We start from the raw sequence: 144,179 nt of genomic DNA on the forward strand, positions 1-144,179 counted from the left end.
TTGGCAGTGGTGTTAGACCCAGCAGGTCTTCGTCTCCCCAGCTTACTGTGGAAGTGGATATTTTGCTGACCCTGACATTGGCTTTGCTCTCTGCTGCTATGGTAGTATCTAATGACCAAAATTAGTGGTCCAATATGGCAACCAGTCCTTGGAATGTCGGCTGTTTAAGGTTTTGCTCTGTGTGAGGACCTTACGTTGTAGCAATGCAGGTGTGTTGCGTGCAGGGGAATGTCTTTATGAGCTTCTCAAATAGTTCAGCATTCAATGGTTGTTATCGGTTTGAGTGTGGGTCACAGCGCTCGAGTCCACCCTATTCACCATCAAGCAAACACTCACATTGTGTGCAGAAGTGCATGTTTGCACCCTATGTTTTATTTTGTTAACCAAGCAATATATAATCATTTTTAAGTTGTCTAATCGAAGCTTAGTATCCTCTCCCAGGCATCCCATTCCAAAAATGAAAACAATCTCACCAAAGCCGCTGTGAACACAGGGAAGGGATAAGGTGCTGCACACATTTCTGCCCCATTCTGTATAACAATTTCAAAACCTTTCTTTATAAGTGGGTAGGTTCCCATGTAAAGGTTCCTGTGCATTGGTCTTTCCACCTCTTCTTCCTCCCTCCAGTACATTCCCTATCCTAATGAGATGAAACTTCTCCATCCCTGTCCTTGGACCTTGACCACAGGCCTCCGATACAGTCTCTGGGAAGATCTGGCCAGGTGAAAAATGTCAGTTTATATGTTCATCACAGCTTAATCATGAGATGTGAAATGGGCATTTTTACCAGGCTGCCTCTGTTTTAAACAGCACCATTAATATTGGTGAATATTTAATTTAAAGCGTACAGTGCAATGGAGTCTTTATCAAAGATTCAGATACATATCTCATATTTGTGCAAATAAGATAACAACGTTTGCTTTCCAGTGAATATGTCAGCATTGTGTCCCTTCTCCTACTTTATTTACTCAATGAGTATTCCGATGACTATTCTTTGAGGTGTGACTGTCTGCCTGCAGCAGCTTATGGTGGGGCGGGGGGCCGATCACTTGCCCATGAAAAGCTGTGAACTTTGTAGAATTTATGCATGTTGTGCAAACCACAAAATACTATGCAATGTATGTAATCCCCATGAGCAATTCACAACACCCCTTTGGAACACTTGTCTTCCACTCAATGATTCTTTGAGGAATAGATTGAGCCATGAGGTGGGAGGGTGGGGTACAGAAAGAGACACCAGCTTCTTGTCTTCCTTCTGAAATACTCACTGACTAGGGTGAATTCAGCATTTTAAGATGAGTGCCTCTGAAGACACACTACTGTGAGGAACATGTCAGCAAAGGCCGAGGAAAGATTCGTTGTACAAATGGGTTCTCTGTCAGACTGAGTCAGTGTCTCAGGGTGTCCAGAGGGGCCTGGTGTGGGCTTAGTCTGGTATGAAGGCAATAGATGGACAGCCATGTGGCGAGGGTCTGTGCAGCCTTTCTTATGTCAGGCCAATTCCTGGATTGCAGGCAGAGCAGAGATTTAGGAAGCTGCAGTTTATGGTGATATTTGATGCTTGGTTGGAGTACACACACACACGCACAAAATAAAGTGGAATACAGAACAACACAAATAGCTTGATAGTGGTAATGTGTTAACTTACTATTGATACCATCCTACAAAGCCAAGAATAAGGATGGGGCTGATTTACAAGCCCCTTGTGACACTTCAACGCTGCCGTTGCATCACTTTTGTGACGCAGTGGCATCGTAAACAATGTGCCAGGTTGCGGCACATTTACAACGTGACGCATCTAGAGAGATGCGTCACATTGTAAATCCCTTCGTCACATTATACCTGCGTCAGGTATAATGAATGCAGGGTGGGCGTTCCAACGCAAGAAAGCCTTGTAAAAGGGACACAGTGATCTCGACAAGATTTTACTGTGTCACTTCTATGACACCACTATGTCAAAATCTTACGCCTGCTTGAAGCAGGCATAAGGAGTGATGCAGCATAATTGGAATAGGCATTCCTAAGCATTGCTGGAGTTGCGTTGCGCTTGCGACATGACTCCAGCAATGCATTACCTTTACGACAACATATACGTGAAGCATCTGTCAATCCTTGCGCCACGGTGCAACGCATTGTAAATGATGGCGTAAGGGTTTGTTTGTGTGACACATCATTGTTAAAATGCAGAGATGTGCAAGTTCTTGTAAATCTGCCCCGATGTGTTTTGTTGTGTCAGTTTTCTAACAAGTGCCCTAATAGTTTGTGGTCACATAGAAGAATAGGAATAACAGTATGAAAAACAATTTGCAAATATATCTTTATTGAATTAAACTGAAAGAAACATTTGAAAATATTTTGAATCAAATTAACAAAGATAAATCCAGAATATAAAAAGCAAGAATGAAATGAACGAAAATTAATGAAATTAAACGAATGAAAGAAAATGAACAGCATAATTTCAGTGTTGTAAATTTAACTAGCAGTTCACACTACAACAATTAAAGAACAATTGCTGTGTATTCAATACATTGATTCAGTAGCGCTCCAATACTCCATTACATTTGTAATTATATTGAGCCTGGCTAATAATAGGATCCTGATTAAATGGCCTTATTTGCCATGAATGTGTGGTTCCGGGTCAGCGAAGACCTGCACTTCACAAAGCGAGAGCCACTCCTTTCTGCCTCGTATAATGACGTTCACATAGCGACCGACCATTCCATGGCAGTAGAATGTTTGGGTGGCACCAGCTCCGATTCCGGAAATGTAGGCGCACCTGGGGAAGCAATAAACAGACAAAGATTAAATAATTAATTAAAGTGTGAAACAATCCGCATTCCTGTGCTCTGTTTATATATCAATCATTCAAGGCCATTTCAGGGCTAGTGTTGTCCGACAAGCCCCTGAATGGTGCACAGTGAGTGCAGAGAGCGAGCCTGACCACTACAAGGAGGGCAAAAAGTGACACATTCTACAACACAGTGTTCATTCTATATTCATTGCTGTTAAAGCATAGTACATGATGACCTCACAGTGCACTAGAATACAACAATCATCCCTGGAGCCAAGTACTTTGTTCACTATCACCCTCCAACAGAGCCTCTCATGTCTCCCCAGCCCCTCTCTCACCTGGATTTCATTTGTTTTATAGCGCTTCTGATACCAGTGTAGGGTGTCTGAGCACTTTACATCACACATAAATACAGGGACAATAAATACGTTTGTAAATCAATGTATAAAAAACGTTAGGAAGACAGAGGGAATTACAAGGTGCAGGATTCATGTCATCCATACTTTATTTAACATTGCTTGGTGCGGAGAAGCACAAATCCAGTATTGAGAATGAAACACAGTGGTTAGGGTTAGCTTTACTTATAAGAATTTATTTCTACCCAAACAAGCCCTTTTGAGCAACATTAGATTGATTGGACAGTCGAACTGGCCATCAACCTGAACTTAATCGCATCCCTCACCTGACCTTGATCCTGCTCTCACTCCAGGACATGTACTCTTTGAACTTTCCCTCGATTGTGGAGACCCCACTATTTGACCGAGGCCCAGTGGAGCTACCTGTTAGCTGAAGAGGAGATGGGCTATGGATTTCCCCTTCGGCCGTCACCTACCCAGCCAGACTTTGGGCAGACTTTTCTTCGTCTCTCTGTCGTATCCACCTCCTTCCCATTCACCCTACCCCCTCTACGCTCCTCTCTTCTTGTCTTCTATCCCTTTTATGCTTTCTGTTGAGACCTAGCTATCTGACCGATGCCCGGTGGAGCTACCTGATAGCTGAAGAGGAATGGGCTGCGGATTCCCTCCCGGCCGTCACCTACCCAGCCGGACCTTGGGCAGACCTCCCCTTTGTCTCTCCGTCGTATTTATACCCTACCCCCTTTACCTTCCTCACTCCATTTTCGTTTTCCTCCATGCTCCTTAAAAGTTTTTACTGGTATCCTTGGTAACTTGTAACTGATGTATGTTTGCAACTATGCGGACCCTTATGTAAAGTGCTCTGATACCTTCGGGTCTAGCCAGAGCTATATAAAACTCTTTAAATAAATTATTAATTAATGAAAGACTCAGAAAAACATATAGCTATCTAACCTGTACTATGTACTCTGCATGTAGCTCCTTGATGACAAGGTTTAGCTCACTGCTAGATTGATTGTAACTGATGAACTGTACAATAACGAAAAGATCTCTGTGACAAAAGCAGTTAGCCACTAAGCACTGCAAATAAAATACTTATCTGTGATCTGCATGGTATATGTCCTTTGCAGCAGGCATATTATTTATTAATTTTAAAAGATTTGAATAGCGCAAACAAGACCCCGAAGGGTATCAGAGCGCTTCACAGCAATGGAAGGGAAAAACAAAGTAAAGGGGACATTGAAGAGGGGGTAAGAGAGGGTAACATAATGAGCTACTAAGATTGTACAAGGATGCGAGCAAACATTACTTAATAAGGTAAGGCAGAAAATCATGGACATTACAGTTGTTAGGCCAAAAAAAACAAAAAACATCTGACGTACCTTAGCTTAACCAAAATTGCCACTAGACAAAATTCTGAACTCGCTCCAGCAGACACTTTAATCACCAGAGTTATCTTGACACTTTTATTGTTCATGGAAAGCTACTGGCTATACAAGGAACTCTGCAGCAGGTGCTTTCAAAACTGCTGCACTGCTACAAAAAGAGCCTCAGTAGCAAAACCAACTTCTTCACCCTTCCAACCTCCCAGGGAAACACCCGGTGGCCGGTACAACCAATCCAGCGTTGATACACAGAGACCCATGACATGCCTGCACACATACAGCAGGCAAACATATTCATAGAACAAAACACATACAATCATTTTCTTAAAGTTCAACAGACCTACATGTACACATTCAAACATGCAAGTACATTTAAAGGGGTCAATGCACATGGAACAATAGCTGTACCTAAAGCTACAACCCTACAAAAGTCCATGCAGACAAGGCAACTTGTGAGGTGCATCAACAGAGCACTGGATGATGTGCATTGGGAGCCCAGGGGCCCATGATTATGAATCTTTCATGCAATGCAGCAAGGTGCCTGTGTTGTGATCAGGATTGATTCTGTGCAAGAAGGGATACTTTAGAGGCACACATGTATTTCTGTAGCATGACACTGACATGTCATCAGACAAAAAACTAGTAATCTCACCTGTACCCATTATAACAGATTTGGGCTTTGGCATACCAATGCCATTCTTAATCCAAGACTGTTGTATCACACGACAGTTAAGAATTTTTTTATGTGTTTTTATTCTCATATAGCACAAAACTCGCCATAGGCTGACTGAGTGTTGAATAAAAATTACAGTAGTCACAGTTGATTAAAAAGCACAATTATAAAAAATGGGTCAACAATTTTAGAACAGAAATAGATGAAAGCAAAAATGTGTAGAACCAAATACAAACGTCCTTTAAAAGCATATGTCTTTATTTGTGTATCATAAAGTGATACTTTTATCTAGGCTTGATTGGCTGCTGTCTGAAATGTTGGCATTACCAAGAAGATAGGTCATTCTATTTCACCGCTGATTCTCAGATTATACACTTTCTCTTTCAGCATTTGTACGTCAATGCTGATGTTGATATCGAGATCACACACCTACTAAATGGAGCCTTCTCAAAACATAAACAATTTGTTTACAAACAATTTGCCATAGTTCACACAAAATTGCAGAATCTCATTCCTGTCTCAAACCTCCTTACCAGCTCCAACTACATCCAGGTGTAGTCTTCCACATCATCGACAGATAGATGCTCCAGCCAATCATGGCCTCCAGAGCATCCGTCAATTGGCCTTCCCTGTTTCGAAGTCCAACTGATAAAACATATCCTACCATAGGTGAATGTGGACTAGAACCTCCAAGTGATACTTTTGCGTATGTCAAATCTCTCCATGTACATTTTCAATCTTACCACGAAACTACTGAGAACATATCAAGTGGTCAAGAGAATTTTTCATGCAATCAGTTACTCGTCTCAAACAGTAAAATCCAATCTTTTCGACACTGAAACTGGTTAAAAGTAAACCAGCAGAGTCTAAATGCTAGATAAAACATAGAAAAGAGAGGCAACAGAAATAGGCAGTCAAATGGCCAAAGAAATGTTCTTGAGTCTTCAGATGATATATAAAGCTTCCACCAAATCCACGTGCAGCTATCATGTTTCTCCCTAAACAGGGCTTCATCAGGATACTGTACAAGTAATGAAAAACAGATGCCCATGTGAGTACACATTCTTTAAAAAGTGGTCGAAGTGACCAAACACTATTGGTCCAGAGGCAGGTTAGGTTCAACAAAACACGTCATACCAGCATCAGAACCAGTGTGCTCCAAAAAGAATCTCGTATCTGAACACCAAGAAAAAGACTCAAGAAAAAGGAAAGAAGCGAGACCTCAAGAAGAGCTATATATGTATTTAAATTAAGAGCGAGAGAAACACAAGAAAGAACCCAAAAGAATCCACCCGAAAGGTGAAAAGGCTTTAGCACAAAGTGTATAACGGTGCTAGCCCAGTGACAGAGAAGGACGGCAGCACTTAAAACCGACGTGCATAGGCCCAAATGTGTGTTGGTATAGTCAGTTGTTGTCAATCTGATTCCTTTACCACTAGTAACACAACCAGACAGTCCAAGGGGTGTAGAAAGTAACTTTGGAATTGATGTCTAACTTGCGATACTATGGTCTTTAAATACACCAATTCCTCCAAAATGTAATACAGTTAACCATGGTTGGTATAATATATCAAAAGCGATGTATACAGAAACGTGCCCATTGTATTGTCATCTATATTCTTAATGCAGTACAAAAAAGTGATAAATACTAAATTTCTCAACTCTCACCTTAGGGTATTTTGAAAGCAAAGGAGGGACAGTTATACAGTTTTCACGGGCAAGTTGCCCCGTCGTTAAGCACAAGGTTACATAAAAACATATATGAAGGCTATAGAAAGCCCTTCGTATGTCAGTTATCCAGACCCAAAAAAACACTAGGTAAAGGGGCCCACAGGCAGCTAACGGATCGGGTACGAATCGATTTCGGAATGCCTGTCCCCACCGCTAATCAAGTAAGAAGAAAATGTTCATATCCGCGAAAAAACGTATCCCGTCTCCCCCACGACAGCTGCCCATTGTTAAGCACCGTCCCAAGACTTACCCGTATTCGACTCTCATGTCCTCAAGAAATCGCAAAGAATGGACTGAAGAGTAAACCCTCAACTTCCTGTTACTGTAATTTCCCGGTAATATTCAAAGGAAAGGCTGGCCTATGACGAGCAGCTACGCCATGAATAGGCGTGGCCTCCCACTTACTGAAGCGTCTATTAACGTCAATTCTATGTCAGGACGGAGGCGAGGATTATGCAGTCCTTTCTTCTCTTTATTATAACAGCAACTCAATGAAAAAACTAATCAGTACATATCACCAGAACCACAACTCCCATGAAGCACATGGGGCACAGTGTCCATAGCAACCGCCAGCCAATGATGCCGCCGTCCGTTGTATAATTAGCCATGACATCCCTTCCTCTTCCTCTTTCTTCTCTGCTCGTCAGATAAGTCACCCCTTTTTCCTCTCTGACGTACTGTGTTTCTAGTGATTGTGGTTTATTATTATTATCTGCCTGTGCAATAGCGCTGTTTCTTTAGTGCACTTTTCTCTGTGTTTGGCCTTCGGCAGTTGACTGGCGACAGGCGCTGCTTGCGCCGTTTCTGCCGATCTACCGCGGACTGTGTGAAGCACGTCCTCGCGCTTCCTCAGCTCTGTGGGGTACCACCGTTGGAAGAAGGCTGCGCTCGCGGTTCTTTTTCCTTCGGTGTGCGCGTTGAGGCAGAGTGTTTAACGGCCTCACCAACCCTCGCCTTGACACCGGCTCGGTGCATTTGAACGCGCTGTGTGTGCGGCGCCACCTAGTGGCGGTTTACAGGTACCTTACCTATTTTTGACAGATAGGCTGTCAGGGCACCGGCGAGGGGGCTACCTTCTAGATTCTAGGCATAAGGTGTTTTGTGCTCACACCCTCATAGAATGCAGTCTGCTGAGCATTCAAAACCCCCCATTCAAGAGGTGGGGGAAATTTGCTGCACCCAACCCTTGCCACCGGCGGTTGGCCGCGCGCTTTCATAGGCATTGGATACTGTGCTGGCGCCCCTGCGGGAGAGAGTGGATGCCCTCACCCAAAGTATCCCCGGAGTGTTCGGTAACGCAGTGCCTGTCGACCGCGGACCCAAAGGTGCGCAGGGGGGGGGAGAAGTCAGCGAAGCGTCACGCGGGGCACCTGGAGGAGTTTTACCGCTTGAGGGACTCCTTCGCAAGAGAGCGCGAACGCTGAAGCTTGTACCTGCCGGGAGGGTTTCTACCTCGGAGATGATGGCGACGAGGTCGCCCCGGACTCAGACCATGAGGATGGTTTCCCCGTGGAGGGAGAGGGTGTTACCGAGGACGAGGCCTCCTCAGAGGATGAGGACGAGTACACTGGGCGGCCCTGGCGCCCGGCGTCTCAGTCTTCGGGGTCCATGGAAGGGGATGACAAAACTCCCGATATGTTCGATCCGACAAAAATCTACCACCCACTATCGTCGGAATGGACCCCTGACCCCAAAGTTGCAGCGTATGTGGCGGGGAAAGTTCGCCAACCCCTAGAGAGAGAGGCTCGGACCCGCATGCGGGGAGAGTTCCCTCGCCCGAAGATGGAGGGCAGAGTGGCGGCCACCCCGGACATCGATGAAAAGCTTTATGCGTTCTTCGCTAAATTTATGAAGGACCCTAGGAAGGGCATAGATCGTTCCTGGCGCAACTGCCAGGATAAGCTCTTGGACGCCGTGGGCCCCGTGACCCAGATCATCCAGTTAGCCGAGAGGGCCAAGGAATCGGGGACGGCGATGTCCACGGAGGTCGTGGCAGGTTGGGCGCAGCCGGCGCTATGCTTCCTGGGCAACGCAAACTGTGCGTTGGCAGCGGAACGGAGGAGATCTCTCCTCATCAAGATAGATCCTAAGCTGGAGATCTGGCCACTTCGGAGGCAGGGCCTATTGCACAAGGCAAGTTATTTGGCGAGCCCTTTATTAAGGAGCTGAATAAGTTCGTCACCACTTTCTCTGCTTTAGACAGGGCGCAGACGTCCATCAAAAAGATTTTTCCTGGACGGGTTTTTGCAGGGGCCGGAAGAGGACGGGGTCGCTCCTCCGGCCGCCAGTTCCAGCAAGGGCCTAATAACAAAAACCAGCAGCGGCGTAACAACGGCTGGAACGATGGCCGCCAGGGAAACTTCTACCCCAGTTGAGGCGCTGGCAAAGGGCGAGGCAGAGGATATCATGGCAGAGCCAACGCTCCGGGAGGCCCATCCGGTGAGTGTTACCCTTTTTTCCCCGTCCGTGCTGGGGGGGAGGATAAGGAATTATCTCCACAACTGGTGCAAAATCTCCTCAGACCCTTGGGTTCTCCAAACTGTCAGGGGCTTCCGAATAGAATTTTACGGTACTCCCCTCCAGAATGTTCGCCCTCGACCGTTAACTTTTTCCTCAGAGGACAGGAGTCTGATCGACAACGAGGTGTCGGAACTCCTCAGGAAGGGCGCTATCCGCAGAACGCGCCTTCACCCTTCGGGGTTCTTGAGCAACCTATTTCTGGTTCAGAAAAAGGACAAGGGGTTTCGCCCGGTCATAAACTTAAGAGACTTCAGCGAATGGCTAGTTTACCGCCATTTCAAGATGGAGGGATTCCATCTACTGCGCGACGTTCTCCTCCAAGGGGATTGGATGATCCACCTGGACTTGAAGGATGCGTACCTCACAGTGCCTATCTTCCCGCCTGACTGGCGTTTTCTTCAGTTTCTGTGGAACGGGGAGGTCTTCGAGTTTCAATCACTCCCGTTCGGCCTCTCGTCGGCGCCCTGGTGCTTTATGAAGCTCCTGCGGCCAGTGGTGGAGACACTTCGCGAGAGGGGCGTTCGGATGATCATCTATCTCGACGACATACTGATCATGGATCAGTCGCCGGATCGGCTTTGTTCCAACTTGAACATGACTATTGCTCTGCTCCAGGAGTTAGGGTTTGTGGTGAACGCTCGAAATCCGAGCTCCTTCCGACGAGGCAGTTAACCTTCCTGGGGTTCCTCATAGATTCGGTGTCAGCTTGTCTCAGCCTTCCTCAGCAGAAGGTAACCAAGATCCGCAAGGAACTCTCCCAGACCCTTCGGAAGGACAGAATTTCCCTTTGACATCTGGCGCAAATCGTGGGTCTCCTCTCATCCTCGATTCAAGCGATTTTTCCGGGCCCCTTGCACTACCGGGCCCTTCAACGACTGAAGGCACAACATCTCCGGAAGGGTATCACGTACTCCGAACTCATCTCTCTCACAGAGGAGACGAGGACGGAGTTGCGTTGGTGGATCGATCACATGAGTGCCTGGAACGGAAGAGCGATCTTCGGATCCAACCCGGACCTGGTCATCGAATCGGATGCCAGCAGAACGGGCTGGGGAGCTCGTTGCGGCGATATCACGATGGGGGGCCGCTGGTTGGAGGAAGAGCTCCAGCTTCATATCAATTGCCTGGAACTCCTGGCGGGTTCCTTCGCGGTGAAGTCTCTGACCCAGAACCAGGTGTCGTGATGCATCCTGTTATGCATGGACAATGTGTCAGCGGTACAGTATATCAATCGCCTGGGCGGACCGAAGTCTCGCGCCCTGGCAAACCTGGCGAAGGACTTCTGGCACTACTGCCTAGAGAAACTAATCACGGTGTCGGCGGAGTATCTCCCGGGAACTTGGAACTCGATCGCGGACTGGCATTCCAGGAATTTTCAGGACTTCAGCGACTGGCGACTGCATCCTGCCGTCTTCCAGGCTTTGATGGACAGTTGGGGGCCGTGCTCGGTGGACCTGTTTGCTTCCCGACTCAACCGGCAACTTCCGAGGTTCGTGAGCTGGAGGCCGGAACCGGAGGCGACGGCGGTCGATGCGTTTCTGCAGGACTGGTCGCTGGAGCAGGCTTACGCGTTTCCCCCGTTTCTTATGATTCCTCGAGTAGCGGCGCAAGCTCGCCGTCAGCAGGCCTCCCTGGTTCTAGTGACCCCCTTCTGGCGGGCCCAGGCCTGGTTTCCCCCTCTGCTAGAGTTGTCATGGGACTGCCCGATTCGGCTGCCCTTGTTCCCTTCGTTGCTTGCGGGCTCCCTGGGGGAACCGCATCCACTGGTACTTCAGGGGACCTTGCGCCTCATGGCATGGAGGATTTCAGGGGACGCTGGCAGGACGGACGCCTTTCGGTGGACGCTAAGGAGCTCATCCGTAGAGCCTGGGCCCCAGGTACCGTCAAGAGGTACAGATCGGCTTGGCAACGGTGGCGTCATTGGTGTCTGGGAAGACACGCCGATCCCGTGGGGGCAGACGTTGCCCACATTTTGAACTTTCTGGCTGAACTGGTCCAGCCGGGATTGGCCTATCGGTCTGTTAATTCTTTCAGATCCGCCTTTTCAGCAGGACATGCACACATCGACGATAAACCAGTGGGCGAGCATCCGTGGGTTTGCAAACTCATGAGAGGTGCCAGACTTTCCAAGCCCCCAGAACCCAGATATAGGAATCTCTGGGATGTCAACATCATATTGCGATTTCTTTGCTCCTGGCATGACAACCAGTATCTTACCAGAAAGGAATTGTCGTCTAAGCTGGCGATCCTATTGTGTCTGGTTTCGTGCAAACGTGTCTCGGACGTGCGAGCACTGGATATTACGGCACGCATGTTCACTCCGGAAGGGGTTACTTTCATGGTCGCTAGGAGGAACAAGACTAATATCAGGTCGGTATCCTAGCCAACTTTTCCGGATCAACCTAAACTCTGTGTGGTGCGATGCCTTAAGGCGTACGAAAACATGACGGCGGAATCCCGCCCTCCGGGAGAACGTCAGCTTCTCATTCCTCTGCAGAAGCCGTTTAAGGCAGTTTCAGCTCCTTCCATCGCTAGGTGGGTCCGGTGGATCATGACCGAAGCGGGGATAGATGTCACCAGATTTGGAGCTCATTCCACGAGAGAAGCTATGGCCTCTAAAGCCATTCAGGTGGGAGGTAGGCTGGAGGACATTATGGCAGCGGCGGACTGGACCTCCGAGTCCACGTTCAAGAAGTTTTACTTCAAGCCCATTTATGGGGCGGCAGAACTTGTGGTGGATAAGCTTTGAAACTGCATAATCCTCGCCTCCGTCCTGACATAGAATGAAAAATTTCCTAGCTAACGTAACGGACAGTTTCAATTCTATTAAGGACTAGGAGGCGAGGATTACCCTCCCGAGACTTGTCGGTCTCGACCCACCCGCATAACTTCGTAATTCAGTAAGTAACGATTTATGATTTCTGTCAATGCTTCTGCTATTGCATTATGTTATGATGGAGTTAGTTGTAGAGTATTTTTCATATTCTGACTCTCCTAGAAGTGTTGATATGCTATTCTGTTCTGGCTCTCATATCGGCTGTGTACTGCTTTTTTCTACCTTCTTTCATGAAAGAAGAACTGGATAACCTTTGTCTTGTGTTGGTTTAGGACAAGACCAGAAGGATTGAAGAGTGTTCCTGGTCTCATTTCCTCACAGAGAAGAAGAGGAAGAGGAAGGGACGTCACGGCTAATTATACAACGGACGGCAGCATCATTGGCTGGCGGTTGCTATGGACACTGTGCCCCATGTGCTCATGGGAGTTGTGGTTCTGGTGATATGTGCTGATTGGTTTTTTCTTTGAATTGCTGTTATAATAAAGAAAAGAAAGGACTGCATAATCCTCGCCTCCTAGCCCTTAATAGAATTGAAACTTTCTATTACGTTAGCTAGAAAATTTTTCATTCTCCTGTCACCGAATAAAGAAGGGGACGTAAGGAATTGTAAACAACTTTATTGAGCAACCATTACAAGCGAACTGACAGTTATCTCGCACCACACACCAAGAACTCGTGTATCGAACTCCCTTCAGTGAAAGGGAGTCAAAGGCTGCATCAATTATGTAGTTTATTTTGAAATCTCTTGCGGACAAGATCAGTAAAACATAAATAACCAATTGTGTAGTAAATTACTACACAATCGTCTATCCAAAGCAATGTGGATATAAAAAATAATTCGCTGAGGATAGAGGAGAGCAAATAAAAATCTCATCTGGGGTGAAGAACTAGAAGAGTAATTAAGGTTATGATTTTATGAAAAGGATAGACACGGTAACTCAACTGAGCATAAATCGGCGATCAGGACAGGAAAAAGAGCAGCTCCTTTCATGGAACACTGGATTGCACACAATCATAAAGTAGAGGATTTGAAATGGAGTGGAGTTGAAGTTATTCAACTTAGCACTCGGGGAGGGGACCACATGTGCAAGAGAAAGAAAGGCGAACAATTTTACATGTCTCGCTTCAATACAAATAAAAACGGTCTTAATAATAAAGAGGAGTGGGAGAGACTGATATAAGAAACTGGAAAGTAAGTGAAAAACGTTAAGAGCGAGTAGGATAACTTTTGTTATCTTTAAATAATGAATAATAAATATATTCCTCCCCATGCCCCACGTGTATTATTTAACTGTTCTTATGACGAGCACACGTGAATATCTGGGGGGATGGTGCAGCCCACCCAGTATAGCTTTCCATATATAGTGACTCAATAAGCATAACTGTGCAAAGACAATTATTCGAAATAAGCATCATAGATTGTATTTGCTGTCTTATTGGAGAAAAGGCGAACATCGTGTGTGCTAATATGTTAACATGTTTGCTCGGGAAACGTGCTCTATCCCCTGTTTATAGAAAACGATTGAAAAAGTAAAAATGAGAAATAACGATTGATATGATTTGTTGGCAATTTCAATGTTTATCATTATGTGTTTTCGCTATTTAGACACTTTAAGATGGCCGCCATAGGCTTGAAATACCGAACAGTATCAAATGAGTCTTATTCATAAACATTTTCTAAATTTTAACACACTAAATTTTTATATATTTCTCCAAAATAATGAGGCCATGCAATTTCCGTTGGATGATGATACATTTAATAATATTGAATATACGGTATTTGGCATCGACAACTGGATATGTATATAAGTTTATGACTCCGGAAGTAATTCACAGACTACTTCCGGATACCCGTTAGAGCAGGGAGGCCTCTGTTCAACGAACAGGTACTTCAACAAGTGTAGTGTGCCTTAGCGCGGTTATTTTAATAGACTCAGGAGGTCACTATCACACAAACGTAGGGAGTACGAGAGCCATTTTCTCAACCTAATATGAAATTTAAATACAGATGGGGCTAGTACTCCTACAACGTGGAGACGCTGTTAATTAAATGGTTGCTCCTCAGCCGCGACTATTTTTGAATGTCGGTCTTGATAATATTCTAAACCGTATTTAGAATTTACGTGGTGGCCAGCTGACTATAGACAACCTGAGCACTTATATAGATGCGGTTTGGACTCTATCCGGTAGTTGCCAGCAATGTAGCAAGCAAACATTTATAGAGCATTTAAAACTGCTGCAAATTTATAAACCCGTTTAGTAATACTAAAAAGATACAAAGGCTAAGAACCGCTAAAGTAAAATATTGCATATTTATTAATGTGGCAGGTAATCTTGTTCACATGTAGTGGCCAACAGCTTAGTAAGCAATATATAAAATTCTTTTAATTTTATCTTTTATAGATTTTATTTGAACTACTATCAAAGTATCTTTTGATTTGAATTGCCATCAAAGCATCATCATATCATCGCAGAATTATAAATGCTTATGGCAATATGGAATACACATGCAGTATGTCTATATAAATAGGTAAGCCTTCTCTATGAGGCACAGGGTCAGACTGATTTGCATGTAGCCATGTCTGAACTGGGGTGGCAGAGTGGGCTAAAGAACAGTGATGGATTAAACCCAGATCTGTTGACTGGTGGTGAGTGTTTGATTGGTTCAGATGCTCCGTCCATCACCACCCCCTTTTGTACCACTTTGTTCGCCATAAGTTGGCAGGGTATGCTCAGACGTGAGTCCCTTGCTCACTTTGCCACTGGATTCAAGCAAGCCGGGCTGAAGACGGCTGAAATGCCAGAAACCGGTCCTCGGAAGCTTGTTTCCGGTCCAGGGAAGGCATGGCTTGGCAGTTCGGGCTGGACTGTTCCTATGAGGCACAGGGTCAGACTGATTTGCATGTGGCCATGTCTGAACTGGGGTAGCAGAGTGAGCTAAAGAACGGTGATGGATTAAACCCAGATCTGTTGACTGGTGGTGAGTGTTTGATTGGTTCAGATGCTCCGTCCATCACCATCCCCTTTTGTACCACTTTGTTCGCCATAAGTTGGCAGGGTATGCTCAGATGTGAGTCCCTTGCTCACTTTGCCACTGGATTCAAGCAAGCCGGGCTGAAGACGGCTGAAATGCCAGAAACCGGTCCTAAGAAGCTTGTTTCCAGTCCAGGGAAGGAATGGCTTGGCAGTTTGGGCTGGACTGTTCCCATGAGGCACATGGTCAGACTGATTTGCATGTGGCCAAGTCTGAACTGGGGTGGCAGAGTGGGCTAAAGAACGGTGATGGATTAAACCCAGATCTGTTGACTGGAGGTGAGTGTTTGATTGGTTCAGATGCTCCGTCCATCACCACCCCCTTTTGTACCATTTTGTTTGCCATAAGTTGGCAGGGTATGCTCAGACGTGAGTCTCTTGCTCACTTTGCCACTGGATTCAAGAAAGCCTGGCTGAAGACGGCTGAAATGCCAGGAACCGGTCCTCGGAAGCTTGTTTCCAGTCCAGGGAAGGCATGGCTTGGCAGTTCGGGCTGGACTGTTCCCATGAGGCACAGGGTCAGACTGATTTGCATGTGGCCATGTCTGAACTGGGGTGGCAGAGAGGGCTAAAGAACGGTGATGGATTAAACCCAGATCTGCTGACTGGTGGTGAGTGTTTGATTGGTTCAGATGCTCCGCCCATCACCACCCCCTTTTGTACCACTTTGTTCGCCATAAGTTGGCAGGGTATGCTCAGATGCTCAGATTATTTCTTCTTATATGAAGGTCTTTACCACAATGAAATGCACACATAGGTACGCATGTTGCTTTTCTACCACGTTTGGCAGCAAAGCAGGGCTGCCTTTAAAAGGACAGCAGGCAACACAGCAGTGCACACTTAAGTGCATTAAATAAACTGGGCCTCTAAACCTACCAATTGCAATTACACACAATTACAATTGACCTTTTACTCAGATTACTGGCCCTGGGTCTTGTTAGCAGAGCCAGGGCACAATCAGAGTCAGTAGCCAAAAGTATCAGTCAAAAAATGGGGGCAATCAAGGCAAAAAGGATGACTTTCTCACAATTGGCCAAAAAGCAACCCCCTGAGGGCTTGCGAATTCATTCCACCAGAGGCACATCTGCAATCACTGTGTTAGCCAGCAAAGTCCCTATCCAGGACTTCTGACAGGTATCAGCGTGGACATCTTTGCAAACGTTTACCACGTACCACTGTCTGGACAGTCAGGTGTGTCACAAAGGGCACTACGCATGCTCAGTTGTGCAGGACTTTCTGGTTTAAATTGGCTTCACAGACCCACCTCTGGGGAGTCATTGCTTGGGTATCTATTCTAATGTAAGGAATCTGTGGCTGGAAGTCTCTATCAGATGAACATGTTATTTACCTTCAGTAATGCCTTATATGAGAGAGACTTTATCTAGCTGGCGATTCTTTGCTGACTGTTAGAAATTGGATTTCAGGTTGGCAGAGGTATGCACCCTTTCTAAGCTGGAACCCCAATTCTAGTCCTGTTTGCAGGTTAGGCCGCTCCCCATGCCGCAAAGCACTACTTGTGTGTCCGTGCTCTCCAGCCCGCTGCTGCCGTTGCTGTAAGTTTGCTGACCCTCCTCTCATACTCTGTTTGTCCTCTTGTAATTTTTACACATTGTGCCTAATTGTATTTTTGTAATTTGTGCCTTTGCCCTCATTGTGTTTTAGTGGTTGTTTCCTAATTTCTGTTATCTACACCGTTTTGTCCCCCTTCCTGCCTACTGTGATCTGCTCGTTTTCTCCCACTGCTGCGTCCCCGCACCCCTGCTCACCGATTCACCACCCAGCTCCCACCTCCCTGCTGCTCCTCCCTCTCACCTCCCCTTATATGGCAGCCGCTGCACGGCCAGACCCCTTGGCCCCCCGTGAATGCCACAAAGCCCGTCACCCCAACGATGCCAGCACCCTCCACGCACTCAACACCGGATGATCACACAACTGCTTCTCAGCCGCCCGAAGTGCACCCAAGGATTCTTCTGCTGCCGAACTGCAGCTTCACCAGCATCCGAACCACCAATCCATCCACCGCGAAAGATCGCAACCACCTCAGATGCAGTCTACTCAACACCCGCTCCGCCCGCATACATGCCATCGAACTCTGTTACCTACACCACTCCACCTGCCCAGACGTTGCCTTCCTGATGGAGACCTGGATGAACTCCTCCTCGGCGTCCCGACATCGCCATAGCCACCCCTGATGGCTACAAGATCACCTGCAGGGCCCACACCAACAGAACCACCATCGTCCACAGGAACACCCTCAGGGTCTCGACCAGCACCAACGAGACCCTCAGCACCGCCGAACACCTGCACTTCCAGATCCACACAAATCCCAACACCACCCTCAGAGAAACCCAGACCCCCCGGACCACGGCCACAGTTCAGCAACTCCATCACCAACTTTGTCAGTACGCACGCACTTGCCTCCACTGAATACATCCTCCTCGGGGACCTGAACGTCCACCTCGAGAACAACAACGACACCAGCTCCACCACCCTGATTGACAACCTCGGACTCAGACAGCTAGTCACAAAACCCACCCACTCCGCCGGCCAAACGCTTGACCCCATCTTCTCCGCAAGTCCCCACGTCTCCCTCAGCCACATCACCAAACTCCAATGGACCGACCATCGCTGCATCCACTTCACCTTCCAGAAACCCATCATACACCACCAGACTCAACAGATCCCTTGCCGCTGCTGTAGCAAAGTCTCCGAATACCAGCTAAACAACACCGTCGACCCCATGACGCCAACACCGCAGTACGCAACCTCAGACAGTGGATCGAAGAATGCGCCAACACCCTCGCACCCATCAAGAAATGCCGCCCGCAGACACCATCACCTCATCAGATCCGCCAAAATGGCCCCCTTCAAAGACCGCCTAGACAACAACACACACAACAGCAAAGAGCTCTTTAACATCTTATTTATTTATTTATTTATTATAAGTTTTGTATAGCGCTAGCTGGACCCGAGGGTATCAGAGTGCTTCACACCAGGTACAATAATGTGCCTTATCGGCGATGGAAGATTGATAACTGGACAGCTCAAGGGGATAGCAAAAAACAAAAACATACAGATCATAGTGACTACAAGGTTTAGGGGAACTATGAGCATCCCCTTACAGTTCAGGTGGCTTCCAGGAAGAGGGCTTTGAGTAAAGTCTTGAATTTTGGGAAGTGGGAGGTCATTCTGATGTGGGGAGAGATGGCGTTCCATATCCTGGGTGCATTGCCTGCAAAGCATTTACTTAAAGTTTTTCGTTTCCGCGATTTCAGCGGAATGAGAAGAAGCGTGTTGGAGCTTCTGAGAGTCCTGGACTGGCCAGCCCTTTTAAGTTTCGCAGCGAGGTATTCTGGTTTGCCTGTGTGGAGGGCTTTGTGTGTAAGGCATGCTGTTCGAAAGTTGGCTCGTTGTTCAATAGGGAGCCATTTCATATCCTTGAGCGCGGGGGAAATGTGGTCGAATTTCTTGGTTCCTGTGACCATTCTAGGTCATTGAGGGTGGTTTCAAGGGACCTAGATGTGATTTGGCTGGGCCGGTCAGGGTTGCGATTCCATAGTCAATTCTGGAGAGCACCAGTGCTTGAGGGGCCTGTTGAAGGTCCTTGGGAGGCAGGAATGGTTTTATTTTGTAGAGAAGTTTCAGATTGAGGAAAGCGCTTTTGGCAGAGTTTGCAATGTGTTTTTTCATGTTTAGTTTGGGGTCTAAAGTGATACCTAGGGATTTGACCGAGTCTTTTGGCTTGAGGGTGCCATTGAGGGAGTTGATGGCTTTGAGCCATTCTTCAATTTGGGGGTTTTCGTCTCTGTTGGAGATGAGTAGAACTTCAGTTTTTTCTTGATTGAGCTTTAAGTGGTTTTGTGAGAGCCATTGTTGAACGTCTTTGAGCGTGTCATTGAGTTTGAGAATGTCATCCATACAGGTGGTTTCCAAATAGAGTTGTGTGTCATCAGCGTAGAGGTGGAAGGGGATGTTGGAATTCCTGAGTATTGTGGTAAGGGGTTCCATGTAGATATTGAAGAGTAGGGGGGAGAGTACTGACCCTTGATGGACTCCTCTACTGACGGGTAGGGGGTCGGATTCAAAGTTTTTGATTTTTACTCTTTGGGAGTGATTGTGTAGAAAGGAGGAGAACCAGTCCAGTACCGTCAATTCCATGCCTGCTCTTTCTTGAATGGCTTTTAGGAGCAGCGTGTGATCAACAGTATCAAATGCGGCCGAAAGGTCAAGGAGAATGAGAAGGCAGCATTGGTCAGAGTCAAGTTATTTGTGTAGATCGTCTATGACGTTTAGGATGGCAGTTTCAGTGCTGCATCCTTTCCTGAAACCCGATTGGTGGGGGTCAAGGAGGTTGATGTTCTCTAAATGTTGGGTTAGCTGTGGGAGAAGACATTTTTCTAGTGTTTTGGATAACAGAGGGAGGTTTGACACGGGTCTAAAGTTGTTCATATCTTCTGTGTCTAACCCTGTTTTTTTTAGTAGCGGCGTGACTTGGCCGACCTTGAGGCAGTCTGGGATAATTCCCGAGCTCAGCGAGCTGTTGATGATTTTGCACCAGATTGGGGCTAGGGTGTGTTTCAGGACTTTGGTCAGGTTTATAGGAAGCTGATCCAGGGAGTGGGATGACGGTTTGGTGTTGGAGATCAGGGGGACGATCTCTGTTTCCTGAATCGGCGTGAAGACGGACCATTGAGTCGGGAAGGAACTCTCCAACCCCAGCTCCAACAACATGACATCCCACCATCACAAGCCCTGTGCGACTCCATTGCCACCTTCTTACATCGCAAGATCGCAGACATCCACGAAAGCTTCAACAACCTGACCACCCGACAGGCACCGAGACCTCAGGCCTCATGAACACCACCCACATCGATCCCCTGCTCACCTGGACCAACTTAACCTGTTTGTTGCTTCGAACATTCTGCGCCCGTGCTGAATGTTCGAAGAAACTGGTGCGGCCGCGTCGGCCAATGGACATGCGCAGCACTGGCAAGGTAGTGCTCGCGACGACCGTTGGCCGACGACAGCACTAAAGGGGTTAAAGGACGACGACACCATCAAGGTCATGAACACCATCCACTCCGGCTCTCCGTCAGACTCATGCCCACACCACATCTTCAACCAAGCCAGCACCGCCATCGCACCCCATCTCCGCAAGGCCATCAACGTCTCCTTCGAGACCGCGACCTTCCTGGAGAGCTGGAAGCACGCCGAGATCAACGCCCTGCTCAAAAAAACCCAAGGCTGACCTGAAGGACCTCAAGAACTTTCGACACATCTCCCTGCTCCCGTTCCCAGCGAAGGTCATCGAGAAGACCGTCAACAGACAGCTGACCCGCTACCTCGAGGAGAACAGCATCCTGGACCCTTCCCAGTCTGGGTTCTGCAGCAACCACAGTACCAAAACTGCCCGCATTGCCGGCAACGATGACATCAGAGCCCTGCTGGACCTATCAGCCGCCTTTGACACGGTCTGCTACTGCACCCTACGCATACGCCTCCAAGACGCAGGGATCCAAAACAAGGCGCTGGAATGGACCGCCTCCTTCCTCTCCGGCAGAACCCAGAGCGTCCGCCTCCCCCCTTTCCAATCCAAAGCCACAAAGATCATCTGCAGCGTACCCCGAAGATCATCCCTCAGCCCGATATTGTTCAACATCTACATTGCACCGCTCCCCCAAGTCGCCCAACTTCACAACCTAAACATTATCTCTTACGCCGACGACACCCTCACCAAGGAACACCTCACAGTCAAAACCAACCTCCACGAAGGAATGAAAGCCGTCTATGAATGGATGAAGAACAGCCACCTGAAACTGAACTGGGACAAGACGGAAGTCCTCATCCTCTGCTCCACCTCCTCGGCCTGGGACAACTCCTAGTGGCGGTCCGCACTGGGAGCAGTACCGACACCCACCGACCACGCACGCAACCTGGGTTTCATCCTCGACTTAACACTCTCCATGACCAAGCAAGTCACCGCCGTCTCGTCCTCATTCTTTTGGTTACCCGTCAGCAGCAGGTTGGACTACGGAAATGCCCTCAAATGCAGGAGCCCCGGCCAAACTCCTGAAACTAATATAATGCATACAGAGCGCCTCTGCACGCTTGATCCTTGACATCCCTTGCCACAGCCACATCACAACCCGCCTGAGAGACCTGCACTGGCTTCCCGTCAACAAGAGGATCACCTTCAAGCTCCTCACCGACGCACACAAGGCACTCCACAACACCAGACCAGCACACCTCAACAGATGACTAACCTTCTACACCCCCAACCACCAGCTCTGCTCCGCTGACCTCGCCTTCGCTACCGTCCCCCGCACCCAAAGAGCATTCTCCACTGGCAGACCGTTCTCCCACCTCGCCGCCAAGACCTGGAACACCCTCCCCACCCTCCTACAGCAGACCCAGGACCTACTAACCTTCAGGAGACTACTCAAGACCTGGCTATTTGAGCAGTAGCAGCATCCCTTCCTACCCCACACTTTAAATTAACCTATGCTCACCATCTGGTAGCTTGGCACAGAGCAGTCAGGCTTAACTTAAGAGGCAGTTTATCAAATATTTGTGTAACACTTCAAACAGTAACAGTTAAAACACCACAACAAGACCACACAATTTTTTAGAAAAATGGCTTGTAAAACGAGACCAAAATGACAAAAATCCAATAAGAAGTCAAGATGTGAATTCTTTAAAGAATTAATGTTTTTTAGTGTCCCAGGGGCTACCTGGTTGCGCTAGACAGGGTTAAATCCAAATGTTCAGGCTGACAACAATGGATACAGGGACCAGCCTTGCATTGCGGAACAGTACCTTGGAAGCGTCAATGTCGAGAGTGATGCTGGAAGCAGAGGAGATGATGAGTCGTGGTCGCTCTTACCGATTTAGGCAATGTGTCGGTTCTGAGCTGCGCACCATTGAGGATGGGTCGGGAGTCAAGATGTGAAGAACAATGGGATGACGCGCTGCTGTCGAGCCTCTGGACTGCAGTCGATGTGAGCTGCATAATGCCATGCATCATCGCGTCGTGTCGCGCAAAGGCGGAGATGCGTTGGAAACAGGAGACGATGTGTTGCGCAGTCAGTGTTCTGGAGTCTGTGGTCCGTACAGCAGTAGCAATACGCTGGCATAGAGGGAGATGCATCGGTTAGGATCAGCTCACCATCGTCAATGCATTGATGTTCTAGGGGTGGTTGGAGTCCACGGAGTTGTATTCCATGGAATTCAAGTAGTAGAAAAAATGGTCAGTGAATTCCTGCGGAGTTCCGTTCATATCACTGTTTCAGCTTAAATGCCACCGTCGTTTCACATACCAAAGGAATACATTTATTGACAAAAAACACAGCTTCCTACGACACTACAGATGCTGCCAAATAAGTGACTTTCAAACTAGCCACGCTAAACTCTCCTGACCTTAAGTATTCACTCACCACGAGCAGAGACAGTCAAGATGGAAGCGATCACAGTAGAGATACTTTGCTTTCCGACTCTGTGGGTGTGTACATAGAACATCGGAGTCTTCCTCTTCTACTTTCTTCTGGAAAGGGTGTCGGCTAAGCTTAATGAGAAAGGAGGGCAAGTAAACAATGAACATCCAATAAGAAACAGGTATCATGTATGTGTGTCATTAAAACTGCCCACTACTGGAATTGTATGTCTCACAGAATGGAGATGAGGAATAAATAAATGCGATTGCGACCATCTTTAAATGCTGCGTGATGACTGGTGACTCCTTGTCAAATTTCCCGATTATTTGTAATCATTACTTGAATTAATTAAAAATGACGTTCCGTCGCTTCTTTTCCTTTCTGTATCTGTCTTTCCCCAAAAATGTAATTACCCGAAGGCTGTTATGCTCCAAGCCGAACGCGGAGTTCAAAAACTCTGCTGGCAGGTGGAGTATACCGCGCACCCCTAGGATTTTCACAGTTGCAGCACTTTACTCCACTTCCAAGGGCCCAGGACTGGATTGGCACCACTTGACAGAGCAGGACTCACAGCAGAGTCCAGGTGCTAGTGGCAGGTTGAAGAGAGATGTCTTTCATATCCCTAGACATAAGAAAACAGGTAGCAGGCCTACAAGCCCTTGGAGATACTTAGGTTCTGGGATGCAGAGACCCAGGTCCAGTCTTTCTCGCTCCCAGGCAAGAGGGAAGCAGGCAGGAGGCCAACACAACAAAGCAGTTCAGCAAAGTGACAGGTCCTCCAGCAGCACAGCAGTCCTTCTTCCCGGTAGAATATACTCAGTTCCAGAAGTGTTCTCAGTTGGTGATGTCAGAGGTCCAGTAGTTATACCCAGTTGTCCCTTTTAAGTGGGGAGACCTTAAGGAGATGCCATTGAAGTGCACAAGGCCCTTTCTTTCCTGTCCTGACTCCAGACTCACTATGGGGGTATGCAACCTTTTGTGTGGGGACAGGACAGAACCCTTTCAGGTGTAAGTGTCAGCTCCTCCCTACCCTCTTGCTCAGGATCACCCGTCAGAATGCAGATGGCTACTCAGTCACACCTATCCTTCCTTTGTGTGTGACAGCCACAAAGCCATCTGTCACGCACCCCAGATGTGTATTCTAGAGACAGGCAGAAGGCACCAAATGATTATAGTAAGAAAATGCAGACTTTCTAAAAGTAAAATACACACAGATAATGGACAAATGGACAGTTTGGGCTGAACTGTTCCTATAAGGAGTAGGGTCAAGACTGATTTGCATATAGCTCAGTCTAAACTGAGGTAGCATGGTGAGTAAAAGAACAATGAGTTGGGAAGCTACCCCGAGCGATCTTCAGTGGTTTGACAAATTGCAAGCAATTCTCCCATCACCTTTTGTGTGTTTGATGTACTGCTCTAAGTGGCATGGGTATGCCCAGACGTGGGACTCATGCTCACTGTGTCACTGTATTCAAGCCAGATGGCTGATGAGGAGAAATACCCCAAACACGGTCCCAGGATCCATGTTTCCGGTTCAGAGAGGAACTGGCCTGGCAGTTTGGGCTAGACTGTTCCCATAAGGAACAGGGTCAAGACTGATTTGCATATGGCCGGGACTAAACTGAGGTGGCATGGTGAGTAAAAGAACGATGGGTTAAGATATTACTTCGAGTGAAATCCAGTGGTTAGACACATTGAAAGCATTTCTCCCATTACCTTTTGTGTGTTTTAACTTTCTAAAAGTGGCCTTTTCAGAATTGCAATTCAAAAACTAACTTCACCATAAGTTGTGTTTTTAAATTGTGATTCCAGTGAAAGGAAAGTTGGGGGTCCCATATTTTCCCAATTTGAAATTACACCTATAAAATGTAATAAGGCACTCCCAATGTTATCCAATGGGAGAGATAGTCCTTGAAGTACCAACAAATTTATTTAAGAGTATTTCACCACCAGGACATGTTAGGTTAAATGTACATATCCTACTTTTTCAATACAATGCACCCTTCCTATGGACTGTCCAGGGCCTACCTTTGGAGTTATCTAAATGAAAGGAAGGATTGGCACTGGCAAGTAGGTTAACTTGCCAATTCGACATGGCAGTTTAAACTGCACACAGAGACTATCCAGTGGCAGGTCTGAGACATGTTTAAAGAACTACTTAAGAAGGTAGCACAATCAGTGCTGCAGGCCCACTAGTAGCTTTTAACTTATAGGCCTTGGGCACATGTAGTGCACTTTATAGAGACTCATAGGTAAATCAAATATGCCAATTGAGGATAAACCAATATTACCATGTTTTGTATATTGAGCACATGCATTTTAACACTTATTAGCAGTGGTAAAGTGCCCAGATTCTTAAAGCCAGCAATAACGAAGTCAGCAAAAACAGTCAAAATTGGATGTTTGAAGAGAAAAAGTCAGGGGAAACTTCACCAAGGATGCCAGGTCTAACACCAACCCTCCCATCCGGCCCCTCTCTGAGAACTGATTCAGTAGGGTCACATTTCTCAGAGCCTTAGTATATCACACCAGTTTTCAGTTCATATTGTGGCTCCCCTCTCCTAAAGTAGAAAGTCACAAAAGTAACCAACGTCAGCGTGCGACTCTGACAATGTCGATGCGGAGATGAATGACGCCATCTACAAGTATGAGGGGTAATGCTCAAAAACCTCCAAACCCATTCTGTCACCTGGGGAATATACGGTAAGGGCTCTGTGGCTAGACTTAGTGAACAAATCCAGTATTGACCTTTGTTTTGGATCTTTGGGTTTTCTAGTAGGGAAATGCATTTTTTTCTTTGCTCCTTTGTTTGCAGCTGAAGTTAGCAATCCTAATGCTAAAGGCACGATTACAATTTTGTTCGGAAGGCCTACGAATCAAATTTGGCTCTTTAGGATCCGATTCGTAGCCCTTATTTGCGACCGAATCGTACACAGGTCCAAACGACAAAGTACGATGCGAAGATCCCGTACGTGTCGACTGAATTGTGTCCGAACCCAATATTGTCCGTACGACTTGTGCGTAGCCGAATTGTGCCACGCAATGGAGCTGGATTCTGACCGAGCGAGTACAAGAAGAAACGGCTTTCGTAATCAGACTTCGGGGGCCCGTAGCAGGCCCCCCCTTCACCCCAGGGCCCTCTTAATCGATCACGGGGAGAATGCCCATTGGTACCCCCGATTCAAGCATGCACATTGTGGCGGGCACCATGGTGTGCCCGCCACAAGGAGTTTGCTTTTCTAACACCCCTTTTTAGGTCTCACATAGGGCAGCGCATGTGCTGCCTCTACGAGGCATTAAGTAATTTGTATATTGAGAGAAACTACACCTATTGCCACTTAATTTCTCCCGCCTCTTCCCGTTCCTTTAAAGTTATCATAGCTTTTCTTATCTGGCTTATTATTGGCTGTAGAGGCGATGCTTCACTTCTGTCTATTACGGAAGCAGCACCGCCTAACTACAGTTTCTGTCCGCGCTTCAGGTTAATCTGTGTCCGAGGGGAACTTTCTCAGCTATCCACAGACTGAGAAGCCCGCACCCAGGCTTCCATATTCACCTCTTGATGTGTGCAAGTCCATTACACTGCGGTACTCATGGACAGACCTGTAGGTGTATATGCTCTCATGCTGAACGCAGTGCATAATTCTAAGCCGCCTTTCTGCGATCTAAAGGTTAACATTTGCCAGCCGGTGTTTTGTCACACCGTGTTCCTATCAGTGTCTCCGGGTGTGCTGTAGAGGTTTCTGTTATCAGCAAGAATGATGGCTCGCGTTCTGGAGCTGTGCCTCGATGGAGATTGCCCAGGAGCGCTGAATCAGTGAGTAACGTGTGTCTTCGAGTTGACTACTCCCTGCCACTGGTCTCTGTGAGCTCTGTGACTGCAAGTTCTCCGTGTTTAATTGTTGTCTCTGTGCCTGTGTAGATTGGTGCTGTCTGTGTGTATACTTTGTGTCGACATGCTACATGGCTACATTGTTTTGTGTATTCGTCGACATGTTTTGCTGTGGTATGTCTGTATGCTTCTTTTATGTCTTTGTATCTCTTTGTATGCATTGTTTGCTCTTCGGTGTCCATTCAGATAAGGCTCGGCTTGCTTTCGTAGATGTTTGGGGTCAGGCAGAGAAGGAAAAGGACTCTGTCTCCTTCCTGCCCATAGCAGACACAGATAATGTCCTCTTCATTTCTGTACTGGCAGCTGCCTCCCTCCCTCCCTCTCTTTCTGTCTTGCTCCTCACTTACTGAAAACCGTGAATTGAAGAAACGGTTCACAACCTCTCTTTCCTTCTTTCATTTAGTTGCTTCCCTGTGAAATGGATCCAAAAAAGAAAGGCCTCTGAAGTTGAGGGTCAAGGTGGTCTATTCGCAATCCAAGAAAGATTGAACCGTAGTATGTCCTCTACAGTACCTAAGTTGCAAGGTGCTTCGTATTCCATGATTTGCCAGGCAGCTACATGGTCTGATTCAGCTAACTTTCCTAAACATTATAGGCTCTCAGAAGGAAAAAATATTCATTGGATATATGGATTGGATTGGATTGGATTGATTAATGTATTGTTTGGTTACTCAAAACCATTACATTAAAACGGAAATCCAACATTACAAAAATCTCTAGTCATTTGCGCCCTAGCTGGCCATCAGCTTAGTCCGAGTCTGTTGAATGAATTTACCGAATGAGGCCATCTGTTTTACTGAGGTCAGTGTATATAGTTGATGGACCGCCTCCTTTGCGGTATGCATCCCCAGTTGTCTTTGGATAGGCCTGAGATAAAGGCTGCGTGCTGAGCGTAGGGCCGGGCAGCAGAATAAAATGTGGGCCAGAGATTCACGTTTGTAGCTTTCCGGAATTGTCGATCCTGCCCATACAGGGGCATATAATTCTTTAAGGGGCAGGGGGTGTAGTCTGTAGGCTAAAATCTTGTGAAGGGCTGGGTGGCCCACAGCCTGCGTAAGATGGAGTTTGGGATTGTGCCCTGTGTGCGGCAGGCATAGGGATTCGTGGAAGTCTCTTTTTGCCAGTGACTCCAAGTCCAATGCCCGGGAGCTGATGCAAACTTGTTTTTTAATCGCATTTTTAATTGCAGTGTAATTAACTAGCTCAGTGTCCCAAAACTCCGTGGCTAGGTTGAGGAGCTCCTTTGCCGCAATAAGGGTGGCTGACCAAGGGTTCCCAGGTTCCATGAAAATATTTTTCAAAACTGCCTTCAGTGTCTTCTCTTGTGCCGCTGTTGTGAGATAGTAATATTTGATCAAGGCAGCCATCTCTTCCAGTTTTTGTTGGTTGAGAGAAAATTCTAGTCGGACAAGAGTGTTTCTGATGCACTTGGGTAGATGGAATAGTCTCTTGTATGCTCTGCAGTTGATTTTTTCCAGTTTCCTATTGAGTTTACCAGGGAACGCTTGTTGGGCTTAATTAAGGGCTGGCATTAGTTTTGCCTTGAGTACTCTTTGGATAGCCGTTGTAGAGGGGCTATGTAGGGTGAATTGTAATTTGCAGAGAGCGTAAGTGATACATCGTTCTCTCCCCTATTAAGGAATAGGGGAGAGTTGAACTTCTGTTTTCTATAAAAAACTATTTCTGTTCAGCATGCACTGCCAGTTGTCCATGTTGTGCTAAATATCATTTGCTATGAATTCATGATAGGGAGGGGAGAAACAGTAATGCTTAAATTACATATTAGCAATGGCATTACTCTGAGTACTACTCTCTCGCTTTAATTCATATTACCTGTAAATATTGTAAGCATGAGGGTATCCTGCATTGCAAGTATTCCATATGTGACTATTATTCTCTGCTCCCTGTGTCTAACCAAGATGTGCAAAGTCCTGGAGGTCCTGAGGAAGGGTCCAAGGAAAGTTCCAAGAGCAAACTAGCTGAAGGGGAGATGCTCCAACCTCCAAGACAACTTGAACTGGTCAGCAGCACTAGTTGCAAGAGGACATACATTTTATAGTTTGTTGTGCTGATCACACTGGTGAAGGATGATTATATCACTGGCACCCTGGGGAGAGGATATATTCTTGCTGGTTTGTAATATACTCTTCTCCTCTGTGGCAGGTCTGGAGAGCTGCAACCTGACAGGGTTTGAGTGGAAGTGCACATAAGCTTTTGCGTCCATTGAGCACATGACCCACAATGCAGGTGCTCCCCCGATTACTGCTAGAAGCTGCAACAAGGTCAGGAAGCAATAGAATTGGAGAGATTATTTCATATCCATGGATGCCTTTCCCCTGTGAGCTACCACCGAAGACTCTGAGGTCTCTGCCCAGAATGTTGCCCTGAGCCCAACCACAGGGTTTTTGGGAGAAAACAGAAATCCTCAGGCAAGCAGTGAGAGCTGCGGTGGCAATGTGACCGCTTGGGGGCCTGACACTCCAGATGGGTGGAGGTGTAGACTCAGGAATATCAAGGTATCTTACACCTAGAACAAGGAAGTCACACAGTAAGTGGTTATTGTCCAAAAGTATGTTTGGGCAGAAATTGACCTTTAAAAATATGAGTAAGTTCCTTCATTACATCAGGTGTTAGAACACACCACTCATAAGTGCTAAAGATGTACAACATACACCCTGAAAGGTGCTGCAGGAAGCAGTCCAGGTTATATCTAATCAGAGAGCATAGTTCCCCATGATGCCCACTATGGCAGCTCTCTGTGCCTTTGGCACTATCTGGGCAAGGACCAAACAAACACACTTGCCATTGACAAGCCCACGTCAAGCGTACACTGTGGGCGCAATCAGTGACCTCCATCAACAATTTACTGCAACAATCAGCGAGTGAATATGAGGAGGGGAGTCGGAGCTTTATTTAGAAACAAGTTTGAAGCCTGAGTAGAGTTCCGCAAGGAAGAGAAGGACAAAGTAAGGAGCCAGTAGAGGTAAACAATTATATACTAAAGTTCACTAAGTAAAGTAAAAATAAACAACAACTAAAACATTTATCAGATCACAAGGAAATTAATAAAATGAGGACCTGGTGGAAGGAAATAACTAAAACAAACTGAAAGTATTTGAGGTACTGTCCTTATTTTCAAATGACAAAACAATTATTAAATTAAGGTCTTTAAAAGTATGATATAGCTCATAAACCTGTACACTCGCCTTGAAATATATCTTGCAACATGTGATCAGAGTGGAAATCATGTGACAGGATTGTACTTACTCTCACTTATTTACCCTAATATTCATTTTAATTATGTATTTACTAAGTTGAATACTTGCACTCTTCATTTCAAGATGGGGGATCCATTACTCTGATCACATATAAGACTGGAATTGTGAGTCACGTAATACAATAAACGCCACAGCTGAACCGAAGAAACAAGCATTTGTCATCTGTAAATGACAAATATAAGTGAACAGAGTATACATTGTACCTTGCATTGTTATTTCCATAGTTTGTTAGTGAATTTCCTATGAGAATTTCCGCTCCATTCAGCCTTTCAGGAGCAGAATATCTGTTGGTGATGGAAATGGCATACATTTTCTGTGGTTTAAGTAAATCCACCCTCCACCAGGGACCATAGTCATAATTTGTATGGGAGCATGATCCATGTAAAAGATCGGTATCCTGATTTCCATCTATTGCGTTGATTGCATCTGACAGGTAACCGTCTTGAAAATGTTTTCCACCAAGAATACTTGACTGTGTGGCTCGACCACCCAGGGCCACATTCACCCCTGAAAGTAAACAGAAAATGAGGTGAGACCCAGCAGTGGTTGCTTCAATAGAAAAATCTTCATTCCTAAAACATGTTTATGCCATGACATAATTACTATTTATATCTTAGACCAGTGGATAAGGTTTGGGAAAATTCAGTGGGCCTATGTTAAAGATATATTACCATCATAGATAAAGTAAACAATCGACATTCAGGTTTAGGAGGTGACCGTAGCAAAGCATTTTGACAGAGGACACATTAAGGGTATTTTATAATTATATTGAGTCAGCACATTCGTATCTATACTGATATCCAGATTGAACCAAAGTGACCATTCACAAAAAATATTTACTTGTTTGTCCTACTTCAATAACTTAGACACTGCACATTACCTTTACCTGCACCACCTCTAAGTGGTCTCAAGTGGTCTCACACTGAACTCCATTCAAACTGGCCATGCAGTGGGACTGCTTCACTAGCACAGCTATTCTACATGGGTGTCACACCCTCAGCTGGGGCAGTTTAAGACCGGATTCTGAGGTTTTCACTTCCGCTTCCTCAGGAACACAGTCCTACTTCCGCCATTGAGCCATCCATCCCTTCTTCAGGTAGGACAGCCGCGGGCCGTGGAGGGAATTACGGTGGGGCAGGGAGGCGGGAGGGGGAGGGGCAGGGTGGAGGGACCTAAAAACCGGCATTTGGATAATTGCAGGTAAGTACACAATTTAATTAATAAAACGAAATTCGTAGCGCGCACAGCATCGCATTTTGCGATGCAGTGCGCGCTACGAAATTCGTTTCAATAATTAAATTGTGTACTTACCTGCAATTATCCATATGCCGGTTTTTAGGTCCCTCCACCCTGCCCCTCCCCCTCCCCGCCTCCCTGCCCCACCGTAACTCCCTCCACGGCCCGCGGCTGAGGTAGGACAGCACAGCCAGTTCATTGAAAGGTCAAGGATGTCACTGTACCTTCCATAACTTTGCATGGGATTCTTTTGCATCACAACTTTGCTCATCCCGATCTGTGCTAAAGAATAAGCGAAGTCTTTATTAGGCTGAACCCACTCTAGGCCTGCTTGCCAGTACTCTGCCTGCTATCAGTTGTGGGGAACGTTTTATACTCCTTAAAGGTAGGGCCTACAACACCTCTCGTTTGCCAAAATTGTTTCCTTGTATAGACTGTATGTTTCCAGATGAGTATAGATTAGCATGTAATGCACAAATTGAAAAATATGAAGAAAAAAACAGCAAAACTTTGGTAAGAAAATATTTTAAAGTCCATTGCCATGGATCTCAGTTATCCAGAGTATCCATTTTGTTTTCAGATACACACAATATGATTCCAAATACTTCTTTAGTGATATATCCTGGTTTGATAGACTTAAGTATCGAATATAATTCTGGTATCCTTCAGTACGATGGTTATTATAGAGTTTGTGAGCTTCTACGGCTGATGTAGTCAACCCGCGTTTCACCCCTTCCTTTTGGCCTGGAAATCTGGGGTTTTCTGAAGGCTTGAGTTCGAGGAAATAACCAATAGTAGTTCATTTTAAAGATTTTTAAAACACTAGTAAAGGTGTCAAACTATTCTGAGTGTATAGTTCTTAAGTAATTGTACTACACTTGTGATTAAACATTAGTATGACTTATTATCCAGCTGATTATGTGCTGTTTAATGATAAATAATGCAGGAATTCTTGAGGTAATCACTTATATTGTATGTTCTATTTGTTGAAGCCTAAATTGTGATCATTTTCTATGAGTGAAGATGCACTGGCATAGGCTATTGTCAAGACTTATAAAAAATAGTGTTAACTAATTGTTAGTTTGGTTTCTCATTGTCACATCTGAAGGACTGGACTTTTAAGAACCAGCGGTGCCAGGGAACAACACCTGAAACCTTCGTAGGATACCTGTTCGGCGCACAAGTGACAGAGACACGGGACACTTCCTTCGGCGTCAAAGATCAGCGTTTATTACTGCAGGGATGCAAAAGTCATGGGAAGTACAACAGTGTGTAGGTTCCAAGAGTCTGCTTCCAATTGCAAACGTGGATCGCTCCTTTTATACACATTTTCAGCATTCAATAACGTAACGAACAAAAGGTTACAACTCAGTTCCCACAAGAAACTTAAAAGGGCTTCATTTATGGTGTCGGAAACCCGGAACATAATCACAGTAACATTTGTCGGTTCCCAACTGTAAAAGCACATTATCCTGCTGCTATGCACATTCCACTCTAGTTGTAAAAGGACGAGAGTAAGAGACAGGAACAGGTGCAAGGAAGTCAGACAACAGAAGAAGAAGGAGTGTGGAGGTAATATCGGAAGCGCAATCCCAGGATCAAAGGATTCGAGCCGAGCGCATGCAAGGCTGAAACAATAGGCCAACGTGGGAAGATTACCCAGCTGCGGAGCCATCTGTTTCTGCCGTGTCATCCCCCAGTCTTGGGAATCACAGGGTCATGAGGCGGACATTTGCCTGTTCGCTGACTACGTGAGGGCAAGAAACAAAATGGATGCCGTATCTAAAATGGAACCCGAGGGTTCAAATGAAGAAACCTGTAAATAAGACGAACCCTTCTAAGTAGCGTAGCGAAAATGCGTACACCTATTAATCTCGTCATTTACGGTTCATAGATACCACCCTCGCTAGCATCGTAACGGTTCTCATTGGTCCTCAGACGCTCCTTTTGCCCTCATGTAGGCAAGCACTAGTCGGAATCATAATCAATTTCGATATTCATCAGATCATTCAAGTGTTGCTGGAACATCATCTTATTCATCAATGTCTCGCCGGTAACAGATGGCCTTCTTATACACGTTGTAGCACAAACGCCACATAAGGCAGGACCACACTGCACACAAAGACAACACGTGAACAGAAACGTCACAACAACCCCTATAGTCATCAGAATTTTCCAACCCCAAGTTGACATCAGACCCCAAAACCATCCTAGAAGCGTCCAATCTCCCTCGTCCACGTGTATGGACTCTGAGATTTTATGCAACTTCGAGATGGCTTGATAAACCGTTGGAGCGTTATCAGGTATGAAAATGCAGCAGCTCGAATGGATGACCTTACACACACCACCTCTGTCTGCTAGTACTACGTCTAGAACCATACGGTTCTGTAGCGTCATAAGCCTATCCGCTTGAAGCTCTGCTGTCAGATTACCAAGGGCGCTTGCAGTTATGTTAGCAGTTGCTTCCACTACACAAGTTAACTGTCTCAGATTCCTGCTATTGACCATAGGGCCCCAAAATGGTAGGAAACCCTTAAAGAATCTCCTGCTTCTTGACCGGCAGTATCTTCTTTACTAATGACACCTCTCACAACTCTAGTTTTGTGATAATCTGAGGCAACAGTGAAAGTCGGAGGCAAAAGATTCGCGATATAGCAGGTACCCGAGAAGTCATGAGGTAACCACGTATATGCGCGATCATAACATACAAAATAGGTACCCTTGGCAGTCAGAAAGACAGGGGAAGAGAGCATTGGTAAAACGTAAGTATCAACACAAGCACTCTTCCCAAGCTGAGCTCTCGGATTGCGACCAAGACCTTGCATACAGAAATGACCGAGATGAGGTACGATCCAGATTGGAGATGAGCTCTTAAACTGCCTATCATTCACTGATGTACTATACTCGACCTCACTCAGATCCTTATAAGCTCGCACCTCTTCCTCTGGGATAAGTGTTGCGTCAAAAATATCTCTATTTAAATCTGCAATTGCTATCGCCAAAGACTTGTGGTACGGGCCAGGACCAAGGTCTGCAGAGCGAGGCTTTCGATGGGGGTAGGAATCTAGTGCACTACGGAACATGGTCTGGAATGCTCAAGCTGACCCCTGGGGGCTATAAGGAAGAACAAAATACGGAATACCCTTATCCATGGTATGTGGCATTAACCCACATACCCAACAATTGGTAGTGTTCATCACCAACTGATGCTGATGTAGAAGTTGAACAAAAGAATTGTTCATAAATTCCGCACGTCTGACCTGTTCATGTTGGGGCAGAAGATGAAAGGAATGTGGAGACATAGTGGAAACAGAACTCAAATCATGAGAAGGAGGAGTAGGTAAAGTAGAAGGCAGCAATGATTGAAAACCAAAATATACTCCACCCACCAGCAGCATAGAAACAGTTAGGAACAACATAAAAACCTGTAACAAAAAACATTTTTTTCGAAATGTCTTGTGCAATTTGGATCTTTGCGCCACCATTTTCTCAATTTCCAACAGCTTAGAAGACTTCATCTTCTAAAAACCGTCCGTGACGTTTTTGACGCACTTCGTTCTGAGTAGCGATTATCAATCCCCAGGAGTTCCCAGAAATCGACAAAAGTAATCGACCTAGTGTAAGATACCTGCTAAACAGGAGGAAGTACCCGCACGGCCCTACGGTTAACCCAGATGAGAAGGTTTTTAATCAAAAGTTCATTGAATTCAATATACGCCTCCTAGCTGTAAGGAAAAAGGTACACAATATATATACATATATATATGTAATGTCCACAATTTGTATGGCAACAATAGAGGTGATGTAGATTAAAAAAAAATAAAAAACAGAATTTATTAGTCTGTTAGCGTGGTCGAAGAAAGTATCGACTTCTTCCGGGGCGAGTCTGCTCTTCAAACAGTGGATCAGACGGCAAAAGAGTGTTCGATTGTCCACGCAATTGTTCAGAACTTGAATTCTCCAATGCTGCTGAAAGAGGGTTAACCTCGGATGGTTCAACAGGGGTGTCGGGTCTTACTGTGTTATCTCCTACAAGCTGCGCGTCACTAAACGGCACGTAACTTAGAGGGACGTAAGTTTCAGACGAGCCAAATCCTTTTCTGATCCAACTATCTGCTGGCAATGGGAGCGGAACTTTCTTGGTGTGGGTGGCATGTACCCAATGTTTTCTCCCTTCCAGCCGAACCGCAGTCCTCGTTGCCAGCAACACCTGGTAAGGTCCCACGAACCTTGGCTCAAGATTTCGTTTTCGTCCAAAGTTGCGGGTAAGAACCCAATCACCTGGTTGGAGCCGATGACCAGGACCCTCTGTTTGTGCCGGTAGAGCCTCAAAGACCTGTTGATGAATCAAACTCAATTTAGCAGTCAGATCATAGAGATAGTCAATTAACATTGGATATTCAAGTCTGTCAAATTCTTTAGGCCTCGGAACTCCCCAAATGTTCGCAGGACGGCCGAACACAATCTCATATGGGCTGAGCCCTACTCGAGAGTGCACAGTCGCCCTGGTCGATAAGAGAGCTAAAGGCAAAGCGTCGGGCCATGATAGACCAGTCGTTGCCTGGATTTTGGCAAGTTTCAGTTTCAGAGTGCCATTATATCTTTCCACTAAACCCGCAGACTGAGGATGATTAGCACTATGAAACTTCTGATTTATGCCAAGACCACGACATACACTCTTCATTACACTTCCCACAAACTCACTTCCGTTATCTGACCATACAATCCGTGGCATTCCATACCTGGGGAAAAATTCTTTGAGTAGAACCTTTGCTGTGGACAGGGCAGTATTATCCTTTAGGGGGTAAGCCTCAATCCATCTGGAGAACGCACAAACTACAACCAAGACGAACTTCAAATTATTGCATCTCTCCATGTGGATAAAGTCTAACTGAATAATTTCAAAGGGACATGTGGGAGGAGCAAAATGACCACGTGGAGTGGGGGTGCCCTTGCCAGGATTATACATCAAACATACCATGCAATTTTTAACCACTCTCTCCGCACATTTAGTAATTCCATCATTCCTCCATACGGGCGACAGCAACTTACATATGCCTTTCGTATTAATGTGTGATGTACCATGAGCCATAGTAACAACAGCAAGCACGTATGCATCTGGTAACATCCATCTCTGCTTTTCCGACAAATCAACCCAACATCCATTCTCGTCTAACTTTCCCGTACTTTCTTTCCACTGAGTTTTTTCCATCTCGGTAGCTTCATTCTGTATCTTCTTCACACTCTCAACTGTGTCCTCACACATACTAGTCTCCGCTGGCCATCTTACTGAACTCGCAACGTAGATTCGATTTGTCAGATCTCTAGCCGTCTCCTTCGCAATCTCATCTGCAAACGCATTACCGCGACCAACATCATCCGTCACCTTCCGATGCGCACTACATTTGATTATTGCCACCTCTTTAGGCAATGTAAGTGCGTCCAAAAGGTCATTCACAAGTTGTCTGTGCTGAATCTTCGTACCATGCGACGTCAAAAATCCTCTTTCTCTCCACAATCGACCAAAACTATGCGCCACACCAAAAGCATACTGGCTGTCTGTAAACACATTCACCCGCTTCCCTCTGGACAACACACACGCTCTCGTCAAGGTGATCAACTCAGCCGCTTGGGCCGAATTCTGACTCAATCTCGCAGATTCCACAACCGTACTCAATGTTACTACAGCATACGCAGTCGTCACATCACCATTTGGTAACTTAAAACATGAACCATCCACATACAAAGTACCATCGGAATCCACCAATGGAGTGTTTTTCAGGTCAATACGACCCTTCGTCTCCTCTTCAGTTCTCAAATAGCAATCATGTGGTGTTACATCACTTAATTCCATGTCGATCGGCAACAATGTTGCTGGATTCAACACATTACACCGTTTTATCCGTATGTGACTTGCCAATAACGTCAACTCATATCCAGACAACCTTGCGCTCGTCAAATGTTGAGTTTTCGTTCGGTTCAAGAGAGTGTCGACTGCATGCGGGACCATCACCGTGAGCATATTATCCATGACCAGACCTGCGGACTGTCGAATGGACGCCGCAGCTGCCGCTGTTGCTCTCAAACAACTCGGCAAGGCTCTAGCTACTGGGTCTAAGGTCGAAGAAAAATATGTGCATGGACGCTGTTTGTCGCCAAATTGTTGTGTCAGAACACTCAACGCACAACCGTCCCTCTCGTGAACATAAAGTGTGAACGGCTTATTGTAATCAGGAGTACCCAACACAGGAGCCGAACACAACGCATCACGCAATTCAGAAAAACTTTTCTGACACTCTTCAGTCCATGGCAAAGGAGATGAAACATCCTTGCACGTAAGGGCTATCAATGGTTTCGCCGACAATGAAAAATTTGGAATCCATTGTCTGCAGTATGACGTAATACCTAGAAAGGCACGTACATCTCTCTGAGTCTTTGGCACAGTCATTCGGGCAATCGCAGCAATTCTCTCTGGGGTCAACCTTCTCCCATCCTTTGACAGTAAGTGACCTAAGTAGGTTACTTCTTGACAACAATATTGTAGCTTAGAAGGTGACACCTTGTGATGTAAGTCACATAGGTGCTGCAACAATGATACTGTAGCGGTTTTGCAAATAGCCTCTGTATCAGCTGCCACTAATAGGTCGTCAACGTATTGAACTAAGGCTGCGCCTGTCGGCAACACAAATGCAACAAGCTGACTTTTAAGTGCTTGGCTATAGATCGATGGACTCTCACAGTAGCCCTGTGGTGCGCGTTTAAATCTAAAACTGCGACCACCCAGTGAAAATCCGAATAGGTCTCTGCTTTCCTCAGCGATCGGAATACTAAAGAAAGCATTCTTTAGATCGATTACCGTGAACCAGGAGGCAGAAGCCGGAATCAGGGTCAACAAAGCCGTGATGTCAGGCACCACAGGAAACTGGGGAATCACGATTTTATTTACTTCTCGTAAATCAATTACAAAGCGGTACACAGGAGGTTTAGTTGGATCTGTGCGTTTCAAAATCGGTAACACAGGACTATTACACACATTGCCTCGAGTTTCTTCAATGACATCCTTTTCGATCAGGTCATAAATGATCGCTAATAGTGCTCGCTCACCATCAAAAGAGATACGATACTGTGGTATATGTGGGAAACGCACATTCGATTTCAACTGAACCACATAAGGTGGGATGTTCAATAAGCCTACATCATTGGGACCCGTAGCCCATAACGACGCAGGAAGGGAACTCAGTTCCGGTGGGAACTTATCGATTGATAAGTACATAGGAGAGATCGCTCTCTGACCAAATGTAAGCTCCACTCCCGCAGGAGAGCAGTACAAAGTCGCATATAACCGTTTTAACAAATCCAAGCCCAAAAGATTCTCACCACAACCAGTAGATAAAATCAATGGGGCCTCTAGCTCATGAGGACCAATCGTAAGGGACAAAGGGCTAGAGACAGGATTGCTAACAGGGGCGCCAGAGAATCCAATGGAAACATTTGTTAAGCCGGACAAAGGTGCGCCAGGGAGTTTCGAATGCATGATGGAACTTTTCGTCGCACCAGTGTCTAACAGAAAAGGCTCAACTACGCCAGATGTAGCAACTGCGACGTAAGGCCCACTCTGATCAACCGGAACTGATACTACTCCCTCTCTCTGTCGGTGGCTGTCCTAGTAGTGGTTACCTGCATCAATCTCATGTTCGACGTAATAATCGTCCACATGATACTATGCTGATTTATCGGACCTCACATTTCGTTGGTCAAAATAATTATTCGCGTCTGATGGGGTATGAGGGCGTTCATGATTTTGATTTTGAGGGGCACCGCGGCCTCTACCTCGGGGTGCTTGTTGAGGACCACCGCGACCCCCTCGTGCCGACACACCGTTAAGCCGGTCACGCAAAGCTGGACAATCATATTTTATATGGCCCTCTCTTCTACAATATGCACACTGATTATACCCAAGCGTAGATCTAAAGTCGGAGAAGTCGGATCGGGACTGCATCCTGGAAGATTGTAATTGTGGTCGATATTGCTGTTGCGAATCATTTTAATTTGAACGTGGAGGATACGCTTGCTGTAACAAAAACTTCGTTTTAAGCTCCTTCGTTTTCTTGTCTGAACGATCACTTTCTTCCTTTTCCCTATTCTCATAGTATTGAGCCGTCGCTAATATTTGAGCAGTAGTTGAAACCGCCCAAGCACTTTCTGAATTTTTCAATTTGTTGCATAGCTCAGGCAACAAATTCAATACAAATTTATCAACAAATAACCGTTGGCCTCCCTCGGTGCCCATATCCTGACCACTATGATCGACAAATGCCTCTTCGAATCTGGTAAAGAAATCGGAGACACTCTCGTCCTTCTTTTGCTTACAAGCTGCTAATTTATCCCAGTTCACCCTCATCGCTGGCATAATCGTTTTCATGAACGTAATGATTCTTTGGGGCAGATCCGTAATTACCTGCTCAGGCTTAGCCCCACCCACTTGTCGGCCATCGGCCGCTATTATTGCAGCCCAATCACCGCCTAACTCATTCGCATGGTTTTCTTGGCAAATTTTTGCCCAAATCGGTTGTGGTACGACATTGCCAAACAGCATGTCGATGTCCGCAAGATTCATAATAGTAGCGTCTACCAGTTGAGACAACTCCTTATAATAACCCGCCGGATTCTTGCGTGGATCAGGCAAGGACTGCTTCACCTGTAAGACTTCTGATCGCTTCCATGGGAGGTGTATCCAAACTCTTTGGAAATGTGGCAGAACCGCAGGATTTCCACCAGGATTACCTGGCATCCATACTGGCGGAACCTCTCTCATAGTATACTGACCAGGAGTCGCTTTTCAATTGTCGGAGTCGTCATCAAACGACACTCGAGGCGGCACTGTGGATCTATAGGCTAACAATCGTTCTAAGGCACGTCGTACCTCTCCACCTACTATCGTACCGTTCGAAAATTGACTCTGAAGTTCAATCATATCGGGCGGTACATCATCTACATCATCACTATACCATTGTTCTCTCAAAAAGTTACACATTTCTTCGAACACGAATCTCTGCGTAGGCTCATTAAACTGAGAAAACGTGTCGAAAACCATGCGTGGAGGGTAGTTAGCAGGGTGTCTTATCCACCTACGCGCCATATTCGCTAACGTTGCACTCTCCCTTCCACCAGGGATTTGACTTCGTCTCTGGGGAGTTTCAGAAACATCGGATGGAAATAACTGCCCAAGAAGTGGTGAATAGAGGGTAGCAACAGTATTAGGGATACGGTTGCGAACAGAAGGAGAAGAAGAAAGAAGAACAGGAGCAACAACATTAGAAGTGAAAGTAGGAACAGCGGGGGTAGTCAAGGTAGTTGGAGTAGCAGAAACTAGAGGCTGAGGAGGTACAGGCAAAGGAGCAGTTGGAATAGGAGTAGTTGGAGGGACAAACACAGGACCAACAACGGGTTGAGCAGCAGCCGCTTGAATAACGGGAGGGACAACAGGAGGAACTATAGGAGCCGTAGTATCCTGTGCATAAGGAGGTGGTGATTTCAATAAATATGCTAGCAAAGGATCCTCTTTCGCTTCTTTCGCGTCTTCGTTCTTTTATCAAAACTAGACGATAAAACCGGATAACATTTATCCACCTTAATATGATGTAGTCTGGTGGAAATTTCTATCTCTTTTTCTACTTTATCCCGCTGACATTGCTGCACGACTTGCATTATCGGAATGATACCCTCTCTTCGATTCTTCTTAAGCTGTTTGATTTCTTTCTGCTTGGCCTCTTTACGCCATAACCGAAGGGAATCAAACATAGCTGGCCTAGCTTTCTTCTTAAATAATTTAGCTTCTAGATTATCTAAAATCTCCATTTCAAAACTTCCGTGTGGTGGCCAACTAAGGACACCATCCTTTCTCGTATAATGGACCCAACAGTCATTATATATAATAGGGCCCACACCATGTCGACTATCGAGCTCATACATCGGAGTTCCAACTGGAGGTATCGGACACGAGTCCTCCAACCGGGAATCCTTGTTGCAACATTTGAAGAAACCAATGAAACCACTACGGCTAGGCATCATGCACACTAACCAAGTATCAAACTTCAAGGGTTACCAAAGTACTAAATCTTCGTGAAAGACAAAACCCTCGGTTTTTGGCAATTGCAACTGTCAAATAACAACTAAGGACCAACAACTAAGCACCACAAATGCAATGGAACCATGCAAACAACTAAGCACCAACAACTAAGGACTGGGAGCGACCCACAAATACTTAACTGAGAGCTCGATGGCGTCACCAGGAAGGCCCGTCTATCGTCTCTCCATACAAAGGACTACGCCAGGCACCAAAACAGGTCGACAGTCAGAGCATCGATCCGTTGCAGCCGTCAGGAGGCGGGAATCTTCGCGGGAAAAATCTTTGGACCACTTATTTCGACAACAGGATCGATGAAGCGGGGTGCACCTTTTCCTCGGAGATTTCACACGAAGTTCCTCGCAATCGTCAGGTTTTGGACCGGTACCGCTGATGTCGCCCCACGTTGGACGCCAACTGAAGGACTGGACTTTTAAGAACCAGCGGTGCCAGGGAACAACACCTGAAACCTTCGTAGGATACCTGTTCGGCGCACAAGTGACAGAGACACGGGACACTTCCTTCGGCGTCAAAGATCAGCGTTTATTACTGCAGGGATGCAAAAGTCATGGGAAGTACAACAGTGTGTAGGTTCCAAGAGTCTGCTTCCAATTGCAAACGTGGATCGCTCCTTTTATACACATTTTCAGCATTCAATAACGTAACGAACAATAGGTTACAACTCAGTTCCCACAATAAACTTAAAAGGGCTTCATTTATGGTGTCGGAAACCCGGAACATAATCACAGTAACATTTGTCGGTTCCCAACTGTAAAAGCACATTATCTAGTTGTAAAAGGACGAGAGTAAGAGACAGGAATAGGTGCAAGGAAGTCAGACAACAGAAGAAGAAGGAGTGTGGAGGTAATATCGGAAGCGCAATCCCAGGATCAAAGGATTCGAGCCGAGCGCATGCAAGGCTGAAACAATAGGCCAACGTGGGAAGATTACCCAGCTGCGGAGCCATCTGTTTCTGCCGTGTCATCCCCCAGTCTTGGGAATCACAGGGTCATGAGGCGGACATTTGCCTGTTCGCTGACTACGTGAGGGCAAGAAACAAAATGGATGCCGTATCTAAAATGGAACCCGAGGGTTCAAATGAAGAAACCTGTAAATAAGACGAACCCTTCTAAGTAGCGTAGCGAAAATGCGTAAACCTATTAATCTCGTCATTTACGGTTCATAGATACCACCCTCGCTAGCATTGTAACGGTTCTCATTGGTCCTCACATCTGGCCCATCAAACAATAATAGTAGTCCATGCTCAGGTTTGCACCACCATGAAGTAATCATTAGTGCGTGTAGAACATTGCACTATCATCTACTGATCCTCAGTACAGACCCATTTTTGTTCCATGAACCACATTCCATATGCAAACATATCAACAAAATGCCACACTAATATTATGATTAACCCAAAGTCACATGTAAAAAACATATGACACTACACACCTCCTCATTCCTTCCCCAAGAGATTTAATTATCTTCTTCCTCTTTAGGCTATTGACTGAGCAGAGGTGAAGTATTACAGGCCATAGTTAAATGTCCATTGGAAGTAAGCAGAAGGTTGATACTAAAGCTCCACCTAAAGGCAGCATATTTGTGTTTTACCGTCTGTCACCACAGGAGGTCCCTCTAAAGGCAGCAGAGTGGTGTAGTACTTCAGAGTATTCTTACAGCGCTCTATGAAGTCAGGAGAAGGATTCAGTATTCCAGCACGTTGCTAGAGGTACCTAAGAAGTGGACATACTGGTGACAGTGCATCCATTTGTTACTAGAGGTGCCAATGACGTCTACAGACAGACTGCAGTACTTTAAATCAATACTATAGACCTCACTGAAGTCACCTGAAATGGTGCCATAGCACAGTTGTTACTGCAGGTCTCATGCTGGTCAACTGTGGTCTAGTTTCACCTTGTATCACATTGGGGATATAGGGCCATAGGTATCACAATGTTCTTTTGCGATTCTCAAATAGCGATTTTTTGCTATTTGCTATATGGTGATATAGGGCCATATGTATCACAATGCTCTTTTGCGATTCTCAAATAGCGATTTTTTGCTAATCGCTATTTGAGAATCGCAAAACACTATGTATGTAGGATTTGAAAATAATTTTGCGAATCTTACATATTCCTTAATTGCAAATCATAAATTGCAATTTGCAATTAAGGAATACCTCCCCATTCATTCCTATGGGCCTAGAGGCCTAGAGGCCCATAGGAATGAATGGGAAGACATTCTCAATATGCGATTCTCAATTAGAGAATCGCAAAATGAGAATGCAATTTTAAGGGTGCCGGGGTGTCAAAAGGACACTCTGTTGCACTCCTGAAATGTGCATGTGTGCACATGTGGTGCACATGAGCCACATGGCACTTTGAAAAATGCAAAAAAGTGAATTTTTCAATGAAATCGCAAATTACCACCAACTTGAAGTTGGTGGTAATTTGCGATTTCTTAAGGCCAAATTGCACTTTTTCTGTGCCTCTTACATTGTATTTGAGGTATCGCAATTTGCGATTCCTTAAATGCAATCGCAAAATAGGGAATCGCAAATTTTGCGAAATTCAGCGTTTGCGATTGCAATTTGTAATTTTGCATATGACCCTATAATTTCTAGATGAAAAGTGGCAAAATATTTTCATGAACTGTTCTTCACACTTTGGCGCCTGCAAACCACAGAAGATGGTGCAGATGGCAGGGGCATGGAAAATAGATTCTCCTATGTGAGGGCAAACGAGCAGCAGGTAAATGGTGTGGAAAGCCCAAGCATCAACACATCATATTTAATGAATAATTGGTAAACCTTCCCCCAGCCAATCACAATACATTACTCAGTCTTTGAGACCCAACAACCAATGAACAATGAGACCTTTCCCAGCATGTCCAAACCAATTGAAATTCATCTTGCATACCTACAAAATATTTCCTCCAAATGGATTGGTTTCGAGCAAATGAGTTCTCAATGGCTGGCTTGTGCATTTGCAGCAACTATAGGACAAGGGTCTGTCATTAATAAATCAAGATCTTTGAATGTAGCAAAAACAATAAAGACTAGTGTGGACATTTTAGGCAGGTTGTTACCCATGTGAACAATGTGTAGCATTATTATAAACAATAGAGGAACTTGAAGAATCATCTAAATTAGCATGTCCACACTCTATAATACATTTTGGATCCTATTTCCAAAAAAACATTTTCTCTTTTGTATGTTTATGTTCTTTTGTTGCACAAAAATTATTTTATTTTTAAATAACTCCTGATAAAAGACTTATATGGCATTTAAATTCATGTTTACATTTGTATATCTATTGGGATGTGTGGCTTTTAGTGTGGTGTCTTCTTTTCAAATAGTTTTTCGTATCACCAGTTAGTCTATGCCTGCTGATGACAAGAACCTCATGCATTAAAGCTGAAGTACTTTCTCAAAAGTAGAATATTACACCCAATAGACAATAGCCACTGCAGCCAGGGTAGGGAAGTCTGGGAATTCCATGCACTTCAAAGCCACTGTCTAGATTCTTCTCCCACCCTCTCGAAGGAGGGTACCAGGGTATTAAAATGTGACTTCGAAAACCAGCTCTTTAGGTATACTTCTGGACCTGTGGATACTCTACCTGGAAGAAGGATGGCAGTGCTGCTTAAAGGACTGCAACTCTGCTGAACTGCTCACCTGCTACTGCCTTGCTGAATTGCTGCCTTTCTGTCCTGCTGCCGTCTTGTCTGGGGAAGAAGGACTGGACTTGCAACTTGAACCCTGGGCCACCAAATTGACTCCAAAGGGCCAGTCAGCTGGCCTCCTGATCTCAGCTTCACGAACACAAATGGTTTCTTACACCTGTACCCACCCTGAGTGAATCCTGACCCTCCCAGTGGTGCCCCAACAGTCCTGGGCCCTTGGAAGGGGTGCTGAAAGTCACCAGTTAGCAATATCTAAAAGTAGGTACTTAAGAAATGTGGCTAAAAACTGCTCTGAGAACCATGAGGAGACTGGGACCAACTTGTTTATCTTATCTTCTCGAGGTCATTCGCTGGTCAGATTGACTTAATGGCTTCTCCTGCTTTGTTCTTCTGCGCAACAGCAAGTCCTTTACAGCGGTCCTTCGCCAAAGGGGTATCTGGCCTTGTGGAACTATCTTTGGCTGCAGTCCTCTGCCTCGTCCCACTGAAGATTTTCAGCCTGAATTTTAGAGACTAGGTTCGAACGTAGAAATCTTCACCGCGGCTTCGACCCAAAGCTATCCTATGATAACCCTTCCTCCTGCACACTGAACTGTACCTTCTCAGAATTTTTTTCTCAGAAATTACTTAATTCTGAAGGTAAGCGCTGACAGTGCCCAATTCACCCTGTTTCTGAACCACGCTCCATTGCGGTCAGCCATATTTCTCAACTATGACCTGGTCTTGTGCAACTATATGTCCGCAGTTGGCGCCTTGATCTTTTAGGTGCTACTTTTTACTAAAAACTTTAAAAATTCATAACTACATTTCTACGGATTGGATTTTTTAAATTTTTGTGGCAAGTCATTTATTGAAATCTCCTCTATGTCTATACATTAGTTTAGGATTTTTCTTTTATTTTGCTTTCACTTTATTATGGTTTGTGTGCTACATACTCACTTTAATTATTGCCTTTAACTTATGCCTGACTGCTTTTTGTGCTAAGCTACCCAGGGTTAAGCACAGGTTAATTTAGTGACCTTTTGTGGTTCACCATGCTAGGGATTGTGGCTGTTGCCTAACCGGGCCTCACACCACAATCAACCAATGATCCATTTTCTCATGCCCACTAACCAGTACAGAAATGGGTTCATTTCCTAAATTGTTGTTTGGAAAAGTATTTTCATATGTTTGGTGTAACAAAGGCCACCTCAACTATTGTCACATTCATAATTCCTCTCATATATTTGTGTCACATCTAGATGTCTGGGATTCAGGAACCCAACATATAAAAACCTACACAATGCCAATAAAATATTAAACTGTGATGTAATCGTCTTTAAAGTGGTGAGACTTATGTCATGTTCTTTTATATGCATCCTGAACCTCATTATGGCCATAATGGTTCTCTAACACTCTGGCTAATGATGTATATGTTATGAGTGTAGTAGAGTATCGTACAGTGTTGTAATATGATATATAGTGTAGTGGCATGGTGTATCACTTAGTGGACTGGAGCAATGAGTTATACAGAGGAATGGCATGTCGAACAGTAGAGTAGGGTGTCGTAGACTGTCACGGGGTAGAGTAGGGCGAAGTAGAGTGTCATAGAGTGGAGTATTGTCAAGTGGAGTGCCGTAGAGTACAGTGGAGGATAGTGTCCTAGAGTGAAGTGCTGTGCCATATAATGGAGTGGCGTATCGCAGAGAGAAGTTGAGTGGCATGTTGTTGAGTGTTATATAGTGTAGTACAGTGGCATAGAGTAGATGGACAAAAAGTGGAATAGTAGCATAGAGTGTGGTACAGTTTTGTAGAGTGGAGTAGTAGGGAATTGCACAGTGGAGTGGTGTAGAGCGAAGTATAGTACAGTGGGGTAGAGTGGGATAAAATGCAGTAGAGTGGAGTATAGCAGAGTAGAGTAGAGTTCACTGGAGTGGAATAGTGTAGACTTGAATAAAGTGTCATAGAGTGGAGTGGCATGTCGCAAACTATAGTGGCGTTGAGTTCAGTAGAGTGGAGTGGAGTAGCATACGGTTGAGTAAAGTTTTGCTTAAATCAACTTTATTACAGCTCATTTGGACCATAAAAGTACACAATTCCAAACAGTATATATAGTTAAAACATTATAAATACTTATCCCAGTTCATAACAATAAATAATACAACAACAGTTGTCAAAAGAAATGCCACAAAGCTCAGATAAAGCCAAAGGAACAAAAACCTCAAGAGAAGTCCTAAAAGGAAATGTCATATATTGGAGTACTGTGTTGTACAGTAGAGTGTAGTGGAGTGTCGTACAGTATTGAAACATAATGTACACTACAGTAGAGTAGAGTGGCATATGGTCTAGTTAATGTTTATAGAGTGAATTTGTGTACAGTAGAGTGTTGTAGAGTGTGGTATAGTGGATTGGCATAGAGTGTTATAGAGTACAATAGCATTGAGTGGCATAGAGTGGAGTGGGGTACAGTGGACTAGTGGAATAGAGTGGCATACTGTGTCAGAATATAGTAGAGTAAAGTGGGGTGCAGTGGCATATAAAAAGTTGCGTACAGTGTCAAATAGTGGACTAGAGTGTCCTGGAGTAGAGTGGCATGTTGTGCACTGGCAAGCAGTGTAGTACAGTGTTGTTCAGTGGAGTAAAGGGGTATAGACATGAATAAAATGTCAGAGAAGGGCATATAGTGTGGTAGAGTGTTGTAGAGTGGAGTTGCATAGATTACAGTAGTGTGTGAAACAGTGGAGCTGCGTAGAGTGAACTGTTATATAGTAGCACAGAGTAAAGTAAAGTATCATACAGTGGAGTAGAGTCAAGTGATTCGTGTCACTTGGTGTGGAGTAAAGTACAATACAGTGTTTAGTGTGTCGTAGAGTAGAGTGACATAAAGTTGGGTGTCCTGGCATAGCGTAGGTAGTAAACTGTAGAGTGGAGTGCTGTGTCCCATAAAAAAGTGTTGAATAGTGGAACAGAGTTTTATACATTGGAGTATATGGGCCTAGAGTGGAGCATAGAGTTGGACAGTGGAGTGTACGTGGATAAAGTGAAGTAGTATGTCATAGAGTGCCATGAAGTGTGGTAGACTTTTATAGAGTGGAGTTGCAGAGAGTGGAGGAGAGTGTCATACAACAGAACCGCATACAGTGGAGTGGCGTACACTGTGGTGGCATAGAGTGGATTACCGTAAAGTGGAGCAGCATACAGTGGAGAATCGTACAGTGGAATAGTGTAGAAAATAGGGTGGCATAGAGCTGAATAGCATAGAGAGGAGGGGTGTACAGTGGAGAGGCGTACAGTGGAGTAGGGTATAGTGGACTAGCATAGAGTGGAGTGGCATACATTTAAGTAGCATAGCGTAGAATCGAGGAGGCTATTATAAATTGGAGTAGTGTCTTATAGAGTAGAGTGGAGTGCTGTGTTGTACAGTGTTTGAAACTTTTGTAGAGTGGAGTAGACTGTTGTGCAATACAGTGTACGGACATAGACTCAAGTGAAGTTTGGACAATGGACTGTACGAGGATAGAGCGGAGTAGAGTCTAGTAGAGTGGCATGGAGAGTAGTAGAGTTTTGCAGATTGAAGTTATATAGAGTGGAGGAGAGTACACTGGAGTGTGTTAGAGGGGAGTAGCATATTGTGACATAGCATAAAGGTGGATAGCATAGAGTGGAGCAGCGAAGACTGGACTGCCGTACAGTGAAGTGGTGTAAAATATAAAATCATTTAATGTAGTAGCATACAGTGGAGTGGCGTAAAGTTTAATAGCGTACAGTGCAGTAGCATAGAGTGCAGTAGCGTACAGTGAAGTGGCCTAGACAGAAGTCGTCGATTGTGGGGTAGGGTACAGTGTAATAGCACACAGTGGAGTGCTGTACCGTGGAGTAGGGTAGGGTGGAATACCATAGAGTAGAGGGGCAAAGATTGAAGTTGCGTACAGTGCAATAGCTTAGAATGAATTGGAGTACAGTGGAATAGCATAGAGTGTAGTGAGATAGAGTGGAATAGCTTAGAGTAGAATACCTTAGAGTGAAGTGGCATACGTTGGAGTGGTGTTGACTGGAGTAGTGTACAGTGGAGTCGGTAAGAGTGAAATAGCGTATAAAGTGAACTGGAGTGACATCGCATTGACTAGTATAGAATTAAGTGACTAAGGGTGGAGTGGTGTACACTGGAGTAGCATAGAATAGAGTGGCATACAGAGGAATAGTGTAGAGTGGAGTGTTGTACAGGAAAGTGGCATAGACTAGAATAGCATACAGTGGAGTACCATACAGTGCAGTAGTGTACAGTGAAGTGCTGTAGCCTGGAGTGGCATACACTGGAATCGGGTAGAGCGTAATAGCATGTGGTGGAGTTGCGCTGAGAAGAATAGCATTTATTGTAATGGGATAGAATGCAGTGTCAGAGAGTGGAATAGCATAGAGAGGAGTGGGATACAGTGGAATGGCATAGAGTGGAATACCATATATATTGGAGAAGCACATAGAGGAGTGGAGGCCATTGGAGTGGCGTAAACAGAATAGGCGTAGAGTGGAGTTGCAAACAGTGTAATAGAGCAGAGAGGAGTTGTGTTAAGTCTAATAGTGTAGAGTGAAGTGGTGTAGAGCCGAGGGATGTACAGTGGAGTGTTGTAGAGTGTACTAAAGTGTAGTAGGGTAGCTTATAGTGGAGTGGCGTATTTTGCAGTCGGATAGACTGGAGAGGCACACACTGGTGTGGGGTAAAGTATAATAGTATACAGTGAAGTGGAATATATTGGAGTGGGGTCCAAACGAATTGCGTAGAATGAAGTGGCACATAGTGGAGTGCCATACACTAGAGTGGTGTAGAATGGAGTAGCGTACAGTGGAGTAGCATACTGTGTAAAAGCATACAATGAAGTGTTGTAGAGTGCAGTGGCATACAGTGGAATAAAGGAGAGTGGAACATCATAGAGGGGAATAGCGTATAGTGGAGTAGCATCCAGTAGAGTAGCATACAGTGGAGTAAAGTAAGCTGGAGTTGCGCACAGTGGTGTTGTGTACAGTGAAATAGTGTAGAATAGAGGGGTGTAGAGTGGAGTTTCATACACTGGAGGGACGTAGAGTGGAATGGCTTACAGTGGAATAGCGTATAGTGGAGTGACCCCAGCAGGGTGGCTTACGGATGTATGTGAAACTTAGCAGCAATGTAGGCTAAGGCGTGCAGAGCAATGCATAACAGCGAAATGCGCTACATCATGTTTCCCCAAATTTACCAATCAACGCAGGGCCACGCATGGTGGCCTTGCACTCCTTTGTAGATCTGAAAAAAGTATTGCATTGCCCATGCAACACCATGAGTGATGCAAGGGTACCAATATCAAGTAATACACCTAGACCTTAGTTATAGTTTGGGCTGGTATACTTCGCAGTCCACAGTAGTATATGGCGGTGACAAGCCAGTATATAATTGAGTGATGGCTGTTTTTCGAGAATAAAAAACAGCCATATTGTTTTTACTACTCTTTGGCTGTGTTCAATGTTAGTGCCTTAGATCTAGGTAAGTAGTAGGTCCCTACCTGTTACCACTTTATTCCCTACCTAATAATAAAGTGGAAATAGGTAGGGAAATGTATTCATATATTTTTTCTATATTTTTAAATAAGATTACGTCCATGCACTGCAAACAACTGTGAAATCCCACAAAAGTCCTACTATCACAGATATCTCTAAGCGTAAAAGCCTCACAACAAACTACCTATCCTAATTAACTACAGTACCCAAAAAAGCATCTACTCTGCACCATAATGTATAATTCTAGTCAGCTGTTTTTGTGCTACATCAAATACAATAGTCTATGGAAAATGCATTGATGGAAAAATTTTATTTGGCCCCCTTTTATCTTTGCATCCCGAAAATGAATCACCACAAACATTTACATCATCTCCAACTGTAGAAAATGCTATAGGCCTGGAAAGTTTTGTGGTGATTCGTCAAACGAATGGAACATTATCAAGGAGCAAATATCCAAGGAATTCCTATCTGTGGGAATACTAAGTATGACTACATAGTGGCAATCAGATTTAATGTGATTTCTTCCTCTTTATCTATTGTATTTGTTATGTATTTTCTTTATTGGTTTTCATAAACATTAGACCATAAATGTGTCTTTTAGTTGTTTGTGTATTAATTCTGAAACTTCACATATGCAGTCTAGTTTGTGTTTGGGGCTTCCTTGCTACCTTTAGGCAGATTGTGCTGCATATAACGCCCATAGCAAATGAAAGGCAATAATTGTTATAAAAAATTAGATTATTTTCCTATTGCCCATTTATCATGTCTTGCATATAGTAGTTTGGGCACCTCTTTGCTTGGTCACTTTTCCATTTGGTGCACAGGAGTACATAATGAAGATGGGTTTTGTTTGGCTTGTTGGGAGCAGTTTTTTTTGTGTTATGTATTTGTTTATAGGTTTTGTTGGACCTGGCCCTTTTTGCAGGGTCATCCCTGAACCTTTTGCCTTTCTCCTGTATTTTGTCTGACCTGTTTTTGCTGGTTTTATGACTCTGGGCACTTTACCACTGCTGATTAGTGCTAAAGTGCATATGCTCTCCCCATGCAAATTAATGTATGAATTAGTGATTCCATGATTGGCTGGTTTGGTTTACTTGTCAGACCCTAGTACAGTGCACCAGGAGTTCCCAGGGCTTGTAAACCAAATGTTGCTGGTGGGCTTGCAGCACTGGTTGTGCCACCCACAGAAGTAAAGTGTGTCTCAGGTATGCCATTGGAGAGCCTGTGTGCAGTCTGGTACTGCCATGCTGACTGGGCAGGTGCACCCACTTGACAGTCCCTAAACCTTCCCTTTTCTTCATATCAGACACCACTATGGTAGTCCCAAAGGCAGGGTGCATTGTAATTATAAGGTAGGACAAGCCCTGATGTGTGTGGCATGTCCTAGTAGTGTATTACAGCCATTTTCGTTTTTCACTATTGCAAGGCTACCTATTCCTCATAGGCAAGAATGGGCAGTTAGATTATCACATTTTATAATCTTAACTGACTCAGGGAACTAGGTAAAAATTCGAGTTTAGTATGCCTGAATTCAGAATGATAAAATACATCTTTAAGTTAAGTTGGTTTTAACATTGTGTTTGAAAATACCACTTTTAGAAAGTAGGTATTTTCTTGTATAACCATCCAAGCCTGCCTCTACTAGGTTGTGTATTCCTTGTCTTGAGTTTGAGTGACAGGGTCTGGGGGATTCCAGGAGACAGGGTGAGTCAGCACAAGGCTGAATAGAGAGATCTACATGTAGATGGGTGGGAGGAGTTGTACCTGGGACCTGAATAGGGCTGTGCCTGCCTTCCACAATGCTGGCTCCACCCCCTGTGGTGCGTATTATGTCTCTGCCCTACACTGTGAAAGGAAAGAAGGAGTCACGTAAACAGAGTGCTCCAGAAATGACCAGAACTGGTTTGGACTAGGCAAAGGCCTCTCTGCCTTCAGAGAACAAGGAGAAACTGTGTATAAAATAGAGTACCCAGACCCCAGAACTTTAGATCACTTTTGGACAACAAGAAGAAACCGTTGCTGAGGAGAGGAACCAGAAGAAACTGAGGGGAGACTATCCCTTAGCTGAAGTGCTGCTTGGGGGATTGGCCTGTAGTGGTTGCCTGACTGCCAAAGAAAGGAGAAAGGACTTTGTGTGCACTTTATTCAACTTGTGAAGGATCTCCAAGGGCATGAGAGAAGAGCTTGCCTCTTGCTGAAGTCTCAGGGACAACAGACTTCAACCCCCAGCTAACCAAGAGTTCTTTGGAAGTGGCTGCTGCTGTTTTGGGCCTTCTGAGGGACTGCGTGTTACAAGGAGCTGGAAGCTTCTCGCAACATCGAAGAAGCGTGTTGCCGTCGCAGCCGTCGCATCGAGGATGTCTCCGCTGTAGCTGTCGCATTGCACTGCATCACGAGAAGCGTCTCACAACATCGAAGAAGTGTGTCGCAGCAGCTTCTCTCGCATCACTGAAAAAGGGTGTCGCCGCTGTAGCTGTCGCATTGCACCGCAGAAGCGCCTTGCATCCACGGAGAAGAGTGCCACCGTCAGAGCCACTGTCGTCGCATCACGGAACAAGGGTGTGGCCGCTACAGCTGTCCCATCGTGCGGAAGCGTCTCGCATCATCAGAGAAGAGTGTCGCCGCCGAAGTTGCTGTCGCCGCATCATGGAACAAGGGTGTCGCTGCTGCAGTTGACGCATCGAGTCGAGACTTCCAGCAACATCGGAGAAGCGTGCCGCATCAAGAAGAAAACAACGTCTTTAGTTCTTTGCACCAGAATTTTACCGCATCGCGGCGTTGCTCGCCGCATTGCCCTGGTAACGCAGTAAGGAATCAACGCATCACCATCTTTGCAACACTTTTGTTGCCCTGTGTGTCACACCTTAAGGTGCATTGAATCAAAGTGACTCATTTTAGGATCTAAAGAGAACTGAGCTAATTCTACCATTTTAAGTACAGTATTGTGGATTTTTGTTGTTTGTGGTCTTGTGTTAAATATATATAGAATACTTATTTTTAATATAAAACCTGTGTGGTGTCCATCTGTAGTTTTGTCACTGGATTACTGTATGTGTTCACAAATGCTTTACACACTGCCCTGGATAAGGCTGTCTGCTCATGCCAAGCTACCAAGGAGGTGAGCAGGGGTTATTTTAGGAGTGTACCCCTTTACCCTGAGTAGAGGCATGGGTCTTTTGTCACAAGTACCTACCTGTGCCAACTAGAGACCCCCAAATCTAACAGGTTTCCATTAGCAAATGGCCATAATGGGTCTTTCAGTTGTTCATGTAGTATATTTGAAACTTAAATATGCAGCCTAGTTTATTCTTAGGGCTTCCGTGCTTCTTTTAATATGATTGTGTTACGTATTAAGGCCAAAGTAAGTGAAAGGCAATCCGTATTATTGTTATAACAATTTAGATTATCATTTTTTTCATGGTGGCCAATTATCATGTCCTCCAAATAGTAGTTTGTGTGACTCACTGCTAGGGCAATATTTCATTTTGTTGCAATGGGGTGCATAAGATAGATGGTTTTCTGTTTGGCTTGGGCACATTTTGTTTTGTGGGCTAGAGAGCATGCAAAGAAATCCCTTGAAGATTAAGATGTATTTTATTTGTTGTGTATTTGTTTATAGGTTTCCATTAGCATGTGACCATAAAGGAGTCTTTTAGTTGTTCATCTAGTAAATCTGAAAATTTACATATGCAGTCTAGTTTATTTGTTGGCTTCCTTGCTACCTTTAGTAGAATTGTGCTAATAGATATCACTAAGTTGAAAAACCTTATAACTTAAACAATACATACTGCACTTACCTGAGGTATTCAAAAGAATCATCTGTGCACTCTAATATCTAATGCTGCCAATTTTCAGCAAAATCCAACTGCCCCTTTTCACACAACACAAAATACACTAGTTTTTGTAAAATGCATTGGATGTCAAGCCTGTTTTTCTTTGCACCCCCTTGATGAAACGCTGGGAAGCTTTCAGTTCTCTGATAATGAAACAAATGAAACAGGTCTGCAAAGTTTTGTGGACATTCGCCAAACAGGTGCAAAGTTTTTAAGGGGCAAAAAATAATGCCTATTTCTGGTGACCCTAACTAGAATTACCTCTCTGTAATATTGTAATTGAGGTGGCAGAACACAGAGGGTCAGACTCTCCCCTTTCCTCTCGGACCCTACACCAACCACCTGCGGAGTCCCTCAAGGATCCTCCCTCAGCCCTAAGCTCTTCAACATTTACATGGCTCCACTCGCCTCCATCGTCTGAACGTATGGACTCAACATTGTGTCATACGCAGACGACACCCAACTCATCCACTCCCTATCCAACGAACCCAACACCGCCAGACGCAACTTCCGAGAAGGCATGGAAGCCATCATCAAATGGATGAAAAACAGCTGCCTACAACTAAACACCAACAAAACAGAAGTACTCATCATGGACCCAAACCCCGACACCTGGACGACACCTGGTGCCCCCCTGCCCTCGGAAGCCAGCCCACCACCACGGACCACGCACGCAACCTGGGAATCATCCTGAACTTCCAGCTCAAAATGGACCACCAGATCAACTCTGTCTCGTCCTCCTGCTTCCACACCCTCCACCTCCTACATAAGACCTTTAAATGGATCCCCCTCGCACACAGAAAGATCGTCACTCACGCCCTGGTCACCAGCAGACTCAACTACGGCAACACACTCTGTGCCGGAATAAACAGAAACCTCATAAACAAGCTAGAGAACATCCAGAATGCCGCCACAAGACTGGTCCTCAAACTGCGAAGACACTGCCATATCTCCCAGCACCTGTGCACACTCCACTGGCTCCCCATCGAAGCTAGAGTCACCTTCAAGATGCTCACCCACGCACACAAGGCCCACTATGACACCGGACCAACATACTTGAACAGCAGACTCAAATTCCACCCACCCCAAAGGACCCTAAGATCATCCCAGCTCTCCTATGCTGTGGTTCCCCTCACCAGAAAGACCAGATCCTTCTCCTTCTTCACGGCCAGAGCCTGGCACGCCCTTCCGCTCCACCTCAGACAGACAACATCGATCCCCATCATCGCAACAAACCTCAAAACCTGACTCTTTGACAGACCCCCTCCTTGATGGACTGAAACCTGCACACCCCACCCCCCCAGCGCCTTGAGACCCTCACGGGTGAGTAGTCGCACTCTATAAAACACCTCAATTGATTGATTGAGTGAAATAAAAAGGCAAATGATAACTAGATTCAGGGCAAGAGGGTACTGTGAAAATATTATGAATACAGCTTCCAAAAGAGCAAGGCAGTACAGAACGGAAGCAGCATGTTTTACTGCTACAAAGAGGAAAGAAAGGGAGAAGGGACTCAGGTTTATCACCACTTATAACCGAAACATGTGAGAATGACGTCTGCCCTCAACAAACATTGGCATCTTATTAGAAGGGACCCAGTAATTGGTCATAATATTCCCAGGACACCTCTTATTTGTTATAGAGGCACTCACTCAATGCAATATCACTTACTGAGAAATGTTATAACAAGCATTGGCATAGCCAATAGGTCTTGCCTTTGGGACCTTATAACTGTTTAGTTATCCAATACAATATCCTTGGTGCAACAACATCAAGTGTTGCATGGCTAAACACGTATAAGGTCCCAAAGGCTAGACCTATTGGCTATGCCAATGCTTGTTTTGAGTGATTGGCTCGTGCAGGTATGTCACTGTGAGGTAGAGATGCTGTGAGTGCTTTTACAGGAGCCCCTGTTACATTGCGCCTCTTCAAAATGTATCTTGTGTCTGGTGTAATACTTCTAGCCCATATTCCCATCTTCTCGCACCTACTGCATCCTTAAATGTCCCATGTACATCCCGGGTTGACACTCCTATTACCCCTGCCGACCAGTGACAGTTTACCCATCACGGGTGGTGGTGGTGGTGGGAGTGGTGGTGGTGGACGTGGTTGTGGTGGTGGACGTGGTGGATGTGGTGTTGGTGGTGGACGTGGTGTTGGTGGTGGACGTGGTGTTGGTGGTGATCATGGTGGTGGATGAGGTGGACGTGGTGGTGCTGGATGTGGTGGCGGTGGACGTGGTGATGGTGAACATGGTGGTGGTGGTGGACATGTTGGTGGACGTGGTGTGGTGGTGGATGTGGTGGACGTGATGGTGGTGGGGGTGGTGAACGTGGTGGGGGTGGTGGACGTGGTGGTGGTGGACATTGTGGTGGTGGTGGATTTGGTGGTGGTGGTGGACATTGTGGTGGTGGTGGATTTGGTGGTGGTGGTGGATGTCGTGGTGGACATGGTGGTGGTGTGGGACGTGGTGGTGGTGGACATGGTGGTGGTGGAGGTGGGTATGGTGGACATGGTGGTGGTGCACATGGTGGTGTTGGACATGGTGGTGGATGTAGTGGTGGTGGATGTGGTGGTGGTAGACATGGTGGTGGAGGGGGTGGTGGTTGTGGACGTGGTGGTGGAGGTGGTGGTTGTAGACGTGGTAGTGGCGGTAGTGGTGATGGATGTGGTGGTGGATGTGGTGGTGGTGGACGTGGTGGTGGTGGAATTGGTGGACGCAGTGGTGAACGCGGAGGTGGTGGACGTGGTGGTGGTGGACGGGGTGGTGGACATGGTGGTGGTGGATGTGGTAGTGGTGGATGTGGTAGTGGTGGACGTGGTGGTGGTGGACGTGGTGGTGGTGGTAGACGTGGTGGTGGTGGACATGGTGGTGGTGGATGTGGAGGTGGTGGACGTGGTAGTGGTGGACGTGGTGGTGGCGGATGTAGTGGTGGATGTGGTGGTGGACGTGGTGGTGGTAGTGGATGTGGTGGTGGTGGATAAGGTTAATATTGTGCCACAAGAAAGACTTTCCGCCCATGTTTTTGACCTATTGTGCTTTAAATTATTGCATTAAACTAGAAATCCCAGACCACAATTTCTGAAATCGCTATATTCACAGGGCAGAATCGCATTGAGTTTGTGTGTGTGTGTGAGAGTGTGTGTGAGTGTGTGTATGAGAGTGTGTGTAAGAGTGTGTGTGTGAGAGTGTGTGTGAGTGTGTGTCTGAGAGAGAGTGAGTGAGTGAGTATCTACACGCACACACTTCAAGCAACTTCAGTAGGTTACTTCATCTGTTAATTTTTTTAAGCCCTAAATATGATAATTAAATACATAAAAAGGTGAAAGCAGGATCCAAGGCAAGTTGAACAGGCGTGCGCATTGCTTTGTTCAACCAATTGGACAGCCCTTAAACCTCTTTCTCACCTGCTCTCAAGGTCCCCTCCCAGGGACTGTGCCACGACAGTATTCCATTCAAAACGCACAACATATGAAGAAATAATTAATCCATCAAAAAAATAAAAAGGATCTCTTTGAATCTATGAATCTGCAGACTTGATATTCAGCCAGAGATGAATGGTGTCCGCTAAAATGTGGTACCACAAAGATCCAATGAATGAATGAATGGAAAATGTATGAAGCACAAACTTCTGCCCAAGGGCGTCTTGGTGGTAAAGAGATGGGTACGGCTACAGAATTGGTTAACCTTGTAGAGACTCTTGATACCTTACGGGACAAAAGCATTTAATATAATTAATTTAAACCCATAGCAGTTTTTAACTACCAGGCGAAAATAAAGTGAGAAATACTTGTGTTGGTTCTTCTTAAATGAAAATAGCAGTACAATTCAATACTATTATTTTGGGTTCCCTAGAAGCATCGTGCCATTTACCGCAGGACCAAGTGTGCAAAGGACCACAATTTGCAAACATCCAAGCAGGTGCCCCTGCCAGGATACAAACCCTTTCTCACGTGTACGAGAAGCTCAGAGACTCTGGAGCTCACATAGTGCACACAGAGGCTGCCAAGGCCCGCTGCCAGCCCCAAGACGCCTGGTGCACACAGAGACCGCAGTGCCCGGCTGCCAGCTCCCAGACTCCTAGCGTACATTTATAAGCGCTGTAATGCAATCCTTCTCACACATTGTTCTTTGATTGATGGCAGCAGACACCGTCGGCACCCAGCATTAATGGGATACTTTGAATGACTTTACGCTGGCACTTGCTTTCCCTCAGTGAAAGTGTTCTGGCTCTACAAAAAGAAACCGGCTTTGTGGAGCTTTGGGCATATTTATCACCTGATAATTCCTACCCTATTGGGGCTAGACGGCGCAGGTTCCGAGCGGTACCATTACAAAAGTCGTCTGTTTAGGAACTGCTCCATGGCAGCGCCCCCTCTGGGCATACATGGAATGTGCTTGTCCAGCTGTGGAAGAAATCACACATCCTGCTTAGAACTGGTGCAGGGACACCCCGGCCAACAACAGAGAACGACTGGTGAGCCAATCAACTCCCGGAACCGAGTGGAAGCTGCTCGGGGCTTCCTGTGGAAGGTTTGCAACGATGACAGGAGGAGCAATTAATACTTGTACAGCTAAATGACACAAGCATTGGCGGCCGCGAAACGAAAATCGCCCGCGAAATGAAGTAAAAAGAAACGCGAGTGTGACGCGCGTGGTGTGCACGTGCGTTACCGCAAGTGCTACCTTGCCAGGGATCAGCTTGCTATCACGCGCATGCGCACGCTTTCTTGGGCGCGTGATAGCAAGCTGATCGCAGCAAACCCAGATCTTTTGACTGGGTGTGAGTGTTTGATTGGTTCAGATGCTCCTTCCATCACCACCCCCTTTTGTACCGCTTTGGCCGCCATTAGTGTGGCAGGGTATGCTCAGACGTGAGTCCCTTGCTCACTTTGCCACTGGATTCAAGCAAGCCGGGCTGAAGACGGCTGGAATGCCAGAAACCGGTCCTCGGAAGCTTGTTTCCGGTCCAGGGAAGGCATGGCTTGGCAGTTCGGGCTGGACTGTTCCCATGAGGCACAGGGTCAGACTGATTTGCATATAGCCATGTCTGAACTGGGGTGGCAGAGTGGGCTAAAGAACGGTGATGGATCAAACCCGGATCTTTTGACTGGGTGTGAGTGTTTGATTGGTTCAGATGCTCCGTCCATCACCACCCCCTTTTGTACCGCTTTGGCCGCCATTAGTGTGGCAGGGTATGCTCAGACGTGAGTCCCTTGCTCACTTTGCCACAGGATTCAAGCAAGCCGGGCTGAAGACGGCTGGAATGCCAGAAACTGGTCCTCGGAAGCTTTTTTCCGATCCAGGGAAGGCATGGCTTGGCAGTTCGGGCTGGACTGTTCCCATGAGGCACAGGGTCAGACTGATTTGCATATAGCCATGTCTGAACTGGGGTGGCAGAGTGGGCTAAAGAACGGTGATGGATCAAACCCAGATCTTTTGACTGGGTGTGAGTGTTTGATTGGTTCAGATGCTCCGTCCATCACCACCCCTTTTTGTACCGCGATCGCCGCAAAGTAGCATTTCTCAAAGCCCTACTAGATGTCTCGACCGAGACCAGCGCATGCGCTGGATCAGGCCGAGACCTAAAAAGTGGTGAGAGGGAGACGGCATGGATTTCCCGGAGGGAGAGGTTTATGAAATGCAATCAATGTGAAGCATGTGAGCAGGGAGTTAATATCACTGCAGCAAGAATATCAGTTAACAAAAACATTAAGGTTATGGGTAGTTTGACCTGCAGAAGCATACATGTGCTCTATCAATTAACAAGCCCCTGTCAAAGACATATATTGGCAGTATGACATTGCCTATACATAAAAGAATCTTACAACATTTGAGAGCGATTAAAAATCGAGATTTTAGCTACCCTGCTGCGAGGCATTTTTGTAGATTCTATAACGGAGAGGATTCCAAGCTAGGATATTGTGTTTTAGCACAGGGACCCAAAAATGTAAGAGGACGTAATAGAGAATGTTATTTGAGACAATTAGAAAATAGATTCCTTTTGGATATGGACAGTGTGGAAGCATATGGTCTCAATATTGATCAAGAACTACACACATACCTATGTTAAGCCTGCTTGCTTCTAAGCTGTACAATAGATGCCTTGAGTGAGTATGACTTGGCATATTGAGGATGGATGAATAGGGTTGATAGATGATGTCACTCACTACAAACATAAGAGCATATATTTTATTTGTTTATTCGAGATGTTCATAATGAAGGTCATGGATTACATTGCCCTCTGGGGTTAATGTGGTAACTCAATAGGGTCATGCAGTAAGTAATTGGAAAGGGATATCGATAAATAAGACATTGCATAGGCTAGTCCAAACAGGTGATTTTGGTAAGTTAACAATGCAATAATTAGGATATTTTTCACTAAATAATTAATTGTGTAATTGCATATAGTATTTTTTATGGTTAGTATATTTGTGTATGTATTGTAAACAATTCTACATTGATGGATTATATAATGACTTAGAAGCATACATGAATATTATAAGATGGCGCTCAACTGACATTTTGTATAATTAACTTTGTCAATAATGTTTATGCCCGGTTGATTTAGATGATATATTGAATATAAATTTGATTTGCGTTCCGTAGTATTATATACATTGTAATCGGCGGTGGTCCCTCTATAAGAGCGAGGAACAAAGCTCCACCTTCCCACACAGCTGCAGAAAGCTGGAAAATAAGATGGTAATGAAAAGATTTTATTATCATTTAGATTTCCAGCTTCCTGTCGAAGTGAGAGGGCAGCGTGGGCCAGTGCATCATTCCTGCTGATTGACAGCAATTACGAGTGGCCCTTTCATTGTGAATTAGTCATGTCGGTTTGACTGGCTACAACATTACTGCCAAATAGACATGCGCAATTTAACCTCTCCAACCCAGCTGTCATGGACAGCCGGGTTGTAGAGCAGGCCCAGGCCTTCACTGCTCTTCGGAGCTCTGAAGGCTATGTCTGGAGTGGATAAGGAGCTGCGAGACCTCGTGCTGGAGGAGTCGGGAGCTGGCTGTAGGAGTCTGGAGCTGGCTGGAGAACACCGTGGACATGCTGCACGCTAAAAAGATAAGTGAAATGCTTTTTTTTCATTTTAAAATGTAATTGTTTATTGGTATCTTGCTTGATTTTATCTATGTCATCCCACCATTTTTGTGGGTCACCAAACACCACTGCTTCGAAGATGACACCCATTTGTTTATTTTGAAACGTAGTCTTTCATTTATGACTATGATTTGTTGGTTTGAATGAAATAACAACTATGCTGTCTGTATCGTGAACAAAGCTGATCTTAGCAGCCAAAATGTGTTGATAGTCTTCAGCTTTCAATAAACCATGAAACTGTTTCCTCCAGAGTGCCGGTCTCATCTGTGAGGAGGTGGGATTCTTGTGTTTACGACGTGCAGGTGGTCACGTTTACCCGAGCACCACCGGTGATATAATGTGTGTATATATATATATATTTATATTCACTGAAAAATCCATAGGTTTTAGGGGTGTTATAGTTATCTGGAATCTTCACTCATACAAAACCATTGAAATTCCTTCGTTATAGTTAGTTGTACTAACTGTAACTCTCGCATCCGCAATCCACTGGTGATGATGTCACATATTACATCATTCATGACATGGTCAGTGACATCACTGATGACATCACTGATGCCATCTCAAATGACATCACTGATGACATCATCCAGTGAATGTGTCTTGGTTCTATATTTAAATAAGTTTTATATATATAGCAATCTGCATTGAAGACTGAGTTGATTTATAAGTGTCTGGATGGAGGATTCAGTAGCAGTGTGATTGACTGTCTAAGTGACTAATTTAAAGTGTCTCACTAAATATTTGGGATAGTGATTAAACCGTGTATATATCAGTATCGCTCTATCTCTTCTTGTGTAAACTACTAGATAAGTTGGTTACTAGCTATGTGAAAGGTTATATTATTTATTAAATACTTAAGTGAGTATTTGCATGGGATAGTGAATGTGTGTGTGATTGGGTGAGAAGTGTGTGACTGTCCAAAGATGTGTAAATAATTGATTTAGTAGGTAAATGAGGTTAAGACTGTATGTGGAAACAGTTGTTTGGGTGAGTGAATCTATTTATTGGTGTGCTGATGAGTAAATATATTTCTCAATGATAGATGTCCAACAAAGTAGAATTGTAAAAGGCATTGTATGTGACAGTTGCTGTATATAAATAAGTATACATAAAACTCAGTTATTGTATGAGTGACTGTATTGAAAACTGTATACTTGTAATAGTAATTTTATAACACCCTAAGTATGAGTTACTATCTATATGAATAAATAAAGTGGTGTTTGTATAAATATGTAGCTTAGAAAATATAAGTATGATCAATTGTTTGCATAAGTGAGTAGGATGACTACATAAGTGAATAGGATATGTGCTGGTGTGTAATGTCAATGTAGGTGTATAAGTATATTTAATAGTGTTCTATTGATCTTTGTTAGCATGTATGAGTGAATATATAGGTAAGTGTTTAGATGTATGTGTAGATGTAGGAATCACTGAGTGGGTTGTTAGAAAATTGTATTGTTGTGTCAATGGTTTCAAATATGGTACTCCATATTTTATAATGAGTGTTGAAAGGTTACACTAGTGTATGATAAGATGTATCAGATTGTCACATGGATGATGTCATCAGTGATGTCATTTGAGATGCATCAGTGATGTCATCAGTGATGTCACTGACCATGTCATGAATGATGTAATATGTGACATCATCACCAGTGGATTGCGGGTGCGAGAGTTACAGTTAGTACAACTAACTATAACGGAGGAATTTCAATGGTTTTGTATGAGTGAAATACTATAACACTTCTAAAACCTATAGTTTCTTCAGTGAATTTCTAAGGTTTTTTTAAACGCTAATTCCTAACTATAACCTGCTTGCAATCTGTGGTTTGTTCAGTGAATTTCTAAGGTTTTCTAAATGCTAATTCCTAACTATAACCTGCCTGAAGCCTATCATTTTTTCAGTGAATTTTGAAAGGTTTTTTAAATGACAATTCCTAGTTATAAAGTTGACCACTTTCCCATATTTTCAACAAGTAACCAAATCTGCAATACTACCTAAAACATCAGGCAATAGTTCCACTTACCACTAACAAATTAACATCAACATCTAAGTATTGTAAGAACGTTGAATATGTACTGCGTGAGTTACATTCAACTCACAATATGTGAGTTGAATGTAAGAGCAATATGTGATAGAGTTTCTAATTATACACTTCCCACATCCAACCAAATCAAAATACTCAGCGCCAAGATTTCCACAACCATCCCCACAGACCCCTCCCCCCTACTACCCCAGAGGCAGTGCAAAACAGTACTACGGTCCTTTCCAAAATAATATATTTCCTCAACAGTCCACTAACTCAATCTACAGAGATGTGGCAACCAAGTATGTATAAGGGAAAGAACTCGAACATCAACAATATTGTACACAACGTCAAGAGTACCGGTGAAATACTATACACAATTCACAATAGAAATCAAAAACTTTTCAGTTTGTACATATACTATTGATACGTGTAGTGTACTGAATAGTGGACGCAACCATATTATCTCAGACACTAGGGAATATTACGGTCATGCACCTGTGTTCACCCCCCTCCTTGGAAACAGAAGCGGAGTCGGCTAGTCCAACGTAAACAACGTCAACGTTAGACTATAAATAATTAGTCGACCCCTCGTGCGTGGTTCACTTCTGCAAAGAGAAGAGACTGCACTGCAGCAAAGGTCCGCACCCTGCCACGTGGCTGCCACCATGACCGCGTGCTTCCTCGATACATGCCACACCACCGCAGACTTATGTCTGTATCGACTCGTGCCTTCGATGTCCATTGCAGACAGCAGGGTCCACAACTTGAAATCAGCTTTCTAAATTTGGCTTCAGTATCTGTGCTGAGAACTGTCCTCAATCTATTCTGTGGTCAGTAGAGTTGACAACTTGATACCAGGAGCGCCAGTACTACAGAAAACATTGAATTCAGTCTTGATTTATTTAAAGCAGAGACAATTGCAGTATGTCTCAGATTTTGTTAAAGTTTGAACAGTAGGAAATTCAGCCTTCATTTATTTAATGCAGAGACAATTACGGACAGCATGCAAGTTAGCCTTGATTTATGAAAGGAAGAGTCAATTTCATTAAAAATTCATCAACCAAAAACGTTAATCTATGCCTGTACTAAGTACTACTTTCAGGTGTACACTGCGATCAACAGAGTTTACCCCTTGATACCAGAAGCGGTGAAGCACTACAATCAACATTGAAATCATTCTCGATTTATTGAAGACAGAGACAATTCTACTGTGTCGTTAGATTTTGTTACTATATGTGTCAAAAAAACATTAGTCGGTGTTTTTGTAGACTACTGCCAAAGTTTACTCTGCCGACAGCAGGGTTCATAACTTGAATTCAACTTTCCATCTACACTACGAACAGTAGGGAATCCAGCCTTAATTTATGTAATGTAGAGACGATTCTACTGTATGTGTTCAGATTTTTTTTACATAAGTCACAAAAATCATTTGTCGATATCTGTGCTGAAAATTGCCTTCGATCTACATTGTGAGGGCTCACGATTCAGGTGGAATGGCGATTGCACATGAAGCATTCCAATAGCCAAGAGACATTGTACCAGTGCAACCCGCCCGAACCACGAATCATCCCAGGGTGCGCACACGCTGAGTTCTTCAGGTACCACTAACTCCCTGCACCACAAGTCATCTCCACGTGGCCTTGTTAAAGCAGAATTCACTAGGCAAAAAACATTGCTCCCAGTGCGGCCTGCCTGGACTACGCATCATCGCAGGTTACGTACACGCTCAGTGCCAAAGGTACTACTAACTCAGTGCACCATAATTGATCACCACATGGCCGTATTGAAGCAGAATTCATTAGAGAAAAGACATTGGTCAGAATGTGGCCCCCCCTTTACCACTCATTATCATAGGGTACATACAAGCTCAGCACCAAAGATACTACTTACTGAGTGCACCATAAATCATTGCAAAGAAGAATGAACAATTTTATGTCAGCAATGAGGCATACTATCACTTTTAAATGGAATTCATGCAGAATTCAATCGACAAAAGACATTACTTCAATTACTGTGCTTCCCCCCCGACCACCCATCATCGCAGGGTACGTACAAGCTCAGCGCCAAAGGTACTACTAACTCAGTGCACCGGAAATCATCGCCACGTGACCGTATTGAATGAGATAACTTATTTAGAAGAAAATATATCAGTTTTTGTAGATATGCTTCAACTTACTTCTGTGAATGGACAACCAATATTTATTAGAAAACTTGATTTTAAAGACTTTGGGGCAGATGTATCAACATCTGTGTTTGCGATTCTCAAATAGCGATTTTTTGAGAATCGCTATGTGAGAATTGCAAAATGGGATGTATGTAGAAAATCGCAATTTTTTTGCGATTTCTTTATATTCCTTAATTGGGATTAGCAAATTGCCAATCACAATTAAGGAATACTTTCCCATTCATTTCTATGGGCCAGGAGGCCCTTAGGAATGAATGAGAAGTTATTCTCAATTTGCGATTCGAAATTTGAGAATCGCAAATTGAGAATAATTTCAAGGGTGCAAGGGTGTCATAAGGACACCCTGATGCACCCCTGAAATTTACATGTGTGCGCATATGGCGCACATACATGCCCTAAGAGCATGTATGTGTCACAAATGGCAAAAAGTGCATTTGCAAAATAAATCTAAAATTACCACCAACTTCAAGTTGGTGCTAATTTGCGATTTCTTAATGAGAAATCTCACAACTTGGGTGCTTCATACAGCGCATTTAAGGAATCGCAGTTTGCGATTCCTTAAATGCTGACGCAAAATTAAGGAATCGCAAATTTTGCGATTCCTTAATTTTGCGATGCGATTTCAATCATACATCGCATTTTCACATTTTTTTGTCGCAAATGATGCTTTTTTTCGAATCGCAGCGTTTGCGACAAAAAAAACAGATGATACATGTGCCCCTTTGCTACCAGTGCGTCCTGCTTGTACCACGCATCATCGCAGACTCCACAGAACTTGTTGCTTCAGGTGCCACTAACTCTTTCCACCACTTATCATCGCTGCATACACACACACTAAATTACAAACACTGTGCAGCTCTAATCAATGTAGTCGTGGGCTCTTGCTAACCGCTGCCTCCTGCCTACTCTGCGATCATCAGAGCTTACAATTAATTACACTGTTGATTTATTATTTGCAGACTACAATACCAAACTAAGTATAACATTTATCAGAATCTACACAATATCCCTTTATTATGTTTCCTTTAACAACTTTTTTTATATCACATATAGATTTTCTTGAATAATAAATTTCACGCTGCAGGTGCAAAGGTACACTTAATGATAGTCTACACTGTGGATAGCATTGCTCACAATTTGAACCTCACTTTTTCTTCATTGGAAACCTGGATTTCTTTTTTGGAGTCAAACATGTCTATGCCACTGGAAGAATCATCTGATTCTGATAATTTTGTTGCTGAAAAATTCATAACCATCGAAGGAACCCCCCCTCAAAATACATACAATCTAGTATGCAACATTCATTTCTTTTAGTGCAGCCCGTTCAGACCACGCATCATCGCAGGATGAGCACACGCTAAACACCGGACATACCACTAACTCCATAAATATTCACCACAAGCCTTTATTAAGGCAAAATTCTGTATTAAAAAAAAATTGTCCCCAGTGCGGCCTATCCGGAACACGCATCATCGCAGGTTACGTAAACGTTCAGCCCCAAAGGTACTACTAACTCAGTGCACCATAATTCATCACCACATGGCTGTATTCAGGCAGAATTTAACGGATTCTTCATTCTTTAAGTATAAAGTGCAGTACCAAATAAAGTAACCTCCCTCAAACCTACACAAAATCGCCACTTGCTCTTACTAAGCCAGAATTCACAAGACAAAAAACATTACTATCAGTACGTCCTGCCCGAACCACACATCATCGTAAACTCCACAGAACCTTGTTGTTTCAGGTACCACTAACTCAGTGGGAACCAAACTAAGTATAACACCTATCAAACCCTACACAATATCCCTTTAGTATGCTTCCTTCAAAAATGTATTTTATATCACTTATAGATTTAGTTCAAATATCAAATGTATGTTGCATACATGTTTGATCTTCCACTTCCACTATGATTGCTGATGATGCACTCCACCCTAAGATGTACACTGCGGATAGCAGGGTTTACAACTTCAATTCACCTTTACATCTACACTATAGACAGTACTAGATTCAACCTTGATTTATTTAATGCCGAGACAATTATACTGTATGTATTCAGATTTTGTTAAAAAAAAGTGAAAAAAGCATTGTTTTGTAACTGTTCTGACTACTAGATTCCATATACACTGTGCACAGTAGGGTTCACAACTTGAATTTACCTTTTCATCTACACTACAGACAGAATTAAATTTAGCCTCGATTAATTTAAAGCAGAGGAAAAAATTGTGCTGTTGCACTGCTAGTATGAGCAAACTCCTTCAATCGTTGCATTCTATGAACTATGATAACAAAGAATGTAGAAAAATGCGGCAAAATGTACCTCCACCACCAGAAATACCAAGTACCTCTGGGACTGTAGTGTAGTTCCTATACTCCCAATAGGCTCTGCGCATTGGAATAACATAAACGATAGTTTAGACGTAGGACTTAGGTCGACTGGGTCACTATTGAATATGTTAGACTTAATTATGAATGCCAGCTAGCTCAGAGGTCACTAGAAACTTTCTCGAGTAAACAAGAAAGTGTTAACTTTCCTGAATAGATAGGAAGGGATTAGTTTCTGACAGCCGCATAAACATGACAACTTTGCTCCCTCCGGAATAAGGAGTATACCTCCAGAGTCGCGGAAACAATAGATAACTATTTTACTCAGTCAATCGTGCATGCTTACTTTCACCAGAAGCGCAGAGAAATAGAGAGACGGGTGTTTTCAATAAAAAGAGATTATTATTGAACAGTCTTTTTTCTCATGCAAGAGAAGTGAGTTGACACAATTGCAATACTTGTTATAAAGTAAAGTGCGTACAGTAAAAGGAGTATTATGAAATAATACTGTAAAAGCATGGTATGGTTTCTAAGCCATACGGTGTTTAAAATAGATAAAATATATACATAGATAAAACCATGACTAAACATACTCAACTGGTGCTTCTAAGATACGCCTACCCCCGTGTACCTAACCTAAGTCTAGTATGTGGGAAGGAGTAAGTGAGCTGCAGTTTAAGTTAAGATAGGTTTTTGCCAAGAATCTGAATCAAGAATTCTCTCAGGGTCTAATCAGCTCCGTACCTTGTTTATAGAATGAAGGAGGTCTTGTATCTCTCTCTCAGGACTCGATCTCCCAGCAACCCGCAAGGTTGACTGGAAAACACTGGAGCTGAATTTCTCGGCAGGAGAAAAGACAGCGTCTCCCACAGTGCGTCAATGGGAGGGTCGGCTTCCTTCGGCACTTGCCACAGCAGGGCGTCGGGCAAGTAGATAGCTGATCTGCTCCAAACCACCGTGTGTTTTGCTAGGGCAGATGCTGGTATATTTATACCTGGAAGGTGCCGAGTTTGACGTAAGGTTGGACATAAGACGTCACTAAGAACTCGCAGTTCTTTCAGGACTCCAGGAGTTCTAGGACAAATCAATACAGAAGCAGGGGGAATTCCCGGGCTGCTGGAGGCTTGGTTTGTTTAAGAACGCCTTGTGCTTTCTAGGAGTCTATGGGAGTAGCCTTGCCGTATTTGGACTGCATTGGTTATGACTTAATATGGATATGATTCTTATGCCTTTATAAGGATATGATTTATTATAAATCGGGAATATTTAAATAGGGTCCTAGATACGTTTACAACAGGACATCACATTCAACATCGCCACCAGACATACGTGCCCATTTTGAGAAAGTTAGAATGCACTGCAAATCCCGTGGTGTGGCCCGTTTAGTCGGCTCGTATTAGTTCGTGTGAGCGACTGGCGGGGGTCGCGTGACGGTTGTGTATGGCTCGCGGGTAGTGGTTGTGCGGTGACGGACGGCTCCGTAGTATGTGGCGGTTATGAGAGTCGTGGGGTGCCGCTCGTAGAGGAGTGCTTGCTATTTTGCTTTGGGAGCCCTTGCCTGTGATCCGGGGAAGCGCCGGTGTGGAGAGACGCTGTACTGCCTGGAAGTGCGGCTGAAAGGGAGTCGGGACTGCGAGGTCCGACAGGCTGTGCGTTCATCACCCAGCACACCTGCAGCCTCTTCCCGGGACTCCTCCTTCCATCACCGCCCTTTATTACTCCTCGCGGCCCCCGCTCCGCGGGTGCCGCTCGTAGAGGAGTGCTTGCTATTTTGCTTTGGGAGCCCTTGCCTGTGATCCGGGGAAGCGCCGGTGTGGAGAGACGCTGTACTGCCTGGAAGTGCGGCTGAAAGGGAGTCGGGACTGCGAGGTCCGACAGGCTGTGCGTTCATCACCCAGCACACCTGCAGCCTCTTCCCGGGACTCCTCCCTTTAATCTCCTCTTGACATTAAAACTGTCTCGGGCACGCGTGAGCGGAACGCGTGTGCGGGACCTATCCCGGGACAAAGCCCGGACTAAGGGCGGATCCTCTGAGATCCTCCGAGAGCCGAGGAGACCGGACTGGGCCGGTCCCGTTGTGTGCCAGGTACTGTTAACAGTTAGGCTTGCTCCTTGGCTTTGTTGGCCCTTGCGTTAAAAATGTCAACTGTGATTCCTGATCAAGTAGTGTCCGATAAACAGGGTGTACTGGTAAACAGGACCCTTGATGACTATTTTGCCAAACCTTCCCCTGATGTCTCCAGAGAATCTGTTTTGGCGGAAAGACGCGCGGATCGTCGCAGCTCAATTGAAAGCATAAAGTCTAGGTCTGTGTCATTGACCTCTTTCCCTGCATCCTGCTCCATTGATATCGACAATGAAGCAATAGTTAAAGAACCAAGCAATGATTTAGCCAGTGAACATTTGGACACGAGTGTGGTAGCGCTTATGTCACAAACGGCGCCAAGAACGGAACAGAATGGCCTAGTATTAGCTTTTCAAAGTAGTAGTGAACGTACGGCGGGGGAAAATGTTTTGCCTATTGTGAAACAGCTGTGTAATAGGGTGAAAAAAACCATACCCCAGCAAAAAATTTATGGTCCACCGCCTACTAAGAAAAGGCGGAAAAGGGGGGATCCTATTCAATCGAAACTGAGCTGTTCCGAATTTGGGAAAAAGATTACTAATAGTTCTATCAAGAAACCCATTATCGTTCAAGCTGACATAGAGGGGTCTCCTGGTACACCTTCTCCCCAAACAAATCTGTTAGTAAATTTTGAGGGAAACGAGGATAATATGGATGTCAATGTGTTCCCTGATGTGTCTACTGAGGCTAAGGAACATGTTATATTACTAAACATAGAGAGTTTGGTTAAATCGTACTCTGCATCCATCCTGGAGAGGCTGATGGAAGTAGAGTGTAGGCTATGCAAAATTGAGCATGCATTGGGTGGTAAAGATGTTACTCATACAGAGATACCAAATAAGGCACCAAATAAGGTATCTAGCTTATTAACCAATAATGTATCATCTAACTTACCAGCACCAGCCCAACCACCCTTAACAATTCCTACTGTTATCCCTACCCCTCTTCCATCAACCTCTAGCTTTATGGGTATTACATCTATAGTACCTACAGTATCCACAGTATCTGCTCAATCTAACTCACCCAAATTACCCCCCTTAACGAATCAAAAAAAGCAGGATCAACCCTTAAACAACACTTTAAATAAAACCACCGAGAATATCCCTAGTAAACCTCCTAAGAATCCAACTAGGGAGATGGGGGAAACCAGATATACGGGGGGGGAAGCCAGAAAGACACCGCTGACCGAACTTCCGCCAGAAGCAGTACCCTATGTGGTTGTTTTAACAGGAGTACCTGTCCTGGGACAAAATAAGAAAGAGGGGTTTACACAACTTAAGAACAAGACAATGCATTGGCTGAGTTCCTATAGGCCAATTACAAATGACATAAACAGTGAGATTGTACATGTTCGTCGGCTACAATGGTTAGGGGGCAGACCGAAAGACATTAATGGTGATGTGGTAGTCGTGAATTTTAGGGATCCATCGGCTGTCCATTTTATTCTAAACTGGCAATCGGGCGGTCCAAAGAACACTATAATCCCTAAACCGCTAACATACTTTTACCCAAGATCGGTGGTATTTTCATCCCAGTACCACCCATCTCAAAACCATTTTCTCCAGTACCAACCATTACAACACATAAATCAAAACCAACCAAGTAATTGTTTCATTACACAGAACAATAGTAGTAGTCAATACGCCATGTACCCACTTACACCACAGAATTCATGCAATTCATACTATGCCCCTCCTCCCCTGGCAGCTCCAGATCCTTTGGGATGGAATTATGTACCAGAAAAATCGCGCAATTTTCAGAATAGAAGGATGGACCATCTAAAGCCTTTTACACCACTAGAAACCTTTAATAGGTTTGACATCTTTAGTGGCCTAGATGATTGTGACTGATGGTTGTTGACCAGGGGTGGTGAGGGGCTTGAAACATTGAGTATTGGTGATGGGGGTGTTGTTAACAATTCTGAAGTATTGACTAATTCTGCGTTTTTTCGTGTTGTGGACACTGAAAATTTATTAGCTGTATTGGATAATTCGGTGCCTCTGGGGTTGGATAAGATTGTTCCCCGTGAAGCAAATGTAATACATGATGCGAATATTGTAGAAGAACAGGTACCACTCACAACTACTTTATGTAACAAGAAATTATCTGAGGCTCTACCCTTGGAAATACAACCTGTGGTTCCTAATGGCCATGAATTAATGCTAAGGGCTCCCATTGAGAGGTCCGTTGCCCCAGATTTGCCTGTTAAACTGGTCTGTTGGAACATAGCTGGAGTTGCGAAAAACCTGAGGGATCCAGAGTGGGCACTCTTCATAGAGTCATTTGATCTTTGTTTACTTCAAGAAACATGGTCACTGGAGATGCCGCACAGGGTGGGTTACAAGACATATGGTATAGATGCAATACCATCCAATAGAGGTAGGCCGTCGGGGGGTCTCCTGATGTGGGTGAAAATAACCTTAAGGGTGAAGATTGTGAAGATTGATTTGAACTCTGCCGACTTACTAGCTCTAAACATTACATTGGCAAATGGGAAGAACTTAATTCTAGTAAATGTTTATAATAGGCCTCTACCCTTATCAAGAGAATCTCCAACCATTTCAAATTTGGATTGCTTTTTGAGTGGACTAGACCCCAGAGAAGATTTTGTTATCCTGGCAGGAGATTTTAATTGTAATTTTGAGCCAGTTGTGGGGCTTAGCGAAATCTTTGGAGAAGAGAACCAAGCGAATAATATTCCTACGCTTGAAAATGTTAAATCGGTTAAATGTTCAAAACAGGGTCTTCAAATGATTAGCCTATGCTCGGACCACACTCTTAGGGCCTGCAACGGACGGTTACCGTCCGATAGTGCCAGGAAACCAACTTTCACCAGGAATAACTATAAAAACAACCTAGATTTTGTGATCACCTCTATACCTTTCTGGATGTATCTTATTGATCTTGAAGTTGGTGAACGGTTTGAGAGCGACCATTTCCCCCTGATACTGACCTTGGATGCCCTATTATTTAGTGATACAGCTCAGCAATTTCCAATTGAGGGCAATAGTGCTGATAATTCTGAGATCCATATTAGCAATAATAGAAGATCTCTGAAATGGCCGCTTATATTGGACAATAGCAATATCCTCAGCGAAATATATTTTCTTTTCGCTGAGATTCTCGGACCCCACTTAGCGGCAAAATCTGAGGAGGAATTTAGAGTGTCCTTTATGTCGTTACATCAGAAACTTTTTGCTGACCTAAGATTATTAGTAACTAAAATGCCAAAAAAAAAACAGCAAAAGACCCAGAATCTGTCCCATGGTAAACCATGGTATGACAGATTATGTAGGGAATCAAAGAGGGAAATGCTAATGGCAATAAAAACTAAATCACCAAGAACTGTCAGAAGAGCTAGGAATAAGTACAAGGCAATCCAAAGGGCCTCAAAGTCAAGATGGGATGAAGATAAATGGGCTGATTTGTTGCTAGCCGCCAGATCACGCGACAACGTGGCGTTCTGGAGGCTGGTCGCAAATGGTAATCAAGTAGGTAGGGTGGTGAAGGATGTTTTTTTGGATGAGAAAACCTGGGTTGATCACTTCACGAGCCTGTACAAAAAATACGATGATCCTCAAATGGACACGATTGTGGAGACCCACGATTATCGAACAGATCCTTTGATCTTTACCTTAGGGGAAACCGAGCTGGCAATATCCCAAATTAAATCAGGAAAAGCCCCTAGTCTGGACAAGATCCCGGGGGACTTATACAAGCATGACCTAGGAATTTGGGCACCCTATATTAACTATCTGTGCAATACATTATCTTGCTCTTTAGAATTTCCAGAAAGCTGGAAGGGAGCGGAAATTGTCTTAATTTTTAAAAAAGGCGATAGGCTGGACCCTTGTAACTATCGGCCAATAAGCTTAATGGACATCCTACAGAAAATTTATTCACGGCACATTTTATTACGTGTGTGTGATTGGTTGGACGAAAATAAAATTTTAACCAAATACCAAGCTGGATTCAGATCAAAAGTCAGCACTATAGACCAAATTTTTAGATTTTGCTGCCTCTATTGGAAGTACGTAGAGATCAAAAGGTGCCACTTATATGTTGCCTTTGTTGACTTAAGGGCAGCGTTTGATCTGGTGCCCCGAAATCTCTTATGGAAAACCTTGAGCGCAGCTGGTATGCCAAACAACCTTGTTACTCAGATTAAAGAGCTGCATGAAGGGAATTTTGCTAGAATTAGATGGGGTCCAAATGGTGAGTTAACACAAAAAATACCCATCGAACGTGGAGTCCGTCAGGGCTGCGTCCTGGCTCCCACACTTTTTTCACTGTTTGTAAATGATATTCCCTCTTTTTTAAAAGGTTGCAAAAATGACTCACCAAAGCTCAATGGCGAAAAGGTAACTTCCTTACTTTTTGCAGACGATACAATTTTGATATCCCAAACAAAAAATGGATTACAGTCCCTACTGGACACTTTTAATGAATATTGCAGTTCTAAGGGGTTGGAGATTAATGGAACGAAAACTAAATGTATGTCTCTAAACCCTATAAAACGGGAGAAAGGTTGTTTAACATTAAATGGAGCAAAGTTGGATTCAGTTCCCCATTTTTCTTATTTAGGGGTGACACTAGACTCCAAGTTCAATTGGAAAGCGCAAATGGACAAAAGTAAATTAATCTTTGCTCAGAATGTTAGACCAATCCTTAAAGAACACAGCCAAAGTACTAGTAAAGCAGTGTCCCCAGTTATGGAACTATTTAAATTCAAGGTTCAGTCATCAGTCCTTTACGGAGCTGAAATATGGGGCCCCGGAGCCAAAGATACCTTTAGAGTATCAGATAACAACTTTATGCGAAGTTTGGTGAGGGTCCCAAGAGGTACTCCACTTGTACCCTTGGAACTGGACCTGAACTTTAAAAGAACAGATCATCAAGTCCTGATTCGACCCCTAATGCTATGGGTTAGACTATGGCACGTCCCCGAACTCCAAGACTATAGAGACGGGTTAAAAGAAATTATTGCGCTTGACACCCAAAGTGCTACCCCATGGCTAAGGCATGTTAAGATCTGGTTGAGCTGTATAGGATTAAAACATTTCTGGGAGAATCCCGAGCAACTACCAGATAATCCCAAACTAATTTTAAAAAGGGCATTCTGGACCTTTATAGGGAATAGAACTATAAGTAATTCAACTAGTGGGACCATAATCTCAAAATTCGTAAGTTTTAAGGACGAACCCCTTTATGAAATTTTTATGGATGAAATAGAGCCCCCACTTGCCAAAACATTATTTTTAAAATTTAGGTATGGAAACCTTTTAATCAAAACAACCTTGGCACGTTGGGCTAAGAGTCGTGATACATCGTCTCAAACATTGGACGAAATTTGTCCCATGTGTGAACATGAACAAATTGAAAATGAACAGCATATCCTTTTCTTCTGCCCCTCGTATGTGCAGGCAAGGAAGAGATGGATCAAACCAATATGCCTCTTATTAGGCTTGAGGTCATGTTCACAGGCTCTGAGAATCCTAACTACTAATACGTCACAACAAATAATATTTAGTGTTAGTACATTTCTACTTTCTATTTTTTATCAAAGGAAAAAGATGGGGCATCAATTGTAACTGATCTGAATTGTTGATCCGATGTAGTGGTCCATCCTATAACATATGAATGTACTGTTCCCCTATTATTGTTTTCCAACATGGATTGTACTTTCCTTTTTAATGATTGTACTTTTTATCAATGGGTTTACGTATCAGTGTTTTAATGTAGAGATATGTTTTTATCTGATGTAATGCAAGTAATGTGTGCACTGTTTTTCTTTTATGGCATATATGCCGAAATAAAGATTTTGAAATGAATGCACTGCGTGAAGTGGAATCGTTTAATTTGTTATGGGTAGCAATCAGTAGACCTAGTTTACAGAGCAATTGATAACCATCGATGCTAGTTCCCCCCCTCAAAGTTTATATAGTCCAGTATGCAACAGTGAATGGTTTAAGTGCAGCCTGCTCAGACCACGCATCATCGCAGGGTGAGCACACGATAAACACCAGACGTACCACTAACTCAGTACACCATAAATAATTGCCATGTGCCCTTGTTAAGGCAAAATTCAATAGTCAAAACACATTTTTACCAGTGCGCTCTGAACCATGCATCATCGCAGGCACCATACAAACCGCTCCTACTTCAGTGCGCCACAACTCATGAACCCTTTATGATAAAATGTTCTGTACATTATTTCACATACAATGTTCCTAACTTTGTAAAACAGAAGTCATAAACCGGTATGATTAAATATCTGATATGATATCATGATTACTATTCTACTTGTTACAAACAGCAACGCAATAAAATGGATTCGAGCACACGTGCCCGTACCCACTTCAACCATCTATCTGTGTCTGTGTATTTATTCTTTTTGTAAAATGCTGCTCCTGCACCCTACCACATTATTTTGTGCTATAAATAGCGTATGCAACCAACTGACCTGTGACAGTCAGTGTGGGCTATTCCTCTTTTTTTTAAAAAGTATATTTATATAGCGCAAAATCAACCCAAAACTATACCAGCTATTTACATGAGCACCATATTTACAAAACATTTTCAGGCATGCGTACATTACGTCATTACTCTACAATAACAGGATGTGCATGCAACTCCGAGACTCGAATACTTATTTTCAGCATCAAGTTTTACAGTGTACCTAAATGACCACAGACGTATATAAATTAGCTGCCCTTCATGTGCCAAAAACTACAACTTAAACTTTTCACAGCCCTGTATTACTACGGCTACAACACTCCACTGAATGCACAACAAACATTCATAATCGGAGAAATACGTCATGTCTACCATATTTTATGTGTGCGACAATGAACGAATATACAGTCAGTGATACCCCATACCTTCCATGTTGGCCGAGTTGTGTAACTTTACAGATATAAGGACACATTTACTTTTAAGAACCGGGTGATGTCAGCACTACAAAACGGACACCCGAATCACATGATTTTTCATATATCTCACGACTGAATCATGCCCATAGTTCCAGAATAATGCTTCAGAGCCTCGCGCAGCACTGGCATACGTAAGGCCAGCACACTACAACGCTACATGGCCCAGAGTTCCATTGTAGTGATTTCTTAGTTCCAGGTCTAGTTGTCAGAACAGCAAACACACTCCCTCGTGGCTGGTATACAACCACACCACGCCCATACAGTGCATCTGTCACTACACACGTGACCCTACATATAAAAAAGACGGGACACACGTGCTCTGCGCCATTTTAGAGTTGCTCCCATCCCAAGCGCTGTAATGGCCCATCCTACTGGTTCAAACGCCTCATGTAGGCCCGAACTACCGAACAAGGGGGCCCACTACCACGTGCATGGCCTCTTTGGTCACTGAGTTAGTGGTACCCGAAGCACTGAGCAGGTGAAGAACCTGCGATGATGATGATGGGAGCACGAGTATATTGTTAGCCATACCGATATCAAGACTTGGCAACATATATGAGACTTCTTAGTGGCAGATTGGGACTACATGATGTAGAAGGTGTCCTGCCTATTATATGTGGACGCCCCTAAACTCAAACGTCATGAACATGCTAAATGTACTTAAACCAATGTAAATCCTTACACTGTGTCATGTGAGCAAGGCCCGAGGGAGGGGCCGAAACGCGTCATGGCGACCACAAGCACCTAATAAACTTTTGAAGCACTATATGGTGGTCCGTATCCGTCATTTCAAGCACATGCAGGTTGCATTGGAGAAACTGAATTATATATATTATATATATATATATATATATATATATATATATATATATATATATATATATATATATATATAGGTCTCAATATCAACAGTGACGATAAAGTAATGCTAAAGATGGAGCATGGCCACAATAAAGGCTGATTATTGAGAGAACAGGGTCCCCTTCTAGGCAGTTTCTCCTTCTTAGGCCTTTATTTGATGACATATGTAGTTTCTGCCTCCCATTTTTGAAATATTCATAACTTAGGAAAAGAGGCCCATTGTAGTGACAGAGTATGTGACTGCTGCATTCCCTCTCACCTCCTGTGAAATATGCATTCATTCCTCTTATTCCCTTCACATGTCTTTTGGAAAGTGAATCCATGAGATGATGGAAGGAAAATATATTTAAATGTTATCTTCGCTTCTGTTTCTATTCCTCTTTTCATCAAGTGAATTCTGATAGCACTGGAAGTTGTTGCTATTACAGAGAATTCTAAGGTCCCTTGTTTTTTTATGTATAATTCTTCACGTAGATTTTTGCACACAACAGGAAGGAAAACAGGTTTTCATCAGACAGATACAAATGATACGTTTTGCCCAGTTAATTTACCAAGTCTGTTGCATATAAAAGAAATTGTCCTTGATAGAGACCTATAAACAACCCAGAAGCCCCTTTTTCTGTCTTTATTCGAAAATTATCCCACAAGGGGCCCACATTTTCTTATATTTATTCAGGTATATTTATTCAGGACCAGTAAATTGGTTCTTCTATTTTTGAGGACAAGTCAATGACCCTTAGCCTCACCGTATGTGCGGGAGCAGTTTCTGAATTCCAGTGTTTGGTTATGTCTCTCTTTGCAAGTAGTTTGCTCAAGTCCACAATAGTCTGTTCTTCAACTAAGTTCTTCTGGGAAACCCAGTATTATACTCTTGGGTAAAATGTTAATGGATCCCACCAGCAACATCGTTTTTCAATGGTGCTTTACCATTTTTTCTTAGGCACTTTTAGCCATGCGACTTTAAAGATTCATAGCCCCACCTTTCCAAATTTAACCATTTGATGTTTTTTGTTTATTAATTCCATTTCCTACTTTTCCAAAGTGGTTTGGAAATACAATTGTATTTTTTTCTTGACATTAAAATTGATTGTACCGCTTGAATGTAACAAACATTTCTCTGGGGAGTTGCCCAGTGGCAGCTCGCATAGGGCGTGCTGTGGGGGCGATGCAGGGGAGGGGCAGGGTGGGGGCGTTGTAAACTTGGACATATTACAGAACAGAGGAAAGTAATTATTATGTTCCTCCATTCCATCGTATGCCCGAGTTTACTACCCCCGCCCCCACCCTGCCCCTCCCCCACCCACCGCCCCTCAGCACGCCCTATGTGAGCCGCCACTGGAATTGCTTGCTGCCTGTGTCATAGCTACCAGGGGTTGTGCTGAGTTTACTGAGACTTTTAGTGAGTCCTTACAAGGGTGTGGTTATTAAATTAGAAAGGCTTACCTCCCAAATTAATAACCCAGGGCCTCATTTATGAAAAGTGCCACATTGCTGTCTGGAAACAGCGATGCAACACTTTTCAGTGCGCCCTCCTTGCGATGCCATGGATGCGTCGTATTTACTGCACGACGCTCCATGTCGCAAGGATTGGCACTGGATACTCCTTCTTCATTTGTGCAGCCTAAAATGATTGTATCTGGTTCAGCTGTCACTGCCTTTTTTTATCAATCTTAGCAAGTGCGAATTCAACCCGATGGGTGAGTGCTTTACCTGAGCACAAATTACATTAAATAAAGATCACTTTCATTTTTATAGGACGGTAAGATCCAGTGATTTCACCAGAATCACGGGATGTTGAGCTGGCGCCCATACTTGAGCCTGGTTCCTCAGTGTCAAAGTCGGCAGCTATTTTACCTACATCCTCTCTTTCTAAGAAATCAATTTCACACATATACTACTAATTACTAAAACAAAAGCTATTAGTTAATTTCAGCGCATCATTACATACCCGGGATCTCTCTGCAGCCTGCTGCTTCTGGATGTGAGTAGCCAGGAGGATAAACAGATACTACTCATGGGTGGGGAGGAGGGGTGTCGCGCGTGGAGGGGGTCAAGGAGGCTGGTGTATTTGTAATTTTAAAAAAAAGTTTAATCTACCTTCGTCGGCCAGTCCAGTCCCATATCGCATCTGCTTCTCTCTTTGCTCCTCGCATGAAGCAGGCAGCCTCCTTCCCCTCCCCTAAGCCAATCACAACGCTGCAGTGGCAGCATGGAGATTGGCTGGGACGTCGACACAACAGGCCTTTTTCTCTATATAGGCTGCATTTAGCCTACACAGAGAAAATGAGTGGTGGGTATGACTGGTTTGGTTGCCTTGGGGCCGACCAAACAGTCACCGCACACAATAGTGGGCAAGCCACGCCTCCCCTGCACTCGAACAGGCCAGACCACCCGCCCGCCCCCAACCAAACACTGCCTTCTGCTTTCTCGCAGTCTGAGAAGCAGAAACATAAAATGGTATTTAAAATACCAGTTTATGTTTCTGCTTCTCACCCTGCGAGAAAGCAGTGGGTCGACGCTCCTCCGCCCACATGGAGGAGCCGTTCCTGATTGACAGATATGTCAGGAATCCTGATGTTTCTGTAGGTGCAAAAGTGGCGCATTACTGGAGGTGTGTCTGAAGACAGGCACAACTCCAGCGATGTGTCCTTTCACATGGGGCATGCCCCATGTGAAAGGGCCTGCATCAGTCTTATGCCTGCTATGAGGCAGGCGTAAGGATTTGACAAAGTTGCGTCCTAGGAGCCTTTTTTGTGGGGGAGCGCCCACCCTACATACATTATACCTGATGCAGTTATAATGTAATGGAGGGGTTTACAAAGTGATGCATATGCTTAGATGCGGCATTAAATATGTAGCAGTGTGGCGCATAGTTCATGCCGCCTGTGCGTCACAAAATGTGATGCACCGGTGGCGCAAGGGGCTCATAAATAAGCCCCCCACTTTCTGATCAAGTGCCATGCTCAAGGTCTGATTCCTCCAACCCAACAGCCTGCTACAGCTCTCCACTCTCCTTGAGGGGATGCTGCTGGGTGCACCACATTTGCTCCCCCTACAGGATGGAAAAGCATCAAATAGTGTTAAATCACACTATTGAGGCATATTTATGGACCGGACCAAAAACACACCAGTATTCATGAGCAAACTAAATTTCCTAGCATCCTACACTTTTAAACTGCTCCTGAATACACAGTGTCCCTTATATGGGGGTAGCTATGCTGCCTGATGGGGCTACTAGCAGAACACATAGTATGTAAATTACATTTTGATTGGCTCAGTTTTCCCATGCATTTCCTAATGGGATGGAGGCAGATTTTTGTCACTTGGTTGCCTGTAACCAGGGAAAATTATCAACAACAAACATGCCCTTTAGGCTTTGCACAGAACAATGTTTAGAGATGAGAGAACGATGGGAATCTGGGGCCAGATGTAGTGAAAACATATTGTAAAACCATTGTTGCAGTTTGCAACCAGTGCTTTTGCAACAGGTGAAGAATTTTAAGAACTGTTTTATGTACTAGTAGGGTTTGTAAAATTCAGAATTGGAGTGTGTCACAATCCAACCAACTTCATTAAAATGCATGGGGTAGGTTTCACATTGTTATTCATTCCAAATTGTTGTCATCACATGACTGGTGTCCCACTGGGGTTAGCAGTCCATCATGTCCGGGGTCGCTTATAAATGTAAAGGAAACAGGACTGTGTTTTAATTTTGTTTTTTGTTATTTAACATTTCTCGCTCATCTTGTCAGTGGTCTTGTGCATCACTGTCTATATTCCCTATTTTTTTTTTAATGTTCACACAATGGGGAAGGGGCGCAAAGGGGACTTCTTCGTTTGTGTGAATAGTTTATCAACCAAGCTCAGGGGTCTGTAACTTTTCAATGGTTTACTGACAGAATTCTGGTCACAAACAATTGATACATTGCACCTTCAGTATTTTGATGGGAAGAAGAACAAAACATGCCCCTTTCAATTGCTGAGTTAGTGTCCATTCACAAACCAATTTTAGGAGTTCAACAGAGATCATACATGGCCAGAAATGTTTTTACAGTTGTAAATGCTGAACTAGAGTGTTTATGAATGGAAAACGTTTTATACATCTGTCTCTTTGGGAGATGTCCCTTGTATTAATCACACCATATGTTCATCCCCTTAATGCCATGTAAATCTCAATTAAGGCTAAAAAAACACATAGGGCCAGATGTACGATGATATGTTGCATGCGCAAATGGGTTTTCGACCCGTTTGTGCATGCAAAAACCTGTGGGCAATGTGCTAACGTATTTTGCGAGTCACGAATAATTTGCGACTCGCTATTAGGAAGGGGCATTCCATTCCTAATAGCAACCCGACAAACTATATAAAAATGTTTTGCGACTGCAATTGAGGTCACAAAACACTCACAGTTTACCACCCCCTTCAAGCGGGTGGTAAAGCACTTGCAAACAGGAAGGAGTTCCCAGGGGACCCTTCCCCCTTTGGGAATGCATACACAAACATTGTTTAAGGGCAGGCAGTGGTCCCATGGACCCCTGCCTGCCTTCCTTTAAGGAAAATGGGCTGCATTTAAAAATAAAAAAAAACTGCTTTATTTAAAAACAGTCCCAGACATAGTGGTCAGCTAACCCCAGCAGGCCAACATCCTTGGGAGTGCTAGCCATTCCCAATAGGGTCGCAAATTGCAACAGCTTCATTAATATTCATGAGGCATGCAATGTGCGACCCCATTAGGAATCGCTAACAGTGTCTCAAACCTTGTTGTACATAGCATTTTGCGACTCGCAAATTGTGAGTCACAATTTCATTGCAATTTGCGAGGCGCATAATGCTATGGTTGTACATCTGGCCCATAATTTCCACATTTTGCAGTTTTGGTCAGGTCCTCCACATGCAATATACTGACAGAGATTTGTGGGCTACTGTTCTAAACTGGAGATGTGTAGGATGACACTATGGTGTCTTTTGGCAGTGATTGTGAATTCTGTTTTGGAGGAAACTGGGTTTTTGTTGCAGTACCCAATCCCCCAACAACGAATGTGCTTGATATTTGATGCAACTTTGACTGAAGTGTACTGGTTTCCTGCTAACCAGGTCACCAGTACCATTGTTCTTTCCCTAAATATGTGCAATTGTTTTTCCCAATTGGCAAAACCTTTAGCACCCCCTTTAAGTCCATAGAAAGTGGTACCCCTGGTACCTAGGGCCTTAGGTACTACAGAGGGTCCCCAAGGGCTGCAGCACAAACTGTGTTACCCTAAGGGTCCCCTCACCATGCACAAGCAAAGACCTCAATTGCAGCCTGCATGTCTAAGTGCAGAGAAAAATGAAGAGTCGACATGGCACATGTCCCTGTGTTCCAAACCGACTTGTACATCGTAATGCACCATTTAAAAGCTGCAAAACTATTCTGACATGAGTTACTCAGGTAAAAGACTAGACTCCAATTTTCTTCACTGTAAACCATATTTATTCCATGTTCTTCAATGCTTTTCAATTCACAAAGGACGCAACGTAATTCGAAGTTTCACAGCCTTGTGTACCATGTCTACAGAACACTTCATCTTGTACAGGTAAGTCAGCCCTACAGCAGGAAGGGCGCACTATACCCTATGTGTGGGCATATATGCATGAGTGGATGTGCCCCTGTGATATCTAAGTCAATTCTTAGATTTCATGTGCACGTGTGATATCTAAGCCAAACTGAGTACATGGGCTGGGCGATCGTGATGATGAATTCCCCAGCTAGAGGATGGCTTCACTGTACCTAGAGATGTTTAGTACTAAACATCTCGTATTATTAAACCCACACTGATGCCAGTGCTGGAAGTATTATTAAATGCACCCAGAGGGCACCTTGGAGATGACTTATGAAAACATACCAACTACTATTGGCTTGACAGTCAGGTCGTGACCAGCCTGCCGCCATAGACATGTTTCTGACCTCCTGAGGGGAGAGCCATCATTCTCAGAGGCCATCATGCTCTGAGCGGAGGTGTTCACACCTCCCCTGCGCAGGAACTGCATTCCAAGGTGGGAAGCTTCAAAGGCTCTGCCGCCTTTGTTATGAAACACCAATCTCTCCAGATAGTGAAGATACCCGTCCCCTGTCCAGACCCCACTTTTGGTGGCAAGACAGGCAGGAGAATCAGTAAGATGAGGAGGTGTGTCCCAACCAAGCCAACACTACCTCTAAGATGGACTAGTTGACGTGGACACCACCTTTTTAAATGCCTCTATCTTGTTTTGGATGGTATTAGTATTCTAGAGTCAGGGTAATTTATTTATTTATTATTTATTCAAGAGTTTTATATAGCGCTGGCTAGACCCAGAGGTATCAGAGCGCTTTACATGAGGTTCCACGAAAATTACATTACAAAATTACATCAGTTCCAATTTAAATCAGTTGCTAGACAAACAAATGCAAGAGCATAGAAGACGAGATGATTGAAGTGTAGAGGGGAGGGGGGTAAGGGTAAAGGGATAGGAGGGAGATACGGCCAAGAGACGAAAGGCGAGTCTGTCCAGAGTCCGGCTGGGTAGGTGACGGTCAAGGGGAAGTCCCAAAACCTATCTCCTCTATAGCTATCAGGTAGCTCCACCGGGCATTGGCCAAATAGCTCGGTCTCAATGGGAAAAACAATTAAAGAAACATGGAGGGCAAAATAAATGGAGAGTAGAGGGGAGGGGGCATGGAGGGAGAGAAAGGGGGGATAGGAGAAGAGACAACAGGGAGAGACGAAATGAAGTCTGTCTAACGGCCGACTGGGTAGGTGACGACCAAGGAGGAAGTCCACGGCCCATCTCCCCTATAGCTAAACCAGGTAGCTCCATCGGGCATTCGACAAGATAGTTCAGTCTCAGTACATTGAGAGAGGAGAGAAGGAGAGACAGAAATAGAGGGAGGATGTGGGAAGAGATGACAGGAGAGACGAAGGGTTATGCCCATTTCCCACAGGAAGTGGTAATATAAAAGGTGTAGACACCCTAAAGGTAGTCAGCATATTGGCTACTACTTACACTCCCCTTAAATTGGGTATTTAGGTGGCACCCCTGAACACAAGAACTCAGATTCTATGGATCAAGAGAAGAAGGACATAGAAGAGTCACTGCCTGGTTAGAACTGCAGATATCCCTGTGAACCTTAGGCGCAAAACGCTGCCTGCTCGCAACTGTCTTGATAATTGCAACAAAGTGACACGTCTTCAAAGCTGGGGAACTACCAAAACCTCAGGTAGTCTGCCCCCACTTCGTAAATCGCCTAGAGTCTTCCTTGGAGTAGAGGAGCTACTCCCCTGCAGTCCCCAGTATCCGTAGAGCTGAGTCCAGTCCACCGCCTTGCAGCTCTCCGGCCCAACCAACAGTGCAGCTGGCCAGGAAAAGGTACCTGTGCTTTAGAGGGTAAGATATGTTTCCCACCAAGTGTGAAGGCACCATGACCAACTGGAGCAGTGCAGTACCAATACCCGGGGTACCAGGTGCCCAGCACCCAACACCAACAGTGAGAATCCATTCGGTATTTCTACTGCACCATGACCAAGCAGCCATTGAGGGACATCAGCATCACTGGGACCCACTTTGAGAGTGTCCCAGTAGTCCTGATTTTGCCCCTGCTAGCTGTTTGTATCTAACCGTGAGGAGCACCTTTGAGCATTTGGCCCAACCAACCTACTTGCTCTGCACCCAACCCTCCTGGCCTTGGTACCAACAAACGAGCTGTATTTTCTTGTTGTACAGGCCCACTTGGGAGCTCTCAGACTTTCCTACAACTCCCCCTGTACAGCCTGTTTAGAGGTGGCCCCCTTCTCCATAGCACACAGCTACCAGCCTCACCAGGACCCTGTTCCTGGCTGAATCCAGGCAGTTCCTGAAAAATTGCTGGCAGTACTTTGGACCTTGGTCCCCTATGACCTAAAATCCTAAAGGTGAACCACTGAAACTGACTGTACTTTATGCATGCATAGAATTGCATTGTGTGTAAAAGCGTACAACTGAAATATTTACTCACCTGGAAAAATTATTAACAAAAACAGTACTTACTTTTCAACAAAGTTCTTGGTTTTACAAAATACATAAACATTTTGACTCTGATTTATTCTTTGAGTGTGTGTCTCATTTATTGCCTCTGTGAGTACAACAAATTCTTAGCACTACCCACTGATAAAGCCTAACTGCTTGCCCTCACTACCGCAAAAGAGAGAATTAGTATTATCCACGTAAGCCACTGTAAACCAATTTGGGTCCCACTGGACTCTCTGCACGGTACACTATATGGAGAGCCAGCTTCCTACATCAAGGGAAACTGTGTTCTATATATGAATAGTTTGACATTTTTTGGGACAATGTGGATAAAGAAAAGTTATCATCAGCCACGTAAGTCAAAGCTTTCTGGCTTCCTTTGGGTTTGTAATGTTCAAAACCGTTGTGGTGGTCGGGTCCCCCAGAAGTCACCTGATCAATGGGCGAAATACTACAGGCATACATCATGGCAAAGTTTCTTTGAAACTTGCTTCTCACAAATTATCTTGACGTGGTGCAGTTTTGGCCCCAAATTGAATGTACCATTTTTATGTAGAAAAGTGTGGATGTTATGACTGCGTTTGCTGTACGACAATTCAATATTTCAGCATGTAAATGTGATGAAACCTTGTTTTTCATTATGGTTTGCAGTGTATTATATGTAAGAAAACTAGGCTGCGCAGTTCAACTAAGCCACATCTTCCTGGCTGCCTTGGAACTTTAGTTTCAAAACTTCATGAGGTCCCCTAATATTGAAGCCATCCCACATTACAAGTGTCGATGAAGTCCCCACTCTCCTGTAAAATATGCGGTTTCAACATGCAGATAGAATAGAAGAAATTTCCAGTATTTACTGGTACCCGTGGAGAAAGCTCTGTTCACATACATTGCCATTCTTGTTTTGGAATTTACCATTTGAATATGCACACAAGATAGTGAGAGGAAGTTTGTGATGCTCAATTATCATGTATTTAAACAATATCTGAGGACAGGCATAATATGTTTCCATTTGTTCAGACCTGTGGCTAGTCTTGCAGTGGCATTTTGCATAAGTTGGAGCAACCAGACTACTTTCTCCCCAGTATCCACGTATATATCATTGCCATGGTCTAGTGCAACTGGACAAAGGATTAATGAATTGGGGCCAGATGTATGAAGGCATCTTGCATTGTCAAAAAGTCCGATTTGCAAACTGGGCCCGTTTGTGACCCCAAAAAGGCCTTTTGGTATTTAACAAACCCACATTGTGATTCCTTAACGCATTACCAAATTGCAATTTGGGTTTGCAACTAAATACCAAATCATTTTTGGATGGACATGTTCAGGGCATTCCTTTCAAATACTGATTCAGAATTTAATTATCCAAATTTTTCGACTGAAATTCTGTACCTAACATCAACACTTTCACTAAAGATTTCCCCCTCTCCCCCCCCCCCGCTGACCCAAGGCAGAAAAGAGGGCACTAAGGTAGACGCAGCCGCGGCCAGCATGATGCACTTTCTACCAGTTAGCCTAGAGGAAACATTGACAGCGATATTAGCGATCAAATCAGGTTCTCCTTTTGATCCCCGCCCGCCCCTTGTCCTTCATGCTATGGTGGATATCGTCAACCCCACCATTAACAGCATAATAAACTCCTCACTCCAGCTAGCCTTAGTTCCCGATGAATGGAAATTAGTAGCAGTAAAACCCCTACAGAAGAAACAGCTAGCTGACCCAACGACCCTTTCCAACTTACGACCCATTTCACTGCTCCCGGAGCTCTGTAAATTAACAGAGAAAGCCGTAAATAAACAGCTCACTGCTTTTTTGGAGGCAAACAACATCTGGCACTCAAACCAGGCTGGTTTTAGAGCTAATCACTCCACAGAGTCAGCCCTCATTTTCACCTCGGAAACTCTGCGAGCTGCAATGGACCAGGGAAAAAAGGCCGTCCTGGTACTCCTGGACCTGTCCGCGGCCTTTGACACGGTCTCACATACCATCCTTGTGGACCGTCTAGCCGCGGCCGGGGTAGCAGGAAATGTACTAGGTTGGGGTAAAAGTTTCCTGGCAAACAGGCGCCAAGTAATCACCCTAGGTCACTTCAGATCTGAAGAAAAACGACTCACCTCAGGGTTACCGCAGGGCTCTTGTTTGAGCCCTACGCTTTTCAATATATATATATGGCCCCCCTGATTGCACTGATATCATCCTTCAAAATTAACACCATCTCGTATGCGGATGACACACAGCTCATCCTGGTGTTGGATGACAACACCTCTGAGGCTGAAATGAATCTTAAAAACTGCTTCAGAGCTACGTTTGAATGGATGAGAAAGAACCATCTCAAGTGCAATTCGGGGAAAACCGAAATCTTGCCATATGGAAAAGATAATCTTTTCAGTCCCACCTTATGGTGGCCGGAAGATGCTTCAGCGCCCCCTAATACCATCAAAACAGTCAGAAACCTAGGCATCAAATTCGATGACACCTTAGCATTTAAACAGCAGGCAGTTACCGTGGCAGGAACCTGTTTCGATATTATGAAGGGCCTGAGAAATTTTTTCGATCTGATACCACTCTCGTTCGGAAAATGGTGGCAGTAGCGCTCATTACATCGCGACTTGACTACTGCAACAGCATCTATGCAGGGACAAATAGAACGGTAGGGCATAAGCTACAAATGGTACAACACGCAGCCGCTAGGCTGGTACTGAGATGGCATAGGAGGACATCGGCCACAGCGGCAATGGATGCCCTCCATTGGTTGCCGATACACAAGAGGGTGCTTTTTAAAATCCTCCCAATCACTTTTAGGGCCTATCACAGAAGAGGGCCCAGCTACATCCAGGTCATGTTTGAGCGATACAAACCTTCACGACATCTGAGATCATCAGAAGCTAACCTCCTTACCATCCCCACCTTTAGATTAAAGACTAGAGGAGGAAAGGCCTTGGCAGTCCTGGGCTCAAAGGCCTGGAATAAATTGCCATTGCCTCTTCGGCAAATTACATCCGAAACCGCTTTCAGAAAGACCTTAAAAACCTGGATATATAGCCTACCCGATACACTATGCAAGAGCCTAGTATAAAGCAAGTTGCTCTCCCTGATGTACAGATGATCTAGTGCTTTTCCATCTATGCATAGCCACCTCAAAGCGCCAAGATGCTCCCTGGAGTAATAGTTTGCGCTATACAAAAAACCCCTTACATTACATTACTTTACAGACTGCACAAAAGTAGAGTTGACCCATCCCTGAAGGGAACCCTCCCCTTTGTGAATGTTGAAAAATCATAATGTTAGTTAAAATTTTCATTTTTTTAAAACTCATCCCCTTCTCCTTTGAGGAAAACAGTCTGATTTGTTTTAAATCATTGCTTTATTTAAAAGCAATCACAGACACAGTGGTCTGCTGACCCCAGCACGCTGTTATGGCTGTGAATCATATTGGTTTGGAATCTGCGACCTACGGGCCTGGTTCACAAAAGTAATTGAGAAAAAAATCCTAACTTTACGACTTTCGGTATTCACAAAAGGCATTTCGGAATAGTAAAGTTAGCATTTTGTCTTCAGTTTGACTTACGTTTTGGCCTTAAGACAAAATCCTACCTTAAGATAAACTTAAGTTAAAATTAAGTTAGGATTTTGCCTTAAGACAGGAAGGCATTGTGGGAACATGGCAGCCGGAAGCTAACGGCCGTGACAGAGAGCTCCCGCACCCCCGAGATCTGTGGCGCCTGGAATAGGCTATTGCTCTTGAATTCCATGAGGAGAGAGTGTTGAGGCGTTTGATATGAGTCACCTTTGAAGTAATACATCTTATTTATACTATTTTCACCTTTCACTCACCAGCTGCTGCTGAGCTGCACTCGGCCGACCCTGCTGAGTCTGCCGGTTCCTTGGCTGGACTGCCGCTCCTCGTTCGGGCCGGGCTTTGCCGGCTGCTTTTTGCCGGCTTTTGCCGCCCTGGTCTGCCGGCTGCGCTCTGTCGGCTGCTGCCTGCTTCTGCGGATCGGGCGTGTGTTTGCATCGCGCCTCTGCCTCCACGGTACGCGGTCACAGCTATCGCTGCCCCGCCCCGTTTCCACGTCTCGGCGCGGTGCGCCGGGGGGTGGCTGTGCCTGTGCCCGCGTTTCGGGCACCGGCCAGTGGCTGCTGACCGGCTCTCGTACACTCCTTGTCAGCCCTGCCAAGTATCACGCATCAGGCGTGATACTAACGCATTTTTGTGCAGTGATCCGCATCACCGCACGAAAATGTAAAGTCACGCATTTGTATTGCCTCCTTGACACCACCACCGGCGGTGCAAAGGAAATCGTTATCCTGGCCAAACAGTGCACTCCCGATGAGCATGCGTATACTGCTCTGGCAGAGTGTGTGATTGTAGTAGTGTGAAAGTCTGCTCAGGTCAGGAGCATCGCGCCGAACGGGTGGCTCATTGCTGCCCTGTCTGCAGCAATGAGCATTCATAATTAGCCCAGCTGCTGCCGCCGGCCGGTTAACACGGCAATCACGTGACATGGTGAGGTCACGTGATTGCAACAGACACCGTATTCGTAACTCTCGGAGAGCGCGGCAGGGTGAGTGTAGTAGTATTTTTCTTTCATTTGCCACTGCCCGCCACTCTGCATTCATTATTTTGTCAATGGTGCCCCCTCACCGGTGTTCACCGGACAGATCACTCATGACAAGAGGCAGGAGCAGATTATTATTATAAAGATCATCCTGGGCAGCTGAGGAGAGGAGCACGCCAGCGCTCGCACCACCACCAGCCTGCCTCCGCCTCTCTGAAGCTCACCGACCCCCCCTACGTTGGCTGCTGCTGACCCGCTGTTGTGAGCCTGCTGCCGCCCTTAATCACTGAAGAGAATACTGTTCACCAGTGCACTTTCGACCTGCTGCTCAGTGCACAATGCGTAGTGTGGTATATATTCATGAGCTGCTGCCTTCAACTGTGAGATCATGTACCAGCCTGCCTCAAATCCAAGTAAGCAAGTGCAACATTAAACATTACTTATAACATGTGAACTCGTAAAACGATCAGTTCAGTGCTCTTAATAAAATGTAACGTTTGTCAGAGCTAAAGAAATTAAGAGGAACACCTGCTCAAAATTTCGGTAGTGGAGTCTGCGCCTCGGATACATTCAGTACCCCAGCGACCGATGATGTATGATTTCAAGTGATGAGACCCAATCTGGAAAACATTCTTCATCGCCTTCTTTTCTCCCCCCCTCCTCCTCCCCCTTATAGCAGTAATTTTGTTATTCTGCACATGAGGTGAGCAAGTGGCACATTGCAACACATAATCTGACCCTACTACAATAACTCCTGTTGCTAAAATGTAGAGAAACCTTCTTTTGTTTGCAATGGTGCGGCGCGCACTGCCAATGAGTGGTGCATATCTGACTCCTCGTTTTGCTTAACAGTATGGTCAGCTTAGAAGGGCACTTGGTGCTTCAGTTTCTGATTATTTCCAACAGTTTAAACATCTTCCCTAGAGAGTTTTGTTGCTCAAATGGGTGCAATTGCTGTTATTTATGTTTTCCTAGTCTTCCTTGCTTGATTTTGTTTGCGATAAAGTGTCACACATAGTCTTGAAATGTCACTCATAATTTCACTGGAATTAGGAAAATGTCACACACAGCAATCTGAAACCTTGGCAGCTATGACTTGGAGGATCTTCGCTTTACTTACAGGGATAAGTTAGATCAAAAGCTTAAAGCCCAATGGGCAGTATACAATATGGAAAACTTTTAATATGGGGAAAAGGCAGGGCTACCCTAGCTCGGAAGATCAAAAGTGACAGAGTTAGGATCAATATTAATAGGCTAATGGTAGATGAGAGTGGGACAATATCCTGTCACCAGGAGGACATGCAGAGATGTCTTCTGTCTTGGTTTTCCACTCTTTATAAAGAAGACAGGGCTCCTTCTACTACCTCGATTCAAGATTGGCTGAAAAGCAAAGCCTTACCTAGCTTGTCAAGAGAGGGCCGGGATTTGTTAGAACGTCCATTTTCTGATGATGAAATAAGAAGTAGCTTAAAGAAGATCAAAAATAATAAAGCGGCAGGGACAGACGCGCTCCCGGGGGAGGTATATAAAATCTTGGAAGAAGTTATTGTGCCTAGACTCAGGGAATTGTTTAATTTTATCTTTAGCCCTGAGGGCAGAATTCCCCCCTCATGGAAGGAAGCAATAATTGCTTTGATTTCGAAACCTGGTAAAGACCCCCTCAGACCTGATTCATATAGACCAATCTCCCTCCTGAATGCAGACTATAAGATCTTCACTAGCATTCTGGCAGGAAGATTGGGGAGGGTAGCTCCTGAATTGAATAACGAGGACCAAAAGGCTTTCCTGCCGGGAAGATACATTCAGGATCAAACTTTACAACTAATAGGATGCATCGACCTGGCGGTGGCACGGTCAGAACATTGGCGGTAGCTGCCTATGATGCCGCCAAGGCGTTTGATCGTGTGAGGTGGGTGTATCTCTGGGAGACCTTAAAAATAATGGGGTTTGGCCTTCCGTTTATTAATGTACTAACAAGATGCTATGAAGGTGCCTCTGCTGCTATTCTTCCTAATGGAATACTGGCACCAAAATTTAGTATACAAAGGGGTACACAACAGGGGTGTCCTATTTCGCCCCTGTTGTTTGATATCTATATTGAACCTTTGGCTCAAGCTTTGAGACTCGACGAGCAGTTAACCCCATTTCTGGTCTCTGAGTATAAGTGTAAGCTAGCCCTCTACGCAGGTGACCTGCTGGTGTATACCAGTAACCCAGTAGAGGTGTTTCCCAGGGTTGACAACATTCTGGAAGAGTTTGGTCCGCTCTCTGGCTACTCGGTCAATTCCTCCAAGACCGAGGTTATGTACTGGGGAGCTGAGAATTACGGTGGGAGGTACTGTGGGGAGTTTAGGTATTTGGGGATTATTATAACCCATAATATAGAGGATATTCCCACGACGAATTTGAAGAAAGTGTCTAAAGAAATTGATCATCTTTTCCTGAAATGGCAGAATCTTCCCCTTACCATCTATGGGAGAGTAAACCTGGTCAAAATGGTTATCCTGCCAAAGCTGATATATTTGTTTGGGGCTATACAACTCGAGTTCCCTGGGAAGCTACTGGGAAACATCCAAAGCAAGATAGGGAGCTTTATATGGGCTAACAACAACTCCAGGCTATCTTGGAAGAAATAAAACGGAGGCTGATCAAAGGTGGCCTTGCTCTCCCAGATGTTTCTTTATATTATTTTGCTTTTTTGTTTACAAATATTCGTTGTCTACTCTCTAGCCCTCCTGGTTCTAATTGGGGGTTGATTCTGGATGCCATGGTTCAATTTGAGGGAGGTAGTACTGGGTTTTTATACAAATTTGGTGCTCCCAGACAGGGCCGGTCCTAGGAATTGTGGGGCTTTGGGCGAAATGGAAGATGCGAGGCCCCTCTAATTTGCATGTGACATTACAAGAAGTGACATCATAGAAAACCGACATCCAGTGGCGGAGGAGGGTCGCCCCACTACTTTTAAGCAGTGTCACTTAAGGAAAACTAAAATTATAATAGCTAAGTTATTATTTAATTTTTTCATTATTGCTGCAGCTTTGCAGGAGGGACGGGGCGTGGCTGCTCAGCTGACAAAGCAGGGGACTGGACGAGTGGCTTGCACTCCCTAACGTGTACATGAATGTTTGGAAGGCCATTGGGGCCGGCCTAACATTAATGCGCACTTTGCAAGTACTTCTTGCTGGCTGCATTACAGCCTGCATGAAGAACATGCCCAGCCTCCCATTCTCTGTCTGAGCGCCGATCCATGGTGCTCAGACCAATCACAACGCTGCATTGTAGCTTTGTGATTGTCCATCAGGAGTCTGGGAGCGGGATGCATCCTGCTTCCTGCCCTGGAAGCGGGAAAGTAGACCGAGAGGAGGCGGAGGTGATGGCGAGCGGCAGACAGGTAAGTGTGTTTTTTTTTTCATTCCCTCTCCCCCGCTCGTAAAGTGTGTTTGTGCTCTGTACATGCAACAAACAAGGCTAAATAAGTGAAAGGCCTGGATTCTTGTGTGTGGTCGCCAATAATTGAGTAATTGGATTGGATAGTAAATCAGTTGACCAACAAAGCCTGGAGAGGATGCAAGCATAGGCCTCTGTTTCTTCACAGATGGTAGCAGAATAGTTGAGTGAGTTGCACCCTGGCTGTATAACTACAGATCAGTAGTTTGAATCTATGTGATGCACAATCATCCTTCCGGAGTCCATTATCTGAGCGTCATTAAATAGTATAATAGCAGCTCCTTGGAAAAAGTGGAATGAAACACTTTTATATGGTAGTGGTAATTCAAATGACAGCTAAAAAATGCATTTGGCACACCACCACATAGGTATTGTGCTTTTCACCACTGTGTTAATTCCCAATGTGTTGTGTGAATCTTTTCTTGGTAAATATTCTAGGCAAAGGCTAGGAAAAACATCACCATTAACAAGCACTGGCAAAGCCAATAGGTCTCGCCTATAAGAGCAATTGGCTTTGGCAATGTGTATTTGGCATGATGTACACTAGCGTGGCTGCTGTTCAGCATGGTTAAAAATTGGTGGCACAGAGTGCCATTGAGTGGAGTGGTGTGAGTAGAGTGTCATAGACTGGATTTGTTGGAGTATAGTGTTGCATTGTGGAGTAGGGGGGAGTAGAGTGTCATACAGTTGAGTAGAGGGGAGTAGAGTTAAGTGGTTCAGTGGAAGAGTGCAGTGTCGTATAGTGTAGTACGATAGAGTGGAGTGCCGTAGAGTGGAGTGGGATGGGTTGGAATCGGGTGGAGTGGGGAAGACAGGGGTGGATTGGACTGTAGAGTGAGTTTGATTGAGTGGAGTGAGTTTGATTGAGTGGAGTGAGGTTGATTGGAGTGGATGGACTTGATTGGATTGTAGAGGGGTGGATTGAAATGGGGTGAGTAGGATTGAATTGAGGTGGATTGGAGCAGGATGTATTAGAATGGTTTGGGGTAGGGTGGATTGGCTTGGGTGGATTAGATTAGAGAAGGGTGGTTTGGAATGGGGTGAATTTGAGTGGATTGGAGGGAGTGGATTGGACTGTACTGGAGGAGGTGGATTGGACTGGTGTAGTGGGGTGGATTGAACTGGATTGGGGTGAATTGGAATGTGGTGGGCTGGAGGGATTGGATTTTGTGGGGTGGATTGAACTGGGGCGGGGTGGATTAGATTGGGGTAGAGTGAGGTGGATTTGAGCAGATTGGGGTGGATTGGACAGCAGTGGGGTGGAATGATTGGGGTGGATTGGGGCGGATTAAAATGGGGTGGGGTGGGGTGGGGTGGAGTGGAGTGAACAGGAGTGGGATGGGATGGGGTGGACTGGAGAGGGGTGGACTGAACTGGAGTGGGGTGGAATGTAGTGAGGTGGGGCGGATTGGAGTGTGGTGGATTGGATTGAGGCAAATTGGATAGGAGTGGATTGGAGTGGGGCAGATTGTTGTGGATTGGAGTGGGGTAAATTGGAGAGGGGCAGATTGTTGTGGATTGGAGTGGGGTAAATTGAAGAGGGACAGATTGTTGTGGATTGGAGTGGGGTAAATTGGAGTGGGGCAGATTGTTTTGGATTGGAGTGGCGCAGATTGTTGTGGATTGGAGTGAGGCAGATTGTTGCGGATTGGAGCGGGGTAAATTGGAGAGGGGCAGATTGTTTTGGATTGTAGCAGGATACATTGGAGTGGGGCAGATTGTTTTGGATTGGAGTGGGATAAACAAGAGTGGGGCAGATTGTTTTGGATTGGAGTAGGGTAAATTGGAGTGGGGCAGATTGTGTTGTATTGAAGTGGGGTAAATTGGAGTGGGACAGATTTTGTTGGATTGGAGTGGGGTAAATTGGAATGGGGCAGAATCCTAACCAGCGTTGGTGAACGGAACGCCTTTGGCAGAACTCCAGAATCCCCATTTCAGACTCACCTTACCGCTACTTTTGAAAACACTATCCTTTCCCTGATGAAGGGGCGCAATATGGCCCCGAAATGCATTGGATGTATTTAAAAAAGGAACAATGTTATGCTCTGAAAAAAAGAGTGAACATTTGCAAAAAAAGCACTAAATGACTACTTACCAATGAAATGAAAAAGTGAATAAAACACTACAAATGATTCATGAAACAGTTTGGAACTCCTAATTGTTTGGGAAAATATATTGTGTGCACATAAGGATGAGATCAGTGGCCCACTGACCTCACGTTTTTCTTGTGATTACTTAACGCCGAGGGACACCTGACGTTACTTGTGTGGCACCAATAAACTCAACGAAATTTTCGAATATCTAACCAACTTGCTGTGCACCCAGCACACTGTATATAAACTGGAGTGGGGCAGATTGTTTTGGATTGGAGTAGGGTAAATTGGAGTGGGGCAGATTGTGTTGTATTGAAGTGGGGTAAATTGGAGTGGGGCAGATTGTTTTGGATTGGAGTGACGCTGATTGTTGTGGATTGGAGTGAGGCAGATTGTTGCGGATTGGAGCGGGGTAAATTGGAGAGGGGCAGATTGTTTTGGATTGTAGCAGGATAAATTGGAGTGGGGCAGATTGTTTTGGATTGGAGTGGGATAAACAAGAGTGGGGCAGATTGTTTTGGATTGGAGTAGGGTAAATTGGAGTGGGGCAGATTGTGTTGTATTGAAGTGGGGTAAATTGGAGTGGGACAGATTTTGTTGGATTGGAGTGGGGTAAATTGGAATGGGGCAGAGTGTTTTGGATTGGAGTAGGGTAAATTGGAGTGTGGCAGATTGTTTTGGACCGGAGTGGGGTAAATTGGAGTGGGGCAGATTGTTTTGGATTGGAGTTGTACAGATTGTTTTGGATTGGAGTGGGGCAGATTGTTTTAGATTGGAGTGGGGTAAATTGGAGTGGGGTAAATTGGAGTGGGGCAGATTGTTCTGGATTGAAGTGAGGTGGATGAAGTGGGGTAAATTGGAGTGGGGCAGATTGGGGTGGGAGGATTGGAATGTGGTGGAGTGGGGTGGATTGGTTTGGTGTGGATTGTATTAAGTGGAGTGGATTGGTGTGGGGTGAGGTGAAGTGGGGTGGGGTGGATTGGAGTGGGGCGGATTGAGGTGTACTGCACAATTACGTGTCAAAGCATAATTTCAGAAAATACACATAAGAAAGAAACAATGTTGTGCTTTGCAATAAAATAATCCTTATCTTTTGAGAACAGTGTCCACCAGAAAATACAAAAGAAAGCATGAGTGCAAATTAAGAAAAGAAGATTTGGCCAAATAAAAGAAACTTGATTATAGAAAATAAATCTTTGCAATTCTTTGTCCTGCTGGGCATGTTTATGCCAGTCGCATGCCTTCTACTTGCAGGGCGCTAAAAGTTAAACAGAACAGAATAGTACCTCAATGACGTCCGGAGCAATGGACGGGCACTGATTAAGTTGACTCAATCAGTGCCTGGTCACTCATCATATCAAGGAAGTTGCTTTCTATTTCTACATTTGAAAAGGCAGGTAGCGAGGTTTCGTGGATGCTGGCTGACAGCGTGTCGCACTCTTCCACAACGAGAAACCTTGTCTAGCTACAGTAGATCCTTTCTGTCTACCCCAGCACCGCACCCTCACTGCCTATTAAACGAGACCCAGGAGCAGCACTCGCCATGGGCTTTCAAAACTGTATCTATGAAATCTCCTACAAGTGATTACATGGACAAAAAATTACTAATTCATAGCCCCTGGGACATAAGTGGGCCGGGGGACTCAAAGTGTGTCACGGAGCAGTTAATCAGCTACAATCATGAAAAGAGGGGCCACAGAGCTCCCTCCTGGGGAATTGGGTGGTTATCAGGTTTTTTGCACTTAGCTGCATTAACCTCTCTAGCCCACTAATTTTAGCACTGGTGGCCTGGTCTGGGTAGCTAACATACTAGTCCCTCTGTGGAATAAAATGTAGTGATCGCACAGTATAGCGCTGCGAGGCCAAGGACAGGGCCCTCCTGCCCTGGGCCTCCCAGCACTACAAAATGGATACAAGGTCCTGCAAAGGGGGCCCCACACCAGGACCTTGCAGCCTAATTGAATGCTGTGAGGCCCACCTGCCCTGGGCTTCACAAGCAAGTCCCAGTGAAAAGGGCCCCCACAGATGACCTTGTAGCCTAATCCAGTGCTTCGAGGCCCATGGGATGGAGAAACACCTCCCCTGTGCCTCAAAGCAGTAGCAAGACACTTTGCTAAACATTGCGCTCGTGTGCCCTGCCAGTCTGATCTGGATGCTCCCTCCTCCCCTCAGCCACCTCTCCTTACTTGTTAATGTCCGGCTATTCCGTAAAACAAAAGAGCCTTCTGTTGCCGGTAAACAGAATACATAAAGGGTAGACAGGTTTTTAACAGAGGTGCTGCCCCGCCCTTTAGCCTGTGAGGCGGCATAATTGCTGGCCTTGCTGCTATCACCTCCTATACCCAGTCTTTCCCACCCCCCACCACTGCACCTCTATGAATGACCCCATGCCGTGAGCAGCGAAGTCGAGACACCTCACTTGAAAACACATTAGCAGAGTGATTGCTTTGTGAAGGGGGCCCTGAAGGAGCAGGTGGGCTGACTAGGAAAGTGTGACCTTTCACACAGAAAGGGGCCCCCATGTGCCTGAGCTGAGCACGAGGCCCTGGGCAGCTGCCCACACTGCCCATGCCTAGCGCCGGCCCTGCTCCCAGATTTTTCAAAAAGGTACGGTTAAAAGTAATGCGATCAGCTCTCAGAGTGTGGCAAAACTTGAAAATGAAGTGGGGGATAAGATATTATTCTGATTTTGCCCCTATTTGGGACTCTCCAGGGTTCCCCGCCTGCCTAAATGATATCTTGCCTATCCCTATCAGGAGGGCGGGAATCGTCATCTGGTCCGATTTATTATCACAGGACGGAGTTTATCCATGGGAGGTGTTGAAGGCTAAAATAGGCGACTCTTTCTCCCGCTTCAAGTATTTGCAAATATGTTCTTGGTTCGCTGCTGAGAAAGACCTTATTGGTGGAAACTGGGAGATCGAGAATACTCTCCGAAATGTAAACCCCCCAAAAAAGGAGGTAGGGATATGGTACAGGGCGTTAGTTGATGCAGATGATACTGATCTTCCTCCTCCCCACAGGGTGTGGAGTTTATCATCTTTGGATGATGTTTCTGTTGATCTGTTTTTTCCCTCCCTCCATAATTTATATAAGTATGTCAAATCAGCTTCTCTAAAGAAAAATCATTTCTTTGTGGTAAATAGACTGTACTATACCCCCCAAAAAATTGCTAGGTTTGTCTTAAACTTAGCTCCGAAATGTCCTAGGTGTGGGTTAGTAGAGGCTGACGATCTACATATGTTTTTTGATTGTGGATCCCTAAGAATCTTTTGGGGAAATGTAGGGAGGGCTTTGGAGGGAGTTTTTAAAGTTAAGATTAATCTTAATCTGTCACTAGTTGCTTTTGGTATTGAGAACAACCCTATAAACCAATTACCTAACAAATCGACTGGTTTATTCCTCTGCTTAATATTAGCAGCCCGTAGAGATATCTGTAGGCTGAAAAAAAAAGGATTTTGCCTTAATACCAAAACTTAAGACAAAAGTATGACAAAATCCTAACTTTACTACTCCTAATGGCTTTTTGAATACCGAAAGTCGTAAAGTTAGAATTTTGTCTCAGATCATTTTTGTGAATCGGGCCCAGTCTCATTAATATTCATTAAGTATGTCAAATTGCGACCCACTATGATTCAGTATTTTGATTACCGACCCAGTAGTTCATTGGTTGGTTTGCAAAATACAACACTTGTCACAAAAATACTCATCGCAAGTTCCAACCAGTATTTTGCGACCAGTGCTTCATTTACCTGGCACAGGAACCTTTAAAAAGAGTCATACAAAACAATCCAGTGAAAGCCTTTGTTGACGGAAGATTATTTACTTCAGTTTGTGTTTGTTGCTTCTCTAATCTGAGGGCTACCTCATAACCCCCTTAGCCCAATATCATCTTTTTTCTTCCCCTGACTCAGTTACCCTTCCCTGATCTTATCACTTTTCTCCCTGACTCTGTGCCGCTCAACCTCTCTCTTGACCCCCTTCGATCAACTTCTCTATTTCATCTGCACCATCCTCATCCACTATTGCCAATCCCTACTACTACAAAACAATACTTAAACAAATAAACTTTAATTCTTACAATTCATATGGTAGAAGGGATTGTAAGAATTTAGTTCTTTTTGAAGTCCTTGGTTTCCACCCCATTATACCTTTTCCACTGAACCAGGCTGTTATCATGGAAAAGGAATTTTGTCATTTTGGCATTTCTCCAGTTTGAAGTTTTGTCAGTCTCATTCTGTCAACCTGACTGTCTTCATTTTGGAAAAGTGTTAATATGAAGGAATTCTGTCTAAATGAGATCTACTCTTGATCACAGATCACAGTATTTTAAAATGTACTGCTTTACTTGGTACCTAGTTTGTATTTTTTCCTTTTTTCCAGTGTCCATAATGTATGGTGGGTACATAATGAAAAATCATTGTAGACCTTAGCTCAGTTTTTGGCTTTGCGTGTTCAAGCGTTTTAGCCAAAGAATAAAAGCTCTACATCAGTGGTTCTTAAACTGTGGTCAGGGGTCCACGACTGCTTGGAAATTTAAATTGTGTTAACAGATTAATAAACTGCAATTTTAACGGATCATAAGTGATCCTTAATCCGCACCACCACGTGACCGCGAGTGCACTTTTCTCCATAAAATGGACTATGCAGTCCATACAGTGCAGTAATGGGTGCATGCACACAGAGGGCAAAACATGAGCCCCCCTGCATGCACCCCCATGTACAGGGCCAAGAGTGGGCCCCTGTTTGGGGGGTGAAATTAAAAGGAATTCAGTTTTGAGAGTGTTTAGTTTGAAATGGTTTAGGTCAGCCAATTTTGAGTTTTTTGTAGAGTAGCATTAAAGGATCCAATATCCTCCAGAGAGGAGATTTTCAGGTAAAGTTGGTTGTCATCATCGTACATGTGATAATTGTTGCTCAAAGCCCTCAGGATTTTGGGTATTGGTTCTATGAACAGGATAAAGCGAGTGAGTAAGAGAGAGGAACCCTGCAGAACCCCTAAAGACACCGGTGTGGAGTTGGACAGGGAGTGAATAATCTTTATTCTTTGGGATCTATTTTGGAGGAAGGAGGGGAACCAACTTAGGACGGGACAGGAGAGCCCCATCCTGGTTTCCAGTAAATCCAGGAGGCTGTAATGTTTGACTGTATCAAATGCTGAAGAGAGGTCAGGGAGAATTGGCAGGCAGGATTCATTTTGATCAAGCTTTTGTAAAGAGTCATCAACTATGTGCGTGAGGGTCAATTCAGTGTTGAGACCCTGACGAAATCCAGATTGATATTGGTCCAGGAGTTGGAATTGCTTAACTTGATTGCGTAGCTGGACATGGATACATTTCTCAATGAGCTTTGAGAGAGTTGGGATGCTGGAGATAGAGCAGAAGTGATTTGGATCATTGTGTCCGGCGTGGGTTTTTGAAGCATAGGGGTAACCTGTCTTGCCATGAGGCATCCTGGTATGGTGCCTTGAAGTAGCGAAGAGTTTACCATTTTGGTCCAGAGTAGGAGCAGTGAGGATTTTGTCTCTCTGAAGAGATTCGAGGGAAGCGAATCATTGAAATTGGTTTGACGGTTTGAGAGTAGACAGTATTTTTAATATGGAAGCTTCATAATCGGTTTTTATGGCAGTGTGTAGGACATTCAGGCCGAATGGACAGTTGGGGTTTGCAGAGTGAATGAGCCTCAAGGAGATACAAAGCAGTCCAAAAGTCATTTTCAATCTTTTTTGTCTTACCCAGGAAGAAGGTGGAAAGTTCTTAACAGTTAAGCTGTAGATGTAACCAAAGGAGAGGGTTGGTTTGCCCGTTAGATTGTCATTGATCATTTCAAACATTTTTTTGGTCGGTTTCTGGCATCACTGAGGTGTGTGTCGGTGTGAGACTCATGAACTGGTTGAAGGGAAGTGAAGAGGAGAGAAAGGCCACGTTATTGCTCAAGCAAAGGGGTGCCTGAGGGAAGTCTAGCGGGATAGGATAGACAGGAATAAATCTTTCTCCCGGCTAGCTAACACCTCCAAAAACGAATCACCATATTGGACCTCGAAGACGAGGAAGGCGAGAGAATATATTCACAAGAAGGTATCAATAATATCTTTACCAGGTACTACTTGATATTATATACAAGTGTTAAAACAATAGATACAGTGGAGGTGCAGGCTTTTCTGGGAGCGAGCCCTATCCCGCGCCTGGAGGAGGAGGGGGAGGCGAGAGCCCTGGGAGATGATATCTCTCCGCAGGAAATATCTTGTGATATTGAACATATAGTGCAAAATAAGACCCTGGGGACTGATGGCTTCTCAGTGGAATTAAACCCCACCTACGACCCGGAGCATGATCGCTCAGTATATAGATCGTAGTCAATGTTGAACGGTATCTACAAGATCCTGAGTAAGATCTTGGCAACCCACCTGCTTTCTCATATGACGACCTTGATCCGTTCAGATCAAATGGGATTCATCCTGGGTTGACTAATATCACACGCCTCCTGGCGATTATGGAGGCAGCTGACTGTACTAAGGAGGACGCAGCTGTATTTGCTCTCAAAATCGAAAAAGCTTTCAACGGACTTGAATGGCACTACCTCCATGAGGTGACGTTGCACATGGTACTGGGAGAGCTTTTCGTAGCCTGGACGTGACTGTTAAATAAACGACTGACAGCTAGAGCACGCACTTGCATGACTATATCGACGAGCTGCATAGTGGAACAGGGACACAACAGGGGTGCCCTCCGTCTCTGCTAATTTTTGCAATCACCATGGAGCCCTTGGTGGCATATGCAAGGGCAGGCGGGCGTTTAGGGGCTTACCAATTCAGAGGCACTGCCACAGGATAGTGCTGTATGGAGACAACCTGCTGTTCTTCTTGTGCTACACGGACGAGGACTTGAGGGGGGCCAGAAATATGCTGGTGGAGCTGGCCTCCTATCTGGCCTGTGAGTTAATTGGCAGGCTTTTCCCCATGGCGTGAAGGGAGGACCCTCCAATGCACTTATCGGGTGTACAATGGGAACCCTGATGCCTGACTTACATTAGGGTCAAGATCTAGCACGTCAATGAAAATCTATTGAAGGGTAATGTAAGGTAAGCAATTGGTTCCCTGAGAGCCGTCATGAATTTCTCGGGGACCCTTCCACTGTTAGGGATTGGGAGAATAGCTGGTGGCCCTTCCTTTACTTCTTCATTTTTCTCCATGCTGCCCTTATGGGTCCCGGGGACACAGCTAAGGGAACTGAAACCCATGAGTACAGAGTTCATCAGGGGATTGGGACGACGAAGGGAGGCATTGAAAACAATGCAGCGCCTGGCGGAGGAGGGAGGGCTAGCAGTCCCCGATTTTGAGCTCTATTACATTGCGGCCCAACTCAGTGGCTAATCCAGTGCATCCCGCACATGTGCAACCCAGATTGGACCCCTGGCCCCTAGGTACCATCGCTTTCTGAGCTTCTTGGGGTCCTCATTAGAGAGCAGCGTCCTAACACGAGTGACCTGTATGAGTTGTACATCATGACAAAGTGCTGGAATAGAGGCTTTTCAAAGAATGCACATTAGGACCCCATATACGACAGAACTGCCCATGGACTTCCTGCATGTACTCCGACATGGGGGAAGCTGGCGGGGCCTGGACCAATGTGTGGAGATGCTCTTGTTTGAGGACTTCAGGGTGTAATGCTACTTGCAGCGGGGGCACTTCCTGCTTCATAGGGCACTTACATCGCCGATTAGGAAGCACTGGGAAGGGGATCCTTGGAACCTGCAATATCCCAGAGCTGTCAATATATATCACTTTCGGCAGGTGGTATATGGATGGTCTCTTGTCTTTATAGGGCACTGCGTACAGACTAACAACTACCTTTCAACTCACTGAGGACTAGGTGGGAGGAGTACCTTGACACCCCTTATCGAGCAGAATGACTGGGACTAGATAATAGAGCAAACATCAGAAGTTTCCATAAATGTACGTTTTAAACCTATCAATTATTACATACTACACCAGGCATTCTTGACACCAGAGCGCATAAGCAGACACTTCCATATACCAGATGCAGCATGCCCTCGATGCACAACTGATAGAGCTGTTACACATGCTCGGGCGTGCCCCACACTACACCCTTTTTGTGAGGGAGTAATACAAACGATCAGGGAGTGCATTGGGAGCGAGATCCCACGAACCCCGGGGCACTGCCTGCTAAACTGGTTCCCCACCCTGCAGAGACCAAGATAACAGGGTGGTTTCAGGACCTAGCATATATCATTGCCAAGCACAAGATAGCTTGGAATTGGAAGGCAACAGCATGTCCTCAACTAACAATATGGAAGAGGGAGATGATGAAATGGGCAGGCTGCAAGGGAAAAATACTCCTGAGGGAAGCACAATGGGGTATAGGGAACATGGACAGAGCCCGAGCCTGGGGTGCACTAGTGGATGGTCTAATGAACCCAGAGTTGGATTCACAGGCGGGCTACCTTGCGGAGTCACCAAGACGACTTATATGTTCCAAAGTTGATGGCCCATTGCACAATACCTGCCTTTATAGCCCACAATGCACATCAGCATTGTCCAGAGGATAGGGCGCCCCCCTGGCCCAAAGTCTATTTACTTTTTCTATATGCCAACCTAGATACTACATGAGAGGTGATGTACTGACCCGTGAAAGGGGAGGGAGGGGGACTGTTTGATTGTTGTTTTTTTTTATTCATAATGGCATACTGTACTGTTCATTATATCAAAATGTACCATACTGTAATAATGCATGACAGTTGTACTGAATGCCTTGCTTGCCTCTAAAAGCCAATAACATCAGTTTAATAGAAAAAATATAGGGATAGGCTGAGTTTTGGTTAGGGAGAATTCTTTTGGTGTTCAGATGATTGGATAAGGATAATCCCGCTAATATAAAAGAAAATGGTTGCTGCTGCCTGGAAAGCGCTTGAGGGACCTAATGATAGTCTGAGACCATAGGGGGTTTTAGAGGATTCACTGATCCGGAGCACGGAGCAAAGGGTTTTTCTCCATTGTTCTCCTCCTTAGGTGTAGAAAATAAGGTCATTTATGGTAGATTCTTTAATTGTGCGGAAGTATTAGTCGAAAATGATGGTTTATGGGTTAGATTTAGGAAGCCTGTTTTTTAAGTTCTTGGAAGCATTTTTGAAGAGGTTAGGGGTAAATTATAGTGTAGGTGTTGCGGCCAACTGAACCAATACAAAGGGGGACCACTGCAGATGAAAGACAGGCAGGTGAAGCAGGGGAGAATTAATGAATATCTACACTAGAGGAGGTCACCTGCCTATATATAAAGATTGTAAATGGCCCAAGGAAAGGGTCCCAGTATTATCTACCAAGGGCTGACAGATGCATATCTTCAAAACATTCAACCATGGAATTCATTAACACAATTATTTTTCTTTTATTATATCAACCATAATTGTCAAACTTCAAAATGCATGCATAAATACATAGAATATCATCAATAAATATATATAGAGTCCCACGCATAATCATTCATAACCATCAGTCATAGTTGCATTCGCCCCTTGTGAAATACACATTCATTCCACACAACAACCACATTTCTACAAATCAATCAAGATGGTAAAACTGGTACAAAATGTAAGAATGGACAGTTCTTGTGTCTTATCCCGATGGTGAATGGGAACAGCATCCAAGGACAAGAGAAGAATTAAACGCCAACACGCGTTTCGGTGTAAGGCCCAGGACAGGGCAACACTTTCATCAGGGCGGAGAGCGATGAACTGTGTGGGATACACAAGCACATCTGAGGAATATTCACTTAGGTTCTCTTAGTCAGGTCATGAGTATATAGTGGGGTGGTATCCATATTCAGCAGTGCTAAATGGGATATAAAAACTCGTCTGAGGGCCATTCAAGTTGCCAGAAGTGTTGAAAAGAGATCGTTAAGGGAGCTGTTCAAGAAATAAGACACTAGGTTTCACGGATATCGGCTGCAGCATTTCCAACAAGAGTTACCAGTCCATTCTGAGAGATGTATCTTACGACAAACGACGGGGCGGAAGACCCTCCAACCAGAATGGATCTGTAACTTTTGTCGGAAATGCTACAGCCGGTATCCGCCAAACTTACTGTCTTACTTCTTATTAGAAAAAATTAATTGGTACTGTGCATATATATTTATATTATAATATTTGTACTTTTTGTTTTGGTGATATTGGTTGGTCCTTGGTTTGGACGTATGAGAGTTGAATTACTTGTTTGCCCAAAGGGGGCGTTATGTTTGACTCTTTGTCTTGTTGGTGCCTTATTCCTTTGGAATAAAAGGGCCCCTCTCCTTTTGTTAGGTACCACTTCCAGTAAACCGGGCACAAGAGCAGGGGCAGAGACTTTGATTTCCCGGAGTCTCAACAACCGGAGGCAATCAACAAGCCCTTGGAGAACACTTTGGAGTGCAAGGCAGAGTCCAGCTCTCCTTCACCAGGGTCAGACAGCAGCTGGGCAGCACCGCATAGAAGCAAGCCTTCCAGGTCAGCAGTCCAGCAGAGTCTCAGTCCTTCATGCAGCACAGCAGTTTTTCTGATAGAGTCCAGTTGTAGGTCTAAAGGTTTCTGGTCTGGATGGGCATCGGAGACCCAATACTTATACCCAGTTGTGCCTTTGAAGTGAAGGTTACTTCAAAGAAGGATCTTTGAAGTGCACAGACTTCCTTTCTTCCCAGACCTAGCTCCAGACTATCAGTAGGGGGGAATCAGCCCTTTGTGTGGGGACATGGCACTGCCTTTTCAGGTGTAAGTATCAGGCCCTCTCTCCCTTCCTGCCAAGCAAGAGCCATCAGAATGCAGATAAGTGTTCATGCACACCTAATCTTCCTGTGTTTGTGGAAGCCTAGAGGGAATGTACAAAGTGTAGATGTTGCCCATCCCAGACTTGTATGGAAGACAAGCTGCAGGCACACAGAGCTGTAAGAGCTTAGAAATGTCCACGTTCTTAAAGTGGCATTTCAAAAATTGTAATGTCAAATTCAATTTTATCAGCAAGGTGGATTTGTTTTTACCATTCGAAAGATATAAAATATGGAATAGTTACTCCTTCTCTAATCAGGTTTACAGCTTAAAATGGTATTAAGGAATTCCCAATCTTAACCTATGAGTGAAGTAGGCCTCACAGTAGTGAAAAATGAATTTGGCTACTAAGAGGTACATGACCTATCTTTTTCTTACACACCACTCTGCCCTATGGGCTTCCTAGGGCAACCTTAGGGGTGATGTATGTCCAATAAAAGGGGAGTTTAAGGCTGTGCACAGGGTTTTAAATGCCAATCCGAAGTGGCAGAAAAACGGCACACACAGGCTCTGCAGTGGCAGGCCTGAGACAAGTTTAAAGGGCTACTTGTGTGAGTGGCAGTTACAATGGGTTTACAAGAACATTAAATATACCAAGGTTATGTACTCCAATGTTAACATGCTTAAGGGAGAAGAAGATGCACTTCAACACTGGTCAGCAGCGGGGAAGTGCTCAGAGTCCTTAGGCCAAAAAAAGAAATAGCAAAAAGAGGAGTTAACGAAGAAAAACATTTGGGGGAAGAACATCCTAAGGCTGATAGGTCCAACATGTACCTTGGTGTTATATCTTCAAGGTCCGTAGATGTGGAGTTAGTAACTCTACACTTCCTCTTTAACCACTTACTTTATGTTTTGCCTCAATATTCTGTCCAGGATATTAGTGTTTCGTGATATTCCTAGCCTCGATATTTAATAATATAACACCTTCAGAAGAGCAACATACATCTGGCCTTCCAGTGTCTAGGAGAAGAAGCAGATGCTTACCAGGAGAGCACTGTGGAGGGACATTCCAAGATATGCCAGTGCTCAAGGGCTTAAAAAATGGGCTCGAGATAACGGACATATAATGTGAAGATAATGAAAATTTTGTACATTGCAAAGAAACACAATTACGTCTGATAATGGATATTCACATTACCTCGCGGTGCTGAATCCACGACAAGCAGCAGTGTGCAGACAAACGCAGCTGTAACTGCAGCTTTCATTCTGCGAATAGAAAAACAAATGTTTTAACAATTTAGATTTGATTGAAATTGGAGAGGAAACAGAGGTCCACCGTGATCATGGGCAAGGCTAGTGAAACAGAAGAACGGGTGGAAAGGGAAGACAGGAGACTCATTTGATTAGCCCACCATACAATATGACAACCACAGTTGACTGAAACATCCTTCTTTATCGGTTTTCAACTTTTAAGCCTCACCGGAGTCAGATCGCTTGGCAGAGTTTGAGGAGCAGCTTGTTGTAAGATATCACAGACATATAAGAACAGATCACGGCAATAGCCCGCCCCCCCCCGCCCCCCCCCTCCGGGCGAGCAGTTTGCCAGGGCCAGTTTCGGTTCCCAGTCTGGCCTTGGGTAGGAATCCCCCATAAGTTTGTAAAGGTCAGGAAGGTGCTTCCATGTTAACTATGCATCTCAATACTTTGTCATCAAGTAGTCCTTGAAGGGTGTTTTATAGAAGGCTCGTGTAGGGTGTACTTCCTGCTGATGTATGCACTTCCAATCAGACACAATTGTTTAATTTCTTGTTTAAGTAAATGAGGTTTTAGCGTCAGGTCTCTCTAAGTGATATGGTCACCTTTATAGGCCAAGACCTTTTAATTTTACTAAAATGTTTGCAACTGGCTTATGTCATTGTGAGTGACAAGCATTCTGCTCTTTCACATGGGGTACATCCACCCTAAAAGTAGTTCTCTTCAGTGCCAGGGACTCCTATGGCAATGTATACTTTTGGAGACCCAAAAATATGTTTTCTTTTAGACAATTTTTAAAAAATATTGGTGAGTGGCAGCAGCTCACACGATGATAATTTTTTACAAAACTGTTGCAACAAAAAAACAAGCATTGACAAAGCCAAAAATGATTTTTAATGCCAGATCCATAGGCTTTTCCAATGCTATTCTTTGTTTAAAATGAGGCTTGCTGCACAGTGTATATACACTTCAGAGAGTATAGAATACTTTGGGAAGGCCAAAAGGAGGAGATGTCTACAGTCAACCAGGGTTTGCAATACTTTGACAAGATCTTTTTTGCCCTGAATGTTTTAATGTGACTTCATTCTCTGAGTTGATATCCTGCTCTACTGGCCTTAAGTCAAGTCACAGCATTTCTATGGTAAAGTTATGTAGTGATAACAGTGTTGGGTGCAGGAGAAGTCATTGGATCGGGCGTGATCCAAAACCTTTTCATTTTAATAGAAATATGTAAATCTCACTTCACATACTTATGTACAGGGTTTCTTCGGGCAGCCCTCTTCATTGTTCAGTTGTACTGCCAATCACACGTTTCTTGTGCCCACCATAGGACACAGCAAGGGTCAGTGATTGAGTCCACTTCTGCTATTGGTTTCCTCATGTTTGAGTGAAGACTTTCTGCACAAGAACAGTGCCCCCCCCCCCACAGAAAGTAGTCCTGTTAAATGCCACGGACTGCTGAGTCAAAGGATCACATTGTAAAAAAAAATACATGTGTATACTTTTTCATTGTTTGTGTTTTTGATAAATAATTATGTAATGCCATGACACCCCAAACACTGCTACCAGGTTCTTGCTGGTGCTTGCAGCATGGTCGCATACCTGAAAAGAACTGTAACCATGACCCATATGTGAATGGGCTTTAAAACTACTCAAAGGTGGCTGCCAAACCATGCACACGGAAACATTGTGGGTGGCTTTGGGGGAGCAGACAGTGTTTCAGTGGACTATTGCATGGTCCCCCTGATGTCTTCCAATGCCCTAAACATCTCTACTTTAAATGCAGGATCTATCCTTCAAAAGGACACGGCTGCTTTACAAATACATGTTAGTATACCTCCATTTGTGTATTTTCAGTCAGGTCATTTTATTATTACTACAGCCGGTGCTTTTGTGAAGTTCTATAAAAGTACTTTTTATGATGTAACTAGTCTACTGGTGACTTTGCAAAATGCAACCGTGTTTGTAAATTAAAAAACAGGGTGCTGAACGTAAAGCTTGAGTTAACCTCAGCACTTTACGATGGGTTGAGCCACATTCCAGTCCATTGTTTTTCGCTCACTGTGCCACTCTAGACAGAAAGACCTGACATACGTAAATCAGTATTGGTTATAACCATTGCACATATGGAGTCTACAGCACACAAACAAGGTGATGGAAGGAATGCACATTATTCATGTGCAATTTGCACCTTCTTCTTTGCAACCATGATTTTGCACAACTGGTCCTAGAAGGTGAATAAGGTGTGACAAAGACCAACACACCCCTGTATTTTCTGAGGTGTTAGAGATAGTTTTTACATGTGAAGAGTAAAATGTATGCACATGCAAATGCACATTTCTGTAATACTACCTCCTGCAGATTATTCACACTGCAAACAAACTGCAGTAGCAAATGCAGACGAGTAAACATACCTCTGGAATCTACAGTCAGAAGAAGCCCTGAGGGGTATCAAGTGGATCCAGATTCTGACCTGGTTCATAGGTGCCGTGCCTTGTCTCTGGGACCCTGGGATACCGGGTACAACAAACACATTTCCCCTCCTATCAGCTGAGCAAAAATCTAGCCCTAGATGTATAAAAAGAAGTCCAAGCAAGGTTCCCGCCTACATGGTGCGATCACAGACCAGAAAGGCGTCCCGCCTGTAGGTAAGGAAACATTTTCCATTATCCCAGCAATAGGCTGGTGGTAATTGTGTGGCAAACTGAAAAATCCAGGGGGTCATATTACAGAAGGTGCCCTGCGGCATAGTTGCCATTCGTCGGTGTTTTTTACTGAAGGGACTTCAGACACCACCTTCTGTATTATGGATCCCAAGTTGGTGTCTCCTTAAGGGCATGGGGGCATGTCCCCTTAAAAATGAGGAAACACATCTGCCCTTGAGTGGCATTACAGATGCAGGTACAAGAGCAATAGTCCATCTGGTGTCTCACTAATTGTGTGCCACCATTGAAGTGTACCCAGTCAGTGTATCCCATTGAGGATGCCCTTTAGCAGGACTCTATGGGGTCTCAGGGATCTTCCCAGTCACCCTTGCGTTGGGTCCAGTGACGCGCTGCACTGCCTTGTAGAGGGTCCCTGCCTCATCCTCAACGTGCTCCTAGTCCCTCTGCATTGAATGACAGAGTGGCAGTCTCAACCCTCTTTCACTGCAGCGCTGGACGCAACAGAGGCGGGATTGCCCCTGCTCTGGGGACAACACTTTTTTTATCAGTTCAGTAGGTCCACGGGCACCAGGCTTGTTCTGAATAAACATTGTAATTCCTCATTCTTAGTTACTCTCTTTCCATTAGTGACATCAATTTAGCTTTTATTCTAGAGATTTCTGCTTGATACAGCTCTTAGAACCCCACACATATACTGATGGTTGCAGGATATCTGATAAAACCATGTAAATGTTGATTAGCTTTTATGTCTACCTCAGCTCCAAAAACTAATAAGCAGATGTAGTCATTACCTGTATTGATGGAGAAGACGAATCTTCTGCAGATGTCTTTGGTCTCTATTTTGCCTTAGATCTTAACACAAGAAGCACACTCATTTATATACTCCTTGTTGTAATACACAGAGCGATACTATATTTGCATTGCCATTGTACCATCTGTTATCTGTTAATACAGGTAAAACATTAATAAATTATTCACTCTTTGATGAATTAAATACCTAAACAATGTTCCTTTAAGTAAACAGTCCCAAGAGTAACAGCTATTTTCTGCGGACCTGGTAGAAATATAGCTGACAGGGAAATTAAAGCTATTAAGATGGAGTTAGAGTGAGAGGTCCTTAACAAGGGGAAAAAAAGAATATCAGAGAAACGAGTACATGAGGTGACAAGAAACAAAATGAACCAAAAGAAAAAGCATAGGATTAGCATAATCTATGTGTAAACTGTCAAGCAAGAGTAGCTAAATTATGTAGCAAGTAAAATGGTAATTATCAGCATGTTATTTTATTAAAAACTAGGGACCTAATTCAAAAATTCATTTAAGACCATGAGGAATAGTCCTACTGTAGCACTAGTTCACATACTGAGGGAGTAACCCTATTGCCGCCAGGCCCTCCCCCTGTGCCACACCCTTTTTTGGCTATTTGGGGTAGTTCACGCTTAGGCCACCATAATGTTTTGTCCACATAAGGTGTCCACACCAAATTAGCGCCTTTTTCCCCAAAATCCTGTGAATTCTAAAGCTACCCAGGGTTTGAGGATTCCTTTGGAGTGGACCAAACATTAGCCAAAATCCAGCAACATTTCTTTTTTTGGGGGGGGGAGGGGATAAGAAAAAAGCGATGCAGAAGAAAGTGTCTGTTTTTCCCCAGCAAATGGTATCAACAGCTCATGGTGCTAAAATCACCATCTTCCCAGCTTTCAGGAACAGGAAGATGTTTGTCAGAAAACAAACATTTTCTACACAGTTTTGGCATTTTAGTGGGACTTATCCCATTTTTTCTATTTTTTTGTGCTTTAACCTCCAACCAGTTAGTGGTGGAAATGGGTGTGAAACCAATAATAGATCCTGGAAAGCTATACATTTTTGGAAAGTAGATAACATTTTGAATTCAGCATGGGGTCATTTGTGTAGATCCTTCAAGTTTTCCCTATAGAAAGTAACAGATAAAATTATAAATATTGAAATTGAGTCAAAAGAAACAGCCATATGTGCCTGCATTTTCTCCTGTAACTCATTCTAACTATGGCAAATTATTGAAAGCACTATGCCATTATGTCCGTTTGACCATTATGGTTGTCGGGATATATCGGGCTTCTCGGTTTACCACGAACCTGAGGCATCCAGAGCCAATAACTGAGCTGCACCTTGCAATGTTTTTTAAATGTGAACCAACAATGTATTTGGTAAAATATAAAGAGTGAGAAAATAGGTATCAAGGAAACCTATGAATTTACAAAACGGGATGAAGATATGGAGTTTAGAAGCAGTGGTTATTTGCACATCTCTGAATTTGTGGGTAAACATACTAGTATGTGAATAAGAGGGCATTTTTCAAAATGTCTTCTCTTTTACACACTGTCTTACATTTGGAAGGCACACAAACATAGAAAGACAACTGATAATAACACTTTTTTTTCTTCTATTCTGTGTTCCCCTATGTCTCCTAATAAAAACGGTACCTCACTGTTGTGGCTAGGCCTAGTGCCTGCGACAGGAAATGGGTCAATAGACAACGTAGACACATCATATTTTTCCACTGAAAACTGACCCTTTTTTTGCAATGGGGCTAGCTGTAGATTTTGAGACCTAGCTCAGTCGGAACCTAGAGAAACCTAGTAAATCTGTAGATTTTTTCAAACTAGGCAGCCAGGGGAGTCAAGGATGGCGTGACTTGTTTGGCTCTCCCCAAGTTATGATACTAAGAATCCCTTTCAAATCTCAAAATTTGTACAAAAATAAAAGACATTTTCCTCACATTTCTGTGATGGCAAGTTCTGGAATCTGTGGGGAAGCCACAAACGTCCACCTATTCAGCAGTCTACCAATAAAAATGGTGCCTCACTTGTGGGTAGGCCTAGTGCCCGCGACAGGACTTCCCCAGATGTGTAGATTTCAGAAATGTCTGGGTTTTGGTAGGTTTCCCTAGACGGTCCAAGCCCAGGACCAAAAACACAGGTGACCCCCTTGCAAAAAAACAGATTGTTTTGTGATATATAGGGCACACCTAGTGTGAGAAAGTACCCTCTTTTTGCATGGTAGCCCCCACCTTTTGCTGAACTGCTGATGTGCTTTGACTGAGTGTGCCCTGGGCTCCTTAAATCAGGTACCCAGGGCCTATATTCTTTCCCTAAACCTGCATTGAAAACAAAACCCAATTCGCATCTCTGGCGACAGGTCAGCCCCTGGTAAATGGTACCACAGGTACCCAGGGCAATGTGACCAGAGAAGGCTTTGAAGGGGTGCAGCACTTATTTTGCCACACAAGGTCCTGTACCTTTACACTTACACACTGCCTTTGCAGGCTGCGTGTCTTGGTGCAGAACAAAGTGAAGAGTTGATATGGCACACATCCCTGTGTGCCATGCCTACAACCCACTATCCTGGTATAGATCAGTCACCCCTCTATCTGGGTGCCCTATACCAGTGGTGAGGGTACAGGCGCATGAGCCGTGTACCCTTACAGTGTCTAAGTACATTCTTAGACGTTGTAAGTGCATTGCTGCCATTTAGAGTATATGGTGCAATCCCCCACACACAACCCCACACACACACCCCACACACACACCCACACACAACCCCACACTAACAACCCCCACACACAACTCTACACTACCCCACACACAACCCTCCACACACACCACCCCACACACACAACCCCACACACACACCACACAACTCCCACACACACACCCCACACACCCACACACACACACCCGCACACAGACACACCCACACACACAGACAAACCCCCCACCCCCCCCCACACACACAGACAACCACACACACAACCCCACACACACAACCCCCACACCCCCCGCCCCCCACACACACACACACACACACACACACACCACACAACCCCCCACACACCCCACACACCCATGCCCACACACACGCCCCCACACACACGCCCCCACACCCCCACCCACACACCCCCACCCAAACACACACCCACACACAACCCCACATTCAACCCCACACACACACAACACCACACACCCACAACACCACACACACAACCCCACACACAACCCCACACACCCACCCACACACCCCCACACCCCCCAAACACACCCACACACACACCCACACACACAACCCCACAGACACAACTCCACACACAAACATAACCCACCCCCACACACACAACCCCCACACACATTATCCCACCCACACAACCCCCCACACACACACCCCAAACCCCCAACACACACACCCCCTACACACACACACACACACACACCCCACACACACCCCACACCCCCCCACAAACACATAACCCACCTACACACACACAACCCCACACACACAACCCCTCACACACACACAACGCCCCCACACACACCACCACACAACCCTCCTACATACAACCCTCCTACACGCAACCCCACACACACACAATCCCACACACACACAACCCCACACACACAACCAGACACACACAACCCCCCCACACACACAACCCCCCACACACAACCCCCACCAACAACCCCACACACACAACCCCCCACACACCCCCCACACACAACACCACACACACAACCCCCCACACACACAACCCCACACAGATACAACCACCCACACACACAATCCCCCCACACACAACTACACACACACAACCACACACACAACCACCCACACACAACCACACACACACACACAACCACTAGCACACACACAATGACACACAACCACACTCAATCACACACAACCACACTCAACCACACAACCACACACAAAACCCCACAACCACACACACACCCCAAACACAACACACAACCACACACAACCCCAAACACAACACACACAACCCCACACACACAACCACACACACACAACCACACACACACAACCACAACCACAGACACAACCACAACCACACAACCACACACATGACCACACACACAAGCACACACACAACCACACACAACCACACACACAACCATCTATCTATCTATCTATCTATCTATATATCTATCTATCGCACTCACTGTATCTCTCGCCCTCACTCTATCTATCTATCTATCTATCTATCTATCTATCTATCTATCTATCTATCTATCTATCACCCTCACTCTATCTATCGCCCTGACTCTATCTATCTGTCTATCGCCCTCACTCTATCTGTCTATCTATCGCACTCACCATCTATCACCATCACTCTATTTATCTGTCTATCGCCCTCTATCTATCTATCTATCTATCTATCTATCTATCTATCTATCTATCTATCTATCTATCTATCTATGTCTCTATCTATCTATCTATCTCTCTATCTATCTATTTATCTATCGCCCTCACTCTATCTATCTATCTATCACCCTCACTCTATCTATCTCTATCTATCTATCTATCTATCTATCTATCTATCTATATCTCCCTCACTCTATCTATCTATCGCCCTCACTCTATCGCACTCACTCTATCTATCTATTGCACTCACTCTATCTATTGCATCATCACAGCATCACTAAGCACCACCACAGCACCACTCAGGGGCACCACAATATCACTATGTGCTACCACAGCATCACTGAACGCCAGAGCATCACTCGTCGCAACCACATCACTCAGCGCCACCACAGCATCAATCTGTGCAACCAATCAACAACAACTGGTTCAAATATGTTCTCTCAATGTTTCAAGCTTTATTACAAATGTCACAAAAAGATGTTAATATTTCACTTCTGTTCTTGGATTTTTGTCACAATAAAATACACTGAACATAATCTTCATAAAAGTTATTTACAAAAGTTTAAGCTATGGCCATTATAAATTACATTTACAATAACTTTTATTTAAGAATCAATTATTTAAAAAAATTAAAAGCCATTGTAATGTGTAATAGCAATACATTTAAGTCACGTAAATACAACACATATTGCATTATAAATGCTATAGGTGTCACATTTGCGAAAGTTATAACTATTGGCATTGTAAATGACAAAGCTATTAATTTCGCTTTTTTCAAAACGAACACATAATTAAAATAAATTTCATTTACAATACCAATATCTCAAACTTTCCTCATGCGAGACCTATTGCATTGCAAAAGCTTGTTGACAGAGCGGGGAAAATTCACAAATGAAAGCCTCCTTTGGAGTCTAGGTGTGACTTTAGCATATGGTGCTCGGGGTGGTTAGGGCCCTTTCACTCTGGAGACTTCAGAAACTGTTATAGCGGCAATAAGATCTATGCAGATTAAAGATCTAGCCAGCCAGCCTGTTACACTCTGTCAACAGAGTTGTCTCTTTCCGCATTTTCACTTTGATGTGCGAAACACATATTTTAGGCTTACAACGTGTGTGCCAAGTACCATTCTACATTCACCTCTTTTACAACTTGCTAGCCACCATATGCTAGTATTTTTTTTTTACTTTAAGGCTAATACCTAAAAATTGAACAAAATCAAAATGTGCGTGGATTTTATTTTTAATTTCCATAATACTGAAGTAAATATGTGCTCTTTAAATTTCGCCTGCACAGCATTTGATTCTGATTGTCCCTATTTATTGAGGGGCTTATTTTCCCTCACACTCCAGCCCTTTCCTGTACACAATTATTAGCAACTTTTGGGTGTTTTGAATACGCAGGTACTGTGTGCTCTTGCGCAAAGAGGGAAGGAACGAAAATGTGTACAAGTATTTAAAAGAAACAATCTCCTTCTGGATGGTGGGGTGTGTGAGAGTATGGGGGATGGATGGCACCTACAGGAAGCATAAGTTAGAGATGTAGGTGTCCACATTTGACCATATTATTTGGTTTTTCTTTGATGGGGTTTTTAAAAAAGAGTTCAGTGAGTTGTCAGCTCCCCTGGTAAACTGAACCCCCTCTCACCATGCATGGACCGAAAGCTTGGAAAGCAGGGCCGGACTGGGAACCAAAACCGGCCCTGGCAAAGTGCTTAGCCGGCCCCCCCGGGGGGCCAGCGCTTTGCCAGGGCCGCTTTTCAGCCGATTTTGTTACAGGGCCGATTTTGCAGCTATGCTGCAAAACCGGCTCTGCAACAAAAACGGCCCCCAGGGCCCAAAACCGGCCCCCACCCTTGCGGCCGACCGGGGGATTGCCCGGTGCCCACAACGGCCAGTCCGGGCCTGTTGGAAAGGTCTTTCCATTCAGATAGGATAGATTTGGCTCCCGGACGTCACGCGTCACGGTGGGCGTGTGCGGAGGATGGCCGCTGGCCGTCCGAACCCCGCCCACTCATTATTTGCCCAGCACCGCGGCGGAATTTGCGCCGCTTTCAAGGGGTTAAGACCGGGTGGAGACAAGGATATCCCATAGAATGCATTCCTCTTAGTCCAGCCTAGAGCCAGTGTCAGAGGGGAAAATGCCCTGAGCAAATGAGGAAAGTTCAGAAGACTGTTTCATATGAAGAATTTAAATGGTTTCAATTCATTTTTCAGAGAAGGTACAGTCGAGGATCATATGGTGCGGGTCCCCTGACTCTTTCCCACAGCTCCAGCAAATATCAGATTCGTTGTGACACAGTTTTAAAAGTTTAGCAGAGTCCAGTGGGCCATATAAGAGGTAGAGTCTACATTGTGCTAAAGGTGGTTTTATTAGAAGTGACTGAGGTTAGCCCGGATGAAGGGTTAGTTAGGCGGCGTAATGTCGAAGCTGTTTGTAGTATCCAAGAGCTTTCCCCATTTGATCTGTTCAGGTTTATTTAAAGAGGAGAATGTGGGAGTAAGCATAGAGTAACGTTTGGAGGCTGTGTGTCCCCCTTTAACTATTGTGACCCCATCCAGACGCTCTCACCTCAACGTCACCTCACCACCCCAAACACCCTCTCCTACTCCTACTTCTTCCTTTTTTCCTCCACCTCTCGCTTTCTTCTTACTGTTCTCTCTCATTTCCTTCCCTTCACTTTCTCATTATTCCCCTATACCCGGATACTATATGGGGCATTAAAAATATCGCCAATATACCCCACCCTCATCATCCCTTTCATCTCTCCAAGTATAAGACACAAGACACTTTGCTTTAACACTAAAGTCCTCTTCCGCCTCATCACATCGCATCCTTCCCAAGATGTTAGCACCTCAAAATATGTGAAGATGCTCCCATGTCACCCACATACCACATTATACAATTATTCCTCTCTGCTTTGTACTATGAAATGTATTGTCTTGTAAAATCTTCAATAAAAATTATTTTAAATAAGAAAGAAACAATTTTCCCTCATTTGGGATTTCCACACAAGGTCCAAGCTACCACCTCCCTTGTTCTGTCCAAACTTGATTACGCCAATAGCCCTTACCACGGATCACCTTTAACGACCATTAAAAGACTACAACGGATTCAGAACTCGGCTGCCAGACAACTCTTGCATATCAGACAGCGAGACCACATCTCCCCTGCCTTGAAAACCCTGCATTGGTTACCGGTTGCCAGAAGATCCACGTTCAAACTGCTTTGTATCACCCACAAAGCAATGCATAGAATGGGACCACTCTTTATCAGGAATAAAATCACCAAACACATTCAACAAAGGAACCTCCGCTCTAAAGGAGCATCTCAACTCAAAATCCCACCATACAAGAAATAAAACATGGTTGGCACATCCTTCTCTGTTCAAGCAGCCAAACTATGGAACTCTTTACCCCCCAACATAAGGTCCACTGACAACCACCTTATATTCAGAAAACTACTCAAGATTTGGCACTTCCCCACATAAGCACCATACGCAAACAGACATTTACAGGATATCCCTCTGTATACAGGCATTTTTTTTACTATAGATATTTACCTATTTTGTGTATTACTTTGTATAAACATGTAAAATAATGATGTTGTTGAGAGAGAAAAATAATAATAATAATAAATAAATAAAAATCATTTTTGGTCTACATGTACATACTTCCATTGTGCATCTATGTACCTTCCATGTACTTGGATCTGTGTGTCTGTTACTTTTCTCCTGAAAAGGCATATCCAATGCACTTCCCTATTTCTCAGCCTATACTTCACTTAATATATCTTCTAGCCCAACCTTCTGACTCATCTCAAACTTCTTCTACTACTCCTTCCAATGCACTACCCTATCTCTCATCCTATACATATATAAATATATTCTCTACATCCACTCTCTCATTTATCCCAAACCCAATACCACTACTATGATTGCCAAAATAACACTTTCCAGACTCTCTCCTACTCTACCCCTCCTTGCCTAATCTGACACTTCTTTTACTATACCGATCCCCTAAAACAAACCTTTCTAACCTCTTCCCTCTGAGTCGTCCCCTCCAAAACTCCTTTTTACTCATCCAAAAGCCTCCTCCTACTACTAAGTCCTAAAAAAAAAATCCTTTACTCTTTTATCCCTCCACTATCGTTTTCAATCGAAATTAACAGACTAACATGTTCACTTTTCAAATTCCATATTAAACTATACTAATATACTGCCCAAATAACTGGATAACATGTCCACTACTCAAATTACTTTATATTTTTTACTATACTAATTTTCAACAGTAATCCTTTATGGGTTCCGGAGTGGCGTGATACTCGCCAGAAAAGCGCTTCAACACCCATCAGGGGTAACAAGTGCTATATGAATGCAAATCTTTCTTCCCCTTTTATCCCTCCGCTATCCTTCTCACTCCAAGTAACTGACTAATATCCACCACTGAAATTACTTTATATTTCACCATATTAATTCACCACTTATCCTTTGTAGGCTTCCTGAATAGCAAGCGTCAACAAGCGCTATATAAATACAAACCTTTGACCTCCTCTATCCTTCTGCTATCATTCCAAATCCAATTAACTGACTAACCTATCCACCACTTAAAATGTACTTGCATGTTGTAATTCAACATTAATCCTCTATGGGTCCCGGAGTAGCGTGTTACTCGCCGAAAAAGTGCTTCGGCGCCTCATCAGGGGTAGTAAGGGCTATATAAATGCAATTACAATTACAATTACAATTTGAAAAACACAGGGGCATATTCTCAAGCACAAATCGCCGAGTTATCCGCACCTTATCGCAGCCAAAATGGCAATAAATGTATCGCCCCAGTCACAAGCTGGTGCTAATCACCAGTGTACCTACGATAGCAGCGGCAAAAAACATCGCCACTGACGACCCCGGCAACTATTGAGGTACAGAGTAGGCATTCTTGTGCAAGAAGCCGCAGCAACACCACTTAGCAACATTCTCAATGACCAGGCAGATCGGTGATAAGATCACAAAACATGTGATAAGGTGCTTTAGAAGCAGGAACTTAACACCTGCTCAAACCTGGTGTAAGGTCGGATGTCAGCCTGCACCATAAAAGGGAGCCCAGTCCAGAGCCCACCTAAAGACCAACAGATGCCATGGAGCCACTGATCATGCAGGCCAGACACCCAAGAGGGCCACAACACCCACCCCCCGGACCCCTACTGCCCCCCCAGACCAACACTGAGGCAGAGCAGACAAAGACAGCAACTTTCAGAAAACACCCAGCCTCACAGACCCAATACCAGAGAATGTTATTGCCCACTACAGGCACAAAGAGACAACCATCCTCCGCATCCTGACCACCATTGCCCACAGGCTGACAGTACTAATACATTGGACAACCAACATCCCACCTCAGATAAAGCTGCTGACGTGTGCACCTGTTGGCCTCTGGTACCCTCCAACCAACAACCGCCAGAGTTGGAGGAATCTCACAGCCAGCCCAATTCAAGGTCCCCACAACAGTTATGGATGACATCATCAGCTTGGTACCCCACTATCAATACTTCCCCCACACTGCGCAGGAACAACTGGAGACCAAGCAAGGCGACTATGCCATAGCTGGCTTCCCGCACGTGTTAGGGGCAATTGACTGCACACATGTCCTACTTGTACCCCCTGCCAACACAGCACATAATAACCGCAACAGAAATGTGCAGGCAATAGTGGACCACTGGGGGCTCTTCACCAATGTCGTTGCCATCTACCCAGGCATTGTGCATGATTCCTACGTCTTCTGATAGTCCATCATCGACCAGAGCTATCAGGATGGCACCCACAGAAATACACTGCTCGTTGGCAAGTACCAAATGAACACACTACACACCTCAACTCCACAATCATGCAACTCACAACACTTAGAATGCACTTGTTACAATCTCACATACAAAATGCCAAGCAACATGCCCACCTACCAGACACAACAGCACAACTTACTGTGGGAACCTGGGCTAGCCATGTACACAAGCCATTAACGGCATGGCACCTCAGCTACACAATAGGAGGATGTGGGGAGAGGTGGGAACCAGGCATGTGCAAAGGAGGCAAGTGACCCATGAATAAGAAGGTACACAATGCCAAGTGTGGCGTGGATGTGCTGACATATCCATGTCGACATATCCAGCTGGTGTTTGGACTGTAGTAGACAGTGGATGCAACCATGTCACCCCAGCCAGTGCATCCGGGGCAACTAACTCTGTGCAGCTTAAGTCAGGGACCCTGTCTTCTGAGATATTGGATGGCCTCTGAGACGATGGCCTCAGGGTCATCAAAGCCATGTGTATGTGGCCCTGCACTGTCCGCTGCCACCGGCCGCAACTGCGGTCCACCAAGGCTCACACATCAAATCGAGTCCTGTCTGGCCCAGACGTCGCATCACCACAGGAGGCACACGTCACCACCGCCAGGACCAACTCCAACCTTCAACTTCCAGAGTTGAACCAATGGTACTGGCAGACTAACGGAGTTGCTCACACCTGTTATCGATTCCATCATCTGCCTCATACCCTGCACAGCACTCCTGGTGCCACTAACTCAGTGCACCACAACCCATGGACCATTACTGATTGAGTTTTATGCTGTGGAGAGGTTACGCAGCAATGTCACCTCAGGCAGTGTGGTAGACCTGGGACGATGAGGAGGAAGATGATGCAGGTGTAACACACCCCACTGCAGCTGCATCAGGTATATCCCAAAGGGACACAATCCTACACAATACATTCAATGGGCATGCTCAGATCTAGTGCCCCAACCTCAGTGCACTGCAACTCACGGACACTTCTGTTTGCATTTTGGGTGACCTCTGTACTTGCTCCGGCTACCACCATGATGCTTCGCAGTTGTTTATGTTATGCTGGTGTTTTCTTTTTCTGTTTTAATAGTGATCACTTTTCAAGTTGTTGCCAGCACCAACCACTCCGTGTGGGCTGGCTTACACTCACCCCACACCTATACAGCACAGGCGTCACTGTACATGTGACCCTGCCAATAAAGGGACAGGGCGCACGTGCCCATAGCCAGTTCCACACACTATCTGCATGTGTCCGTGTGGTCATGATGTATGCATGAGGGCCCCGGGCACTACAACATTACATTGTGCTGTGTACAGCAGATGCAACCATGTCACCGCAGGCAGCGGGTTAGAGTCTGGACATGTAGCTTTGTCATCACCCACTCAATGCATAAGACGAGTGAACTGGGCCATCGAACGCAGTTCCAGCGTGGGTGTGTGAATGATAATTGCATGACTCTTGTACTGGAAATGTGCAAATGCATGTGTCTCTGTCCCACTGTGGGTCTCCTGTGTGGTGTAGGTGGTCCCTGAAGGGAATGAGACACCCATGTATGTGATCTCGTCCATCTTCCATGGGTTCGGGCCCCACCTGCACCCCTTCGGCCACCCCCTTTTGGCATTCTGCTGCCTGCCCGTGGAATGCCATGTGTGGCTCAGTGAAGTGCTGGGAGCCAGCCGTGCTGGTGGCTGCTTCCTGCTGTGTGGTCTGTGGAGGGGCTTGGTTCTCCTCTATCTAGCTTGGCTGCTCTGGTGGTGGGTTGCCTGGGATGTCCATGAGCTATTGTAAAGGGGTCGGTGTCGAAGGTGTGGTGGTCCTCTCCAGCATCACTGATGAGTTGTCCGGGCTGCTCTGCTAGAGGTGTTGTTTGTCCCTCTGCCATGTGAAGGGGGCATGCATGTTGACATTGTATTGACATGAATGTTGGCACATTGTTCTTGTTTACATGCAGACTGTATGACAATGTACAATGTGGATGTTTGGGAGGTGCTGGATTTTGATGCGGGACTGTGGACATTTGGACTACATGACGGATGTGAGGTTGTACATGTACATTTCCATCTCACAGTTTCCTGCTCTGTTTGATGTAGTTGGCCTGTTTCTGCGCATGGGCAGAGCCAGTTGTGTCCTCTGTTCTGCATTGTCAGGGTTGCACATTGCACCACATTGTTGTTAATGTGGATGTGCTGTTATTGCTATGTGTGTGTGCTGCAGTGTGCACGGGGACCAGGGGCATGATCGAGGGGGTGTACATGTGTGCCATTGTGCCCATCTCCCTCTGGACCCCCAGTCCGTGGTCGTTACTCAATCTGTTGATGTTGTGTCAGGTCCTCTCGAGCTGTGTCCGGACTCCCAACTCCTTGCACCGTCTCCACAGTGATGACTGTGGCCTCCATTTACTCCTGCTCCTCCTGTGGTGCTGGAATCCCCTGCCGCCGTTACTGCTTTCCGGTTGGCAGCGGGTCTGTGCTTGGTTTAGATTTTCACATCATGCCAGCGCCTAACCTCCTCGACATTCCAACTGTGGGTCAGTTGATGGTAGTATTCTGTCACCTCTGTGATGCTGATCTGGTTTTCCTGCGGACTGAACCCCGTCTTCCTCTCCCTCTTCCTCTTGGCCTTCCCCAACCCCATTGTTCCTTGCTGGTGTTCTGTGGGGCTTGTGGGGTTCGCGTTGACCTCTGCACTTGGTCCGGGTGCATCCATGTTGCTACTCACTTTGAAATGTTTTGGTGTGTTCTTTTTGTTGCTTTTATAGTGAATTTTCCTACCTGATGTGTGGGATTTGCAGGCCTGTCGCTGGTTTTTGCTTTTTTTTGTATCACGATTGGCCTCATGAAACTTTTTTTTGCATGTGTGTTTTGCATTTAAGTGGCATCACGTTGGCTTTATCGCGGACATTTGATACGTTGTTGTGGGCCTATCACATGGTGCCTCTGTGTTGTAAATACTTAGTTAATACAGCATTATTTTCCCACAATAGACTGCGATGTTGAAAGGTGAGTTAAGCTATTTTTGCGATAGTTATCACACGTTCTTGACAATCTCCCCCACAGAATGTTAACAATCTGCTTGCCCATGTGGATTACACAACAGTTAGAGGATTGTACCTCTTGGGGTACAGTCTTTTCTGCCATATATACCAGAACTCATGGTATTCCTTCATTAGCAGTAATACCAGATGTATTAAGACAAATACAAAATGAGTACCGTAAAGTGCATTGGAAAGATGGCAGCTATTTTTTTTCAAGAAGGAGGCAAGATGGCCGCTGACAGGCCGTAGGGTGCAGACGCTCCTCTCCTTGCTCCTGTATAATGGTGGAAAGTGTATGGAAATGCCTTTGAAACGCTGCTGACTGTTGCTGCTATAGACTATGGAGGAAAGAGGAATATGCTTTATCCACTTAAACTGATTCAACGCATCTCTATTTGGGTAGTGAAAAGTGCACCAAGACTGCCAAAAGCACTTTTCTGGCTCAACACGCTGAAAATTGGCATCTCACGGCCAAGACACACGGAGAAACAAAACATGGCCCCACGACTCCCGAAACCCCAGAAGTACCCGCAAAACGATAAGGAAACGGACAAGGATGTCTTTAGTGATCCGGGTATGGTGAGGTTCTGAGATTCTGAACGCGTTTCATAAATGTCGTCGTATCATCACGATTTTGGTATCAGCGGACCGCAAATGGCGAGCGTAAGATGTACGAGTGTTTTTCGTCATGTTCGAGTAACGTGATCATCATGAAATCAGGGATTCCGTTCTGAACCCTTGGGTTCCATTTTGTGTACGGCAGCCATTTTGTGGTTGCCCTCACATAGGCCAATGACTAAGGCCAAACGAGTCCTTGGGACACGTACACCTTTAGCTGACTTCTGTGTGACCTGGGCAAGCTGACTCCGTTGCCCGAGGCCAAACTTGTTGTGCCAGTTCCTTGTTCGGCAGCTGGTCAAGATTGAGGATCAGGGCACAGGACATCATAAACCTTTTATTGCACACAACTATGTCTAATCTTACTCACACCTGTCTCTGCTCCTTTCTTTATGGTCCATTTACGATGGGGAGGTGCCCGTTTTTATTAGGGGTCCGCTCGACTTATCTGATGAAGAGTGTTGGGCCTTCCCGGGTAATTGATGGTGGGCAGGACAATGAAATGTGGGTTTGTCATGCAATGCTTTTTGTCGTGTACACATGGGATTGGTCAACTGTAAATAAGAAATGTTTGCCTGAAGCACAATATTTGGTATAAAAGGGATGGCTTGCTTTGTAAAATTGAGCAGTCTCCTACGAATATACAGCAATTGTACTTCGTGGACCTCTATTTCTGGTTGCAGCCAATAAATTCGATCTTTGACGTCACCAAGAAGATTCCGTGTCTCTGTATTTAGAAGACAGGTGAACTCGGAGATTTTGGGCGTGTCCCCTGACCCCGCTGGGTCTTAAATAACCCGGTTCTTCATTTGGCGCCCAACGTAGGGCGACTTCAGCGGTACTGGTCCAAGCCTGACGATCGTGAGGAGCTTTGTGTGAAAATTCTGGAGGAAGGCCAACCACTTCATCGACCCCTGTATGTCGTGGTGGTCCGAAAGTCTTTGCTGCGAGGTTCCCCGCTTTCCGACGGCTACGAAGGACTGCTGCCCTGACTATCGCCCTGTTTTGGAACCTTTGATGATTTGTAGAGCGAGACGATAGACGGATCTTCTGGCGACGTCATCGATATTTTAGTTAAGTATGAGTGGAGCGTCTCCCAGTCCTTAGTTTTGGGTATCCCTTGGGATCTTTGATTTAGGTTCTTTGATTTGGGACTTGCAAGCTCCAAAGCCGAGGGACTTGTGTATTCACGAGCCTATCGCAATCGATACTCCGTTGAAGTTTGAAGCTAGACTAGAGAGCGAAGATGCCTGGTCTTAGCAGACTTGGAAGGATATTTTGTTGTGGTTGTAATAGGGATTCCCGATTGGAGGACTCGTGTCCGGTTCCTCCGATTGGAACTCCAACCTATGAGCTGTATGTGAAACATGGCGTGGGCCCCATCACGTATGATGAGGTATGGATCAGGTACACTAGGAAGGACGGTGTCCTCAAATGGCCCCAATATGGTAGTTTTGACACGGACGTTTTAGATAATCTAGAAGTTAGACTGTTTAAGAAGAAAGCCCGGCCGGCGATGTTTGACTCTTTCCGTCCATGGCGAAAGGAAGCCAAACAGAAAGAAATTAAATTAGCGAAGAAAAATAAAAGAGAAAAGGGTATATCGGTAATGCAAGCGGCTATACAGTTTAAAGATAATGAAGAAGAACAAGCGAGTGAGCAGTTGCATAGGCAACGTAAAATGGCGGTAGATAAATGCTATCCAGTTTTGCCGCCTCTTCAGCAAAATGCGATAAAGGATCTTGTGAAATATCCTTTGATGTCGCATTTGTTGACTTCGCCACCCCCTTATGCTCAGAATGCTACAGCACCTCCGCAACCTTTAGTTGCGCAACCACCGGCTGTTTTGCCTCATGCTGTTATACAACCGCCAGCTCCTCTTCAGTTGGCTCCTACTCCTCTGGTGCAGCCTTCCCAAGGGCTGCCGACTTTGCTACCTGCTCAGCCTTTAATTACTGCGACCTTTTCGCCTGTTCTCGCTGCCTCCTCTGCTACTGCTCCTACGTTGACCTTTTCTCAGTCCGCTTTATCTCCTGTCCTGTCAACTTCTCCTTCTGTTCGACAGAGGATGACTGACACCGTCACTACTCTTTTGTCCGCTTTCTTTGGGTCATTTAATACGACCCCCGTTTCAGAGCGTAAACAGTTGCGTAGTCAACTGCCTGATTCCCAAGAGAGGGAAGTATTGGATCAGTTAGCGCATAAATGGGTCACTCGTCCTTTAAGGTATGATGTAGAGTCTGTTATGGATGTCTTCCGTCAATGGGAAGCGCCGAAGCAGAGATACGTCTTTGACTTTCCTTCGTGAGGAATGGGAAGATGGTGATCTGGAACTAACTCCGCCAGAGTTGTTCGATGTGCAATCCGAGTTTGCAAAAGGCACGATTGTGGGTCCCGACGTCGAAAGAGCGGTAGCGACGCTGCTTTCGTTCAGGAATGAGTCTCCTTCTCGGTCATTGTTTGAGCCTGATCCCTCTGTTAGAAGAAAGGTGCGGCAATATCCAATGAGAGAAGTTCCTCCTGTATGGAAGGAAGCTGTTGCGGCTGATGTTGGTAATCAAATTGATGCCGTACCGGCTCATTTTCAACGTGTTTGGGTACATGTTCCGTGGAAACGTGCTGAAGTTTTGGCCCTTAAGCAGGCTTTGCCCGCCCCCCATAAAAATCCTGCAGGGTATTATAAGGAATTATCACAGACCGCAGACTCATGTGTTATGAATCTAGCTGATATAGATATGTTGTTTGGAAACGTGGTCCCACAACCTTTATGGGGTTTGATTCGTCATACTGATCGTGCGCCGGGGCTAGGTGAAACATGGGCTAATATTGGTGCTGCGGATGCGCGACAAGTTGGTGGTGCTAAACCTGAGCCTTTAGTTGCAGACCTTCCTGGTAAGATCATTACCTACATGAAGACTTTAATGCCCGCTATGAGAGTAAATTGGGACAAATTGTCTGCGTGTAAGTAGAAGAAGGATGAAACCGTATATGATTTCTTCACTAGGTTTGAAGAGACGTTTATTGACCATAGTGGTCAAGACATGAGTACCGAGGGTGATCAACGGTTGTTTGTTGATAAGTTTGTGCATAATTTACTCCCTGAGATTTGTACCAAGTTAAAGGATTCCGAGAGTTCTTGGGCTGTCTCCTCATCAGCACAGATATTGGCTACTGCACAATACTACGAAAATAGGGATAAGGATGAGAAGGATAGAGCAGACAAAAAGACTAAAGATTTGAAGACGAAAGGTTCTTTTACAGCAAGCGTACCCGCCTCGTAATAACCAACGTGATTACCAGCAACCCCAGCAGTTTCAGAGAAACTCGCAAAGATTTGAACCTTCTCAACCGCGTTTTCCTGTAGGTCCTAATCAATGTGCATATTGCAAAGAAGAGGGTCATTTTAAACATAGTTGCCCTGTTTTGTTACAGCGTATGAATGGTGTCTCTGGTGCAAGAGGTCGAGGTGTTCCGCAAGCTTCTAGAGGTAGAGGACGTGGAGGGTTCCCCAAGAACGCGCGTTCCTTTCCTTCACAAAATTCAATGAATTGTTTCGATCAGCAGAATAATGCGTCTGGTAGGACGACTCAGTACTATGCTGACGACTACTATGTCGAGGGTGAGAATATAGATGGTAATGATTGCTAGGACAGCCATGGACAAAGAGAGGGAGTTGTTTCAGTTCCAGTAGATCAGAGTGGACCTTATGTTGAAGTGATTACATCGGGTGTGTCAGAACCTTTTCTGTTGGATACTGGTGCTACGAAGAGTTCTATTATGCACTCTAGACTCCCTGGCGCACCTTTGTCTGGCTTAACAAATGTTTCAGTAGGGTTTTCTGGCGCCCCAGTTAGAAACATGATTTCTAATCCTTTGTCCCTTTCTTTTGGACCTCATGAATTCGAAGCACCCCTTATTCTGACGACAGGTTGTGGTGAGAACTTGTTGGGACTGGATCTGTTGAAAAGATTGTACGCAACATTGTATTATTCTCCTTCGGGAGTAAAACTTACATTGGGTAAGAAAGTGGTCTCTCCGATGTATTTGTCGAGGGATCAACTTCCGACCAAATTGTCTTCTCTTCCTGATACTATTTGGGCTACTGGTCCTAATGATGTGGGTCTTTTGAAGATACCACCCTATGTTGTGACGCTGAAAGCGAACGTTAAAATGCCACGCATTCCTCAGTAGAGGATATCTAGTGATGGTGAAAGAGCGTTGCTAGCGATTATCCATGATTTGATTGAGAAAGAAGTGATTGAGGAAACGAGAGGTAATGTGTGCAACAGTCCTGTTTTGCCTGTCTTGAAACGCACTGACTCTTCTCAGCCACCTGTTTACACGTTTGTGATCGATCTTAGAGAGGTTAACAAGATAGTAGTTCCGCAATTTTCTGTTGTTCCGGATATCACTGCCTTATTGACCATGATTCCAGCTTCGGCCACTTGGTTTTCGGTGATTGATTTAAAGAATGCTTTCTTCAGCATCCCGATTGCAGAGGAGAGTAGGGATATCTTTGGTTTCTCTTTAGGAGGTCGAAGTTTCCGGTTCAAACGCGCTCCTCAAGGCTATTGTGAGAGCCCTTCAATATATAGCCAGGCTTTGAAAACACAGCTTGATACGATTGTTTTACCTGATGGTGCTGCTCTTCTTCAGTACGTCGACGATTTGTTAGTAGCTGCCGATACTGAGGAGATTTGTAAAGAAGCTACTTTGTCGTTGTTGCGTCATTTGTCTGCCTTCCATCACAAGGTGTCTCTTTCAAAGTTACAATATTGTCGACAGGAAGTGACCTACCTAGGTCATCTCTTATCGAAGGAGGGAAGAAGATTGACCCCAGAACGAATTCAAGCAATTGCGAAAATGAGTGTGCCAATTACACAGAGAGAAGTGCGTGCTTTCTTGGGTATCACGTCATATTGCAGACAATGGATTCCAAATTTTTCCCTGCTGGCCAAACCTCTGGTGGCATTGACTTGTAAAGATACACCGAGTCCCCTCCCGTGGTCTGACGATTGTCAGAAAAGTTTTTCCGAATTGCGTGATGCATTGTGTTCGGCTCCTGTGTTGGGTACCCCCGACTACAGTAAGCCCTTTACACTTTATGTCCACGAGAGAGAGGGATGTGCGTTGTCAGTGTTGACACAATCTTTTGGGGACAAGCAGCGTCCATGTGCGTATTTCTCGTCGACCTTGGATCCGGTAGCTAGAGCGTTGCCGAGTTGTTTGAGAGCCACAGCGGCAGCAGCTGTTTCTATTCGACAGTCTGCTGGTTTGGTGATGAATAATGCGCTGATTGTGAAGGTTCCACATGCAGTCGATACGTTGTTAAACAGGACCAAGACACAACACTTAACTAGTGCTCGATTGTCAGGTTATGAGCTGACACTTTTAGCGAGTCATATACACATAAAGAGATGCAATACGTTAAATCCAGCTACGTTATTGCCAATTTCAGTTGAGACAGACGTTTCTGAACAGCATGATTGCTTTCTCAGGACAGAAGAGGAAACAAAAGGGAGAATAGACCTTAGGGACACTCCTCTTGTGAAGTGTGATGGTACCTTATGGGTGGATGGTTCATGTTTCAAGCTTCCGAATGGTGATACGACTGCGGCATATGCTGTTACGACTTTGCATACGATTGTTGAAGCTGCACGTATCCCACATAATTCAGCTCAAGCAGCAGAGTTGATTGCACTTACGAGAGCGTGTGTGTTATCGAAAGGGAAGAGAGTGACCATATATACCGACAGCCATTATGCGTTTGGTGTGGCTCATAGTTTTGGACGCCTGTGGAAGGAACGTGGGTTCCTCACGTCTCATGGAGCGAAGATTCAAAATGGTCAGCTGGTGAACGAGCTGCTAGAGTCACTTACCTTGCCGTTGCAAGTTGCGATTGTGAAATGCAGTGCACACAAGAAGGTTACCGATGACGTTGGTCGCGGTAACGCGTTTGCAGATTAAGTCGCGAAAGAAGTGGCGAGGGATGTGATGAGTCGAATGTATGTTTCAGGCCCTGCAAGATGGATTGGTGATGTTGGGATGTGTGAGGATACGATAGAAAGCGTGAAGTCTATTCAAGCTGAAGCTACAGAGAAAGAGTTGAGTGTATGGAGAGAGAGTACGGGTAAGTTGGATGCGAATGGTTGTTGGGTTGAGTTGTCAGAGCATCAGCGATGGTTGTTACCCGATGCGTATGTGCTTGCAGTGGTGATGATGGCGCATGGAATGGCTCACATCAGTGTGAAAGGGATTTGTAAGTTGTTGGCTCCGGTATGGCAAAATGCTGGAATTCCTAAGTCTGCAGAGAATGTGGTCAAGAATTGTATGGTTTGCTTGAAGTACAATCCTGGTAAGGGAACTCCAACCCCAGCTGGTCACTTTGCGCCTCCGACGTATCCGTTTGAGGTTCTGCAGCTTGACTTCATCCACATGGAGAGGTGCAACAACCTGAAATACGTACTCGTAGTTGTTTGTGCCTTTTCGAGATGGGTGGAAGCATATCCCCTAAAAGATAATACTGCCTTGTCCACAGCTAAAGCCCTTGTTAAGGAATTTTTCCCTAGGTACGGTTTGCCGAGAATGGTGTGGAGCGATAATGGGAGTGAATTTGTGGGTCAAGTGATGAAGAAAGTGTGTGATGGGTTAGGAATACGACAGAAGTTCCACGCTGCAAATCACCCACAATCAGCTGGACTAGTAGAGTGCTATAATGGCACTCTTAAGTTAAAACTTGCCAAAATACAGGCGAGCTCTGGTCTTAAATGGCCTGACGCGTTGCCATTAGCACTTCTGTCAACTAGAATGACTGTACATTCTCGAGTGGGACTTAGTCCCTATGAAATAATTTTTGGTCGCCCGGCAAACATATGGGGAGTGCCGAGGCCGACAAAATTCAGCGAGATTGAACACCCTGTATTGCTTGACTATTTATATGATTTGACGGCTAAATTGCGTGTCTTACACCAACAGGTTCATGATACACTGCCTCAGGCTTCTGAAGATCCAGGACATGTCATCGATCCTGGCTCATGGGTGCTGATCAAAAACTTTCAGCGGACAAAGAACGATCAGCCCCGCTGGCTCGGTTCCTACTTGGTGCTGTTATCTACGCGATCTGCAGTGCGAGTGCAAGGAAAGAAGAACTGGATCCACGGCGTACACTGTAAGAGGGTTCCTTTGCCTCTGCCGTACGACCGGTGGGTCCAGGAGGGTATTCCTGATTCAGAAACTGACACTGTGCCTCGTTTTCTGCCTTTTAGCGATGCACGTTTAATTGGGACAAGTTCTGAGCGAGAAAGCGACGATCTTCTACAAGAAGCTGTGCCACCGTCAGTTTGATTGGACACTACCGAGCCTGAACTCCTGTTCCGAGATCAGACATTGCCTGGGAAAGGCCGTTATAATTTGCGACCAAGAGTTGTGGGACTAATAAAATGAAAATCCTTTTCTTTGCTATTTTTGAACATTCACCTCTCCCATCTGAGAAACTGTTTTGACCAATTTTTGTTTTTCGAACCGCCATCCGGGTTCAGCTGTAGGGTGGTGGTGTCAAGTCTTTGGAGTGCAAGCCGGAAACACAAGGTCGACGGTTCTGGTTGGTCCTAGGGCGTTCCCTGGACTGACAGACGCATTCCCTAGCACGGAACACCCAACCGCCGCGAGCAGCACGGTTAGAGGATGGAGTTTTTCAAGATGGAGAGACCTGTTGAAGAAATGAATTTTAAAACCAGAATGTGTAAAATCATGAGCAGAAAATGTTTTTTAATATTGTGTCTTTTCATGTTACTTAGCTTGATGATGTTTTTAATGGGATATATAATATTCTCTTTTCAAGTGACGTTTGCACCCACTACACAGCCCATACCTTCTTCTACTGTTTCTTCGCATTCTTTTCATCCTCTGCCTGAACATGAGTCATTTAGGAGGTTGGAATTCGCTAATAACTCCTTTGTTCAGCTTCTACACCAACACCAACTAGTAGTGAACACAACTAACTGTTGGGTGTGTGGCCTTATGCCCCATACTACCGATAAGGGTATTCCCTACCTGGTCCTGCCATTCAGCTACAATGGTTCTGTGTGGGCATACAGAACGATGTTCATCTATGCTCGTGAAATCTACCCCCTACGTTCTGTGAAGGACAATCCAAAGAATAGTGCTCTAGTTAAGGGAATAGTCGACATGATTAGAGGAGTTAGTTCCTATGAAACAATCCCGAGAGATGAGACACTAGCATATATTGGATGGAACGTAACTGGATATGGAGTTAGTCTGAGTGAAAACCAGCGAGCGAAAAGATCCTCTCCGATTTGGATCGTACCCCATCAGGGTCATCTTTGTCTGCAAGGTAATGGCAAGAATCCAAGAGCTCAGTTAGGGAAGAGTATCTGCACTGAGACGTATGTTTTTGCGTCCCTGACGTCCCCATCGTTTCTAGCAGCTAAGGGTACCTATTTTGTCTGTTATGATAGAGCGTACACATGGTTGCCACCTGATTTCTCAGGCACATGTTTTGTCTCGTTCCTGTTGCCTCCTACCTACACAGCTGCGGCAGATTACCACAAGACGAGAGTTGTCAGAGGTGTCTTCAGTAAGGAAGATAATGCAGGACAAGAGTTAGGAGATTTCTCGAAGGGTTTTCTGCCGTTTTGGGGACCGATGGTTAACAGCAGGAACATACGGCAATTAACGAGAGTGGTTGAGTCCACCGTAGTTGAAACTGCCGGTGCCCTTGGTAACCTGACTGCTGAGCTCCAGTCGGATCGCCTTATGACTCTCCGTTAGACGCCATACTTGCAGATAGAGGAGGGGTATGTAAATTGATCCAATCGAGCTGCTGTGTTTTCATTCCAGACAATGCTCCGACAGTATACCAGGCCATTTCCAAGTTACACAAGATCTCCGAATCTATACACGTGGATAAAGGAGATTGGTCGTTGATGGGATGGTTCTGGGAACTCATATCCACGTGGGGATGGAAGATTCTGATGGTCATTGGAATGATCTTAGCCATCCTTTTCCTGTTCTGTCTTTGTGTACAGTGTGCTCCTGCTATATGTGGTCTCTGTGCTACATCGTGTGTAAGGAGACCTGTATCACGAGACGTGCTAAGTAATAGGATGATGCTACAGCAACATCTTGATGATCCGATGAGTATAGACCTAGATTCAGACTGACATGGGTTTAGGTTATTGCCTATGTAAGGAAAAAAGGAGGGGCTGAGGTTCTGAGATTCTGAACGCGTTTCATAAATGTCGTCGTATCATGACGATTTTGGTATCAGCGGACCGAAAATGGCGAGCGTAAGATGTACGAGTGTTTTTCGTTATGTTCGAGTAACGTGATCATCATGAAATCAGGGATTCCGTTCTGAACCCTTGGGTTCCATTTTGTGTACGGCAGCCATTTTGTGGTTGCCCTCACATAGGCTAATGACTAAGGCCGAACGAGTCCTTGGGACACGTACACCTTTAGCTGACTTCTGTGTGACCTGGGCAAGCTGACTCCGTTGCCCGAGGCCAAACTTGTTGAGCCAGTTCCTTGTTCGGCAGCTGGTCAAGATTGAGGATCAGGGCACAGGACATCATAAACCTTTTATTGCACACAACTATGTCTAATCTTACTCACACCTGTCTCTGCTCCTTTCTTTATGGTCCGTTTACGATGGGGAGGTGCCCGTTTTTATTAGGGGTCAGCTCGACTTATCTGATGAAGAGTGTTAGGCCTTCCCGGGTAATTGATGGTGGGCTGGACAATGAAATGTGGGTTTGTCATGCAATGCTTTTTGTCGTGTACACATGGGATTGGTCAACTGTAAATAAGGAATGTTTGCCTGAAGCACAATATTTGGTATTAAAGGGATGGCTTGCTATGTAAAATTGAGCAGTCTCCTACGAATATACAGCAATTGTACTTCGTGGGCCTCTGTTTCTGGTTGCAGCCAATAAATTCGATCTTTGAAGTCACCAAGAAGATTCCGTGTCTCTGTATTTAGAAGACAGGTGAACTCGGAGACTTTGGGCGTGTCCCCTGACGCCGCTGGGTCTTAAATAACCCGGTTCTTCAATGGCCACAGTGGTTGCTAACCTGAGATCGATGACGACCCAGATGCGGAGAAACAAAAGGCAAGATAATGCGGAAGCCGCCGCCGAGAACACCGTGATGCCGAAAGACAAGGAAAAGAAAGCCGCAGTTACCAAAAAGGGTGCTAAGCGCCAGAATAGTGAAGTCTCCAGCAAGGAGGGAAACCTACGGCAACCTACCCTCCGTAAGTCGTTCGCGATCCAAGTATCAGGTCCGGTAACCCTCCCTTCACCTGTAGTCCCGGCCGAAAGTAGGAACACAGGAGACCCAGCAGAATTGGAAGAGCCGAGCCCAGATCTGCCTGATGTTGGGATGGGGTCGGAGACAGGCGCCGCAGCCAGTGAGAGCGACGTGCGGATCCCAGAGGAAGCGCTTTGTTCAACGTCTCTCTCTGTGGCCTCATTGGGATGTGCGCTACCGCAGGTCATGCAGAACGTACAGACTCTCGAGGAGGGAGGTCAACCAGCGTTTGCGGCTGAGCGGGAGAATTCCGTGACTGGCGTTGATGTGAATGCTGGCGGAGTACAGGCGCAACAAGTAGACTCTGTGGATATTACTGAGCATCCCGGTAAGGAGGGCGCCGCTGGGGGTGAATCATTATTTCCGATTGTGCACAAGGCTGAGAGCGGGGGTGACGTTGGTAAAAAAGTGATGCCAGAAGTTGATGATATCATGTTCCCCCCTGCTTCATCAGTGTCTGTGCATGTACCTACCAAGACACAAGGTATCCTTGCAATATCTAAGGAAGGTCCAGAGGTCACCGCACCCTTACCTCCTGAGACAGAGCAGGCAACGCGATCCAAGGACATTATTCCTGAAGCGCATTGGGGTGATCCCGGGCCAAAAAAGCAGAATGACTGTGAAGTCCCTAGGCAAGAACCACAAGGTGGACTTCTTAATCCTGGCTCTCCTAGCGACGAGTATTTTTACTCTGTGAACGACGATGAGGAAGATGAGGATGAGGAAAAGACAGCTTCTGGCTCTATAACAGAAAGTGATCTTGGCAGCTCAGAAGCTGAGGGGGGCTCAGACTCAGCAGTATCAGCAACAACATCACCGGAAAGTGACTTAACGCATAAGGCGTGTACCAAACGGAGGACCAAGAATTTGAGAAGCCTCAAGAGCAGATCTCATAATAGGGCAAACTTTAATGTGAGTCCCTCACACCCGGAAAAACCTGAAAAACTAGACTGGGACTATTCAGCCACTTCCAAGCTCTATCAAGAGGGGAGCATCACTCTATCTCAAAACCAGAATGATACCCCAGGACAGGCGACCACCATGGATATGCTATATGGTACCCTGAAACAAATGCAGGGGGAGGGCGAAGCAAGCCAACCAAAAAATACAGGGTTCATTACGTAAGGTGAACAAACTCTATGCAGATATGGCAGCTAGGGTCACTGAGGTGGAAAACAGAACTGAGAGACTGGAGGATGATGTTGGGAAGTGGAATGAGTTTAAAAACGAGCAAGAAAAGATGGCGTCGGATGTGCACTGAAAACTTGAGGACTATGAAAATCGACAGCGGAGAAACAATGTCAGACTTTTGGTGGTCGTGGAAGGAAAAGAGGGGCAGGATGTGTGGGCATTTGTTGTTAGATTACTTAAGGGGGCTTTCCCAGAGTTGTCTGCCTGGAACTGGGAGAATGAGATACAAAGAGCTCATAGGTTTCCTATGGTACAAAGAAAAGGGCCAGCAACTGATAAACCAAGGGCGATTCTGATATATGTAGGAAATTTTCTACTAAGGTAGGAAATTATGGATAAAGCCAAACCTGAGGCCAGGCGATCCCACAATGGCACGCCGTTCTTTGCCCGCCCGGATTTCTGTCATGAGACAGTGGAAAGAAGGTGGCGCATGAGGCAAATGATAACCCCTTTTCAAAATATGGGCTGTGAGGCCTATCTAATGTTTCCATGCCACCTCAAAGTCATAGATTGCGGGCAGATTAAGATCTTCTTCTCAGAAATTAAAGCTCAGGCGTATCTGGATGAGATGAAAGGAAGAAAAGGAGGCTCAAAGTCCATGACGGTGGCCTTGAGGTGCCCGAAGTAATGAGGTGTATCATTGGGGAAAAAGATATGGCAATAAGAATGGGTCACATGGATTTCAGACAGAAAGGAGGCCGAGTACAGTGTGATTGAGTATTTACAGTTTATATCAAATTTTCAAATGATGTTGCAGATGTATACAACAAGTAGTGCTTAGTGTCCACAGTGTACATTGGAAACTAAAAAACGGACTAGTCACCCCAGGGAACAAAAAGAGCGGGAAACTGTATAGCACCGACCGGAGTCATGACTGAAACACCGACGTGTGTGGTAGTCGGGGTGCAGTCAAACACAACAAGCCAGAGTCAGTGATGTTGTCACAGCGGAAGCAGCCCTCCGGGAAGCAGACACCAGACCTCAGTCCGCAACAGTGTGACACGCACTCCCTCAAAGGAGTTGTCCATCACCACAGAAACAAAGACGACCAAATTTCCTCCATATTATATGGGGGGTGATCTTTTTTTCCGTGTTTAAGAGGGCGCCTTTTCGCGTACATCATAAGTCCCGAGGAGTACAAATATCAGAGGCCAGTTACAAATAATTTCTGCTGACCCAAGTGACGCACAGTATTTCAGGACGCTGATCAATATATGAGAATCAGAAAAAAATCACGGGGTGTTCCAATGGGTAGAAAATACAGACTAAGTCAGTAGACATAATCAACAAAAGGCATATTTAGTAAAAATTACAACACTTTGCCTTTGATTATTTCTCTAGTGAATCCAGAAGAGTCCCACGAACAAACAGGAGGAGGACTCGCCATCATTTTTAAAATTGAACTTAACATCTTGCTCGTTCACCTACAAGACCCTTCATCCTTTGAATACCTTTGCGCTGATCTCATTATGCCTGACTCCCCCACCACCCGGTTGCACACTATCTACCATCCCCCTGGAAATAACGTCCCCTTTACGGAAGAGTTGACTGATCTTATTATACAATCATCGCTCTCACATTCTAAAAATCTCTTCCTCGGTGACTACAACATCCATTGGAACAAAAGTGATGAGCCTGCTGTCATCCTATTTAATGATACCATGGACATCACCAATATGACCCAACTCTGCCATTCTGACACCCATAACAAAGGTGCCACCCTTGATGCTATTATGACTAGCAACGATCTGGCCTCCCTCTCAAATATACTTCCGGTAGACTGGTCTGAGCACTACCTTATCCTCTTCACCATGAATAGATCCATGACTCGCCCCGACCCCATCAGCTCTTTACCTAAGAAATCCACACGCAACCTTCACCTTATTCCTCTTGGTGAATTGGAATCCACAATTAAGGCCCACTTACTTCTCCCCCCTCTCTCTGACAGTACCACTGACCTAACTAACCATTATAACAACTTTATTCTTGAAGCCCTCAACCAAATTGCTTCAATCAAACTCAAACAACAAAAAAGCAACCCTCCTAAGTCTTGGTTCAATTCTGAACTTAATAACGAAAGACGGACCCTTAGACATTCTGAACGGATTTGCAGGAATCATCCAACCGTTGACAATCTGGCTCTCCTTAGAACTGCTAGAACCCAGTACAAAAAGATATCTTTAATGAGAAAGCCTCCTTTCTATGATCACAACTTGATCAGGCCAGAAACCGCCCTAGAGAACTCTTTAGCATTGTTAAAAAACAAACCTCCACTGGCCCTCCTAAAATATTAGCCTCTATTGACAGATGCGAAGAAATTGCCAGTTTCTTTACGAACAAAATCAACAAGATCGAACTATCCTTCTCTTCCCTCCCACTCTCACTACAACCTACCCCCATCCTATACACCCTCCCCAACACTCCTAACTCTCCTTCGTCCACTTTTTCCACACCTCTCGATCCTTCTCATCCCCTCCCTGCTCTCCCCCAACAAGATACCTTCCCGAAAATAAGCCCCTTGCTAAAAACAATGCCTCATGGAATGATTTTAGTCCAGTATCAGAATCTACGATCACTAATATCATTGCCAAACTAAAACCTTCCTCCCACTCCAAAGGACCTCTTCCCGCCCTTTTGGTTCAAGAACTTAAATTTATCATTGCCCCTATATGGACCAAAATCATCAACTCCTCTCTTTCCACTGGCTGTGTCCCCACCTCCCTTCAGCTTGGTCAAATCTCACCCATTCTCAAAAACACCACTCTAACCTTCCATTCCTCTCTAAAGCCCTCAAAAAATTTGTCCTATTGCAATTAGTGAAACATATCGCCTCCTTCAACCTCCTTGATGTTTTCCAATCCGGCTTTAGAAAGGGATGCAGTACAGAAACTGCTATGCTACTGTTACCTCGGGGCTAGGAATTGGTAGGAGGCGAGTTTTTGTTGTAGTTTGTTTTATTTTTGCCAACAAAGTATCTGTACAGGTCTTTCTTGTAGAGCCTCTGCGGGGTGATCGGCTTCTCTCCTGCCGGGTCTTCCGGAGTACTCCCTCCTCTCTTCTCCGGACAGGGCTCCTCCTTCTGATAGGCTCCGAAGGCTCCGTTATGACCGCTCTCGCCGAACACCGAGGGAGCAAACAGAAGAGAGGACAAGTAAGTATTCAGGTGTAATATACTCGGTTTGCAGAGAGGGGTTGGGGTTAGTGAGGGACGTGAGGGAGGCACCCGGTGCATTTTCTAACAGAAACGGGACAGTGTAAAACAACGGGTGTTTGCTGGTGAGGGGAACCCAGACGTTTCAGGGAAACTATTTTCACCACATCAGGCGTCTGCCTTTCTTCCTCCACCACCCCAGGAATCGCTCACGTACCGCGGCTAGCCGTACCCCTCCTGGCGTACGGCTGGGCGGCTCGTGGGGTTGGCCTCCGGGCTTCGCAGGTCCTGCTGATCGGCTCTCCGCACTTCCAGAGGTCTCCTCGGGTCCCGCTGGGTCTTGAGACGACGGTGCCGTACTCTGTCCTCTGCTCTCTGGTCTCTCTGCTTTCGATACGCTCTCCTCGCTTATCCACCTCGCTCCTCTTCTCCACTCCTCCTCGATGCTTCCCGCCTCTCCGCTCTCCTTCACACTGTCCGCTCCTCCGGTGTAGTAACACACCTGTGGACTGTCGATGTTGCCTTTAATGAGAGAGCGTGGCTCCTCCTCCTACATAAGACTCCCAGTCCACTTAAAGGGCCCCCAGTCCTCTTCTTCCTCGTCGTCACAACTGTAGCTCTCCAGTCCCGACCATCCGGGGGGCTGCGGGGGCTGTGGAGATAAGAGGGGAGGGTCGCACAAGATTAATTGGGGCCCCTCTTCGAGGCGTGACGGCGGGCCCAGGTTACAGCTACATATCACTGACGACATTCATCACTCCCTAGACAAAGGGGAATCCTCATTACTAATCCTCCTCGACCTCTCAGCTGCATTTGATACCGTCCACCACCCCACCCTTCTCAACACTCTCAAAGACCGGTTTGGCTTAGATGGCAACGTATTCAAATGGTTCTCCTCATTCCTTCAAAACAGATCACAGCAAATCAAGCTCACCAACTTTCTCTCTAAACCTTAACCTGTCTCACTCGGCGTCCCTCAAGGATCCATCCTCTCCCCAACCCTATTCAATCTGTTCATGGAACCACTCACCCTCATCCTCAAACAAGCTAATATCAATTACCATCCTCTATGCCGATGACACCCAATTATATTACAAGATCAAACCCCAAAAAGACATTCTCCACCTCAATAAGAATTCAAACCTGGTTCCATCGGAACCATCTCAAACTGAACCTGAATAAAACTGAAATCATTCTTTTCTCCCCCAAAAACAACTCCCTTCCCATTCAACTCTGGATAGATTACATCAAAGCTCTTAACTGCCCACTCTCCACCTCTAATTCTGTCAAATCCCTAGGCATCAGTATCGACCAGAATCTAAATCTCATCCCCCACATTAAAAATGCATCCAAAAGTGCGCTTTTCACCCTTCTCCACCTCAAGAAACTTGAACCATTTATTCCAGCAGATTCGCGGTTGTCCAATCGCTTCTTCTTTCCAGGATTGACTATGGCAACTCCACTTTGACTGGCACCCCTAAAATCCATCTTGCACCGATTAATTCTGTCCTCAATCTAGCTGCGAGACTCATCTCTGATTGTAAAAAATTTGATCACATCTCCCCCGTCCTCAAAAATCTCAATTGCCTCCCAATAGAAGGAAGATCCACCTACAAGATTGCCTGCATCACCCACAAAGCTCTTCACCAAAACACCCCTTCTTACCTTAAAACAAAACTACACAAAGCAGGTTGCTCCAGGTCCCTGAGGAGCACAAACTCCCTTGTCTTGATCCCACCCAGACTCAAATGTCAAAAGACCCAATCCCGTGCGTTCTCTGGTAACGCTCCTACAATTTGGAACTCTCTCCCTAAGGATCTTCGCTGCAACCCCTCTTACCCTCTCTTCAAAAAGGAACTCAAAGTACTTCTTCTCAACAAACACTGGGGTATCTAATGTTACTGACTCTGAACATGTTCACTCCTTTCTCTTCCCTTGTCCACTCCTCTTCCCACCCCCTCTCAATCCCTTCGTTTTCTCACTCTCCCTCTTCACCCCCCTTTCTCTCCTAACTTTTAATATTCAGTTTCCACTTAATTTTATCTCTCTGTTTCTTTGCCCCCTTAGCCCTGTTGAATGCATTATCATACTGTAACTCTTTTTCGCTTAATTGTTAATTTTATCTCATTATGTTCACCATCCTTGTAAAGCGCTCTGATACTCTTGGGTCCAGTAGCGCTATATAAAACCTTTGAAATAAATAAATAAATAAATAAATACAATTCTTCGCGATTTTTCTTTCCTTTTCTTAGTTTTTGAACAACAAAAAAGTGACAAGCCCGGTAGTGGTGCGGGCGCGCGCGCTGGGGAGAGCAGTCTGCTGATTTTCAAAGCGCATACTCATGCTTGTGGCGTACCGCTGTTCACTCCCGCAAGGCGTATGCCACCACAAGCACGAGTATGTGCTTGGAAAAAAAGCTGCATGACGGCTAAAGGTCTCCTAAGCAGTGCATGCGCACTGCATAGGCGAGACCTAAAACGGGGTGAATACAGTGTAATGGAGGAGAAAAAGGGGTGTGGCTGCGGGTGGGGAGTTGAAAAGCATCCCAAAAGGGACAGCAAAACACCGGGAGAAGCACACTGAGAGAATAACACAGAGAACGGATCTGGGGAGAGAAGAATTTTGGGGAGGGGAAGCAAATTGCAGAGGGCGAAGCACACAAAAGAAATATAACATGTGTATTTGGAAACATAACATAACATAACATGTGTATTTGTAAAAGTGCACGTTCACCCCTGACGGGGCATCCGGGCGCTGAACAACAGATGTTTATTTTTACCCAACTCAATGGTACTCATTTTATCGACAGCAACATCGCCAGCGTTGAATTGGTACCGCATGCACTCGGGCAATGCTCGAGGCGCCGGTGCCGAGTTCCAACTGTGGGCTGCTTTGTGGAGCAGTCTGGGGGGCCGATTTGGGCGGTGTTGCTGTTGTTTGGACACAGCCAGCGGCCCAGTGGGTGCCTGAGTGGCCTTTCTGGAGGCAGATGGGCGCTCATTACCTCCTGTTTAGCAACAGCCAGAAGTTTTACACTCTTTCAGGGACAGCCCATTAATGTTTGCATACCTAGCGGGGCAGGGGGCCTGAGCAGAAGTGGCCTCACTTGTTTTCAGTAACCAGTGTAAACTAACCCATGCATTTTTTTGTATTCCTACCCCCCTTTTTTTAAATAAAATTTCGCCAAAGCAGTGTTTTGAGGAAAGTCAATATGCAAATGTGGGCCACTTTTTTAAGCGTGCCCGAGACCATTTTGAAAACCTATCCAACACTGAACATGGCAGGGGTGTATCATAAGCCCCGCAGCCCCAATGGTGCGGGCCCTCAGCAAAAGTGGTAGGTGGTGGGCCGGAAAGGGGGGCCCTCAAGTTTTGTTATGCCACTGTAAGATGGGGAGTGGGGAGAAGCACCCATGGGTGAGAACAGCATGAAGTCTGAGGTTGAGCAGATGGAGAAGTATACGAGAGAGACATGGAGCACGGAGGCAGTGGGCATTTGGGGGAAGCACAAGGGAGAGAAATAGAGAGCTGGAAAACACATGCACTGTCATGGAGTGCTTAACCAAAAAGAAAATAAGTCTTTGAAAGTGAGCACTAGCAGGATAGAGGCCCGTCTAATAGAGAGATGGTAAACACACCATGCTCCAGGGGAGGGACAAACACAAGATGGACAAGCTGAGAAAAGGAAACCCATTTAAGAAAAAGCATGCCACATACAACACCCTTCCAGCCACACACACCTTCGAAGGGGCACCTAGGAACTGATGAAAACCAGAGCGCCTTGAGTCTTTGTTGGGGCTATACATAGCAATAGTAATGGTCCAATACAATACAATAAAGTACACAATCCGAACTGTAACGCATGGTCTGACTTCAAACAATTGACATTTACACCAGTGGGTGTATATCTGTACACACAACTCTGCGCTCATGCACAATTGTTAGGCGTTATTTACACAGGAGTCCAAGCCACTCCTGCAAAATGGTCCTTGTTCAGTATCTGTAAAGACTGTCAGGTGCACGAGCTAATGAAGCATTGACGAATGTTCATTCATGTAATATCCGCACACCTTGCAAGGCGCACACTCAGCGCGCCTTAAACGAACCCACGTGTGTTAGATGCACTGGATATGCGCACCTTTAAACACATGAAGGTAGAATA

The 144,179-nt window shown here is 45.0% G+C and overlaps 1 protein-coding gene across 1 annotated transcript; it reads right to left on the reverse strand.

The window, feature by feature from the left end:
• Window positions 1–2,488: 2,488 nt before the first annotated feature.
• LOC144763943 (fucolectin-like) lies at window positions 2,489–111,522 on the reverse strand. The gene is made up of 4 exons (XM_078649988.1): window positions 111,461–111,522; window positions 107,948–108,015; window positions 30,129–30,432; window positions 2,489–2,776 (listed from the first exon to the last, which is right to left on the reverse strand). Exons 2-4 carry the CDS (start codon window positions 108,012–108,014, stop codon window positions 2,611–2,613), a joined length of 537 nt encoding a protein of 178 aa, XP_078506114.1. The 5' UTR covers window position 108,015; window positions 111,461–111,522; the 3' UTR covers window positions 2,489–2,610.
• Between the last annotated feature and the right edge of the window lie 32,657 nt (window positions 111,523–144,179).

Source organism: Lissotriton helveticus, chromosome 6 (genome assembly GCF_964261635.1).
Source record: "Lissotriton helveticus chromosome 6, aLisHel1.1, whole genome shotgun sequence".
NCBI lineage: Eukaryota > Metazoa > Chordata > Amphibia > Caudata > Salamandridae > Lissotriton > Lissotriton helveticus.

Coding starts and splice junctions, on each gene's coding strand:
- LOC144763943 (XM_078649988.1), bottom strand. CDS start 108,014: ATGAAAGCTGCAGTTACAGCTGCGTTTGTCTGCACACTGCTGCTTGTC. Junction 30,433..107,947: donor CGTGGATTCAGCACCGCGAG/GTAATGTGAATA, acceptor GTTTACTTTCAG/GGGTGAATGTGGCCCTGGGT. Junction 2,777..30,128: donor TATGGAAATAACAATGCAAG/GTACAATGTATA, acceptor TTGCTTCCCCAG/GTGCGCCTACATTTCCGGAA.